Genomic DNA, 102,338 nt, shown 5'->3' on the forward strand with positions numbered 1-102,338 from the left:
GCCTTAACTTTATGTGGTGCTGGGCTGTTCATATGCGTTATCTTGTTAGGACCTCGCAACAACCCCCCGAGAATATTATGATCAATCTCATATCAAAGCTGAAACGGACTCCGAGGGGCTGGCAGACTTACTGCACACACACAGGTACATGATGTTTCTGGGACTTGCTCTAATTCCAAGTTGATCTCTTAAAATTCTTTCAGTTCCGATCTCACCGCCCAACCATTCTAAAGTCTTTCCATGGCCTCTCCCCTCATCTATAATAGTTAGTTCTTCTGTCCATTTCTGTTACCAGGAACTGTCAAATCTGTGGCAGATTTTTAAAAAAACATTTACTTGATTTGTTTGTGTCCATTCCACCCCCACAATGTACCTTCAGAACTACAGCTCGTCATGGGAGCCGAGAACCTGCTGAGTGAACAGTTGTTAACCTGTATGTTAACAACATACAGTATGGCAACCTGTCCATAGTGTGTACCCATAGGTTGGGCTTAGGGGCATTAGACCTATGCCCCCCCCCCCCCCACACACAAACACACACACACACACACACACACACACACACTGCCCCCAGGCTCTCAAGGAACAGTCCGGGAGCCAGACAGCAGGTTTTATTGAGACGCACACCCAGTGCCTGGGGCCAGCTCTCTCCAGCTTCCTGCGGCAAGGAGGTCTCTGGCTTCTCCCAGACCTTCGCTTTCCTGGCAATCAGTGTACTGCTCTTGTTCTCAACAGTGAGGCACGGGTGCTCTACAGCCAGGAGACAGGACCGGAAAGGGCTCCGGGTGGCCCAGGTTTCCGTCACCTGAGTCTCTGTGGGGCCAAGCTTGCAGAGGTGGGCGGCAGTGCCATGACAGAGTACCTCCACCCCAGGCTGGCAGAGCAGGAAGAGTCCAGTTCCCCGCTGCCCCAGAGGGCCTGGCACCTGCTCCTGACAAAGCAGGGAATAATATTAAATAAAAATAATTTATACAAAATGGCTCATACAAAAAAGCTGTGGATGGAGGGAAGAGACGCCTCTGAGATTGAGATGACTGGAAGGGACAGGAATGGGGACAGACTGCCACTTCTCCTAGTGCCTAAGGCAGAGACCTCCAGCTGCCCAAGGACCGGAGGGAGCTCTGGCAGGCGGGGGAGGGGCAGAGCAGGGTTGGGGGCGCTCAGGGGGCCAGGCTGGCGAGCAGGGTGGTGAACTGCAGGGCCTGCCCCGCCAGCTGGGTCACACACTGTGCCATCTCTTGGGCTGCAGAACCAGACGGGTAGCCCAGAGCGGCCCCCTTGACAGCGAGCACAGTCGCCTGCAACGCCTGGCCCAGCGCTGTGCCCGCAGCCCCAACCTGTGCCCGGAGAGGGGCGGAGGCGGCCAGCCGGCCCAGCGTGTCCCCAACGAACACCAGGCGGTGAGCGGCCACCACCACCTGCTTGCCGTGGGGCACGAAGAGGCGCGGGGGCTGGTTGGCCCTGCTGCTGGACATCAGGGCTGCCACGGCTGCCTGCAGTGCTGAGTAGTGGCTCTGGCACTGCCCGGCGTAGAAGTGCAGGAGCTGCCGGTCTCCGGCGGGCAGAGCCAGATGCTCCCCTGGGGACGGGACCTCCTGAGGGCAAGAGGAGTGGTCAGTGTGATGGCTCTCATTAGTGTCCCTTCTGCTCTCCCTTCCTCTCCCCTCCCCTCCCTTGGTTCCCCAGCCCTTCCTTTCTTCCTAGTGCAGTCCCTTCAGCTCTTGCCTCTGCCATCAGGACATTTAGGTGCTCCTAGCGAGAGGCAGGAAAGTGTTCAGAGTTGATACCAGACAAACCTGGATTCCAACAACCTCAAACAAGTCTCTGAATATCTTTATTTCCTTATCTCTAAACTGGGGGATCTAGTTCTCCACTGTCCAAAATAAACATAACGTGAACACACATGTAATTGTAACATCTATAGTAGCCGCATGAAGAAAAGTAAAAAGAAATTTTGTTTTTAAACTCCAAATATACAAAAATGTTACTTTCAACATATCCTTTATATATAAATTGTTGAGATTTTTTTTTTTTCATATGACATCGGCAAAATCTGGTGTGCATTTTATAGCACACATACTTCCATTCAGACTAGCCACATTTCAAGTAATCAATAACCATATGTGACGCGTGGCTACCGTATTGGACAGTGCAGGTCTAGTACCTGCCCCCTGAGGCTGCAGTGAAGATAACTCAAAACAGTACATAGAAAGGGCTCAGGCCGAAACCGGTTTGGCTCAGTGGTAGAGCGTCGGTCTGCGGACTGAAAGGTCCCAGGTTCGATTCCGGTCAAGGGCATGTACATTGGTTGCGGGCACATCCCCGGTAGGGGGTGCACAAGAGGCAGCTGGTCGGTGTTTCTCTGTCATCGATGTTTCTAGCTCTCTATCTCTCTCCCTTCCTCTCTGTAAAAAATCAATAAAAATATATTTAAAAAAAAAAAAAAAAAGGGCTCAAAGCAGAGCACTGCACACTGGACACCATGCATGAGCACTTTCTATGGCTATGGTTAGTGATGACTCACGTGATGTGCTTAGCACAGGGTCTGGCACTTGGTAAATGCTTGATAAATGGTAGCCACTGTGATTAACACTGAGGAGACCACCTCACTTTCCTGAGGCCGGGAGAGATTAACCAGCCACTGCAGAGCTCCTGGCGTCTGTGTGGTGGAGCCGGGATTAGGAGCTGGGTCTCTTAGGAACCCAGGAATTCAGCTGAAGGAGCCTCCGAAATCACCTGGCCCCGCTCTGACCCACAGCCCAGAAACTTGCTGCTCTCAACTGCTTGGTTTTCTGATTCCTCTCTAACATTCTTTCCCCGATTTCTGAATTCCTGAAATCCTTTTCTAAGTTCCAGCTCCTTCCTCTTGAATTTTAACGCATCTTCTCTCCAACTGCTCGGTGTCAATGAGCTTCTATCCCTATCCTATCAGTTCAGTGAAGAATATTCCTCCTCCTCCGTTCCTGCCCCCCCTTCCCCGGCATCGCGCCCACAGGATTACCTGCTGCTCCGGGGGCCCCCTCTCCGGCGCTTCAGGATCCCCTGGCGAGGCTTTCTCCGGGGGCCCCGATCCCTGAGCTTTATCCATCCCCTGCAGGAAGGGTCAGGGTCTCAGTGCAGGGGTGGAGGAACAGGGCAGGGCTGCCTCCTTGGCCCTCTCCACTTCCCCTTCCTTCTGGAGGTCTCTGCTGCCATCAGAGGTTGCAGTCCTGGACTCCAGGTCTGAGACAGCTCTGGTGGCCAGTCAGAGGGCTCAGGGGCCCGGGGATGGGTTTAGGGGGGGGAACATAGCACGGGTACAAGTGGTGTGGTCAGGTACCAGGGTCCCAGGCCAGAGGGTGCAGAGCCAATGGAGGGGAAGGAGGAAAGGGGGAAGGGAGGGTCTGCGTGTGGGCCCCAGGCCTCTTCCCTGTGGCTCTCTGGGGGCACTGTGGGAGGGTCGGCTGGAGGCGAGCTCACCTTCAGGTGGACGTAGTCGTACTCCTCGGCCACCGGGATGCCCTCGTACTCGTTGTGGAGTCCTGCTGCACTGTCCTCCGCCTCCCGGCCCCCTGGTTCCCCCTCGGCCTTAGGGCCCCCATAGCCATGCAGGCGGGGTGGTGGTGGGGGCAGAGGCCTGTCCTGGATGCTGCCCTTTCTGCCCGGAGCAGGAGAAGGAGCCGGGGAAGGGCTGGGGGCCTCGGGGACAGGCAGGGCGGGCAGAGGGCGGCGGGACAGGCTTTCTGCAGAGGGCAGCCGGGGCCTGTGTGAGGGCGGAGGGCTTCTGGCTAGAAGCGGGGCCAGGGTGTCCGGGTCATCGGAGGAGGAGGCTCCCGGGGGCTCCAGGGACGCCTCTGGCCCCAGCAGGGGCACGTCGTAGATGCCCTCCTCGGCGCTGCCTTCCCCGTCGGCTAGCAGCTCCTCAGGCGCTTCGTACAGATTGAGCAGAGCTGAGGCCCGTTTCAGGTTGGAGGGGGCAGCATAGAGGGGGGGCTCTGATTCGCGGCCCTCTTCCCACTCTAGATCTGGGTCCGGCTCTGACGGTGACTTTGGGGTCAGAGGCACATCGTAGGGAGCTTCGTCCTCTCCAGGGGATTGTGGGGCGACCGGGGCCAGAGGGCGGGTAAAGGAGGCAGGGCAGTCATAGGGGTCACTGGAGGGACCTCGGAGGGCAGAGGGGGGCACGTCGTAGACCTGGAGAGGGAGCAGCTAGTTACCATCAGGTTCAGCCCGGGACTCCCTCCAGAGCTGTATATACACAGATCTCTAGTCCTCACCTCCAGCACACCTCCAGGGGCAGCCAGTTGGGTCCCGCTGCCTCTGGGGACCTTGTAGATGGGGTCAGGGGCGGGCAGGCAGAGTCCAGTTGGAGATCCTGAGGTCAGACAGGGCCGAGCTGGCGGTGGCACCACATACACCTGGGGAACCAAGACATGTGGGTCAGGAAGGGGGGGCAGGAGGCCAGGGAATCAGATAACATGTGCCCTGAAGGAGCATCGACCCCTTCCGACCCCTCGCTGTCCCAAGGGCAAGGAGAAGCCAGAAGGGTTGGCAGCCAGGCTTCCTGCAGCAGAGCCCCTTGGGGCTCTCCCCGCCCCCCAGCCTCTCTGCAGGCCCTGGCAGAGGGAAAGGGGTCTCCTGGGTGGGGTTGGGAGGGCTCTCACTCTCACCTCCTGGTCTTCATTGCTGTGCTCTGGGGCTGGATGTGGTGAGCCAGGCTCGGCTGGGGGCACCTGGGCAAGGCTGGGCTTGGGGGCCAGGCCATCAGGAAGGAGCTTCACTCTGTTGGCGGGCACAATGCCCTGCTGGCCATGCAGGGAGCAGAGGCACCAGCCGTCCAGCCCACCGGCACCCTCCCTCTGCAGGACCCGCAGAACGTCCCCGCGGCGGAAGGACAGCTCCTGCGGGGACTCGGCAGTGTTGTCGTAGAGTGCCCGGGCCAGCTGGGCCTGTGGGTGAGGTGGGCGTGGGGAGAGGGGTCTTCACAAACATATCAGGTCACGGCACCTCCGGCTCAAAACACCTTAGCGCTCCTTTCCCTCACGCTAAACCTGACCTCCTGGCTCAGCTCTTCCAGACGGCCCTGCCGTCCCCCACTTCATTCCCTGCACCCGCCCTCTTCCTTTCTATTCCTTAACTGGACAAGCGCTTCCCCGCCTCAGGGCCTTTGCACTTGCTGTTTCATTTACCCAGAAGGCTCTTCCCCTGACTGGCCCCCTTTCACCCTTCAGTTCTGCTTAAATGTCACCTTCTCAAAGAGATCTTTTCCTCACTCTTCTTCCACCCCATTCTGTGTCTGTCTCCATCCACTGTTCCCTTCATAATACTTTATTCTATTTGTCTATTTTTATTACTGATTTCTATCCATACAGTGTAAGCCCTGTGAGGACTATTATATTCCTAGCCTCTGCAAACGGGCCTGACCTGGTATCCGTGGTCAATAAATACACTGAGTGGCCAGATTATTATGATCTCTGAATGCATAATAATCTGGCCACTCAGTGTGTGTGTGTGTGTGTGTGTCTATATGAGGCCCGGTGCATGAATTAGTGCATAAGTGGGGTCTGGCCAGCCTGGCCAGGAGGAGGGAATATGGGCAGTTGGCTGGCCTGCCTGCTGGTTGAACTCCTGGTCGAGGGGACAATTTGCATATTAGCCTTTTATTATATAGGATATACACTGAGTGGCCAGACTGTTATGCCTTCAGAGATCATAATAATCTGCCACTCAGTGTATATGCTAAATGAATTTCTTTCAAAGCCTCATGTAGACAAGGAAGTCCTGCTAAGCTCTCCCATAGACTCTCCTTTACCTTCCGTTTCCCGTCAGCATCCCCCACAAGCCAAAGGTTAGATGAAGCAACTGCAGAGACCCCTTACTCTCAGAGGCCCAGCCCAGATAATACCTAGGCATAATAAGGAAGAAAACAGAAACCCAGGCAACTGTTTTGTTCTCAATCTGAGCAAAAAAGCTCAGAAGTGGATGAGGTTACCATGGAGAAAAGTACGTAGATACATAGGTGTGTGTGTGTGTGTGTGTGTGTGTGTGTGTGAGGAGGGCTGATGGACCAACCAAGAGCAAGTATTTATCAGTCTGTTTTCAGTCCTGTCTGATAGGGACACCTAAGCTTTTCCTTGGAGAGCCACAAGCTCAGGTAGAAGTCATAGATACCAAGTGCAAATTATGTATCCAGACACTGTAAGTCTTTGCACTAATCATCTCTTCTCATTCCATCCTCACATCAACCTCAGGAGGGAGGAGGCATCATTATCCCCATTTGGAAAGAAAACCAGAACAGAGAGATTAGTACTTTACCCAACAACACACAACTGGTGCAGCTGATGGGGCATGGTTTCTATCTCTCTCTTCCTCTCTCTGAGGAAGAGAGAGATAGAAACATCAATGATACCTTAGCCAGTTTGGCTCAATGGAGAGAGCGTTGGCATGCCCCCTATTGGGGACTGGGGATCAAGTCTAAACCCCAGTCACTGGGAATTGAACCGTGACCTGCTAATTCATGGATCGATGTTCAACCACTGAGCCACATCAGCCAAGCCAGAGCCTATACTCTCAATTACTTTTCTGCTGCCTCTGCATAATCACAAACATTAAGGATCTATAATACTTTTGCCCTGGCTGGTGTGGCTCAGTTGGTTAGGCGTTGTCCCCATGCACCAAGAGGTTGCCAGTTCGATTCCTGGTCAGGGCACATGCCTGTATTGGCCTGGTAGGAGGCAGCTGATCAATGCTCCTCTCTCACATTAATGTTCCTCTTTCTCTCTCCCTCTCTCTAAAAATTAATAACGTATATATTTAAAAAGGATCTACTTTTCCTTTCTTATATTAGTTACAGTGGTTAAGTCAAGAAGGTCCATGACTCAAGCATATACACAATTTCCCTTTGCTAGCCACCCCTCATAGGGCTCAGGGTCCACAATGTCCTTTGGTAGACTCAAGCTCAAACCACTCACAGTGTCCTATGTAATAAAGGGTAATATGCAAATTGACCCTAACAGTGGAATGACCCAGGAACGGCTGGTCTCTATGACACGCACAGCTCAATGCAGGAGCTGCCCCCTGGTGGTCAGTGTGCTCCCAGAGGGGGAGCTCTGCTCAGCCACAGGCGGAGCTGCCGGCTGTAAGTGCAGCAGCAGTGGCAGTGGCCTCTCCCGTCTCCTCAGCAGCAATAAGAATGTCCTGCAGCTTAGGCCCGCTCCTCGCTGCTGGGCTGCCAGAGGGATGTCTGACTGCCAGCTTAGGTAGGCCTAAGCCAGCAGGTGGACATCCCCTGAGGGGTCCCAAACTGCGAGAGGGTATAGGCCAGGCTGAGTGACCCCCTCCCCCCCACCCCAGTGCATGAATTTTTGTGCACCAGGCGTCTGGTTGAAACATATTCCACTTCAGTTATGCTTGCTAAGTGACTGCCCCTGCTGGCAGTGGGGGCTTACACAGTGATGGTGGAGGGCAGGTGGTTAGGCATTATTGAGCAAGTGATCCACAAGTGAATTCAGTAAAAAGTATCAAGCTGAAGATGGCTGGCGGGCTGTATTTGGCCACCAGACCCTGGGGAGGAGGATGCCCTGTTCAGCCATGAGTGCGTTTCCCTTGGCTGGTGTTTCCCTTAGATGGAGAGGTTGTCCAGCCCTTCATGGCTGGATGATGTCAATAACAAACTGACTTCTCCTGCCTGAATCTAGCCCTATCAAACCATTTCCTGATGGTATTGGCTTCTACAGGATATTGTCCCGCAGAAAGGAAACCTGCTAACTAGATGACACAGATTTCTGGTTAGCATGGCACTTTTCTTTCTAACTGTACATTATAAATTAGTATTTTGGATTTGGCCTAACTGGGTTTAAGAGCACAGTTTGGACGGAGGCGGACAGTATTGGGTTTGAGACTTGGCTCTCCCGTTTTCTAACTGGGTGACTTTGTGCAGGTTGTTAAACCTCTCTGAGCCTGTTTCTTCTGTAGAATTCCATATCCATATCTGAATATCCATTTGGATAATAAATAACTTGGATAATAATAGTATTAGCTTCACAGGGATGTTGTGAAGATGGGATGAGATAATGTCTCAAGCAATCAGGGCAAAGCTGAGAGCCAGTAAATGCTCAATAAATATTAGCTGTTACTAGGCTCCTGTGAGTTTCATTAGCATAGATACCCTCCCACCCCCCGCTGGTAAAAAGAAAAATCTACCTCCTGGGACTACACAGCGGACCAGCTGGCTTCTGAGCTAGCATCTTCGTGTCAGAGTACACCCACGATCTTCAGGGTCTCTCCCTTTCCCAGCTCTGAAAACTATGATGGGTTTTCCCACCATCATTTAGATGGAGGAACTAAAAGGAGTTTGGTCTGAGAAGGCCTGGAAATTGAACCCTTCCTACAGGACTATGGGAGGTTGTGGGGAGGCAGACTTCTCTGTCCAGCTTCCTTTCCAGAGTGCCCATTCAGAGGGGCCAGAAAGCAGGTGGCAGCCTGCCTCCCACTGGGAACCCTAGAGCCCCGGGAAGGGCGGTAGGAGAACAGAGCTGTTTAGGATTCAGATGGCAAGGAGCGCAAGACGGCAAGGAGAGGTGGGGCTGTGGAGAGCTCCTCCCAGTGTGAGGTTTGAATTCTGTCCAATCCGGCCAAGCCTCTGGGCCTGGCAATTGCAAGCACCCAGGCCAGAGCTGCTGATAGACTGATTGATGATGGGTGTGGTCACCCCTGCTCTGCCCGCCTCCTCAGGGACTGAGCTGACTGAAGAGGGAGGAGCTGCCTTCGTGGGGGTGGCAGTGGGCCACGCTCTCTGGGATGACTCCTCCCACTGCCCCATCATGCCTGCCAGCTGTCTCTTGCTTTGTACCCAGAAAGTGGCCAGAGGCTGGCTGACATCACCTCCCCCTCCATCTATTTTCTCTTTCTCCCTGCCTGATCTCTTTGTCTTTGCTTCATTTCCTCCCTTTCCTTCATTTCTCCTCTAGAGAAGGGCCTTCTTGGGCCCTCCTGCCTCTCCCCCTTTTTTTTCTGAGCCACCTCCATTCTCTCAGCCCCCTCCCAACCTTTCACTGGCCTCCCAATCACAAGCCCCTGCCAGCCACCGCCGGCCATCTGTTCCCGCCAATAAATGAGCACACAGGACTCGGGCTGGACTTGCCCCCTCCCCTCTTTGCAGGACAGCCTCTAGAAAGAAAGAGAGAAGAAGGGGAGGGGGTGGGGGAGAGGGGGGACTCCAGACACAGAAGGATGAGAAGAAAACACAAAACAAAAGTGGAGGGACCCAGCGTCCTGGAGGAGAAAGGGACCAAGAAGAGAGACAAAGAGAAGGCAGAAGTAAAAGTGACAGAGCGCAGGGCAGCCGTGGAGGTGGTCTCTGCCCAGCTGCCTCCTCTCCCGGGTGGACTCACCGACGTGGCTATGGCCATGGCCTCGGCCTCCGGCGTGGCCCGCTCCAGGCCAGGCTCGGTTTCGCTGACTTCAGCAGCGGCTGCCCCGCACCATGGAGGCGGCCCCCAGCTTTGGCGCCTGAGTCGTGGCCTCCGCAGAGGCTGGAGGAGGAGAAAGAGAAAACCCACAAACTCCCCAAATGGGAGGCAGCTGGGCCAGGCGGGAGGAGGAGCAGCGGGGCGGGCTGGGGCGTCGCTGCGGGACCTTATCCAAAGGCGCGCGCCCCGCGCTGTCCCCGCGGCCTCCCGGGGGCCGCCGGGATGGCCAGGCCCCCGGAGCTGCCCGGCCCGGGCCGTGGAGACACCCCAGATCCGCAAAGTCCGGCTTCCTTGGCTCCCTTGCGGGGCAGGGGCAGGCTGGAAGGAGGGGGCTAAGGCGCTCGACGCCTCCCCGGGGCGCCCGGAATGGCCCCGAGGGCTGGGAGCGGCCGCCGGGGCAGTCGGGCTGGACGAGCGAGTTTAGGAACCAGCCCGACCCCACCCGGGACCGGAGAGCCAGGCTCCGGGGCCTCGGCCGGGGCGGCAGGAGCAATGCAGCGGCCTCGCTACTGTGGACGGAGGGAAAGCTAGAACGGAGCCTTACGTCCCTTTTCAAACTTCCCAACTTGGCGGAAGGAGGACCCTGACACCGAGGGGCTGCGGGCGGCGGCCGGGGCGGTGCGCACTCCCGCGCTCTCAGTGCGCCCAGGGCCGGGGGCGCCGCGAAGACCGCGGGGCGAGGATCGAACGGGCGGGACGGCCTCCCCAAAGCCAAAGAGGGGCTCACCGTAGCCCACCGCCCTCCACCCCTCGGCGTAGCGCGCGGGGCCACCGACGCCAGCTCCCACCCTCGCCCCCTGCCCCGACGCCGGCCCCCAGCCCTCTCGCTCGCACCCCTGACAGGGCCCCCCCACACCCTCCCGCTCGGGGCAGGCCCCAGGTGTCTCCGGGGACGGAGGAAAAGGACACAAAGCAAAATGAGCCCAGGAGGCGCGGGCGGGGCAGGCCAGGGCCTGAGGACTCGCCTGGAGGCGAGGGGACACTAAGGACCGTGAAGGCTCCGGGGTGCGCGTGGCCTTAGGCTCACGTCTGCTCGTGGCTCCCCTCTCTCCCCTCCCCGTCCCGGGCTCCAGGCTGCCCTCCCGGAGCAGTTTCTTTCTCCTCCCCCTGGGCCTGCTCCGCTCCCGCGCGGAGCTCCGTCCCGGGGTTGCAGAGAAAGGAGGGAGGGGAGAAGGGAGGGAAGGGGCGGAGGGGAAAGGAGACGCTCCCTCCGAAGCCGGTGTTGAGTTTCAGCTCACGACCCCGGGGCCGGACTGCGCGCCCCTCCCGCCCCTTTCCCTGCGCTTTCTGCTCCCGCAGTCGCCGCCACCCGAGGGGTGGCGGGGCCGCTCGCTCCTGGGGGCGCCCCTCTCCCTGCCACGCCCCCTCTCCCCCGCCAGCCCGCGCCTCTCTGACTCCCTTTCATGAGCCCACATCTGTCTTCCCCGGTGCAGGGGCCGGAGCGCGCTCCTTCCGCCTCCCGGGCTCCTCAGTGGAGCCTCTCTTCTCCCGGGCACTGCCTCCGCGGGGGTGACGGGGTAGCCGCCTTGCCTTCGGGCAGACCGGGCGGACGTGGATTCCGGCCCCGACGGGAGAAAGTGAAGTGAAACCTGACCGTCTGGTCCCAGAGCTGCAGGCGGGGCTGCCCCTACCACCCTGAGCCAGTCTGGGCCTGTCCCTGCCCTCGCCTGGCACACTCTGCCACGGAAAGCAGGAGTGGGGACCGCGGGCACAGGAGGCCAGGACTCTTTCAGAGGAGCTGGGATCCGGCCTCCCAGGAGCTTCAGCGGAGAGGACAGGGCCCGTGGGTCTCCACCTGTCCCGCCATATCACTGCTTCTCGGTGTGTGCGCACTCCAGTCCCCCTTCCTTCTTTTCTGCCACAGCACACATCAAGGCCTACCAGAGGCTGAAGGGAAGCCTTCTTTCTTCCGTTTTTGAAGTTCCTGGTATTTCAAAGGTGAGATGCCAAACAGGATTGAAAAGTTATAGTCTATTTTCAACATTCACATTTATCAAATTAACACTTCACATTGTTGATGTAAGAAACGTCCAAACCTGTAGACATTTTTATAAGCAGCCACTGGAGCCAAACTGAGGACAATGTCAGGAAGCAAGATCTCAAATGGCCCTAGCGGTTTGGCCCGGTGGATAGAGCATGGCCTGCAGGCCCAAGGGTCAAGGGTGCGGACCTAGGATTCAGGCTCCTCCCTGCCCCCGGGTGAGTGCAGGAGGCAACCAATCAATGTGTTTCTCTCACATTCGTGTTTCTCTCTATCTTTTCCTCTCTCTTCCACGCTCCCTAAAAATCAATGGAAAAATATCCCTGGGTGAGTATTAACAACAATAAATAAATTAATTAATATCTCAAATGCTGGCGGGTGGGGGGAGATGATGAAGGAAGGAACTTAAGGAAGATTACATGAAGGCAAGAGAAAGCAAGGTAACCAGATAGGTAACTAAATTATGGGCTTCCTTGAAGGTGGTTAAGGGGGCCCATAATCTAGTCACCTCAGGGGGTCTGGAAAAGAGGATTATTTCTGGCATTTCAAAGGTTTGTTAACATAGATGCACAAGAACAATGGGCAGGACTTGCTTTCAAAACCTTTTACCAAAGCAGTTATACCCATTATAACCTGCCCAGTTAGGAATTTATGATCAGATCACCCTGTGAAGTTATTTTTGGCCACTGAACTTGTTCATATCTACTTTTATATCCACAAAAACGCAAAAAAGAATGGATTCTCTGTATAACCCCACTTGGCAATAACGTTGAAAGTCTAATTTAAGGCCCTTTGGGAACTTTAGGCCTCAGACAGATAGATGCTTCCCCTCCACATCCCACAGGCCCACACACCCAGGCATTTCCAGGGGGAGGAGGAGGTGAGATACCTGCTTTGACTGGTACTCTGAAAATACCACCCCTTCCCTTCCCTACTGCCTGGGTACCTATGAAGATACTGCTGCCGAAACCGGTTTGGCTCAGTGGTGGAGCGTCGGTCTGTGGACTGAAGGATTCTGGGTTCGATTCCGGTCAGGGGCATGTACCTTGGTTGTGGGCATATCCCCGGTGGGGGGTGTGCAGGAGGCAGCTGGTCGATGTTTCTCTCTCATCGACGTTTCTAGCTCTCTATCTCTCTCCCTTCCTCTCTGTAAAAAATCAATAATATATATATATATATATATATATATATATATATATATATATATATATACCTCTGCAGCGGGGAGGGGGGGACCCACACTGTGGATTAGGGAGAGATTCTGAGGTGAACATGGGGATGGACAATATTGGTTCTGGGCTTGGCTCTGAGATGGAGTGCAGACCTGAGCATGGGTCTGGGAATCCTGAACAGACTCCAACTCTTTTAGGCTGGTAGAGGAATTTTTAAATTTCCAGATGGGTCTGAAGGGAGAGCTCCTCCATTCCAACTCCAGTCTGATCCAGCTTCCAACAGACCCCAGCCCTGGGGGCCTGGCAGCTGGAACACAGACCCTCAGGGGGTCACTGTATGCCCAGGGGACTGGCAAGGCAAATTGGGGTGGACAGGAAACATAGTTCCTGATGCTCCCACGGCACAGGAGAAATAGCTGGAGGTCAGAAAGGGCTAAGCAGGAGGGAAACGATAGGACCAGGCAAAATGGTTGTTTGGGAGGTGGGCTCAGCACCTGGGGAAATGTCGGTGGGGGCAGCAGAGTGCAAACCTGCAGGAGAATAAGACTGCTCCTGGAGTGCCTGGCACTGAGCAGCGGCAGTCAGACTTGGAAGAGAATCCTGGCTTATTAGCTGTGTGATCTAGGTCAAACTCTATGACATCTGATCTCCGTTCCTCATCTGAGGATTCAAGCATGGTCATGGTGATGTGAGATCCAGTCAGTACCTCCCCACTGAACTTGGAATAAAATCTAAATCTGATTGACGTGGGTGAAGCGTGAATATGTGTAAAGTGCCCAGCACCGGGCTTCCCCTCCACGGCTGTTCCTCTTCACCTTGGCTCTCCCTACAGCCTGTGCTTTCATGAAAGATGAAAGGGTTTTTGCTGAGGGCAGGAGGAGCCTTTCCTCTTGCCTTCTGCCTCACCCTTGCCCTCTCTTTCGCAGAGGTTTAAGGTGATTCTAACTTGTTCAGAGAGAGAGCTGTGGGCCCCAGGTTAGGCTGGAGAAAGCCCAGCCTGCTGGGCAGCTAAGACCCGGGAGGTCAGCCTGAGGCAGCCAGGCCCTCAGCTTTGAGGTTGTCTTTGCTATGTTCAGAGGAAGACAGGAAGGGACCCTCCATCTGGCTTTCTGCGTCCCAGTCTTCTCTCCCCTTTCTAGCAGGACCAACCAGCTAGTCTTCCTCTCATCCCAACCTAGGATTTCAGTGGCCTGCTCTTGTTCCTCCTGCTCTTCAGAATTTCTCCGGTGCTCACGGATTCCCCCAGTTCTTCCTTTGGGCTCCTCAGTATCCAGATCACATGGGGTCCAATCCTGGTTCCAGCACTAGCTGGCGACCTTGGCAAGCTACACCGCCTCTTGGAGCCTCTGGTTCCCTGTCTGTGATGTGGGATAATAATGGAACCGATAGTGTTGACTCGTTATGAGGATTAAGAGAATCCCGAGAACAGTGCCTGGCCCATGCTGCATAAATGTTGGATAAAAGCAACTATTATTGTTATTGGATGCCAGCCTTGGAGAGGAGGAGGGAGCAGAATATCAAGGACAGAGTGCTACTCTCGGAAACTCACATCACCGAGATCATGCTTGAATCCAGTCAGTACCTCCCCACTGAACTTGGAATAAAATCCAAATGTTCCACCATGGCACCCTATGTGATCTAGTCCCTACCCCCCTCTTCCACTTCATCGCACCCCACTCTCCCCACAGCCTTTGTTTTCCCTTTACACTGTCTTTTCTGGTTCTCAAATACACCAGCTGTTTCTCACTTCCAGGACTCTGCATGCCCCCCTCCCTCTGCCTGGGCCATTCATCCTTCCCTACCTTTCTAAATTAAGGCAACCCCTGGCTCCATAATTTCCTATCTCATAATACTATTTCATTTTCTTCATAGCATTGGTTATTATCCGAAATTATCTTGTTTCCTTATTTATCATCTGTCTCCTCCTAAGGTGGAAGTTTCATGAGGCAGGGACCTTATCTGGCTTGTACTCCTCTGCATTCCTACCATTTAAAATACGTAGTGCCTAGCCCGGCTGGTGTAGCTCAGTGGTTGAGCGTCAAGCCAGGAACCAAGAGGCCATTGGTTCAATTCCTAGACAGGGCACATGCCCAGGTTGTGGGCTCAATCCCCTGTCGGGGGCGCGCAGGAGGCAGCTGATCATTGGTGTTTCTTTTTCATGCTGTTTCTATCCCTCTCTCTAAAAAATCATATATATATATATTTCCGGTGCCTGGCCACTGTGGCTCAGTGGTTGAACTAGAAAGTCACAGTTCAGGTCAGGGCACATGCCTGGGTTTTGGGCTTGACTTCCAGTAGGGGGCATGCAGGAGGCAGCCAATCAATGATTCTCCTCATTGAGGTTTCTACCTCTTTCTCCCTTTCTCTCTTTAAAAAATAAAATAAAATAAAATAAAATAAAATAAAATAAAATAAAATAAAATAAAATAAATAGTGCCTGGTGTAAAGTAGGCGCTCAGTAAGTATCTGGTGAATGGGGAGGCACCAGCACCCAGCTGGAGAGGGTGTTGTGGGGCTTCTTGTCCTGTGCACTCTAATTCTCCGTGTGTCTCCCAGGATGGATGGAGTTCTCTTTGAAGGCAGGCTCTGAGCCTAAGCATCTTTGTAACTAAAGGTGACACTACAAATAATTAGCAACTGGTACCATTATCGCCTACCAAGCAGTACATACAGCAATGTTCTGGAGGCCTTACTGAGCAGGGCCTTTATCTGCAGGACCGCAGGGAGGTTGTGACAGTGGGATGCCCCGGGGCTGAGGAGAGCATCTATTTATCAGCAGGAGCAGAGCTATCTCAGCATCTTAAACACCAGTGCCCCTGCCTCACATCAGGTGAGTGCGGATGAGCTATTTCAGGAGCTGAGGTCCAGCACAGCTAAGCTGGTTGGCACTTTTGTGGCCATCCAGGTTAAAACCTCCCACCCCACCCCCACCACACTTCTACAGATGAGAAAGGACCAGAGGGGGCCCAAGATCAAGAGCTGATCAGAGGCAGGGTCTGGACTTCAAACTAGCAGGTGAGGATTTGAATGTCTTTCTGAGAAAGGGCAGGGCAGTCATATTCTAGCTTTCTGCAAGCCCCAGGAGCCTTCCCGGCCGAAGGAGGAGGTGTATTCCATCACGTCTTCCCTGCCTTTGCTGCCAGGTGCTTATCTCTTTCCAGGAGCACAGGGTTGGGTCTCCAGGTCAGGCTCAGGCAGGTGAAGACACACTGGGAGGCACCCTGGGTACGGGGTGAACTTTTCTTTGCTCCCACCTTCAGCATTCTCCCCACTGCCACACCCATCTCCCCCACCTCCAGGGATTCCCTGGAAGCTGACGTGACTCAGGGATTCCAAAACTAGTCACCCCAGGAGGGAAACCTCTGGAAAATATTTCTCATGCCAGGGAGTCACCCTAAGGAGTCCCACAGACATACTACTGAGATAAGGACGGAGGCTGAGCCAACAGGGGTGGGCGGGGTGTGTGTGGGGGGGTAGGATGGGGTGGCTCAGAGCACATGTTCTTTGTCAGGCCTGAGCATCCCTGGAAGAGACTCTGTGGTGAAGGGACCCTGTCTCTGCCTTTTTTTCAGAGGAAGTCCTGCTATGGAGGCACCCCAAAAATCTCTCCTGAAGGTCAATGACCTGAGCAAACAATGTGGGTTTTTTGCAACATCAGCAAGTAATAAGCAGTTGGAATCACTTCCAGCTCTTTTGAACACCCCCTCCTGGACCGGGGCAGGGCTGGGGTGGGCAAGGTCAGGAGGTCTGGGCCTATGTCAGGCTCTGAGGCTCTGATTGGCTTTGGGGAGACCCCTAAGGAGTCAGGTCTTCAGGAAGAGCACTGCTCTCTCAGAGCCTTTCCTGGGGTTGGAGGCTTCTCAGGAACACCCAGAGGCTGGAGACTAGGAGCAGGAGCCGTGGGTCCCAGCCAGCAGTGCTGAATGCCTGAGTGGGCAGGAATGCCCTGTGACCTTGGGCAGGAGCAGGTGAGACCTGGGTCCAAGGCCAGGTGAGTAGGAAAGCACTTAATGAAGGGACTTCCCTTCCCTTTGCAACCAGTAAGGGCAGCACAGGGTGGCACCTCCATGCCTGGAGCTTAGAGTTAGAGTTGGTCAGGGCTGGAGTGGAAAACCAGTGTCGCCCCTTCCTGAGTGACCTTGAGGAGGTTACTCAGTTTCTTTGGGTCTCAGTTTCATCATCTTAATATGAGATAATAAGGGGAATAGTTTTCATGTCGTGGTTTTATTGGAAGGTAAAATGAGCTGATGCACCTACAGGCCTTGGCACCATCCTGGCACACACAGGACTGAGAGGCCAGCAGAGAGTGAAAATGAGGGTGTCTGGGAGTACAGGGGTGAAGAGGGGCAGTGGGAGCAGGGTGATGCCCTCCTGAGTCAGTGCTCTCCTAAATGCCCCTGCTCTCCCAGCCACCACCTGTTTCCTCTGAGCCTGTGCCACCCTTAGTTCCAGGGCCTTCACCACAGCAGCTTACCACAATCCTCCAGAATGCCCCCTGACCTCATTACTGCTCTGCTTTGGGGCAAAACAGCCCCAAAGAGCGATTTTTCAACTGGTGTGCCTCAAGAATATTAAGGCATGCAATATCTGACTAGTCAAATAGAAAAACGACAACAGGCAACACAACAATAACTGTTGGGTATGAATGAATCAAAATCATACCTATTATTTCTGTCAGATTAGCAAAAGATATATTTTTTGGTGTGCTGCAGAATTTTAGTAATTAGTTTATGTGTGCCATGAGATGAAAAAGGCTGAAAACCGCTGCCCTAAAACATTTGAAGAATTCCTTCTCACTCTATAGTTAACATTATTTCTGGTTCTCTTTGTTTACTTCCGGTGTCCTTGGTTACCAGAAGAGTACTTTCTAAGGGAAAGCACATGCAAATCAGGAAACATCATGCTAGAGAACATATCAATACATGGTGTGTAGGCGTGTGTGTATGGGGGTGCCATGGAGGATGTTTGAGAGGGGTCAATGGGCAAGGATGAAGAGAAAAGGCATGGAGAGAAGTGGGCATGGCCTGCTCAGTGCCCCTCAGGCTGGATGGTCCCTGGCTGACCTGTGTCTTTGGGATCAGGCCCAGCTTGAGCCTTTTTTTTTTTTTTTTTTTTTTTTAGCTTGAGCCATTGTGAAGCACCTGATCCCTCCTCTCCCCGACCCCTGCCCCAGCCGACAGTGGCCCACGCAACTGAGGGCTCTAAGGCTGGGCCATGGCCTAAGAAGAGCAGCTACCCCTGCAATGACCTTGTTCCAATGGCCTTGTGAGTGGGGGTGGGGGAAGGTTGGTCCCTGGGACTGGGACCTCCTGTTGGGTCTCAGTTGAGGGAGTTATCAGGCCCCTCCTCTTCTTGGCTTTACCTTCTCATTTGTGCAATGGGAATAGTCACCCACAGCTTCTTCCATCAGACCCTGGGCATCCAGCCAACAAATTGATGGGATGGGGGCTTTTTGGCAATCCTATGGGAATCAGGGGAAGGGTTGGGTGGGGGCAATGGGGTATGTGCATCCTCCGGAGCAGGTAATGGATGATGGGGAGAAGTCATAGATGATGAGGGTTGTAGAAGTTGGGTTCGTTGAAGATGAGGGAGGGGCCAGAGAACAGAAGGGTTGATGGTCACAGGAGATAGAGTGGAAATTTCACTAAGGTGGCTGATCATGGGGACTTCTAGAAGAAAGGGAATGATGGAGATGAGACCCGAATGGGAGCAGCAGGGACCATGGCAATGAGGCCACTTTAAGAGAGGCCAGATAATGTTCCCTAATTCTGGCTACCAATCCAACAAGGAAAATTCCCATAATGCCAGTTTTGAAAGTCTCAGAATTGCAGCATACTATTGCTTTGACCTCATACAAAGAATAAAATTTACCCAATAGGTTTCCAGGCTTACAGCGCTGTTCATCACAACTTCCATGAGTAGAATATTTCAAGCAGTTCTGGAAACACTGTCTGGTTTTCTTTGGTTTTGTTTTGTTTTTTAATCTCAGGTTACTCCCTCCAAAAGGTAGTGGAAATAAATTTGAATAAACAAAACAGGTTTGCTGAAAATAAAACCAGGACTCTCCACTGCTCCAGCCAGCCTGCTTCCACAGGGCCCCGCCTGTCAGCCTGTAAGCACTGCACCCGGCGAGCAGCATCTGGCAGTCGGCATGAACCAGGTGAGTGTGCGGAGGCTCGATGGGGAGGGTGCCAAGTAGGACAGCCGCGGGATGTGTCTGTGTGTGTGTGGGGAGGCTGGGCTCCAAGATTTGGGTCTGGGGGGAACAAGAAACAGCTGGGAGAGGGGCACCCACACTGGATTGGAGCAGTTTTCTCACTGGCCTTTTCCTACAGGTGGTTGCCTTCTTAGCAATACTCATGGGAACCCACACCCTCAGTTCTCGGCTTCAGAAGGACTGCATTCACTGGCCTAGATGCTTTCCCTACAAAGAACAGGACTCCACTGGAGAGCTGAACACTGTGCTCACACCTCCTCCAGAGATTGATAGCCACCACCCGGCATCCTGCAGGGCCAGCGCAGACGGACCCCTCAACAGCAGGTCCATCTCTCCCTGGCGATACGTGTAAGTCCGCTGTCCCCTCCCGAATGCTCGCATGGGTACCAGGCGGGGTGTGTCTGAGGGGCCAAGGGAGTTCTACTCAGTTCCAACCTACCTGCTACTTTGTATCTCAGAGAGGCCATAACGGTTTGGGGGGTTAGTCTGGGTCCTCACTCTGACTCTTATAGGGTGACCTCGGGCCAATTACGCAAGGTTTCAAACTCAGGTGTTTTTCATCTGTACAATAAGATAATACTGCATAGGTTTACGTGCAGACTGTATGAAATAATGTATGTAAAGCCTATATGGAGTACATAAAACGTTGGTTCTCTCCTTTATTCTGGCTCTTCCTCCATCTCTACAATGGTCATGCTTTTTTGACTAGAATATCAGGGAATCTTAGTATGATACTGATGCGAAGCATCCCAATAGCAATGCTCTGCACTGGGATGTGAGTGGGTCAAAAATATACCAGGACAATGAACCCTCAACTTGGGGCAGTTTGGTGGCTGCTGACGTTGGATCATGAGCAGGCTTAGTCTTTCCCTTAGTGCGCCACACAAATATATATATTAAAAGCATACTATGCTAATTAGACCAGACATCCTTCTGGAAGACCTTCCAGATGAAGCCAGGGCTGCGAGGAAAGCCCGGCTCCTGGGTGCTGGAGGGAAGCTGGTGCGGGCAGCCAGGGGAAGGAAGGCCTACACTTGCATGAATTTCGTGCATCGGGCCTCTAGTATATAGATAATTTTAATCCTCACCTGAGGATATTTTTTTCCATTGCTTTTTTAGAGAGAGTAGAAGGGAGGGAGGACGGAGAGGGAGGGAGAGAGAGATTGAGAGAGAGAGAGAGACAGAGACAGAGATAGAGACAGACAGAGAGAGAGATGTGAGAGAGACACAACGATGGTTACCTCCTACATGATCCTCAGTCCTGACCAGGACTGAGGATCAAACCTGTAACTGAGGTATGTGCCCTTGACCAGGAATTGAACTGGCAACCCTGAAGTCCTTTGGCCAATGCTCTAACCACTGAGAAAAACCGGCAAGGGCAACAAATATCATAATTCTCTATTTGTGTACAATGTGAAAAATATTAGGAAGCACTGAAATCAGGACAATAAAACAAAATACTAAAAACAAGGCCTTAGGGATCTCTTCCAAATTTATCCTTCTGATTTCCTCCTGAGGTGTCTGTGTTCCCACTCCTCATAAGTCTAGGCTGGTGTAACCTTAGCTTTGGGGATGGAAGGAGAAGTTCAGAGGGTGGGAGAAGGTTGGCTCTGATTGAGACTGGATCCCAGGTGGAGACTCCCGGTCACCGTGCTTTGAAGTGGTGGTCTCAGAGGGCTGGCCGGGTCCTGGGAAAGCTGGGGGTCAGTTGGCTAACTCGGTTGGGGTCCAGCCTGTCGTATGGAGTCTGTGAGCCCCTGATAACCACTCAGGTGGCCTTTCCCAAAGTGGGTTCTTTGCAACACTCCTCCCACAAGCTGCTCCTCAGAAAAAAGTGATGATATCAAGTAAGTGTGTGTAAAGAAAGCTGCTTTAGCCCTGACCCCCTTGGAGACTCAATGTACTCAGCACATTAAAGTCTGAGAGAAGTCTACAGAAAAGAATCCATTAAACTCATCTGGCCACAGACCCCTTCTCTCTCAAGGTACTTATCAGGGTACTCATTGGGAAAATGCAGCGCCAGCTGAGCCCCAGCTTCTGCATGGAGAATGGTCTTACAACCTAGCAGCTATTTCTTGCTAGGCTTCTGGAGTCCCAGGCCTGTGGAACACCTACTTTTTACCTTTTGGTCCACAAGATCCTTTCAGGATAAATAAATGAGTCTCACCGTGTCCTCTAACATGTGCTTATAATGCATGCACAGTGTCCAGAGGAAGTGTAGGAAATGGTTGATACTGGCGCCCTCTGAGGGAGTGGGACTGGTTGGAAGATAAGCCTATTAGTCATCTATCTGTCTATTTATCTATCTATCTATCTATCTATCTATATCTTATACAATAAAGATGGAATATGCAAATTGACCATCACACCCTAACATAAACGGCTGTGCCTACAGTGGAGGCAGGGATTCCATAACACAAGATGGGTGCGCCCACAGCAGAGGCCAAGTTCCCGTAAGGAGTCTTACCGAGCAATCAGCAGGGACCTTGATGCTGGGCAGGGGCAGAGGACCTGAGACTGTGCCCCCTGCCTGGTGGGGCTTGACAGGGACCCCAGGCCACCCCCCCCCCCAGCACCTGGCCAAGCGACCTGAAGCTATGCCCCCCACCCTGCAGGGCTTGACGGGGGTGGGGCCAGCCAGATCTGGATCTAGCCCAATGGGGGTGGGGCCAGCTGGGTCTGGGTCTCCGGTGATATCAAGGCACATGTGGGTGGGCAAGGATTTGACTCTGATTCCTGTGGTACATCCCAGACTCTGACAGGAGGAAGATTTTCATATACATTTTACTAATTTTCTTTCATCTCTGACACTTCTATTATAGAGAAAGGGCAAATAGCAATATTAAATTATTTCCTCTAATTAATTCCCTTTTAATGTGCACAAATTTCATGCACTGGATCACTAGTGTGTGTATATATATATATATATATATATATATATATATATATATATTTAAAATTAAGAACAGTTTTTACTTTTATAATTGAAAACACCTTAAAATGTAATAGCAGTTACAAAGAGAAACCTCGTGGCAGAGCCAGTGTGTGCATCAGATGGAAGTGGAGCTGGCCTGGTGGAGGGAGGGAAAGCCACGCTTCCATCCTGACCCTCACGTTGGGGAGGAGGGGGTGACTGGTTCAAAGTCACCAGCAAGTGGGTGCCAGAGCTAGGGCAAGAGGCCAGGGCTCCCAACCACACCATTTCCTTCCTCTGGCATTTCCACCCACACTGGGCCCTCCCAGTTCTGGCCCAGGCCCTGTCTGCCCAGCCAGCTTCCCTCCGAGGCCTGACTGACACATACCATCCCTACAGGTTGGACAGGGACATGAACCGTCTCCCTCAGGACCTGTATCACGCCCGTTGCCTGTGTCCACACTGCGTCAGCCTACGGACAGGCTCCCACATGGACCCCCTGGGCAACTCGGAGCTCCTCTACCACAACCAGACCGTCTTCTACCGCCGGCGGTGCCCTGGGGAGCAGGGTGCCCACGATGGCTACTGCCTGGAGCGCAGGCTCTACCGCGTCTCCTTTGCGTGCGTGTGTGTGCGGCCCCGGGTGATGGCCTAGTCACGCTGCCCGTGCCTGGCCTCCGGTTGGAACACGGGAGCTGGGTGTACAAGCACTTGCCACGGTGAGCCAGGACGCCCCGTGCTCAGCCCCTCCGAAGCATCAACTGGAGCAGTAGGATCGTGGGACGGGATAGGGACCTGAGAGGAAAACACACTTTGCACTTTTTGGAGTGGATGGGAAGTGCAGGTGAAGCGAAGGGGGTGGCAGCTGCTGTGGCTGCTGCAACTGGCATCCTGGTTTCCTCCCACCAAGCTCTGCGCGTTCCAGGAGGCCACCGCCCGTCTCTTCCTTTCCCCCACCCCCAGATGCCCTCGTGAAGCACAGGCACTTTCTTGATATTTTCCCTCCTGCCAACAAAGAACCCCTCATTTCATTCATTTGTTCCTTCGTTCGTTCGTTCGTTCGTTCGTTCATTCATTCATTCATTCATTCAACACTCAGTGAGCATGTTACTAGTGTTCTGACATGGGTGACTCTGAGGAAGAGGCTGTAATCGAGAATGGAGAGACTTACCCAAATAAATAATCTGCATTTCAAAGTGGTTTAATTTGTCTTTGGCATCCTGGTGCCTGAGCATCTGGTGGTCCCCAGCCCCATCCCTTGTCTTCCCCACGGTCAGCCCTCACCTACCGCTCTTTCCAGAGTTTCCGCTGTGGCCACCCATCCCTCTCTTTCTCTGGCTCCCTGGTCCACCCTGAACACCGGGATGGGGTCAGGCCACCCCCCTGGCATGCTGGAGAGACAGAGGCCCATTGAGGCACTGCAGCAAGAACACAGCACCCTCTTGTCCCCCCAACAATCTGCTTTTGTCCTTCCTCTTGGCGGCTGCAGCTGGGTCCTGGGGGCGCTGCCTGGCCGGGCCCCAGCTCCCACCCTCCCTAAGGGGAAAAGGGAGAAAAGAGGGGCTGAGGAAAAGGGTTAAGGTTAGGGGAGGGGACACAAACTTCTTCAGGCTCAGGTCCTCGGGGGTTCCTAGTCCAGCCTGTTTCTTGGCTCCACTCCCAACTCCTCCCGGTCTCCACAGACCTCCTCCTTTTCCCCCTCCTCCCATCTCCAAGTCCGGGAGGGCTGGCCACTCCTCTACAGCCCCTCCCTCTGCTCCCCTCCCCATGTGCCTCCTGGGGGCCGGTGCAGGCACCAGCAGGGCCACTCTGGGCAGCTGGGCGAGGGCCCATGTGGGCAGGCCTCCCCGGCGGCGGCTGCCTTCTCCTAGGACCCCACAGCAGGCCCGCAAGCTTCACTTTCGGGTTTCTCAAGTGCCTTCTTTCTCTTGTCTGCTTCCCCATCTGCCAGGTTTCCACCTTCCTGTTTCCCTTCCTGGGCCGCTGGCAGCAAGGCGCTGTGCCTGGTGGGCCCTCGGAGATGCTCGGTGCTCTGGATCGCCGGGACCGGCCCCCTGAAGAGGGGGCAGCTGCGGGGCTCCAGGGCTTCGCTGTGGACAAGACCTTCCTCTCCTCCCTCAAAGGCATCCTGCTGGAGACTGAGCTGGTAACAGCAGCCACCTCAACCTGGCACCTCCCTGTCTCCTAGCCCTGGTCCTGCCACCCCGCCCACCGCCCCCCTTCCCAGCTTTCTGGGAACTCCTTTACCCTCCAGCTGCCCCTTTCTCATCTTCTCCCTCCTTGCCTGCTGCCTCTCTCCTGGAGGCAGTGACAGCTGGTTTCCGTCGTGCCAGGGAGGGTTGAAGGGAGACAGGACAGCTTTCTGGGACATCGAGGGAGTGCGAGACACAGGGACGGGGTGGGGTAGCACCAGCCTGTCTTTCCCGGGCTCTAAGATGGCCACTTCCTGGCGTGTCCAAGAAGCCCAACTACCTAAAAGCGGAGACTGCCTGCAGCCCCGCTGTACTGCTGTCTGTTTCCCACGAGCATCTGTTCCCAGGACAGGATCTGCCCGCAGTCACTCAGCAGGCCTTCGTGTAAAGGCAGGTCTTCTGTGCAGGTGCCCCCGGCAGTGCCAGAGCCACCGGGCCGTGGAACCCGCTGTGGGCACTTTGTCTTCTAACCCTGTCCGTTGCCACAGAGCCACAGGCTCCGGGCCTTGTTAGAGGAGCTTGAAGCCTCGGGAGAGGGGGCAGGATTATGGGGCAGGAGCTGCTTCCTGGGGCAGAGGACCCCAGGGGCTGTGTTGTGCCGTGTTCTGTGCCCCAGTAGGACACCAACCTGCCCGGGCTACTGGGATGGGCAGGGGCGGGTGGCGGCTGGTCATCCCTAAATTAAAAGATTCTAACCCGCCTGGGCTGGCAGAGCTGGGAGGCTGGAGACTGCCCCTGGGCAAAAGTCCTGGAAGTGGCTCCAGCCACCAGGGAGGACAGTGGTGGGGTGGAGCAGCCTGGGTGCTCTTGAGGAGGAGAAGGCCAGGGCCAGGCCTTGCCTGTGTCCCTTCCTGACAAGTCCGCACATTTGGTCCCGCAGACCCTGACCTTCATCATCTTCATCTGCTTCACGGCCTCCATCTCCGCCTACATGGCCGCCGCGCTGCTCGAGTTCTTCATCACCCTCGCCTTCCTGTTCCTCTACGCCACCCAGTACTACCAGCGCTTCGACCGGCTGAACTGGCCCTGTCTGGTGAGGCCCCTCTCCCCTGCCCTGTTCTCCTCTGAATGCAGAGTTTTCCTTTCCTCTTCAGCCTCTTCCCTTTTCCTGGGTCCCTCAACCAGACAGGACTTTGCCCCAAGCTGCTGGGTCACTGACAATGAGGACACACATTAAAAAAAATTTTTTTTTTAATTGATATTTTAAAGAGAGAGAGAGAGGGGAGAGACAAACATCAATGTGAGAGAGAAACATCGATCGGCTGCCTCCCGTATGTGCTCGACCAGGGATCAATGTCCTCGACCAGGGCTTTATGCTTTAGTATACAGGAAGACACTCCAACCAGCTGAGCCACACTGGCCAGGGCAGGACACACATCCTTTAGTTCTGCTGTCCCACTCATCACAGGTCCAGTCCCAGCCCAGCCCTGCCGTTGGCCTCAGCTGCTGAGCCTGGGTCAGCGGTAGCCCAGGCCTCTGGCTTTCTGTCCTGGTCTCTGCATTCTTTCCCTGGAGAGCATGTGAGCCCCTCCCTCTTTTTCTCTTAAGTACTTTATGTAGTCTAGGGTGTCTTTGTGCAGGAATTCAGTGCTCGAGGGCCAAGTGCTGACTAGCCTGGAAAAGTTTAGGGGGATACCCCTGCTCCCTGACTTCCCTTTGACCTGGAACCTCGACTCTCCAGGACTTCCTCCGCTGTGTCAGCGCCATCATCATCTTCCTGGTGGTCTCCTTTGCAGCTGTGACCTCCCGAGATGGAGCGGCCATTGCTGCTTTTGTGAGTCCATATGCCCCAGAGTTCCCCAGTTCTCCAAGGACCTCTAGCTGGTGCTACTCACTTCCCTTCCTGTGGCCTGACCCACACCTTGCCCCCACCCCTCCACTCTCCCTCCCTAATACTGGATGGACTTTGTGGTGCCATCCACACTCCTGCTCCACAGGTTTTTGGCATCATCCTGGTTTCCGTCTTTGCCTACGATGCCTTCAAGATCTACCGGACTGAGATCGTGCCCAGGGCCACTCAGGGTGAGTGCCTGAGCTCTGGGAGAGGAGGTGCCCTTCATCCCCGGCCCCAGTGGCCCCAGCCTGACGTGCCCTTTCCTGCCTGGCTCCATCTTCACAGGGGACCAGCAGTGACCCTAGGACGACAGCCAGAGCAAGGCGACAGTGGAGCTCAGACACATCTCTCTTGGATTCACTAGCTCCCCAGCCCACTGTCCCCACCCCAGATCTACAGAGATGGAGACTGGCCTGAGGCACCACGGGGACCTGTTTGTGGGCCTGCTGCTCTAAGATCTGACTCCTGGGGAAGCTGGGCTAAAGAGGGATATTATGGAGAGAGGAGTGGGCAGGAGAAAGCTGGTCATTTCCAAATTAAAAGATTCAAATCCTACTGGTCAGTCTTTTTCTTCCCAAGAAGTTAGACATAACAGGAATCCAAGGAATGATCCTGGAAATACTGCCTGGAGCAGGCCTTGGCCCCTTCTCTGGGACCTGTCTCAGTGCTGAGGAAGTGGAACGCTAGACTGAAGATGCTGCAGGCACCCTTCAACACCGACTTCCCTTCCTCAGCTCTGTGTGTGCAAGGGCACTTTGTGGGGTGCCTGGTGGCCGGGCACCTGGAGCTCTGTGAGTAGGAACAGCCTTCCCGATGTGAGCGAGTGTCCACCTGCCACTCCAGTGCACACAGATTTTGTTAGCGGGTTTGAAAGGCGTTTGCCTGGAGTGTGTTAGAGCTCCCCCTCGTGGTGTGGGGAGGACTTGGCCTGCAGGCCTCAGGGGAGAGGTCAGCTTGTGGCTTCAGATGGCGGCCCGCCAAAGTGCCCAAAAGAGAGTCACTGGAAGAGGCATTGAATATCAGCTCTCATTCCACAGAAGAGAAAGCAGGCCTGGTTAGGGGACGTGACATCCTTATTTGTGACTTAGCTGGGACTAGAGGGAGTGCTCCTAACACCTCAGCCGGTGTTCTGGATATTGTATAGAGCCCTCCTTGTATCAGAAAACATGGTCCAACCTCGCTTCCAGCTCCCACCAGTGGGTCCACCTTCCCAACTTGCCAGAGCCCAGTCAATATTTCTTGAGCCTCTTCTGTATGCAAGATTCCTGTGCTGGGCCCCAGAGGTTTAGAGGTGACAGGCAGGCCTGTCCTTTAGTATTCAAACTGGGGAGAAGGCAGGCTAATGAAATGTGGTCATGATTCCCCTCAATGAATGCTCTGGGAGAGCTCTGCTCAGGGGGAGTTTGGAGCAGGCACTGCCACAGCCGGATAGTCCTGTCAGCCAGGCTGTACCCCGCCCCGCCCCGCTCCGCCCCACAGTATCCAGTGTGGCCTAGCTCAGCAGCTCATCCAAGCTGACTTGCTATTGCCACTCTCTAATGCTTGTTTGCTCCTATCCTGAAATGCCTTCCTTCTTCTGCAGTGCTCCTAGATGCAGGCCCTTCAGCCCTGCCTGGGACTTACGTCTACCCTGGACTCTGGTAGAAGTGCTCTGCTCCCCTTGGTGATAACCACAGGTCCCTTGATCTGACTTCTCTGGCCTTCTGCTTCTGGTTCTCTTAGCCTCATGTTCTGGCTCCTCACCAGAGCTGGAAACAACATTTTTGTGTTTCTCTGGTCTCTGCTCGCTGTTCTGAGGGCTTTATGCTTATCCCATTCTGAAGACTGGTGGCTGACCTTGGTGGGGGTGGGGTCAAGGCCTCAGAGGAGAGCTAGAAGGGGCTTAGCCGGGGGCATTCAGGATATGAGGTGTCAGGTGAGGGGACGGGAAGGTACTCAGGAGAGTCTGGTGAGTCTGGCGTCTGGCTGTAAGCACAGCATGGGGCAGGGATCTGCTTGGAGCAGAATGAGGTCAGGACCAGCCCTGTTCCTGAGAAACCACATGACCCAGACCAGACAGTCCCTAGAGGGAGCTCAGAAAGAGAGCAGAGTGCCATTCAAGTGTGCATCTGTGCTCATCTGTGTCTGTCTGAGAAGTAGAGATGAGACAGTGCTCAGGTTTGATCCATAATGGTTTGGACTCTGTCTGCCGGCCCCAGAGCCTCAGGCTGCCCTCGTGACGAAGAAGCTGGGGTTAGTCCTGGGGTCATGGGGAGAGAGACTCCCTGTGGATTACTTCTAAGGGGCTGCTGACCACAATGGGACCTGTCCTAACCTCCTTATCTGCATGTCCATCCGCAGCCAGCTCTGCACCGCTCCTGGCACCAGTGGGAAATTCATTTTGGAGGCAATGGGTGTCCCAGGACATTTTTTAACCCCTGTGGCCTCAGAGGTGCTGTAGGTGGAGGGTGGCTTCAGCTTTGGCACTAAAATTCTGTTTTCCAGTGTCTAGAATTGGCTTGCCCATCTGGTGCCTTTGTTTTCTCCACTTTGGGAATGTCTCCCTCTGGCCCCTTATCTGGTTGACTGAGCAGAACTGGAACTCATGACTCTGCTGCCTCAGGGAGATACCTCACTTCTCAGGGCCTCAGTTTCCTCCTCCATAGATGTGGGAAACCTTGACCACCACAGCTCGGACACAGGATCAGGCTGCTTTCCGAACTCAGGACAGAAAGGACGGGGGCTCAGTCAGAGTCTGGCAATCAGATTTATTACAGGTTAGCATGAGCGAGGTCCTGAAGGCACCGTCACTCCTCATCATGCAGTTTTTGCTGAAAATAAATAAATAAATAAATAAATAAATAAATAAATGATTTGAGGGGGCAATTGGCAAAAGGGAGGAAGGATGTAGGGAGGAATTTCCAGAGCTTACATGGGCCTAAAGGAGATGCCCTTAGAGGGAGAGGTTTAGGCCTCAGCGATCTGGGATTCCATTTAGGGCTCTTTGTGCTTTAGCACCCCCTAAATGGAACTCTGAAGGACTGGGGTTCTATCGAGGCTGCAGTCTGTAGGGGTGTTCTGAGTAGGAGGGGGATTCTCAGGAATGGGTGTTATGGGACTCTTAGGCTATCCAAATATCGGGTAAGAAGAACTCCCTTAGGGGGGCGCTAATGATGGAGGGAAGCTGCTGTGGGGGTGACTAGCCAGGCCTGGCTCACCTTGGAGCCGATGTCACGGCTCTTGGCCCGCAGCTTGTTGACCTGGGACTCAGCGATGTCGGCCCGCTCCTCCGCCTCATCCAGCTCATGCTGCACCTTGCGGAACTTGGACAGGTTGGTGTTGGCCTGCTCCTCCTGCAGGGGTTCAGGGGGTGGTAGGATGAGGTGAGAGGGGTTAGGGAGGTGCGTATTCCAGCTTCCTGGTGTGGGGACTCCCGGTTCCTGACTGGACTTAGTGCTCTCACCCCTCATCCATGTTCCTGCAACAGCCTTGCCAAGGGCATCCTACTCCTGGCTTGGTATCTGATAGACACTCCCTGACCTGGGGTTTACTGCACAGGTGTGCTCAGCAACACTCACAGCCACACCTCTCTGCCCACCCACATGTCTTCTTCTCTGAGCTATGGGGTGGACACTCGTTGCTTCAAACACCTAGGAGGTGTGCTCATTAGAATGGAGAAAACAACAAACTTACCGCCTCCTCCGCCTGGCGCTTGTAGGCCTTGACCTTCAGCTGTAGCTTGTCCACCAGGTCCTGTAGCCGGAGCAGGTTCTTCTTGTCCTCTTCGGTCTGGGGGTGGATGGGTGGGAGTTTTGAGGGAGAAGCAAGTACAATCATCTTTCCCTCCCTCACCATTCCACTCTTCTCCCCATGCCTTAGCTGACCCTCCCTCAAATGGGCCAGATTAAAGAGGTGATGGAAAGAGTCCATCTTTGATGCTATTTGTAGGTCAAAGGGCAAGGCAAAGCCCTTAGTCTGTATTTAAAAAACAATGAGAGCTGCCACTTTAAAACTGGAATGGGGAGCGGGGGGGGGGGGGGGGGAGGGGGTCAGAACCAAATGGAATTCCATGATCTAATAATACAGAAACATTGGGCTGTTGCAGCTCCAACTTATCAATTCCACCATAGATGCTATTGGCAAGTGGTCCTAGAATGACCAGAAAGGAATAATGATGAATGTAGAAAGAAGGGGGCAGGCGGCTCGTTGGCTTCTTGAGTGTGGCTCTTCCATAAAATACCATGGCCTGGGCGAGTCTATTTTTGAGAATTAAAAATTAATAAGTCTATTATTTTGAAGACATGGTGTTAGAAGAAGTTTAAATTTATAAAATTTGGCTCTCAAAAGAAATTTCAATCGTTGTACTGTTGATATTTGGCTCTGTGGACTAATGAGTTTGCCCACCACTGGTAGGCAAACTCATTAGTCCATAGACCATTCCAATCTATTATAACCCAATATTCCAATATATTGTACTGGGCCAAATTTTGGGCACCAGGATCACTGACTCCAGTGTCACTTGATCAGTCCCATCTCTACATCATTGTACAGGTTAGGCTGAAATTTCCTAAGCTGACATTATGTCCAAAATATGTCTGCAGTTCTACATCTGCATCTCTTTTCTGGGCCTTATATCCAGCTGTCAAATGGACCAATACCCCTTTCTCTGTCTTTCATTACCAGACACACTGCGCAAATAAGGAGTCAAAGGTAAAAGCTCTGAGCTATGCAGATGGAGGTCTTAGAACATTTCATGATCTGCCTTTTCTAAGGTCTTCTACTCATTGTCCTAGAAGTTCCATGAAGGATCTGAGTCTTTTCCCACCTCTGACTTTTGTCCCTAAACTGCTACACAATGTCCCTCCCAATTAGGCCAGTAGAAAGATTCCTTGGACTATTCAGAAACCCTCATGCTATTTAAACCTCAGATTATTTTTTAAAAATCTAGGGAAATTCTGGTTAAAAGTGCTTTCAGAAAGTAGAAGTAGGTTTTCCTGCATTCACTGGAAAAACTCATGGACTTAAGTCAAACTGAATTGAGTATGTGAAATAAAGTAAATCCAAAGACCCCTTCTCAAAGAGCAGGTGCCAGGAAGACCAGGTGGCATTTCCTGGATGGTAGTTTGGCTTGGGGTCTGTGGCGGCCAGGAGGTGGGGCTAGGGTAGCCCTTTGACTTCTGACGGCCCAGCCCCAGAGCAGCCGCCAGTCGCACCTGGTAGGTGAGCTCCTTGATCCGCCGCTCACTCTTCCTCATGCCCTTCACTGACTCCACGTTGCGCTTCTGCTCGGCCTCCAGCTCGTTCTCCAGCTCCCGCACCCGGGCCTCCAACTTCTGCAGCTGCTTCTTGCCGCCCTTGAGGGCGATCTGCTCAGCCTCGTCCAGCCGGTGCTGCAGGTCCTTGATGGTCTGTTCCATGTTCTTCTTCATGCGTTCCAGGTGGGCGCTGGTGTCCTGCTCCTTCTTCAGCTCCTCCGCCATCATGGCGGCCTGTGGGCAGGAGAGAGGTGTGAAAGAACCGGGGCCCAGGTCTCTTCTCCCTAAGGGGTCACCTCTTTCCCATCCTGGCGTTTGCTTCCTGAGGCCCTCAAACCCACGAAACTGCAGAGTCACCTTGTCCTTACAGCACAGTGGCCTGGACTGGCCCCAGAGCCCTTGTTCATGTTTTTAGGGGAGGCAGGAAGGTGCGGGGGCACTCACATCCGTGATGGCCTTTTTGGCCTTCTCCTCAGCGTTCCTGCACTCCTGCACCGCCTCCTCCACTTCTGACTGGAGTTGGGTCAGATCTGACTCCATTTTCTTCTTCTGGTTGATGAGGCTGGTGTTCTAGACATGGGCAGAGAAAATTATCGAATGTATACTTTGTTTTCTGATTCTACACCTTTATCCAGAGAGAATTAAAACTAGGCATGTGTTATAAACATGTCTTACTTTTAGTATATTCCTTGTTTCTCACATGCTTTCCCTTTTCTTATGAGAATGGGCATGCTCTAAATTTTATATTTAAAGTTATCAGCTCTGAAGAAAGACTTCAAGCAACAAAGAATCTGCATTTCTACTCCTGATCTCTTTAGTAACATGTCTATGCAAGAGCATGAAAATATTCCAAGGAAAATGGGAATAACTTTTTACCAGGACAATATCCTGGAAATGATTACAGTTACAGAAAGAATGATGGAGGGTAAGGAAGAGAGGACCAGGTCAGCACATGATGTCTTTCCCACACATACTAAATTATGGAACAAACTCCACCAGGCACTGCAATAAGATGGGCACAGAGACTCATTACAGAGTATAGAAGCGTGTGTAGGACTGCAGAAAAATGGTGTTCTGTTGAGAATTTGGTTTGCAAGTAGATGCTGTTGTGCTCCTTTAAGCTCTCAAAGTTCCATCTTTACAGAGCAAGATGGAGGTGTCTTCCAGATCAAGGATACCAAATAGCGGCATGTATAACTCCCAGATTTGTGGCTTTAGCAGGCATCACCAACCAGTTATGACAGCCTTAGCTTTTATATCTAGACCCCCTTCCTGGGTATTGGTTCCACAGCCATGACTAACAGATGAGAGTTGGCTCAAGAGATAATTTGCAATCCTGGTTGGATATGCTTGCTTAGAACCTATGGTTCAAATCATCTATGTCCCAGGCTCTGCCACTCAGCAGGTTTTACCATGGTGGCCCCTGACCTCCTCACCTGGGAGTGCAGCAGCTGCACCCGCTCGCTGGTCTCGATCAGCTCCTGCTCGGCCAGCTTCCGAGACCTCTCCGTCTGCTCCACCACAGCCCGCAGCTCCTCCAGCTCGGCCTGCAGCAGGGTGTTGCGCCGCTCCACGATGGCAATGTTCTCCTTCAGGTCATCGTTGACCCGGACCGAGTCATCCAGCTGGATCTGGGTGTCCTGTGGGGGAAAAGGGTAATGTGAGGAAGCCTCCCATTCAGGGTCTGATGTGCCCTATCCCAGATTCACAATCTCTTTTCAAGTGGAGGGCAAAGGGGAACCTTTCCTCATCTAGTCTCTAGGCCTAGAGGCTGGGCTGGTGCGGGACATGCTTAGGGCCAGGTCAGTCCTCCTCCCTCAAACCTCCAAGTCCAGGAGGTAGGTGACTTCCACCTTCTCATATTTGTTAGCCCAGAACCCTTTTCTCTGTTCTTCACCATCCCTCTGGGCTCACTCCTCTTGTGACAGCCCCAACTTCTGTTACCTTCAGATGGGCTTGGGCAATCTTCAGGTGCTTCTGGGCCTCTGAGGCTATCCTGTTAGCCTGGCTGAGCTGGATCTCCATCTCGTTGAGGTCGCCCTCCATCTTCTTCTTCACACGCAGGGCCTCATTGCGGCTGCGTGTCTCCGCGTCCAGGGAGCTCTGCAGCGAGTCCACCATCCGCTGGTGGTTGCGCTTGGCCTGCTCCATCTCCTCGTCCTTCTCAGCCAGCTTCCGCTCGATATCGGCCTTGATCTGGTTGAACTCCAGCTGTGCCCGGAGGATCTTACCCTCCTCATGCTCTAGGGAGGCCTAGGAGGTGGGCGAGAGGGTCAGAGGCAGAGAAGCAGGACAGGAGGTGGGGTAGAAAACAAGGTTGATAGGATTTGGGTGTCAGCCAGGACTATGGCCTGGAGAGGAGAGGTGGGAAGAGACAAGGAGGTGGGATCTGCCTTTCAGGCCACCTGGTGCTCTGGGGGAGGAGGTGCAGGATGCCCTCGGCTTCCTTTGCCAAGGAAAGGGTTTGAACACCACAATTGCCAATACCCTCTTCCCCCGCCAACCTCAGCACCAACACTGCATGGTCCTGATTCATCTAAAATATTCTAGAAAAAGGAGGGAGTTTTATAACCACAAATTCAAAACTTTACCTTTGTTTTCTAAGCCCCTAATCCTGGTGAAAAAAGAAGCCCCAAAACTCAGGGTTATACTTAGGTTCTTAAAAATGAACCGTAACAATAGTCAATATATATCAAGTGCTTAAATGTGTTTTCTCATTTAATTTTCATAATAATCATGCATAAATCTTATGAGGTATGTATAATTAATTTCATTTTATAGGTGAGAAAACTGAGGAACAGAGATGTTAAGGAACTTGCCCTGTGACAGAGTGGAGATCCTGAAACCAAGTTTCAAACTCAGGTCTAGTTGACTCTAGAGCCCATGCTGCTACCCACTGTTGAGGAGCTATTGTGATGGTTCAACTTTATAAACTTGGTGTGAAACCAAACCTATGGTTTATGATCAGATGTGATGTTTCCTTTGTGCAGACCTTGCCTTTGGAAGTAGTCATGGGTAGTGGGTGGACGACCCTGAACTAAGAATAAGAAAGTAATAGTTTTGTCTTGGGTGAGGAAGAATTATGGAGTCAGAAAGAGTAGGGTAGGGGGAAGCAGGAAGGGGTGCAGGTGGAAGCAAATTCTCACCTCGGCCTCCTCCAGGGCTGACTGCAGCTCCATCTTCTCTACCTCCAGCTGCTTGCGGACCTTCTCCAGCTCATGCACATTCTTTCCTCCTTCTCCTAGCTGCTCAGTCAGGTCAGAGATCTCCTCTGGGGGTTAGAGGACCAGAAAGCTCAAAAAGCCTGTATTCTCTCCGACCCTCAGTGGCCCTTCTTGCCTCCTACCCTCCCTGGCCTCGTGCCCCAGCGCACCCTGAAGGTTCTTGTTTTCCCTCTTGAAGGTCTCCAGGTGCTCCAGGGACTCCTCATAGGCGTTCTTGAGCTTGAAGAGCTCAGTGCTGAGAGAGCGAGCCTCCTTCTGGGAGGACTCCAGCTCCGACTGCGACTCCTCATACTTCTGCTTCCATTCTGCCAGGATCTGCAGGGACAGAGTCAGACTCACTGCACAGCCCCCTGCCCCACCTCCAGGGGCTGCCTGTCTCCAAGGAGTTTGCTCCTGGCCTCATGCTGATGCTGGTAGCCCTGCTCTGCCCCCTGGCTGTGACCCCACCAGGACCCACCTTGTCAAAGTTCCTCTGCTTCTTGTCCAGGGCCGCAGCGGCCGCGTTGGAGCGCTCCACATCCACCATGAGGTCCTCGATCTCGTTCTGCAGCCGGTGCTTGGTTTTCTCCAGGGATGAGCACTTGGCATTGACGGCCTCCACAGCCTCCTCAGCGTCCTGCAGCCGCTGGGCCAGCTTCTTCCTGCCAAGTTGGTTGTGTGTGTGTGTGTGTGTGTGTGTGTGTGTGTGTGTGTGTGTCTGACTCTACCCAGGAATAGTGGGACCTTGGGACAGACATCTGAGGAGGACCCACTTCCTCCTCACATCTCCTTGAGACCATGTGCAGCTTCTTTAGGCCTTGGGACCCCAGCTTTGAGGGAGTAAGGCTACGAGAGCCTAGATCAGTTTCCTCCCTCATGCAGCACCATCTGGGTGGCAGCCCCCACCTGTCCGATGGTAGCTCCTCTGACCAACAAGCTTTTTGCTCGTCTTATACGTGAGAGTCAGGTATAACCCGGGCCAAAAGCTCGCCTGTCATAGGAAGTGAGTCAGGGCCAGTCAGGGTTCACTCAGAGTGCAGGATCTAAGCACCTCTATTTTCCACCACATTTCTCCCACCCTCCTCTCTCTCCTACCCCAAATCTCCTTCCCATTCCCACTTTGACTGTCCCACCCCATGTGCTCTGGTTCTTGCTTCTCTTAGATTCAGTGTCGGGGCTGCCTGGGACTCACTTGGCCTCCTCGAGCTCCTCGGTCCGCTGAATGGCATCCGTCTCATACTTCGTCCTCCACTGGGCCACCTCCGAGTTGGCCTTGGACAGGACACGCTGCAGCTCTGCCTTGGCCTCTGTCTCCTCCTCGTACTGCTCGCGGAGCAGGTCGCAGTCGTGCCGGGCTGACTGCAATGCGTGGGCCAGGGCGTTCTTCGCCTGGGGAGGTGCACACCAGGAGGTGGGCTCAGCTTTCAGGAAGGTGAGAGGGAATGCCTCCTCTCCCCCACCTCCGCCTTCTTCAAATCCTTTACATATCTACAAACTTCAACTAAGCTCCAGCCACATTCAGGGTGTAGAATGTCAACATTCTGGAGTAGCTTCCCAGTTTGCCCACCCTATCCCTTTACAAATAAGAAAAGAGGCATTTGATGATATAAGTGGCTTAGCTGAAGAGTAGAAGAACCTAGACTGGAGGTCTTCCCACACAGGGGCCTCTCCCTTCAGTTTCCACTTCTGGTGTTGGTGCTAACTGCGCCAGAGCTGCCACCTGTCCAATGCCCCCTAGCTGGGCCTCACCTTGCCCTCCTCCTCCAGCTGCCTCTTGAGGTCCTCCATTTGCTGGGTGTAGGATAGCTTCCCTCGGGTCAGCTGGGAGATCAGCGCCTCCTTTTCTTCCAGTTGCCGGGACAGCTCACCTGGAGGTGGGAATATGGGTTTGTGGGCCATGAAAGAGGTGCAACTGATGGCTTATTCTGGGGCAGGCACAGGGCTGGTAAGGAACACCCACCATTCTCAGTCTGTAGCTTGGCTTGCTGGGTGGTGAAATCATTGAGGGAGCGTTGGGCTTCTTCCAGCTTGGTGCGGTACTCGTTGGCCTGGTCCTCCAATGTCCGAGACACCTTCTCCAGGTTTGCCTTCAGGCAGTAAAGGGACAGGGAAGTTGGGATGTGGGAGGGGCTTGAGTTGTCATGGAGTAGGGGCTGGGTGGACCAGAGGAAGGAAGGGAGGGCCAAGGCGGGGAGAGCACAGAGGGCAGGAGGATGAAAAGTGTGGTGCTGGAGGGGCACAATCAGAAGCGGGTACTTGAGTTAAAGAAGAGAAGGATGGCAAGGAGATGAAGATATGGGTGCAGGGCAAAGGAGGTGCAAAGGAGAGAGACCAAAGGGTGACAGAGGGAGTGATGACTAGAGAAATGGCAGATAGAGAAAGTGGAAGGAAGGTGCAAGCTGTGAGGGTGAGGAGGACGAGGAGAGGCTAAGCACAGGCCCACCTTGGCCTTGATGATCTGCTCCATGTTGGAGGTGACATCGTCCAGCTCCAGCTTGAACTCGCTCTTCTCCTTCTCCAGCTTCTGCTTCACACGCTGCAGGTTGTCGATCTGCTCGCCCAGCTCGGCCACGCTGTCAGCATGCTTCTTGCGCAGGGCTGCCGCCGTGGCCTCGTGCTGCAGCGTGGCCTCCTCCAGGTCCCGCCTCATCTTCTGGAACTCAGCCTCACGCTTCTTGTTCATCTCAATCTGCACAGACGTGGCCCCGCCAGCCTCCTCCAGCCGCTCGCTGATCTCCTCCAGCTCCCGGGACAGGTCTGAGCGCAGCTTCTCCACCTTGGCCCTGGCAGTGCGCTCAGCCTCCAGCTCCTCCTCCAGCTCCTCGATGCGTGCCTGGGCCCGGACACAAAAGGCTCACTGCCTGGAACCCTCCATGGGAGCCCCCTCCCCCCGCTCTAGAAGACTCCTGAACCAAGCCCTCAGGTCCTGAAGAGCAGTGGTTTGCTAGGGGTCAGTCAGCAATGTCTGGAGAGATTTTTGACTGTTATGACTAGGGAAGGAGATTGCTACTAGCATCTAGGGGGCAGAAGTCAGGAATGCTGTGAATCATCCTCTATTGCATAGGCCATCAATAGGAACTTGGTTGAAGCAAAACCTCAAGGCACTTCCCAGGGGCCTCTCAGACCCAGTCTAAGAATCCGCATGCCTAAATCCTGAGAATATGTGTTCAGAGGGGATCTTTGAATCTCATGAGATCCCAAATTTCATAGATTTCACAGATGCACTAGGCTCTGCTCTCCTGAACATAAGCAGGAAAGCAGGTGCTTATATTTTAGAAATATTTGCAACAATATGCCTCACAACCATCAAAAGCTTTTGCTATCTTCCAAGTTGACCACAAAGGTCAGTCAACCATATTTCTCACTCTGTAAGGCTTGCTTTTTTATGCCCAGGGCTGGGTTGCAGTTTTATTTTCCCCTTCCAGGCCAGTTGACTGTCCTCTTCTACCTCTACCTCATTTTTCTGGCCTTGACCTTGGCTTTGAGTAAATGGGAATAATGTTTCATCTTCCATTTTGATCTGTTGTCTGACTAGCCAGGAGCACAGGAGAGGATTGGTGAGATGCCTTCATCTGTGGTTATGGACAGTCTTAATGGAATGTGCATGGGTGGGCCCTGGGAGTAGGAGAGAGAAGACCACCATGCCTCTGCTCCCAGGATGGAGGAGGTGGGGCTGTGTGCAAGAGCTTGGGCAGGAGGGAAAGAGCCACAGCCTGTTGCCAAGTCCTGATGAAGATAACAGTAGTATTTTTCTGAGACCATGAGTCAAAGAAGTTGCCCAAACCCACGGCAGGAAAACCTGAGTATATCCCAATTTTCTGGCTAAAACCCAGAAGGGGCACTCAAGAAGACAGGAGGGCAGATTATGACTGATGGTAGGGCAGCCTCTGAGCAGTCCCCAGAAGAGTGGAATTGTTTACATGTGTCACTTGCAGCCTGGGCCATGGGCCCCAAATGCTGAGGGGAGACCAGCTATTTCCACTAGCTGCCATTTGACCAGAAAGTGAGAGCTAAGACCCTGCCCCCAGTAGCTGAGTGCCTGTTGCCCATGAAGCTACTATGTCCAGAGCAAGCCATGCAGCTTCTGCAGTTATAAAACAGGGATGAGAGTACCTGCTTCTTTGTTTCCAGGGCTCTGACAAACACAGGACTAAAGGCACTTTAAAATTCAGGGTGCATTAAAGGTAAGAGAAACTGGCTATTAATTTATCTCCTGCAGAGGGATGAGAAGGCCATGGGGGGAGGGGTTGGGGGGAAGAAGCCAGCCTTGCTAGTTGGCTGGCTGACTTCTAGTTGACAGAGTGGTTTCCATATATGCTTTTTCCTCTGGTCCTCTGTAAGCAAGGGGTTATTAGTCCTATTTGACTGATAAGAGACTGAGGCTCTGAGTAGAAGTGACTTGTTCACAGTTGTAGGAGTTCACCCCATATCATGGGTACTTTATGGAGATTCCGCCTGGGCTAGTGGCTGTGGTCAGTACCCAGGGAGAATATGAACAGAGCAGCCTATGGGAAGGTGGGTGCTCCATGAAAGCACTTCTCATTCCCATGCAGGGGAGAAGTGCAAAAAAAAAAAAGGGGGGGGGGTTAGAGGAGAATCAAGAGCTTTTGCTATCTGAACTAGTTCAGAAAGAGAAGCCCTTTTTGTAGGGCTCTACCTCCACACACATAAAGTCTTGCCACAATAACATTACTGTTCTAATGGAGAAGGCTGGTATTTCCAAGTGCCTGCAAATCAGGACTGGTGGGGCCTTTGAAATGGCCTGGGGTGATAGATATGTCTACAACGCTAAGCATGTCCTAAGGCCATAGCTGCCCCAGGGCTGTCGAGCATCCCTTGCTTGCACTGGGGGAACTTTACCTGGTTTTCCTTCAGTTTCTTCTGCAGCTGAAGGGCCAGTGCCTGCTCATCCTCAATCTTACTGTTCTGCTGACTAATGTCAAACTCCTTCCTGGAGGAGAATCAGGGTGACAGATGGTCATCCTTTCTCTATGCCCATTCTCTTTTCTCTTGCATCTTCATACCAGCACCAGTCTCCTCCCCCGTGGCCAAAGGGAGGAAGGAGAGAGAGCTGTGATTGACATCCATTTCCACTGTCCCAAAGCAACCAAGGCCAGTGGGAGTGCGGCATCCTGCAGCTCTAACCCTCTGGCCAGACACCTCCATTACCCCCTCCCGGCCACTGTAGGCTCCTACTTCTTGAGCTTTTCTTCCAGCTGCAGCTTGTCGTTCTCCAGGTCCATGATGCTCTCTTGGGTCAGCTTCAGGTCACCCTCCAGCTTCCGCTTTGCTCGTTCCAGGTCCATGCGCACTTTCTTCTCCTGCTCCAGGGATCCCTCCAGCTGATGGAGAAAGGAAAAACAAACAGGTGTAGATAACCTGCAATACACAGTGCATACTTATCTGCTCTCCTCTAAACTCAAAGTCCAGTGGATTGGAAGTCAAAACCAGCAGAGCAATTCTCGCAAGCACCAAGGATTCAGAGACCCAGACTAAGGAGGAACTATAGAGAACAAAAAGGCCCCAGGAGTCAATAAATCAGTCCTAGGGATCAGGAACTCTTTGGCCACTGGTGTTGCCTACAAAATCCCAACCTGAGAAAGATCGAGCATAGTTTTTATTACTCACATCATCCACCTGTTGCTCCAGCTTGACCTTAGACTTGGTCAGTGTGTTGACCTTGTCCTCTTCAGCCTGAAGGTCATCCAGGGCCTGCTGGTGGGCCTCTTGCAGAGCTTTCTTCTCTTTGGTCAGTTTGGCGATGATCTCGTCCAGCCCAGCCATCTCCTCTGTCAGGTTCTTCACCTGTCAACCAAGAACCCCGTCCCCTTTAGGATCAAAGGTCACCAACTTGAAGACATTGATGGAGATCTCCAATGCCATGGACCACATTGCTATCAGGATCCCCTGAGTGGCCTGGTGCTGATTAGGTTAGTGTGATCTTTGAATACTGAGGAGAACTAAGCTTGCACCAAGGGAGCTGCCCGCACCTTGTTCTCTGTTGCATGCTTCTCTTTCTCCACTTTGGCCAATGTCAGCTCCAGGTCATCAATGTCCTTCTTGAGCTCAGAGCATTCGTCTTCTAGCTTGCGCTTCTTGGCAGTAAGCTCAGCATTCATCTCCTCCTCATCCTCCATCCTCTCAGTCATCTCCTTAACCTTGGCCTCCAGTTGGATCTTGTTCTTGATTAGCTGGTCACAGCGCTCCTCTGCATCATTGAGGTTGTCTTGTTCCTGAAGGAAGAGGACAGAGAGGAGAGCTGGTGATTAAAGACAGTAGAGATCCAGGGTCTTGGTCCCTGATGATGAGATGGGCTATAATCTGGGGGAGGGAGAAGAGAGGTGAAGAAACAATCGTGTGGCCTCACCGCCTGCACTTGGAGCTGTAGGTCGTTCTTCTCCTGCAGCAGGGACACCATCTTCTCCTCCAGCTCCTTGCGGCGAGCATCAGACTTCTCCAGCGCCTCTTTAATGCGCCCAAACTCCTCCTTCATGTTGGCCATCTCCTTCTCTGTCTCTGCACTCTTCAGCAGAGGCTTGATCTTAAAGTACAGTTTCATCCAGGGCCAGTTCTTGACCCCCATGAAGGCCCGAATGTTCCACTGGATTACCAGAAGGGCATCCCTGGCAAATAGAGGAAAGGAGAGGCACTATGAAAGAGCACTTCCCAAACTGCATTTGGCTCCCAGCCCATCTAAGCAAGTTTGTGGGCACCTTTGATCAGGAACCTTTCTTGTAGCCTTGATAAACACCCCCACCTCAACATTACTACACCGAACATGGAGTTGTTCAATGAACATTTATTAATTGATAAAATAAAGACAAGGGCAGTTTATATTTTTCCTATTGGGGCCTTAGTAGTAATGAAAGCTACTACTTATAGAGTGTTTTACTATGTTCAGTGTTATAAAAAACTCAAATGTGTTAAAAATTATATTTTACACTAGAGGCCCAATGCACGAAATTGTGCAAGGGACTGGGTCCTCGCAGCCCAGCTGTTTTGGCCTTCGTAGCCCCACAACCCTGTGGCCCTACTCACTGATCATTCTGGAAGGTCATTTCACTATCCGGTCTAATTAGCATATTAACTCTTATTATATTGATATAGGGATATCTATAATTTATGCTATGAAGCATGCAACAAAATGACTACCTATGAACCTATCACCCAAACAAGAACTAGAGGATTGCCACAGTGACTCCACCTGTGTGTTCCTTCCTGCCTCTTTCCTGGTTCCTCCACCAGCCACTACCCTGAATCTTGTGGTTTTCTCTTCTTAGCTTTTTAAAAAATACTTTAACTATATATGTATGTATCTACAAACAATATGCCACTATTTTATTATTTCTGAGCTTTATAAAAATTGTATCACACTATATGTATCTTTCTGTGACTGACTTTTGTCTATTCAACAATATACTGTTAAGGTTGGAACATATTGCACCATGGAGTTGTAGTTACCCCCTTTTGTTGCTGTATAATATTCTACCAAATGGCTATACTATTTACTCATTTCTTTGTCAGTAAAATCTTGAGCTGTTTCCAGAGCTTTGCTATTTTTACCAATGCTGCAATGAAAATTCTTTTTTGTCTTGTACACATGCAGTAGTTTCTCTGTGGTCATGCACTTAGGAGTGGAATTGATAAACACCCCCATTCAAAGATGATAAATTGTTCTCCAAAGAGGTTGCACTAATTTATACATCTATAAGCAATGAATCACACATGTATTGATTTTTGTAAATCTAGTGTATTTAAATGGTATCTCATGAGTCTCTTAATTAGCGTTTCCCTAAGAAAAAAACTTTAAAAATCCAAAATGAGCTCTGGCCAGTGTTCTCAGTGGTTAGAGCACTGGCTTGAGCACCCAAGGGTCATGGGTTCAATCTCCAGACCCGCTAACTAGGATGCATGTGGGAGACAAGCATTGATCTTTCTCTCTCACACATTGATCTCTCTCTCTCCCCCTCCCTCCTCCATTCCATTCTCTCTCTCTAAAAAAAAAAGAAAGAAAGAAAGAAAGAAAGAAAAATCAGTGGAAAAATATCCTTGGGTGAGGATTAACACAAAAGATTTCAAAATGAGGTCCTGAGTGGTAAAGTCATTTGCCCAGACCAGATGATAAGTGATAGAGCCAGGATTTGAACTCAGGTCTTCTGACCCAAGCCAGTCAGAACTACTTGTCCGCCTCTTACATCTCTGGGGACATCTCTCCCTTCCCTTTTGCCTCACCTGCGCTCCACGATCTTCTTGAACTCAGTGCGCATGAGCTGGCCCCGAGCCTGGGCCTGAATGCGGGTGATGATGCGGCTCAGCCTCTCGTCTCGCATCTCCTCCAGCAGCCCCAGCAGCCCCGCCTTGAAGAACACCTGCAAACAAGGGGGAGAGCCAAGGGTGTTGAAGCTTCAGAGAAGGGTATACAGGATGGAGGAAGAGGGTGGAAGACCCTGGCTGAGCTTCCAGGGGACCCATCACCTGCTCATTCCAGATCTGGCAGTGAAATGTGGAAGACAAGAGAGAAAGGAAGCCTGCCTTCCAGCCTTTGGGTTGAAACAGGAAGCCAGGAACCAGAGGTCTGCCCTCCAAACTCCCAGCTGCTCTGCTCAACATGGCTGCACGCCCTGCAAGTCCACCCTGTGGAGCTCCAGACTCACCTTGGTGTGGCCAAACTTGTACTGGTTGTGGTCAATGTCCAGAGAACCTAGAAGCTTCTCTGCCCCTTTTCTGCTGTCTATGAACTGCCCTTCAGGAATGGCCGCTGGGTTCAGGATGCGATACCTGGGAGAGAGGTGCCCAGAGTCACCCACCTTCTGCACTGGCCAGCTCTTCCCACAAAATTTGGGGTCACCTGCCGACTCCATTCCCCACGAAGGCCACCTGGGCTCCCCCTGCTCCCCGTACCCACCTCTGCCGGAAGTCTCCATAGAGGATACGGTTGGGGAAGCCTTTCCTACAGATGCGGATGCCCTCCAGCACGCCATTGCAGCGCAGCTGGTGCATGACCAGGGGGTTGTCCATCACCCCTGCAGCAGTGGAGAGGAGAGAGGGGTCAGCCTCAGGGAAAATGAGCCAAGTGCCTTTCCCAGACTAGACTCTTCGGCATGGCTCACCTGGAGCCTTCCGCTCATTGGGGATGATGCACCGCACGAAGTGAGGGTGGGTGGTCTTCAGGTTGGCCATCAGCTTGTTCAGATTCTCCTGGGGATGGGTGAGAGGAGGGAGTCAGGAGCTACAGGAACCAACCCCTTGGTCTCTGAGCCCTGGACCCCAGACAGTCTGCCACCAGAACCCTCAAAAAGGCTAAGGAGTTGACACATAATTTATGATGAGTTAAAGCTTGTGTAGAATTTACATGCCAAAATGATCAATCAGCTTGTGCTTCTTTCTTTCCCAAACTTAGAGCATCAGGTAATGTTGGTGCACCCCCGGCTCTGGACTGGGCCTGCCCACCACAGGTCCCTGGGTCCTCCTTACCCTGTGGACAGCTGACACTGTCTGAAAGGATGAGCCCTTTTTCTTGCTTCCCTTGCTTTTACTGCTCTCCGCCGCTAAAAAGAAGAGAAGGAATGGTGAACAAGAGCTTTAAACAGAGGAGCCTTCGGGCAGGGGCAGGACTGTCTCACTAGCTGTATGACTTCTTATGTCCAAGTCTCAGTTTTTTGGTGAGGAGGGTAGTAAGTACCTCTAAAGGTGTGCAGAAGGTTAGATAAGATCAGCATCTAAGCGTGTCACCAGTGCTTGCCACATCGCAGGTGCTGAAATAGTATCAGCTCTCTTCTTCACCCTCTTCTAACCCTACCCTTCATGCTTACATCTTCCCACTTTCTACTTCTGGTATTTCATCATCCTCATTTCAGTCCATACCCTTCCTCTTCCTTTTCTGACCTGGAGGCTCATTTGTTCAGCGATCCTCTCAGAGTTTACTGAAACATCCTGCAGGCACATTCTAATGCTGGGCTCGGCTAAGTGATGTGTGTGTTACACTCCCTGACATCAGGTGCTCACAGTCTTAAGATGACACATGACATATATACCGATATCCATAACACAGTGGAACATACCTTTTTCACAGAAGGGGTACAGATGGACTACTGTGGCACCTTCTACCCCCTAATCAATGACTCGTACACTCCCCCCCCCTCCACCTCCACCTTTAGAGTCATGAACTTTGAAACAGTGAGACCCTGGCCCCTTGTACCTCCATAAGTGCTCTGGCCCAGTGCAGAGGCCGCCCTTACCAGCTTCAGCGGCTGCATATGAAGAGAAGAGTGTGGCCATGAGTTTGAGAGAGGACTTCTGGTACAAGCCCACCACCGTCTCATTCAGTGGGTCTTTGTTCTTCTCCAGCCAGCCCTGGATGTTATAGTCCACGGTGCCAGCATAGTGGACCAGGGAGAAGTGGGCTTCCTGCTTCCCCTTGATATTGCGAGGCTTCTGGAAGTTGTTGGATTTGCCCAAGTGGTTGTCGTACAGCTTGGCCTTGAAGGTCGTGTCTGTGGCCTTGGGGAACATGCACTCCTCCTCCAGGATGGACATGATGCCCATGGGCTGAGAGCATGGTGGGGAGGTAGAGAAGCATCAATGAGCACATACCAGGCTTTCAGAGTCCCACACCCTGACAGCGCATCAGCCCAGTGTAGCTGACATGCTACAGAGGGCCTGCTGTCATCTTTTGTTCTCATATAGAAAGCAAATGTTCTTGGACTTAACCTAAATCCAATTATATTCAAATCTGGCATATATAACCTTTTTCTGCCTCCAGAATACCCAATGAAGAACCATGTACCCCCAATCATCCTGCCAGGCCCCCAAGATCTCTCAGCATAGCTCTGCCTTCCTGGATGGCTCCCACCCCAGAGGACAGTGAAGGCAGGGACAGATGTGTGTCAGAGCTACCAGACTGCAGGGCTGGCCAGACGCCTATCTATAGGACAGGGAAGAATTCTGCAAATGGGTTACGGGGATCCAGGGTCTGCACAACATCCTGCTCTTCTGAAAGCATGTTGGTTCTTGACTTTTCTTGGGGCAAGAATCCTAATGAAAATTTGATGAAGCAAAGACTGCCTCCCTAGGAAAATGTGTGTGTATATACACACAGACAGACACACCCTCACACACACTCTTTTACATACAGTTTCAGGGGATTTTGAGGCATTTGGAAGCATGGTACCCTAGATCATCACCCAAAGCCTGTGGGAAGCTTTCCTGAAGGACAGTGGCTAGGCTGGATGAGGGTCAGTGTCTCTGGATTCTGGTTTGTACCAGCAAAGCCCAAGGGCATCATGAGGGCAAGTCCTCACTGGGAGCCTTCCACCAGCTTCATGCTTGTCTCCTGAGTCTTTAGGTCAGAGGGGCTGAAGATGGGCTTTTCTCAGTGAAGGGGGAGAATGGGAAGCCTGCATCTCTAGTTTCAGCCTATGATCATTCTATGAGTGACACTTTCCATGGAGTGTCAGAGGGCCAGGGGTCCTCATTCACTACATCCCCCTCTTAAGACACAGATGTGACCACTGTGAAGACAAGGCCCTGGGAACAGAAGGAAGGGGCTTGTCCTCTGTATGCCTGTGAACCCCATAGTGGGTGGAAGCTGGAGGCTTGGGATTCTGGGGACTCTAGTTTCTTGGTTGTAGAAGGGATGAAGCCATCACTATGTTTGGGATGGTGGGGGAAGGAAACACAGTCAGTGGGCTGAGGCGGCACCTTCTCAATGAGGTCGATGCAGGCCTGCAGGTCCATGCCGAAGTCAATGAACTCCCACTCAATGCCCTCCTTCTTATACTCCTCCTGCTCCAGCACAAACATGTGGTGGTTGAAGAACTGCTGCAGCTTCTCGTTGGTGAAGTTGATGCAGAGCTGCTCGAAGCTGTTGAACTGCAGGGGGGATGAGGGCAGAGGGGGTCAGGTAGGCAAGTGTCCGTGTGGCTAGTAGGCTCAGCCCCAGGGTCGTGTCCAGCCCAGTGAGGACTGTGGCTGGTCTCTTCCCCTGTCAGGGCACGGAGGGAGTACCCTCTGAAGATAGGATGCTGACTGCCTCTGTCACTGCTGAACCCCACTTGCCTTTCAGCTGTCTGGCTTATGACCCACGTGTCAATGAGTGCATTATTGTCCCCCCTACTCCCAGGGTTCTCCTCACTCACATCAAAGATCTCAAAGCCGGCAATGTCCAAGACTCCAATGAAGTACTGTCGCGGCTGCTTGGTCTCCAGGGTGGCGTTGATCCGTACCACCATCCAGTTGAACATCTTCTCGTACACTGACTTGGCCAGTGCCCCAATGGAGTAGTACACCTGCTGCACGCTCTGCCCTTTGGTGACATACTCATTGCCCACTTTCACTCGAGGGTGACACAGCCCCTTGAGCAGGTCGGCTGAGTTCAGCCCCATGAGGTAGGCGGACTTGTCGGCATCTGGTGGAAAAGAAAAGGAGTAAGCAAGCACTTTCAACAGATCCTCTTTCCCTGCCCCAGGGCCAGAGTCTTTCTGAAGCATTAGGTCCAACTCCAGTATGTGTCTGGGTCAGACTGAAGCCCAGGCCCTTCCATTCACCCAGAGCCTACCACAATGCCCCCATCTTTATGTCTGCTGGGTGTCTCTGGCCCAGGCCCTTCACTAGCACTGTGTTAGCATGTCCCCAAGCTCACTGCACCTCCTCATCTCTCCAGGGCAGGGATGGGAGGAGATGTGCTCTGCTCCCTTCCTCTTTCGTTCCCGTCCCAGGATTGACCCAGCATTGGGTATTGCTGTACTTAATCCAATGTTGACCAACTTGACTGACTGGCAAATTAAGTTCCTAACAGCATGTTGGACAAACCCCTCAATCCCCACCCCAACTCTTAGCTCTCTAAATGTGCCATCCAACACATCACCTTTATTTAGAGGGAATCTGTTTGGTTTAATTCCAACCATTTTGTGATAATTGGTGACATGGCTATCATGGCACCCAGGCTTGACATTTGGATGTGGACAGACACAGAGAAGGGGTCCTCAAAGGTAGGGCAAGAGGAATATTCTCAGGTGTTTGTCTATCACTATTCACACCACATCTTCTCAAAGAATTCTTGCAACAGCCCCGGAGGGAGCTGGAAAGGACTGCCCTCCATTTCACTGAGGAAGAAACTGGGGCCCAGAGGGGTGGGCCCTGGGCTGTGTTCGAACCCCTGTCCTGTGCCTCCTAACCAGCACAGCACAGAGCCTGTGAAGGGCTCACCCAAAGGCTGGACACCCCCACATGCACACTGCATCAATGATGGGGATCTGTAGAGCTCAGGGGCTGTATTTTTCTGGGCTCTGGTGAGATTTAAGCATAGGAGGAAAATTTCCCAACTCATTTTTGGTTGGTATTGCTGGAGTTAAGAGGATTGGGGGAGGGGGTGTCTCCCTGTCTTCCCATCTTTCTCATGCCCCTCTTCCTCCTCAGCCCTCACCACACCCATCTACACCACATGCCTTAGGTCCTCTTTAGGGATAGTGAGTGGCCAGAGGCTTGGCTAAGCTCCTCCAGAGGACAAAGCCTGGAGGCAAGGCTGAATAGGGAGAGAGTGGGGGCAGAGCCTGCCCCTTGGAAAAAGACTCTCCCTCTGGCCACCAGTTTGTCAGACTTCTGGTTTCCTCCTACTTCCTCTATTGTTGTACCTAGCTCCTTAAGAATTGTTAAAAGGTACCACTTTTGGACGAAGTGTGGGAAACCCTGCTCCCAGGAGATTGTCTCCTCTTGACAGGTGACACCCAGCTCCTCAGGCCTTCCCAGTGCCTGCCCTCCTGCCCTCGAACCTTCGGTGCCATCAGGCTCTGCCTGCTCCTCCCGCTGCTTCTGCTTGAACTTCATGTTTCCGTAGTGCATGATGGCTCCAGTCAGCTTGTAGACACCGGATTTCTCCTCAGCAGTGAAGCCCAGCACGTCAAAGGCACTCTGAACAGACCAAGAGAGGCAAAAAGGTGGTTGGAGTGGGTGATTCAGGAGCCCTCTGGAGCCCTCACACCACCTCCTCACTCACATCTGTGGCCAGGAGCTCCTCGGAGTCATCGATGGAGGCCACAGACACCTCTCCCTGAGACACGAAGACGTAATCATAGGGGTTGTTGGTGACCAGCAGCATGTCTGTCCAGGCAAGGGGCAGGGTAGGAAGATGTGGGAGAATGGAAGAGAGGCCCGAGAACAGTTAGCAAGAACCATAGAACAACTTCAAAAGAATTGAAAACTACGTGAGGAAGAAGGGGACACAGGAAGGGAGGACAGTGAAGAAATGACACTTATAAGAAGGAGAAGCAAATGAAGAGGAGAATGAGAAAGCCAACAACGAGTAGGAAAAAATATGACAACAAAAGGGTGGAAAGGGAGGCAAGAAGTAATGCAGGCAGACCCAAATAGGGGCAGAAAGAGAAAGCAACTGAGCAGATGGAAGGAGGAGGGAGGTGAGTGGGGTGGCAGGCAGGGTGAGGAGATGGAGGGCACCTGCCCTGCTTGGGGAGGACAGTGGGGCAGCAGGGGCATGGGGTCGGGCTCACCCAGCAACTCTGGCTTCTTGTTGGACAGGATCTGGTAGAAGATGTGGTAGTTCCTCTCAGACTTGAGCTGGCAGATCACTCGGGACTTCTCTAGGAGATCTGAAGTGAGGAGAGGAGAGGAAGGTGGGTAAGGAAGGGGAGAGTCAATCAGCCAAAGGATGATCAGGCTCCTACAGTAAGATGAAGTGGGTCAGGGGAAAGCCACAGTTTGAGGAACAAAGGTCTAAACTAAAGCCAAGAGGAAGATGTAGACAAAGACAGAAGATGGAGGGGAAATGATAAAACAGGGCCACCCTCAGGGGAGAAAGCAGAGGAGGAGGACAAGGAAAGGTGGGCAGGGCTGCCTGCATACTCACAAGTCTCTATGTCTGCAGAAGCCAACTTTCCAGTGGCTCCAAAGTGGATCCTGATGAATTTCCCCTGGGGGAAGATGGGACAAGGAGTGAGGGACTGGCCAGAATGGAGATCTTGGATCTCAACAACACAACTCAGAATGCCCTGGAAATGTAAACGGCCTGTTTGGGGGTCCCAGTTTAGTATCAGCAACACAGGGATCTCAGAATAGAAACGTTGGCATGGGAATATGCACAGAGAGAATGCCTCCTGGTTGTACTTCTGATATGACCTCATGTAATCTTTTCAGTGGCTATTACAACCTGCTTCAATGACTAAGGGACTAGGGTTCAGACAGGTGTGGAACTTGCTGGCTGAGTATAAAGCTGGAGAATTGGCTCCAATGTCTATGTCCTTTTCCACTCGAATGTGGAAAAGTTTTGGAAACAGAAATAAGGAAAATCTAGAATGTGACCAAATCTCCTCCATTTCTTGCTATGGAACAGCTGTGGTTACTCCAGGTCTCTTTTCTTGAGTTCCCAGAACCCAGGGAACCAGGCTAAATCAGAAGGAGAGAGAGAGAGAGAGAGAGAGAGAGAGAGAGAGAGAGAGAGAGAGAGAGAGAGAGAGATCGAACCTGAAAGTTAGGTATGTAACATGACTTGGAATCGAACCTGCAACCTTTCTGATGTATGGGATGACACTCCAACTAACCGAGCCACCCAGCCAGGGCTAGCAGCCCCTTTTTTGTCAAGGCCAGATGAGGCAGCAGCCAAAGGCACTCACAAATCGGGAAGAGTTGTCATTCCGGACGGTCTTGGCGTTGCCGAAGGCCTCCAGGGCAGGGTTGGCCTGGATGATCTGGTCCTCCAGGGTGCCCTGCAGGGGAAGCAGAACTTGGGAGCTCACCTTCTGTCCACCTGTAGGTGCTGGTGTAGAGGGCAGGGGGCTGCTCTGGGCCTGGCGAATGGGGCTGGGGCTGGGTGCACTGCTGGGGAGTCTGCAGCGTCAAAGGGCCATATCTGTACCCAGAGTATGTGTCTTTTGCCAGGAAAATCTTGAGCAATGTCAACAGGGCAAGGCGCAGGGTCACCAGGGTCAGCCTGCCCAGACCCCTTCTCCCAAGCCTGTGGTCCATCCGTACCTTGTTTGCATTGGCACTGTCCTTCTTGCCACGGTCACCGATGGCTGCAATGCTGGCAAAATACTGGATGACACGTTTCGTGTTCACAGTCTTCCCAGCCCCGGATTCTCCGCTGGAGGCAACAGGGACCCATCAGAGCCTGGGAGTCTCACTGATCTCCATTTGGAGCTTACTAGTAGCACTGCCCCTCCTCCCTCAGAGTCCTGGCCATCTGACCTCCACCACCTGGAGAATTTGCCCATCATCATTGGTCACTCTAGCACTCCTCTGAGAGCCCAGCACCCCGCACTCCTTTCAATCACAACCTTAAACCATTCCTTAGGAACCAGCCTCGGTCCCCCAAGCGCCCCTGTGGGTGTGTGGCGCTCACTCACGTGATGAGAATGGACTGGTTCTCCCGATCTGGAAGATAAAAGAGGACAGGCAGTGGGGTCAGGGCTGAGGGCCTAGGTCCATGGCTGAGGGGGCACAGGCAGGGCCACAGGGCTCACCTGTCAGCATGTACTGATAGGCGTTGTCGGAGATGGAGAAGATGTGGGGTGGGGCCTCGCTCCTCTTCTTGCCCCGGTAGGCAGCCACCACCTCCGAGTTGTACACCGGCAGCCACTTGTAGGGGTTGACGGTGACGCAGAAGAGGCCTGAGTAGGTCTGGAGCGGGAGACAGGCATGAGAGGCTGGGAGAACCCAGGACGGGCAGTGGTGGCTGGCAGGAGAGTCCCTGTCCCTGGTCACCAGCTGGTGCCGGTCTTCCTGCAGCTGACCAAGGGCAGGAAGGGGATGAAGGAGGGGGTGTGCTGGGCCCCTTGGGAGAGTGTGGACCTTCCCCCCTTGGCAATGTTGCCCTGCCATATTTGCTCTTAGTCCAGGATGGGCTTCCTGCCATGTGCAGAATGCACTCACACAGCCGAAACCGGTTTGGCTCAGTGGATAGAGCGTTGGCCTGCGGACTGAAAGGTCCCAGGTTCGATTCCAGTCAAGGGCATGTACCTTGGTTACAGGTACATCCCCAGTAGGGGGTGTGCAGGAGGCAACTGGCCAATGTTTCTCTCTCATCGATGTTTCTAATTCTCCATCCCTCTCCCTTCCTTTCTGTAAAAAAAAATCCATAAAATATATTTAAAAAGAAAAAAAAGAATGCACTCACATAGATCATCCAGGCCGCGTAGCGCTCTTTGAGGTTGAAGAGCACGGCGGGCTCGTGCAGGAAGGTCAGCATGGCCATGTCCTCGATCTTGTCGAACTTGGGCGGGTTCTGTTGCATCACCTGGTCCTCCTTCAGGGTCACCGTCTAGGGAGGGAGCATGGGCAGTAGGACAGAATGAGTAAATTCCCAGTCTGTAGTCACCAGCCTCACCCACTGGCCTCCCAGAACACAGGCCACAACCTGGCCTCTCCCACCACTCTCCTCCGGCCAGTGCCCGGGCCCTGTCCCAGAGCTTCCCAGAAAGTTTGCCCACTCACTGTCTCTCCCACCCTGGAGACTATCCTAGAGTTCCTGTGTCTTGTCAGTACCCCAGACCCTGTGCCTATTACTATTACTGTTCAGTCCTCATTTGGGACAAACCTGGAGAGGCTGCCACCTCTGCCGTCTGTGCACACCCCTCACTGTGACTCCAGGGCAGTGCTTGAGGCAAACCTTCACCTCTACTGGAAAGACAGCTCACCCAACCACCCTACCTCCACACTGGCCACTGTCACTGTGGTTTGATTGGCATTGGTGAGTTTGCCATGCTCTATTGTCATTAGATCCTGCAGGTAGGTATTCCAGCATTTGTTACAGTGGAGGAAGCTGTGGCCTGAATAATTAAATGATGTGCTGGTAGGGTGCCTGGTAGTGGCAGAGCTGGGTAAGAGTCAAAGCCCCCAGTGGGTTGTGGTCTGTTATTCCACACCTCGATGAACACAACGTTTAATCAGTGTGCCCGCAAGGCACATGGCTCTGAGCTGCACTGGTGACCAATAGCAATTCTTAGGGCTGGTGTGAGGGACCAGGGACCCAGGGCTTCTGAGTGCCGGTCCCTAGCCCCAGGACTGAGTATTCAGTTAAAGAGTTCTTGTTCTTTGTGTTCACCTGGGTCTGTTGGTTTGCTCTTGATATGGGTGAGGGGAATTTGGGAGAGTTCGTTTATGGAGGGAACTGCGGCACGGAGAAGAGGGATACAAGCTCGTAAAGGGAACTGTTTGATGTGACTATGCCCTCTATCAAGGAGACTCCTCCGAGGAGGAAATCAGCTGAGGTTTCCAGCATCCTCTCGGGCAAGGGGTGTGCAATGCTGGGGTGGTGCCTGGCTACCTGCTTAGGTCCACCTGAGAAAGGTCAGCGCTCTCACTCAGACCCTGGCTCTTCAAGGGGGCATGTCCTGCACCCCCACTGGCTTTGGCTCTTCTCCAGGACCCATCAGCTCCCACTGCAAGTGGCTTCATCCTGGCACCTCCCCCCAAACCTTTCTTCCCTTCCCCCTGGCCCTGTGCTTCACACACCTTGCCGTTCTCGGTCTCAGCAGTGACCTTGCCCCCTTCCCTGGATACGATCTTGGCCTTGACAAACTCCTCCTTATCGTCAGGCACAAAGCACTGAGTGCGGATGTCGAAGGGCCGTGTCTGGGCCTCCAGACGCTCCTTCTCTGACTTGCGGAGGTACTGGGCCGCTGGCCCATAATCAGCCATCTGGGCATCCGTCATCTTGCTGCTTCTCTGTGACTGAGACAGGAGGGCCCAGGCCTCAGTGAGTGGCATTGCCCTCTGTACCCCCACTCCCTGCCCCACCTTCTCACCAACTGGGCCCTAACATTCTCCCCTCACCCCTCCTTTGAGAAGCACCTGGCTTGGGTCCAGCCCTCCCCACTCAAGTTCTGTTTCCCTTGCCCTCTGAAGTGACACCAAAGAGGAATCTCCGGGAGGGTCTGCAGGGGTGCAACTGGCTGGAGCTTACTAAGGGGATGTGCTAAGCAGCTTAAAGGAGTGACAGTGAGCCCCTGGTCTAGCAACCTGCCTCCCAGGAAAAATTAGGTGGTTCTCACCTGGTGTTCACCTCACAAAGAATCCTGAAGAGCCTGGACCTCGGTGGAGCCAGAGAGGTACAGTCGGGCAGAGAGAACAGACCAGGAGGATGAAGACCCGTGGAGGAAGGCCAACCAGGAGAAGAGTGCGTGGAATCAGCTTTGAAAACAGAGAGAGGCAAGGAAATTAGAACGCACAGCAAGAAGGAAGAGCAAAGGGGAGAGACAAAGAAGTATGACAAGGACTAAGCGGCAAAATAAAACCAGGCAAAGAGAGGGAAATCATCAGAAGAGGGAGCAAGATGGAGACAGGGTGGGGAGGACATAGACAGCAGATGACGGATGCAGGAAAGAAATGCAGATGGGAGAAGAAAAGAGGTTTCTGTGTTTGTTTGTTTTTTCCGGTGGGACCTCCTCTCTGTCAGTGGGAACTTCCTAGGGCTGGAGAAAGGCAGTCAGTGTGAGCAGCACCTTAGGCCTCCCACCGACTCGCACCCCATTCCCTTCCCCGGTGAAGGCAGAGTCTCGCAGGTGAGAGCTCTGGAGTGAGCCACAGAGCCCCACCCAAACCCCCTCTTACCTGGTTCAAAGGAGTGTCTGTCCTCAGCAGCTCGCTCTTTTTATATCCCGCTGCCCCCACCCGCTTCCTAAATTTGGAGTCCTTCCGGAGGGACCCTCCCTCCCACCTCTCTCCTCTGCTAGCTCCTCCTCCCTTGATCCTTTGGCTCTGGAGGTGAGAGAAGGACAACCGGGCCTCCAGATTTGCCCATGAAAGGTCTGTTACCCCAGCTCCTCTGGCCCCAGTGCCTTTTTTTAGTCCTTGGGCACATTCCTCCCCTCCAAAGGACTGATGGGCAGATATTGGGAGGACAGGACCTTCTCACACCACCTCCCCCGCCCCACCAGGCCCTTACCTTGGTTATTTTTAACCTGAAGGGTGAGTTGAGCACACTGGGTGAGGGTCACCTTCTCTTGTAGCCCAGATGGCTTGTCCCCTGCCTCCCAGCCACGGGCTCCCTCCATCTTTTTACCCTTTCACATGGCCACAGACTGGGGCATCTCTCCCTCTGCCCTGGAGTTTTACAGAGCTAGGGACTGGGAGCTGGAGCCAGGATGCCCAGGAGGGAGTCTACTGCTTAGCTCCATGACCTCGGTGCTGCCCTCTCAGCACAAAGACTGTGTCCTGTTTCCTTCAGTTCCCCAACTTTTTACAAAGGTGTCCTCCCAGGCACTTAAGGCTGTGCTGCCCTGGGGACACATCTGGAGCCCCCCAGCCCCTCCTCTGATGTTCCTGATACAGTACCCACTGTCCAGCCTCTCAAACAGGAAGGTGGATCCCTCATGCAGCTCAGCAGATCTGTACGTAGACTCACAGTCCAATGACCTTACATATGGACTTGACTACCACACCCATTCTTAGCCACACACATGCAGAATTTTCATACTTATAAACTGAAGCTTGAAAATTTTCTTACTTGCTGTGATGCACACTGATATGCACACTTGTACATCCACGTTTGCACACATAAGCTCTTACTCTTCCTCTGCCACCCTTTGCTCCTGGTGGGGGGCAGCGAGGGCATGGGGAGAGTCCAGAGGCATTAATCCCTGGGGCCTGAGGGAAGAGGGCTTGGGGTGGGGGACTTCTCCCTTCCGCCTCTCTGGACTGCCAGAGAGTACAGGTGCTGCCCCGGCTGGCTGGGGCCTGGCAGGCCTGGGGATTTGCACCAGTTGGACCCTAGCCTATGTGTTGCTTGGGGTGGGGGTGGGGTGGAGCTCTGCAGTCTGCCACCCCCTCCCAGGTAGAACTCTGGTGCCCCTTCCAACCCTCCTGAGGCTCATACTTACATGCCTTTCTTCATGATGTCCCCAAGTGCCAGAGCATCAAGGCCCCCCCTCCCCAACCTCCACAGATGCCACCTCTCAGAGGCAGTAGGTGTCAGGTCTTCTGCAGCCATGCCTGTCATGACTAAGTGGACATTGTGTTCAGAAAACAAAGCCAGCCTCCCCTGCTCTGGCTTCCCCACACTCTCACACCCAAGAATATTCTCCCAGCCCCACCCCGGCCCATCTACTGTCACCTCTCAATATAGCTCAAGTGCGGAGGTGGGTAGGACACACAGGGGTCACATTCTCCGGGTAGGGGAGCTTTCCATTAAATATGTGGCTTCTCTCCCAGGGTCCCCAACTCCCTGGGACCCTCCACTGCCCCATTATCGGACTCAGGAATACACAGCTGTCTCCAGAGGACTTATATGCTATATCCAGTGTCCTGTAAGTCAACGCCACATCCCCATCTCCTGCAGGTGCATATGTCAAATTGTTACTCCCAAGGGAGACAGGCCACCTGTCCCTAGCTCTAGGTCACTTGAGGCTCCATTGTGCAAGCTGGGGGGTTAGCTCTTGGCTCAGTGTGTCACTGCTTGTTCCCATGATGCTGGGGACATGATAAGGGGCTGAGAACAGCAGGTCAGACTGGGTCAGGTCCAGGTGACAAAGACAAGTCTTTGTCCTCAGGAAACCCTGTGTTCCCAGACTTCATGTAGGTGGCGAAGGGGGTGAGGGATGGCAGGAAGTTCTCATTGTCTCCTATGGAAGGAGGGGGAGGGAAGGGGCTAACTTGGTTCCAGGGCTCTGCCCCCTCTGTGTTCTGGTTTGCCCTCTTCCTTTCTTAGGCCCCTTCCACTGCCCTGGCTCTCACATCCAAACCCGCTCTTCATCCTCCCTCAGCTGCTTTCCAAAGCAGCTCCTCATTCTGCTGGAAGTCCTGAAGTGCAGGGGCATGGAATGGAGACTCCTGCCACAGGTAGGGGATGGGTAGGTAGGGCACCAGGTAGTGTCTCTGCCTGGCTCCTTGGGTCTGTCTGCCTCTGTGTTTGACTGTCCTTTCCCTCTGCCTGGTTCCCTTGCTCAAAGTCAGAGCTGGCGTCTGCCATGTTTCTGCCTGTCTTGGGGTCTGACATGTGTACATTTCATGAGTCTCTGCCTTCTCTAAGCCTGACCTCTGCTTGCCCTCTGTCATCTCTGCCTCTACGTCTTCCTCCAGCGTCTTCATTGACTTCTCTCCAATCTCACTGTTTTCCTCATCTTTCCTGATTTTCCTTGCATCTGAAGGTGACCCAGTATTCTTTCCTTTGTCCGGGATCACCCCCTCAGCTCTTCCGGCTCCTCTATCCAAGGCTCACCCTCCCTTCTCTTCTCCCATGCCCTTTTAGCACCCTCCCCTCCTGTGGCTCAGCTGCCAGTTCCCTCTCACACCCACTGTTGCTGCCGTTCTCTCAGTGACCAGCTCTTGCTCTGTCTTCTGCTGTGGGAGCTTAGATTCTCTGGGTGTCCCTCTTTTTTATCTACCAATATCCTCATTGCTCTCCAAGTCCTTCCTAGGAAGAGGAGTGTCCTAGGGTGGGAGAATGGGAAAGGTGCCAGGAGAAAGGTGGGAGGGCCTGTGGATCCTTTCTCCTCACTTGCAGCATCTTTTCTTTTTGTTGGTTTTCCTGGTCCTCCTGACCCCCAGTTCCCTCTCTCTCCACTGTCACCTCCTCAGGTCTTTCCTTTTCCCTTTCTCCCCTCTCCCTTCCCCTCCTATAATCAGACACTGGCATCCCTCCTTCCTGGGATAGGCCCTTGCACTCCCTCTGACTGTTGTCTTCAAAGCTCAGAGGTTGGGAAGGAACAAGAGGTTGGTTGGGAGTGGCTGTGTGTGGTGGGGTTGGGGAGGTTCAGTCTAGGGTAGAAGCAAAGCTTCAGGAGCCTCAGTAGGAGACTGACAGTCCCATTGCTCCCTGAGTCCCTGCCCTCTATGGCCTGTCCTAGGCCTGTGCTAAGCAGCCCAGGTGTGTCAGTGACTCCAGGGGGGCTGGAGTTTAGTTGTAGTGGGGCTTGCTTCCTCCTCCCAGTCCTCCATCTACTCAGCCCTCCTCTTCCCCAGAGTCCTGCTAAAACATGACTCTCCCCAGTCCCTCCTCTACCTGCCTCCCCTGCAGATGCCCTGCAATAAATGAGCCAAAGATCCCACATTTCTAGCAAGTCTGGATAAGGAGGGTCTTTTGAACAGAAGTGATAGTGGGAAGAAATGAGAGAGGAAAGGATGGAGGGTGCCAGGCCCTGGGAGAGAAGGAGGAGATGAAGGTGGGCTGAGCGTACAGTTGTCCTGGTTAGCTGGGGAGAGGGGCACTAGCCTCCGGGGTTGGTTGGAGACAGTAGAGGCTGTGTCTAGAAGAGTAGTGGGCTACAGTTGCAAGTTCTTGTGCCCTCTGAGACCTGACTTGTCTGTGGTTTTGAGGTCATTGGGGTCATCTTCACTGCCCAAGGGACACACCTCAGAGGGTACACACTGACCCTCCTCCCCATGGCCCAGTCCCAGTACTGTCGGTGGTGGTGGTGAGGTAGCGTTGATCAGAGCTGGAACGTATGTCCATAGCAGATGGGTTCACATGCTCTAGATGAGTCTTAAGGTTTCCCTAAATCTCCTTAATTGCGATGGTCTCTGAGCCAGGGAGAGGGCTGGGAGGAGAGGTGAAGGGGAGCTCCTTGGGGATGCTCAGAGCCTCACAGGCTCCTGGGGAGGCCTCCTTGGTCTGACCTGTGAAGCTGCCCCTCTCCCCTCTCCCCTGTGTCCCACCCCTGTGTCCCAGTCCCTATGGCTGGTGGGCAGTGAAGAAGAGACCAGAGGCAGGATCTCAATTCGAGGAAAATTGCTTTATTCAACTTCCTCTAAAAGGGCTGCTTTGTAGGCTCCAGGACTGGGATTCTGTTGGCATCCTCAGGACGGAGCAGATCAAGAAGCAGTGACGAGGCTACTCCTCATTCAAGCCCTTTTGAAAGGAAGCAAAGTCCAACTTAGCTCTAGAAAGGTGGGCGCTGGGTAGGGATGGGCACAGAGAACCAAGGGGAGCCGGGCACTTGGTGGGGTGAGGGACTGCTGTGTGTCCTGGCAGGGGCCCCGTGGTGTTGGGAGGTGTGTCCTAGGGGTCGGTGAGGAGGGGAAGAGATGGAAGGTAGGCTCTGGGGTCCGAGAGGGAGCTGTGTGGGTGAGGACAAAGGGTGTTCAGGATCCCACTTTAAGATTGCATGACAAGGTTGTAGGCTAAAACTAGTTGAAAGTGGAGACTAGCAGTTGGGGGAAACGGGCTGGAGTCCTCACAGGAGGAGGGCTTCTGCGTATATATGCAGTGGGGGTCTTCTGGAGTTGCTGACAAACCCTAGGGCTGGGGTTTGCAAAGTCATTGAAAGCGAGAGCTGGAAGAATCTTAGAAATCACAGAGGACTGAATCACCTTGTCCTCTAGGGCCTTGTGGTTCTGTTGTGGGGAATGAATAAGGAGGAGGCATCCCTTGTGTGGGGGCTGAGTCTGGGCACTGATGTGGGAGGGTGTGCTACCATGGGGGTCACTAATAAGGCCTGGGGGTAGGAGTGAGGAACCCACCTTGGGGCCGATGTCACGGCTCTTGGCCCGCAGCTTGTTGACCTGGGACTCAGCGATGTCGGCGCGCTCCTCTGCCTCATCCAGCTCATGCTGCACCTTGCGGAACTTGGACAGGTTGGTGTTGGCCTGCTCCTCCTGCAAGGGTTTGGGGGGGTGGGGGGTGGGGGGAAGAATGAAGTGAGAGAGGGCTCACAGTCAGCCTTCGAGCCAGGGGCACTGGCTCCCGTGTCCCTCCTCCAGGCTCAGTCCCCAGCAAGGCCACTCACCGCCTCCTCCGCCTGGCGCTTGTAGGCTTTGACCTTCAGCTGCAGCTTGTCCACCAAGTCCTGCAGCCGCAGCAGGTTCTTCCTGTCCTCCTCCGTCTGGGGCCAGGAGGGAGGATGGCACAGTCACAGGAGGCATGCCTCCTCCCTCCACTTGTCTTTTTTACCCTGAGTGTAATATTCTGACCCAGTTCTACTTTCTGATCCTCACCAAACATTTAAGTTTTCCTTATAATCCCCCCCCCCCCCAACACACACAAGTATAAATATTTTTAATGATTTGTACCAGGAAAGGGTTTAGGGAGCTGATAGGATTTTCCAAATTGTGCACAAAATTGTATGTGCATGCTGCTTCAGGGAGCAGGCCCTCGGAGGTCCTAGGGCCCCACAGAGGACAAACCCCTCAGTTCTAGAACCCAGCAGGTGCTTGCAGGGACTGGGACTGCAGGCATGTGGGCTGCAGGGATGTCATAGACTTGATAGAGATTAAGGACAAGTGTGCTCAGAGGGATGGTGACTTTCTGGATTGGATAGAAACAAAATCTAAGTGAGAGTCTGATTCTGGAAAACACCATGGAAAGCTGAAGTCTATACCTCATGTATGAGTGAAAGTTCTGCAGTTTGTTTGAATGGCTTTGGCATGTTTTCGGTGTATGTTAGTGGTAATGGTGCCAGGCCACACACTTGCTTTCTGGTGACCTGTCTAGGGAGGCCTCTGTCTGGAGCTCTGTGTGTCCCAGGGGCTGGCGGGGGGTGAATGCTGAGGTGGAGCTCTCAGCCAGGAGTCGCAGAGACTAACCTCTGAGCCAGGGGACACTCGGGGCAGGACAGGGATTGGGATGTGGAAATGGGCATCCCACCCCTTTCCCTGAAGAGGCTCACAGAGAACACTTCATTCCTCTTGATTGGTTGTCACCCTGGCCTCAGGCCATGGTGCAGAGAGCCCAGCCTGGCCGCACCTGGTAGGTGAGCTCCTTGATCCGCCGCTCACTCTTCCTCATGCCCTTCACTGACTCCACGTTGCGCTTCTGCTCGGCCTCCAGCTCGTTCTCCAGCTCCCGCACCCGGGCCTCCAACTTCTGCAGCTGCTTCTTGCCGCCCTTGAGGGCGATCTGCTCAGCCTCGTCCAGCCGGTGCTGCAGGTCCTTGATGGTCTGTTCCATGTTCTTCTTCATGCGTTCCAGGTGGGCGCTGGTGTCCTGCTCTTTCTTCAGCTCCTCTGCCATCATGGCGGCCTGCGGGCAGGAGAGAGGTGTGAAAGAACCGGGGCCCAGGTCTCTTCTCCCTAAAGCACATATGTCAAACACAAGGCCTGCGGGCCAAATCCAGCCCGCCAGGCCTTGCAATGTGGCCCGCACCGCGCTGTCATCACTGCACTCCGCTGTCAGTTTATGACATTGTCAGTTTATGACTGTTCAGTAAACCATTCGGCCCGTGATTTAGGCTGGATTTTAGATTTTGGCCCCTTCTCTGATTGAGTTCGACACCCCTACCCTAAAGGGTCACCTCTTTCCCATCCTGGCGTTTGCTTCCTGAGGCCCTCAAACCCACGAAACTGCAGAGTCACCTTGTCCTTACAGCACAGTGGCCTGGCCTGGCCCCAGAGCCCTTGTTCATGTCTTTAGGGGAGGCAGGAAGGTGCGGGGCACTTACATCCGTGATGGCCTTTTTGGCCTTCTCCTCAGCGTTCCTGCACTCCTGCACCGCCTCCTCCACTTCTGATTGAAGCTGAGACAGGTCTGCATCCATCTTCTTCTTCTGGTTGATGAGGCTGGTGTTCTGAGGGCCGGGGTGGGCAGAGCATGACAATCACTGAGCATCATGACCGGCTCCCAAACCTCACCTGCTGGGTGCTGCAGCCTGTGCTTCCCTCCAGGAACGCCCAGGGGAGCTGCTCACCTGGGAGTGCAGCAGCTGCACCCGCTCGCTGGTCTCGATCAGCTCCTGCTCGGCCAGCTTCCGAGACCTCTCCGTCTGCTCCACCACAGCCCGCAGCTCCTCCAGCTCGGCCTGCAGCAGGGTGTTGCGCCGCTCCACGATGGCAATGTTCTCCTTCAGGTCATCGTTGACTCGGACTGCGTCGTCCAAGTGGATCTGGGTGTCCTGAGGATCAAGAGGATGAGCATGAGGGAGGGAGCTGACCGCTGGGCCCATCAGAACTGTTACACCAAACTGGATGCTGGTGGAGAGCCCATCTGTGATGGCTCAGGAGGAGCCTGTGGGTTGCCTCGCAGTGGCCCTGGGGCAGGAGGGATTGGGAGTTGTAATGGGACATAGGCGCCCAACTTGGCCACATGGAGGCCTTCCCCACTCTGGGCAGCAGACTTCCTGCTTCCAAGAGTGTTCATGTACCTTCAGCAAGCTCTGGAGGCTCTTGACTTGCTTCTGGGCCTCGGTGGCAATGCGGTTGGCATGGCTGAGCTGGATCTCCATCTCATTGAGGTCGCCCTCCATCTTCTTCTTCACACGCAGGGCCTCATTGCGGCTGCGTGTCTCCGCGTCCAGGGAGCTCTGCAGTGAGTCCACCACCCTCAGGTGGTTGCGCTTGGCTTGCTCCATCTCCTCGTCCTTCTCAGCCAGCTTCCGCTCCATCTCTGCCTTGATCTGGTTGAACTCCAGCTGTGCCCGGAGGATCTTGCCCTCCTCGTGCTCTAGGGAGGCCTAGTAGGGGGGTGGGGAGAGAGGATCTGAGGCAGAGAGTCAGGGCGTAGGCTAGGGTAGGGGTCTGTCCAGGAATCATGGATACAGAGTGAATTCAAGAGTGGTGTAAGTAGTTCAGTCAAAAGGAGAAAGAAGAAAAGAGAATTCGAAAGGGAAAAAATAGGCATAATAGAAGGTGATTTAAGCCTCACAGAGCTGAGCTAGCAATGAAGACAAAGAGGAAAATGAAGAGGAAAGGTGTTGCCAAGGAAACAGGCAATCAGGCACAGAATGTAAAATTCCCCAAGAGGGAGGCAGAGGTGGAAAAGGGAGGAAAGTGAAAACAGGAAATCTTTTCAAAGATGTAATAGGTACAGTGTTTGTGTGAAGGAAACTGAGCGGCCTGTTTGCTCATTCCACAATATTTGTTGAGTGCCTACTATGTGCCAGGCACTGTTCTAGCCTCTGAGGACGGAACAGTGAACAAATCAGACATCAGTGAGATGAGAACTGTGACCACAGCTCAGAGCTCCCCCCTCCTCCACACACACCTCGGCCTCCTCCAGGGCTGACTGCAGCTCCATCTTCTCAGCGTCCAGCTGCTTGCGGACCTTCTCCAGCTCATGGATAGTTTTTCCACTGGAACCTAACTGCTCAGTCAGGTCAGAGATCTCCTCTGTGGGAGGGGCCAAACAACTCAGTTGGGGGCTGCCCTGGTCCATGGGGAAAGGACATGCCCCTTGAAGGCCCTGTGTGGTGCCAGGAGTGGCCATTCTTCCCTCCCCTCCCTGGGCTCGTGTCCCAGCGCACCCTGAAGGTTCTTGTTTTCCCTCTTGAAGGTCTCCAGGTGCTCCAGGGACTCCTCATAGGCGTTCTTGAGCTTGAAGAGCTCAGTGCTGAGAGAGCGAGCCTCCTTCTGGGAGGACTCCAGCTCCGACTGCGACTCCTCATACTTCTGCTTCCATTCTGCCAGGATCTGCAGGGACAGAGTCTGACTCACTGCACAGCCCCCTGCCCCACCTCCAGGGGCTGCCTGTCTCCAAAGAGTTTGCTCCTGGCCTCATGCTGATGCTGGTAGCCCTGCTCTGCCCCCTGGCTGTGACCCCCACCAGGACCCACCTTGTCGAAGTTCCTCTGCTTCTTGTCCAGGGCCGCAGCGGCCGCGTTGGAGCGCTCCACATCCACCATGAGGTCCTCGATCTCGTTCTGCAGCCGGTGCTTGGTTTTCTCCAGGGATGAGCACTTGGCATTGACGGCCTCCACAGCCTCCTCAGCCTCCTGTAGCCGCTGGGCCAGCTTCTTTCTGCCCAGAGGGGTGGGAGGATGGTAGAAGAGGGGGGAAGGATGGAGGAGGGGGTATTTGGACAATACAAGAGGAAATGACATGAGTCTTCTGGAAAACGGATCCTTAGAAATTCAGAAGCTGTGGGAGAAGCCTGAGGATGGGCCCCAGAGGGCAGAGGACTGAGTGGCAGAGTCTTGGTGGCAGGGTGTGAAGACCCACAGCACCCAGGAGGGCCTTCTGGGTGGCATCCCTCTAACCCTGGGCCAGCCTTTAGGCTGCAGACAGGGAGGGCACCGGAGCTTCTGCAGGCCACCCCGCCTTGCCTTGCCACAGCACCTGCCCCAGGTGGGAGCACTCTGCCCTCAGACAAACCTTTTGTTCGTCTTATATTCGGATGAGAAACATAATGCGAGCAAAAAGCTTCCCTGAGAGGAGAAGGATATGGGGCCAGGGCAGGGTCCTCCTGTGTTGTCAACACCTAGCTAAGCATCCATCCCATGTGCTCAATGGACTGAGGATGGAGCTGCACTGCTTGCTGCCTGCAAAGGGGCCCCGGGCAGAGGCGGGCTGCCTGGGACTCACTTGGCCTCCTCGAGATCCTCGGTCCGCTGGATGGCGTCCGTCTCATACTTCGTCCTCCACTGGGCCACCTCCGAGTTGGCCTTGGACAGGACGCGCTGCAGCTCTGCCTTGGCCTCTGTCTCCTCCTCGTACTGCTCGCGGAGCAGGTCACAGTCGTGCCGGGATGACTGCAGTGCGTGGGCCAGGGCGTTCTTCGCCTGGGGAGGTGCATACCAGGAGGTGGGCTCAGCTTTCCCCATAAAGCATCAACAGCCCTTGCCCATCCCCTCACACTATTTCAACAGCTCCCCATGGCTCACCTAGCTCTACACTCCAGCGGACCTGGAATGGTTTGCTGAGTACTAATAAGGAAGTATGCCCACGTAGCACTGCACAATTTACAACAAGCTTCATGCCCATCACCCCTGTCCCCTCACTGCAGCAGGCATTATCATCCTCACTCCCATTTTGGGGGGAGGAGACAGAGGCATAGAGAGGTTAGGTGGCCAGTTTGATTAACAGTCACAGCACATGCCCCAGCGGCAAGATCACCAACCTCTAAGAGCCAGGTTAGAATTTGAGCCCTGACCTTTTTTAAAAGTCCTATTCTTTCCCCCTTTTCAGGAGCTCAGCAAAATGCTAGAAATAGGCTCCAGTGAGCTCCTCTCTCCAGGTTCAGATTGCCCTGCTAACCCAGGACCCACAGGCATCCTTAGCCCATGTCCTCCCTCACATCTCTCCAGGAAAGGCACCAGAAAGTCTCAGGTTGGGGATTAGTCTTAAGAGGCATGTGGTGAGGTCTAGGCTATTATCCTTTTTAGAATTCTGGGAGAAAGGAAAAGGGATGCAAGGCCAATGCTATGTTCCTGGCAGAGGGCCCTGTGGCCTGCGTCTAGGCCTCACCTTGACCTCCTCTTCCAGCTGCCGCTTGAGGTCCTCCAGCTGCTGGGTGTAGGTGAGCTTGCCTCGGGTCAGCTGGGAGACCAGCGCCTCCTTCTCATCCAGCTGTCGGGACAGCTCACCTGGAAAGTCACCAAGACACACTCAACTCTTGAAGGCCAGGCACTCCTCTCTCCCCTGATCCTTCTCCTAACCCTCAGGCTCCATTCTCTGGAGAGGTATGTGTATGTGTCTTCCCAAGGCTGGGGTAACGCTCACCATTCTCAGTTTGCAGCTTGGCCCGCTGGCTGGTGAGGTCATTGACAGAACGCTGGGTCTCCTCAGCTCTGCTCCGGTGCTCATTCATCTGGTCTTCCAAGGTCCGGCACATTTTCTCCAGATTAGCCTGACAGAGGAAGGAGAGTCAAATGATGGTTTCAGGGGGCAATGAAAGGAGTTTGATGGAAGCAATTAAAGGAGAAGGAAGAGGCAGCCTGGTCAGTGTGGCTCAATTGGTTGGGTGTTGTCCCATGCACCAAAAGGTTGTCAATTTGATTCCCGGTCAGGACACAAGCCATAGTTGCAAGCTCCATCCCTGGTAGGAAGTGTGCAGAGGCAGCTAATCAATGTGTTGTTGTAGTCGTTATTGTTTTCTCTCTATCCCTCTCCCTACCTCTTTTTCTAAAAATTAATAAAAGTATTTTTTTAAAAGAAAAAGAGAAGGAAGAGAAAAGGCACGAAGGGAGAAGAAAATCAGAGAACCAGATAGAAGAAGGAAAGTGGGAAACTGAGCCCTTAAATAAAAGAGGAGACATGTGGAGATGGTGGAGAGAACTGGAGGAGGGGAGAAGCTAAGCACAGGCCCACCTTGGCCTTGATGATCTGCTCCATGTTGGAGGTGACATCGTCCAGCTCCAGCTTGAACTCGCTCTTCTCCTTCTCCAGCTTCTGCTTCACACGCTGCAGGTTGTCGATCTGCTCGCCCAGCTCGGCCACGCTGTCAGCATGCTTCTTGCGCAGGGCTGCCGCCGTGGCCTCGTGCTGCAGCGTGGCCTCCTCCAGGTCCCGCCTCATCTTCTGGAACTCAGCCTCACGCTTCTTGTTCATCTCAATCTGCACAGACGTGGCCCCGCCAGCCTCCTCCAGCCGCTCGCTGATCTCCTCCAGCTCCCGGGACAGGTCTGAGCGCAGCTTCTCCACCTTGGCCCTGGCAGTGCGCTCAGCCTCCAGCTCCTCCTCCAGCTCCTCGATGCGTGCCTGGGCCCGGACACAAAAGGCTCACTGCCTGGAACCCTCCATGGGAGCCCCCTCCCCCGGCTCTAGAAGACTCCTGGCCTGTCTGGAACAGCAAGTCAGTTTAGTTCTACCAGTGGAGATATGGAAAGAAAAGGATTTGAGGGAGAAGGTTTAGGCAGCCAAATTAGCCTTTCTTTAGGCCAGAACATTATGCATTCTCTTTACTGAAAGTGGTTGAAGCTTGCTCTTGAAGAGGGACAAAAAGACCTGGGTTCTAGGGATAGTTAAAGCAGTTTAGTGGGGAAAATAATGAAAGTTAGAGTAAGAGAACACGTTTGTTTGACTGGACAACTAAAGACCCAACAGTGTTTGCTCTAGAAGTAATAAAGGACATCATAGGCCATCAGGGCTGCGGGGACCTTAAAAGTTACCAAGTACGCGGGAGGACAGAGATCTGGAGTGGGTTTCCCTATGATCATCTGCTAATCCATATCTGAAATAGGAAGCCAAGATTTCTGCTTCCCTGACCAGTGAGTTTTTCAAGGTCTCTTCCTACATCATCCTTGGGTCACCCAGGCCCTCATGGAGGTGTTCCATGGGGAAACTAGGATAGCCCGGTGCCTCCCTTGATGGACCCATAAGCAAATGCCTATGATGCTGGGGAGAAGACAGCCTGCAGGAGGGGGTTGGGAAGCTGAGTCTAGTGCCCGCTCTGGGCATCCCAGACTTTACCTGGAGCTCTTTGAGCTTCTTCTGCAGCTGGATGCCCAGGGCCTGCTCATCCTCAATCCTTGCATTGAGGGCGTTCAGCTCAAAGTCCTTCCTGTGGGGAAGGAAGGACGCTGAAGCAAGGGAGGTTGTTTGGGCTCTAGAAGGGCCCACCTGTGGTTGGAAATGGTAATAAAACAAATGAACAGCAGGATTTCAGCAGAAAAGCAACTTCCAGGGCTGATGGAGTGTCCATCAGCTGAAGGATTGTATTCCAATAGGAAATGTGATGGGAAGAACATCGCAGGTGGAGTGATAGAACCTGGGCTCTGAGGGACTCTCCCTCTTTAGTCTTTGAAATGAGAGGGTTGGACTAGATGTTTCAAAGGCCCCCTTTTAACTCCAAAGGTCTTTAATTTTGTCACTCTAACTTTGAATTTGGTTAACATTTCTGAACCTTTGTTTCTTCTTTAGTAAACTGGGGTTTAAAATGTCATCCTTTAAAGGTGGTTTGAGGATCAATGGGATCATGTATTTACTCACTCATTCAACAAATACTGTGCCTGGGGGCGTGTGGAGACTCCTAGGCTGATGTAGCCCAATGACAATGTGGAGACTTTCAAAGCCCTGACTCTAAAGCACCACAGGATCCTTGATTACCCAAGCATGTTCTGCAGGCTCACTGTTTACCAAGTTGGAAAGTAGAACTATACATTTTGGAAGGACTTGCAATTAGATTTAGAACCACAAGTTCATGAAGGAAAAAAAAAATGGCTCAGATCCTGCATAGCTCAAGTGTGATGGCTGACCATTTCTCTGTGGTTCTCTGGGCTCTCTGTGAGGGCCTAAAAGAACTTTCTTGAGAGGCTTTTGTGTGGAGCATTCCTCCATGTTAACAGCTGGTCTCCAAAAAGACTTGTGTATAAAGGGGGTGAGCTGTTATTTTCCATCCCTTTTAAGTGCCGAGTAGAAAAAAGGGCTTGAGAGAGTCAAGTTAGACTTTACCAGGAAGAACTTCGGGGCCCTGATGTACATGTCTGGGGGAGGAAAGAGCTCTGCTTGGAAGCTTTGACCTCAGTTTTGCACCCACCTATTGAATCTAAAGGAGGCGGTTACCTCTGAGGATGGATGGCTTGGGTCAGCTTACACTGTCATCCACAGAACAGGGTGCTGGGCTGGGAAGGAAAAAAGGTAACAGGAAGGAAGATACGCTACTTTTTCAGCCGCTCATCCAGCTGTTGCTTGGCATTCTCTAGGTCCATGATGCCCTCCTGGGTCAGTTTCAGGTCACCCTCCAGCTTCCGCTTTGCTCTCTCCAGGTCCATGCGCACCTTCTTCTCCTGCTCTAGGGATCCCTCCAGCTGGTGGAGAAAAGGTCTTGTGTGACACATGAAGAGAAGTACCCTGACTTGGTGATTTGAAAGCTCAGTCACTCCCGTGGTTGGGGGGGTCCCCAGAGCTGCTCAGGACTTGGGAAAACTTCCCCTGAGTGGGCCAAATGTTACTAGGGGCCTGGGAGTTTGCCTAGCATATAGGGATGCTCAGTAATTGATAAAATGATAGAATGAATGACTGTGGGATGAAACCCCAAATCTGCATACCTTCATTCTGCATAGTATAAACACCTACTAAATTTCAGGAGCTATACTAAGCACTGCAGAAATGAAACTAAAGGCAGCTCACATTTTTATGGCTGAGACAAATACCTCAATAATGATAAAACAGAGTGAAAATGACTCAGTAGAGATGTGCACAAAGAACTATCTGTGAAAACAATGATCACTGAGGACAAGACCCGGCCTAAAATATTAGAAGCCCAAAGAGCCTCTTTGAGGGTTCTCACAAAATTCCCGGAGAAATGTACCATGTTTTTATGAGATAACCTTCTAAATCCAGTGGTTGAAGGTAGAGATATATATGCTTGAATCTACTGTTGGTAATGTCAGTGACATGATCTACTTAACTCACATTTGGTCATCCCTCTCCTTTTCTTTTCTTTTTTTTTTTTTTTTTTTTTTTAATATTTCAAGACAAACAATTTTAAATATAATGTTACATGCAATAAACGTTAATATCTCAAGAAAAATGATTTTAAATATAATAATATTACATGAAATAAACATTAACATTTCAAGTATCCTTCCCCTCTTTATTCCCCAGCTCCCTTCTAGAAAGATATCAGGAAAAAGAGCACACTCCAATACCTCTGCACAAACACACACAAGCATAGATAGGCATGGTATATCTAGGCCCAGTGACAATCTACTCACATCATCCACCTGCTGCTCCAGTTTGACCTTGGCCTTGGTCAATGTGTTGACCTTGTCCTCTTCAGCCTGAAGGTCATCCAAGGCCTGCTGGTGGGCCTCTTGCAGAGCTTTCTTTTCTTTGGTCAGTTTGGCGATGATCTCGTCCAGCCCAGCCATCTCCTCTGTCAGATTCTTCACCTGTCAACCAAGAACCCCATCCCTTTTAGGGTCAAAGGTCACAAGTCTGAGAATATTTATGGAGATCTTCAATGCCAAGGACCACCCTGCTATCAGGATCCCTTGAGTGGCCCGGTGTTGCTTAAGATTGATGTGATCTTTGAATCCTGAGGAGACTGGGCTGGCACTAAGGGAGCTGCCCTCACCTTGTTCTCTGTTGCGTGCTTCTCTTTCTCCACCTTGGCCAATGTCAGCTCCAGGTCATCAATGTCCCTTTTGAGCTCAGAGCACTCATCTTCCAGCTTGCGCTTCTTGGCAGTGAGCTCAGCATTTGTTTCCTCCTCGTCCTCCAGCCTCTCATTTATCTCCTTCACCTTGGCCTCCAGCTGGATCTTGTTCTTGATCAGCTGGTCACAGCGCTCCTCTGCATCAGCCAAGTTGTCTTGTTCCTGAGGGTGAGACACGGAGGGGAGGCTGATCAGTGGGTGGGGTCTTTGCCGAGATAGGTGGAAGTGGGAGAGGTTCAGTTCTCTCTATAGGAGGGGAGCTTCAGGTCATCCCCAAGCCCCATTGAGAAGAACTGCAGAAGGATGGGGGAGGGAGTGGATTTTTTAAAATATATATTTTATTGATTTTTTTACAGAGAAGAAGAGTTAGAAACATCAATGCAAGAGAAACATCAATCAGCTGCCTCCTGCATAGCCCTGACTGAGGATGTGCGCACAACTAAGGTACATGCCTTTGACCAAAATTATACCTGGGACCCTTGAGTCAACAGGCCAATGCTCTAACCACTTAGCCAAACCAGTTAGGCAAGGGGGGTGGATATTAGGGCAATGTGGTGAGAGCTTTGGGGAATGGGAACAGAGGGTAGGGAACCAGAAGGCTCTTTGTTTGGCCCTCTTCATCTGGTCTCCTCTGAAGAAAGGGAACTCTCTCTCTCTCTCTCTCTCTCTCTCTCTCTCTCTCTCTCTCTCTCTATATATATATATATATATATATATATATATATATATATATATATATTATGTTTGCAATGTGGTGAGATGGGTATATTTAGGGATGAGGACAAAGAGATCCAAAGGTAATGCATGGTCTGCCCTGGAACTGTGGATCCATGATGAACCGAGGTAGAAAGCCTGTATTTTAAAAGTTATTTCTTTCTCCCATTTCTTTTCCTTCTCTCAATGGACCTCTTTGGAGGCCTTTGAAAGTGTTGATTTTAGAATCCTCTGCCTGTGAGGGGACAAAATGGTGAGCCCCTGAGTGAGTGGTGCAGCGCAGTCAGGGCTGGGTGAGAGGTGCAGCGCTGTCAGGGCTGGTGGAAGAGCCGAAAGGGGCGCAGAGCCTCACCGCCTGCACTTGGAGCTGTAGGTCGTTCTTCTCCTGCAGCAGGGACACCATCTTCTCCTCCAGCTCTTTGCGGCGAGCCTCGGACTTCTCCAGCGCCTCTTTGAGGCGCCCAAACTCCTCCTTCATGGTGGCCATCTCCTTCTCTGTCTCTGCACTCTTCAGCAGAGGCTTGATCTTAAAGTACAGTTTCATCCAGGGCCAGTTCTTGACCCCCATGAAGGCCCGAATGTTCCACTGGATAATCAGCAGGGAGTCTCTGCAGGGGCCCAGTGAGAGGAATGGTGAGAGATCCCTCATCCCTCCTTCCTGCTCTGAGGCCTTGACTCCTAAGCCCTTTTCTTCATCCATCCTGTTCTCTGACCATGAGCCCCGCTTTCTGTTTCTATGAGATAGTCCTGCCAGTCTCATTGTTTGAAGCTCTTTCTCCTGATATTGCCCCTGAACCAACCTGGGCCTCTGGTTGGCACCCTCCTTTTAGGATTTCTCACCTGCGTTCCAACAACTTCCTGAACTCCATTCTGGAGAGCACACCACGGGACTGGGCCTGAATGCGAGTGATGATGCGGCTCAGCTTCTCATCTCGCATCTCCTCCAGCAGCCCCAGCAGCCCAGCCTTGAAGAACACCTGCGGACAAGCGGGAGACTGAAGGGGGTCGCAGCTTCAGAGAAGGGTATCCAGAATAAAGAAAGAGGACGGAAGACCCTGGCTGAGCTTCCAGGGGACCCATCACCTGCTCATTCCAGACCTGGCAGTGAAATGTGGAAGACAAGAGAGAAAGGAAGCCTGCCTTCCAGCCTTTGGGTTGAAACAGGAAGCCAGGAATCAGGGGTCTGCCCTCCAAACTCCCAGCTTCTCTGCTCAACATGGCTGCACGCCCTGCAAGTCCACCTTGTGGAGCTCCAGACTCACCTTGGTGTGGCCAAACTTGTACTGGTTGTGGTCAATGTCCAGGGAACCTAGCAGCTTCTCTGCCCCTTTTCTGCTGTCAATGAACTGCCCTTCAGGAATGGCCGCTGGGTTCAGGATGCGATACCTGGGAGGGAGGTGCCCAGAGTCACCCACCTTCTGCACTGGCCAGCTCTTCCCACAAAATTTGGGGTCACCTGCCAACTCCATTCCCCACGAAGGCCACCTGGGCTCCCCCTGCTCCCCGTACCCACCTCTGCCGGAAGTCTCCATAGAGGATACGGTTGGGGAAGCCTTTCCTACAGATGCGGATGCCCTCCAGCACGCCATTGCAGCGCAGCTGGTGCATGACCAGTGGGTTGTCTATCACCCCTGTGGCAGGAGGGAGGGAAGAGGAGTATGGGGGAGAGCACTAGACTAAGATCTAAGTCCTGAGTTCTGATCCTGACTCTGCCACTTATAAGCCGGTAACTTTAGCAGGTTAGTTAATAATGATCTTTAATTATTTTTCTTTTCTTTTCTTTTTTTAGCTTTTAAGAGTAATTGTAGGTTTCACATTTTTTATATAGTTTATGCCTAAAAGGTAGACAGGAAAGATATATCCCATTTTCTAGAAAATAAACTAAGACAAGAGGGGTTAAGTTCAGAGGGGTTAAGGGACTTTACCAAAGTCACTAAGTTGATCAGAACAGAGTCAAGCCTTAGACTCAGGACCCTGAACCTCCATCTCCTTATCAGTAAAAAAGGAATAAACAATTCTATATGTCTCATTGGGGGTTTTAAGGCATTCATGAGGTAATGTTAATCAAAGAGCCTTATACACTATCCTGAGTTACACATTCCAAAGGTAAGGTAGTATTAGGGCAAGGAACCTCATGGGGGATAGGAGAAGGATGTAATTTGGAAAGCACGGTGGTGGGAGATTAGTAGATGCCTGTTTTGGGGGCAGTGAGTCTCCACAGTGGGCTGGTCCTGAGTGCTGGGGCTCACCTGGAGCCTTGGTCTCATTGGGGATGATGCAACGCACAAAGTGGGGATGTGTACAGCGCAAGTTGGTCATCAGCTTGTTCAGATTTTCCTGTGATCAAAAAAAAAATTATATATATATATAATTTTTTATATATGAAAGTATATACTTTTCATAAAGTATATACACTTACTTTACTTTTCATCTCTCTCTCTCTCTCTCTCTCTCTCTCTCTCTCTCTCTCTCTCTCTCTCTCTCTCTCGGGTCTAGTAATAATTAATGTCGTTTTTAAACATTCGTTTAAAATCTTGCTTGGCGTTGACTTGTATTGACATAACCTTCAAACACGTGGTATCTACAGAACGTGTGAAATGCAATTAACAAGCTTTGCTTGAAAAAGTTTGTGATTGGTTTGGTTTTTGTTGCAAAACTAGGGCTAAGAAGATGGCGGATGAAGAGCATATTCGGCACTGCATGCTTTACGAGTTCCAATTAGGAAGAAAAGCAAGTGAGGCTGCAAAAAACATCTGTAGTGCTCTTGGTCAAGATGCAGTTAGCGCCAGAAAATGCCAGCGTTGGTTTGAGAAATTTCGCGAGGGAAATTTTTCGTTAGATGACAAGAGTGGTCGAGGCCGTGTGTCCAATTTTGATCAAGAAGCTCTTCAAGCTCTTTTGGTGCAAAATCCTCAAATTACCCAACAAGAGCTTGCGACAACTTTAAATTGTTCACAAAAAACAATTTCCAATCAATTGCGTGCACTTGGCAAAGTCCAAAAGTTTGGAAAATGGGTTCCTCATGAGTTGACCGACAACAACCGTAATCAAAGAGTCACAATTTGCAGTTCGCTCCTCTCTCGTCAAAACCGTTTGCCGTTTTTAGAGCAAATTGTTACCGGAGATGAACAATGGGTGCTGTATGTTAATTTGAAAAGGCGGCCTCAATGGTTGGACAAAAATGAGGCTCCGCAGCCCACGCCAAAACCTGACTTGCATGCGAAAAAAGTGATGTTGTGTGTTTGGTGGAATTTTAAAGGAATTCTTCATTATGAACTTTTACCATCTAACCAAACCATTACAAGTGTAGTATATAGTGCCCAATTGGAAAGGTTAGCCCAAGCTTTAAGAGAAAAAGAACCCGCGCTGATTAATCGGAAGGGCGTAATTCTTCACCACGATAACGCACAACCGCATACTGCAAGAATCACTGCTGAAAAACTGCGCCAGTTGGAATGGGAAGTTCTCCCTCAACCTGCATATTCTCCTGATATTGCCCCTTCCGATTACCATTTGTTTCGTTCTTTGCAAAACTTTCTTCTTGGAAAAAAATTTAATAATGAAGAATGCCTCAAAAATGCATTGACCGAATTTTTTGCATCAAAATCACAAGAATTTTACAACAGAGGGATTAAAATGCTTCCTGAGCATTGAGCACAAGTAGTAGAAAACAACAGCAACTATATTGTTGATTAAATTTTGTTGTATTGTTTAAATAAATTCGATTTAAAAAGTATTAGAAAACGACATTAATTATTACTAGACCTAATATATAAAGTAAAGAGAAGTAAGAATGGGAGAGGAGAGGAAGAACAGGAAAGAGTGACTGAGAGAATGCAAAGAACTAAAAAGAATGGAGGAATGTTAGGAGAAGACATGGGAGAGGAGAGAGAGGATGGAAGGCAGGAGAGAAAGAAAAGAGAAGTGAGATGGGAACTGAGTAAGGGAAGAGACCAGCAAATGAAGGGGAAGAGAATGGAAATGAGATGAGCAGACAAAGAGTAGAAAGGATCACAAATGGAATGAGGAGATCGAGTGGGAAGAGTCAGGATGAACAAAGCAAGAAAGGAGCCATGCTGGGCTGGGGCTGGGTCATACACTCACCCTGTGCACAGCTGACACGGTCTGAAAGGATGAGCCTTTCTTGGCCTTGCCTTTGCCTTTATCAGGAGCTGTGGGTAGGAGAGTCAAGAGAAGGGACACAAATAGGTATGTGAGGAGGCCAGGGCAGGGGTGAAAAGTCACATCCTCTAGTTCAGCGGTCGCCAACAGGTGGTCCGCAGACCCCTAGTGGTCCGTGAGGTCTGAAAGGTTGGCGACCGCTGCTCTAGTTCATATCCTTGCTAGCATCTGGACTTCAAGGGAGGGTCCTCATTGTGGGTGCCTCAGTTTCTCCACCCAATTCCCTCTCAATGAGTCTGTAAACCTTGGGTTCAGCCTGATATGAAAGTGGTGGAGTGTAGCAATTTTCCTGCTTCAGATCCAGGGCAGAAACCCTGTTTCTTAGTCCCCTGGTTCCCAGTCTCTACTCACGTGCATCAGATGCAGCATAATTGGCAAACAGGTTGCTGAGCAGCTTGAGGGAGGACTTCTGGTATAAGCCCACCACCGTCTCATTCAGTGGGTCTTTGTTCTTCTGCAGCCAGCCCTGGATGTTATAGTCCACGGTGCCGGCATAGTGGACCAGGGAGAAGTGGGCTTCCTGCTTCCCCTTGATATTGCGAGGCTTCTGGAAGTTGTTGGATTTGCCCAGGTGGTTGTCATACAGCTTGGCCTTGAAGGTCATGTCCGTGGCCTTGGGGAACATGCACTCCTCCTCCAGGATGGACATGATGCCCATGGGCTGAGGGTGGAAGGGAGAGCATTACTGAACATGCCTCATATAGATGGAGATAGAGCCTACTCTAGGATCATTATTTGCTTATGGAGATGCCCCTTTGGACATTAAAGTGTCAGGGTCAGCTCTGAGCAGTTATCTACTGACTGGCACCCGTTCAAGCCTTCCCAAGGTGGAAGACTATGCTTGATTTCAGAGGAACCTTGGTGAAAGTCTGGGAATGTTGATGCTATACATATCAATCATCACTTAGATCCCCGATATGGAGGAGTTGAAAATAGGGGCACTCCAATTCCCTACCCTACCCTTAAATTTTCTGCTCCTTGGGTGGGTAAGCCAGTGTGGTTAAACACACTGGTGTGGGAGGTCATTCTAGAGGTGGGAGATTCTCTTTGTGCCTACTCTCAGGCCCTGGAAACTCAGCTCTCCTAGGTCCCACCTTGTCCTGGGTGGCTAGGACAACAGAAGGCTCTGGAAATTGGGGCTTCAGATTTTTTTGTTATCCAGATCCTGTTCCTTAGAAGGCATGGGGCTGCCAATTTGACTGGGGTGTTCATGTGGGTATGAGTGGAGAGTTCAACTGGGGCTGAGGCAGCACCTTCTCAATGAGGTCGATGCAGGCCTGCAGGTCCATGCCGAAGTCAATGAACTCCCACTCGATGCCCTCCTTCTTGTACTCCTCCTGCTCCAGCACGAACATGTGGTGGTTGAAGAACTGCTGCAGCTTCTCGTTGGTGAAGTTGATGCAGAGCTGCTCGAAGCTGTTGAACTTCAGGGGGAATGAGGGCAGAGGTGGGTCAGGTAAGCAGATATCTAAATGGTCATCCCAGTGAGGGGCATGGCTAGTACCCTCCCCTGTCAGGGCAGAGAGGGAGTACCCCCCTGAAGACAGGACACTGACTGCCTCTGTCACTGCTGAACCCCACTTGCCTTTCAGCTGTCTGGCTTATGACCCATGTGCCAATGAGTGTGTTATTTTCCCTTCTACTCCCAGGGCTCCTCCTACTCACATCGAAGATCTCAAAGCCAGCAATGTCCAGAACTCCAATGAAGTACTGGCGCTGCTGTTTGGTCTCCAGGGTGGCGTTGATCCGTGTCACCATCCAGTTGAACATCTTCTCATACACTGACTTGGCCAGTGCTCCAATGGCATATGACACCTGGAAGATAGGGGAGAGACCCAGGTGAGCAGACTCATTGGGAAGAGTGAATTCCAAAGCTTCCACTCTGCCATCATTTATCTTCTAAAGATGACCCACCTGCTGGACATTCTGCCCTTTGGTGACATATTCATTGCCCACTTTCACTCGAGGGTGGCACAACCCCTTAAGCAAGTCGGCTGAGTTCAACCCCATGAGGTAGGCAGACTTATCAGCCTCTGGAAAGAAAGGATAGGCAGCATAGTTGATAAAGAGATGTCTCCTGACATGTTTCAGAGGAAAGAGGAGCCTGGAAGAGATTAACCAAAGAATTTATATGCATATATGTATAACCTATGGACATAGACAATAGTTTGGTGAAGGCCTGGGGGAAGGGCATCTGTAGTACTTTCTACAATACAGATAAATTTAAAAAGAGAGATGACTTTTCTGCATATGTAGCCTTTAGCAACTCCACAGCTGCCCCCAGCATCCCAGACTCCCACCTTCCGTGCCATCTGGCTCAGCCTGCTCCTCTCGCTGCTTCTGTTTGAACTTCATATTTCCAAAGTGCATGATGGCACCTGTCAGCTTGTAAATGGAGTTCTTCTCCTCTGGAGTGAAGCCCAGCACGTCAAAGGCATTCTGTAAGAAGGCCCCATATTGGTGGACCACAGGAGAGGAAGTATGGCAGGTAAATGAGGTCTCTCTTCAGTTGAAGAGAAAGCCCTGTGAGTTCTGAAATTCCCACACCCAGTGATGACTCCAAAACAAGGTGGGAGGTACCAGTGCAGGGGGGGGGACAGACTGCTTCAGGCCCGGCGTCAGTGATCACAACTGTTCTCTGGAGGTGCTCTGGGTTACCCGTGCATGTTTCCTACTGTTGCCCCTTTTCTAGGCCCCACACTTGCCTCCCTTCCTGGACTTTCCATATCTGTCCATCTATGCTGTTTACCTAACAGTGAGCCCAGTTCATGAAATCTACATGATCCTGCCCTCCCTTCTTCTCTTAGTGATGCCTTATTTTTTCACTTGTCTGCTTCTCTGTCCCATGGCTTTCAGCCCTCTCTGGTTTGATTGAACACCAAATACTGGCCAGCCTTATTTCATCATACCCATATCCCAGCACACACCCTGGCCAGAGGGACATACTGGCCCTCAGGGAGCGACATACCACTATGAACAACAGACAGACAATGTCAGCTCTACTCCTGGGCTAGTGGCATGCCCATTTGCCCCTCACCACCAATACCCTCACCTCTGGACTGGGTCCTTACACACTTACATCAGTGGCCATGAGCTCCTCAGAGTCATCAATGGAAGCCACAGTGGTCTCTCCTTGGGAGATGAATGCATAATCATAGGGGTTGTTGGTGATCAGCAGCATGTCTGGGGGAAGAAGATGTGATTAGGATAAAGCACAAACCCCTGGCTCTCACTGCCACAGCACAAGGCCTGTAGAAAAGCACATGACAGGACTTAATGTGGCTCCACATCCCATAGAACTCAATTCAGCAGTGCCATAAACCCGGTGCATGACAACAAGCAGCCCAAGCAGAAGGAACCAGGTTGCCATGGAGACCATTGGTCTCAGTAGGTAGTCTGACTCACCCAGCAGTTCAGGCTTTTTATTAGACAGGATTTGGTAGAAAATGTGATAATCTCTTTCTGATTTCAGCTGGAAAATAACTCTGGATTTTTCCAGAAGGTCTGTGAACAGTAGGGGAGAAGAAAGAGAGAAAAAGGACAAGAAAACAGAAATGAATGGTTACATAGCAAGCAAAAGATAGAGGCAGAGGGAGAGGGGTAGAGGGAAGAAAGAGAGAGAGACTCATACACAGACACACAGATGTAGAGATAGAGACAGAGAACCTGGAGGAAAGAAATAGTCTCAGAGAAAGATACACAGATCTATAGAGTCAGAGATGGAGAAAGACCAGATGAAGTCTCAGAGAGAAAACTAAAGACACAGACACACAAAGATAGAAAGGGAGAGAGACTGAGGGCCAGAGGCCCAAAGAAAGACTGACAGAGAGGTTGGGATCAAGATGGTTAAAATGAATGTGGGTTCAGGCTGAGCCCTAGCAAATTGATGGCACTCACAGGTCTCTATATCTGCTGATGCCAACTTGCCAGTTGCCCCAAAATGAATTCGAATGAATTTCCCCTGGTGAGATGGAGAAGAGTAGTGATGAGTTAAGGGAAAGTTCATATTTGATGCTATCCCTCAACCAGCCCAAATCCCAAGTCCAACGTCAGGAACCACTCACAAAGCGGGAGGAGTTGTCATTCCGGAGGGTCTTGGCGTTGCCGAAGGCCTCCAGGGCAGGGTTGGCCTGGATGATCTGGTCCTCCAGGGTGCCCTGCAGAGGTCAGGAGGATGGGAGGTGAGAGGACTCCCCTCCCTTTTTGCAGTGTGGGCCTTTGAGGGACAAAAGGCCTACCTTGCCTGTGTTCTGGTCCTTCTTGCTGCGATCCCCAATGGCAGCGATAACAGCAAAATACTGAATGACCCTCTTGGTGTTAACTGTCTTCCCGGCCCCGGATTCTCCGCTGTCAGGACATTCAGGGGCTCATTAGTCAGTGCACAAACACTGCTTGGGGCCAACAAGCCTCAAGTCAGGAGAGAGTGTCTGGTCCTACTTAACAGTGGGAGCCCTGACACAGGCAGCTGACAGATACTAAGCATCCCAAATACATAGCTGTACTTTGACATACCCAGGGCCAGGCGTAGCAAGCAGGAAGATGACACAAGAAGGTGCTGGGTTTGGGCAGGTAGAATCTGGTCTTAGCTGAGTAAAGTCCATCAGAGGAGATGGGCCTAGGCCATTTAGAATAAGAATGGATGGGACTGGAAGAATGGGGAAGGGAAAGATGGGAGAAAATGAAGAGTCGAAGAAGATATGGTGATACTGGGCTTAGGAATAAAGGATGAGTTGGAGAATAGTGGGTGAAGGAGATTGGAAAGGGAACATAAGAGAGGGAAGGAAGAGAACAAAGAGAATGTAAGGGGAAAGAAAGGCCAGAGAAGAAAGAGGAGCTGGCATGAAGGGAGAGGGAAAAGAGTGGGCTGTGCATTGGGGCTGCGTATCCTGATGGGGCTGGGCTCAGGGAGATTTCGGGAGGGACAGGGTAGGAGCCACACTCACGTAATCAGGATGGACTGGTTTTCTCTGTCTGTGGGGAGAAAACGAGGAGGGAATCAGGAGCCACTCAGGATGCTCTTTTGGTGTCCCCCGTAACTCCCCACTCCCTGCCTTTCTCCAGGCCTGTCCATCTTCCAAACCCCTCAGGAGGAGGACGAGAGCCAGCGTGTGCGTTTCCTCATGTGGGGTTCTCAGGAAAACCTTTCACTTGGGGCCTGTCACCTGTCAGCATGTTTTGATAGGCGTTGTCGGAGATGGAGAAGATGTGGGGTGGGGCCTCGCTCCTCTTCTTGCCCCGGTAGGCAGCCACCACCTCCGCGTTGTACACCGGCAGCCACTTGTAGGGGTTGATGGTGACACAGAAGAGGCCTGAGTAGGTCTAGGTGTAGAAAAAGGGAAGTGAGTTGCCAATGGGAGGGAAGGCATTAGAGTTAGAGAAAGATCGCAGAGAGGAAGAAGAGAAAGGGAAATATATGAATACATTAAATCTGAGTAGTGCCAGCCCCCAGGGCAGTAGAACTGAACCAAGGATGTAGGGATTATGACAGAGTGCAATACTGTCTGGGCACAAAGAATAGAAACTCTCATCTCCAGGAGGTAGATGTGTGTGGACCAGGAAGCCACCAGATTCAAAGGGATCAGTCCTAGATGGAGCACTTACATAGATCATCCAGGCCGCGTAGCGCTCCTTGAGGTTGTAGAGCACGGCGGGCTCGTGCAGGAAGGTCAGCATGGCCATGTCCTCGATCTTGTCGAACTTGGGCGGGTTCTGCTGCATCAGCTGGTCCTCCTTCACTGTCACTGTCTGCAATACCCCCCATACAGAGCCTATTGTCAGTCCTCTCTCAGCAGGTGAGTTACAGGACCATGGTATTCAAGAGAGAAGAAGCCAGGATCATAGAGAAGATACACTGGATGGTGGGAATGAGAATGGCTATTTGGAGGATGTGGATCCCTACCTAAAGGAAGGGACAAACGGACTGTCCTCAGGCTTGTGAGGGGGGTACCCAGGGAGGCCTCTTATGACAGCCCTGCCACTCACCTTGCCATTCTCGGTCTCGGCAGTGACTTTGCCACCCTCTCGAGACACAATCTTGGCCTTGACGAACTCTTCTTTGTCATCAGGTACAAAGACATCCTTCTTGAGGTCAAATGGCCTGGTCTGGGCTTCCAGCCGTTCCTTGTCTGACTTGCGCAGGAAGGGGGCAGCAGCCCCAAATATTGCCATCTCTGCATCCCCCATGGCTGTGCCTGCAGTGGGCAAGAGAAGGAGCTGACTGCCCTACCATCCACCTGTCCTCCCCTCTACTCTTCTCCCTGAGATCTCCTCTATAGTGGGAGCCCCAGAGCCTAGCACCATGCTCAGGAGTTAGGAGGGGTCACTGGTAAGTCCTTTGTTTCTTGAGCTTATCCCTCAACCTGAGAATGCCTAGCAAATCTGTCCGACAGGAGAGACTAACATTTTTTTTTTTTAATTCTCACTTTAGGATATGCTTTTATTGATTTTAGAGAGAAGGTAAGAGGGGAGGAGAAAGAGAGAGAAAAACCTTGATGTGGGAGAGAAACATTGATGTTTGCCTCCTGATGCAGCCAGAGATTGAACTCTCAATTTAGGTATGTGCCCTGACTGGCAATCGAACCCACAACCTTTTGGTATATGGGATGATGCGCAACCAACTTTTGTCAAGGGTGGAGCATCCTGGGCTTCTTGTGGGAACAGGAAGTTAACTATATCCATCTCTGACCCTTGTCTTCCCTGGCCCCCTCATTAATCACAGGTGAGGACTCCTGGTCATCAAGACATTCTCCCCAAGGCCAGGCAGAAACTAGAGTTCAATACCTTCCCAGATCCCCCACACCCCATCTTCAGCTCTCCTTACCTTGGCTTCTCAAATATGTCTGTAAGAGGAAAGCGTCTCAAGTCTGTAGAGAACCTGGAGAGCGGGAAGGCTGTGTCTGTGCCACCTCCTACTTCCTGGCTGTACCCTTCAGCACCCGCCCTCCCCTAGTACTGAAAATAGGTGGGCCATGGTAGTCAGCTTCTCTGGTCCTGTCTTCTCTCTTGCTTTCCAAGCACTATTCCTTTTATCCCCTGAGCAGTAATTCTAGTTTTCTGGTGTCAACTCAATTCTTAGCCCTAGTCCCCCTCGCTCTGGGAGATGGCCCACCTTTGCCTATACCCATCTAGTGAAACTCCCTTTCCTTGAGGCACCTGAAGAACAACAAATGCTCACATTTGTTCAGAGCTTTATAGCCTCCAAACCATTTTATTCACATATTCTTACTCAAACCTCACCCCATTCAACAAATGAGGAAATCAAGGTCATAGTGCTTGCTTGTCCGAGAACACAAAGTGATGGAGTCAGAACTTGAACCCTAACTCCATGACTCTAAAGCCAGTTCTCTTCCATGCCGTCCCCATTTGATTGTCAGACCTTGTGGGCATCCTCTCATAGACACACCCCTCACACCCCAAAGGTGTTCCACATGTCCTCTGATGAACATGTATGCCCGCCACTCATGTCTCACACAGACACATTCCCTTCCTCATATACCTCGGCACACACCCCCTCCCAGAGTGCCATTATGCGCGCACACACATGCACACCCCTCTGATGCATTCTGGTCTCATATGCTTTGATACAGACATCCCCAAGTAATACAAGAGCCCCCACCTAAATATGTGTACAGCAAACACAGGCTGTCTCTGAGTATGTAGAGACCTGGACCAGCCACACCAGGTGCCTGCAAACTCCTTTGCAGGATGTACACAAACTGTAGCAGTCTCAAATGCTGGATGTGCACACAAGCACCTCCACGTGCATGGACATGGGTAGTTACACATTGAAGACCTCTCAGAACTGGCTTTTAAACATACACACTTTCTAAATAATCATTCTCTGCCATCCTCTCCCCCTGTGCCTCGCCCCAAATGGACCTGCTTGTCCTCAGGCATGATCATAAACACACTTGATATCTGTGTATCTGTGTTCAGACCATGCATGCTTGTACACACCTCGCACACACACATGCACACACACCCCTCTGATGCATTCTGTATGCTTTGATACAGACATCCCCCAGTAACAAATGAGCCCCCACTCCTCTTTGGCACATACACACATGTTTAGACCTGAACATGTGTGCTGTTACCAGATCCAGTACTCTGCATGAAGTCCTGAATGCAGCTTGCTATTCCAAGAGAAGCCCCTTCCTAAACCCGGGGCCCCCTTATCCCAGAATCAAACCCTACCTGAGTGCAGAAAGGACAGTTCAGGAGAGAGCTGCAGAGCCTGACCTGGTCAGGGGCTGTATATATGGGGCAGCAGGGCGCCCCCACCCCCACCTGCACCCAGTCCCCAGCCCGATTTAGAAAGACTGTTGTCACTAGAAGCATTTCCCCCAGACTCCCTCCCCCCCTTTCCTAAACACTACTCCCCTCCCCTTTTCCAGCCAGGAAACAATTGGAAGTGGTCGTCATTGTTATGGCATGGAGAATGCAGGGTCTGAGTTCCAGGGGGCGGGGATGGCTCAAAGTGCAGCCAAAATATCTCCCAGGCCAGGCCTCAAATTCCACAGCTGGCAGGAGATGGAACTGACCACAACTGACCACCCGTGACCTCAGGCAGGCAGCGCCTGGCCCTCCTCAGGGCTCTCCTGGCCCCTGGCACTGCAGCCCCTAGGCCCCCTGCCCCAAGCACTGGCCTGGCCCCATTTGCACAGTGTCCTCCCTGCTCTCTGGCTTGGGTCCTGCATCCATCTGAGATGGGAGGGGGCTGAGTGTCAGGGCAGAGTTGGGGGCCTGACCCCAAGATGGGGGCCAGACGAGGTGCCTGAAAGAAGGTTTCCCAGCCAAGTGGCAAGAACAACGACCAGGAAGCTTAGAGGTGGGGACTCTGGCTTGGGCACTAATTTCTTTGGACTAGCCAGGTGATGTGTTGAGGTCACTGAGCCTCAGAGCCAGACAAGCCTTAGTGATGAGTCCAAGGCCTTCATTTTATAGAGAGAGAAAGTGCCTTCTTTGAGGTCGAGCAGCCAGTCAGGGCAGCAAGATTTAAGAGCAGAGAGAAAACTCAGCAAGTGGGGGAGGAAGCCCAAGTGGGTGGAGGGAGACTAGAAAGGAGGGCAGGGAGTCTAAGACCCAATGTGGAGGGGAGCCTTTGCCTGACTCCTTTTCCTAGCTCTGCCCACAGGTGCTAAGTGCCTAGCCCAGAGCCAGACAATCCTGAGCCACAGAGAGCACAGCTCCTGCAGAAGGAGACCTCTAACCAAAACAGCCGTTGCCTGGCCCACCTGACCGCTTGTGTTCTGTGGGGTGGTCTCTATCCAAACCTGGTGAGACTGGTGTTCCTGCAAGTGGGGCAAAGACCTGCCCCTTTCTTGCAGGCCTTAGGGACAGCCACAGAGTTAGTAAGGAAAAGGAGCTGGGGCTCAGCCTGTGAGCACAGGACATAGCCAGTGCCACTCTCCTCCAGCAATAGTGTGCAAGCTTCACTGGCTCCGTGTCCAGGCAACCACTGCGTGGTTTGATTTAGAATCCCTCCTCCTTCCCAACTGCAGATCTTTAGCGCACACAGGTCTTTAGCTGTCAGCCTGGAAAGAGAGCGGCAGGCCTGGGGGATGGGATAATGCAGATACTTTGAAGGTAGGAAGGGCATTGCAGGGAAGGACAAATCTAGGCTGGGGGCCTCAGTGGGGGCTGCTTGGTAACCAAGGCATAGCCTGAGGATATTGAGCAGCTGTAGGGAAGGGTGCAGGCAAGTGGGGGTAGAGCATGAACACAGGGGTCTTGTCCAGTGCAGCCACAGCACTGCAGTGCTGAGCTATACAGCTGCTGGGGTGGCTCTCATGGCCCAACTGCTGACATGTCTAGAAGAACAAACTCTGGGGGTCCTGACCAGGCCCTGCCAGGTGCTGAGGAAGAAAGCCCACCGGTAGGGACCCCAGGGATTGACAATGAAGGGTAAAATCTGTGTGTGTGTGTGTGTGTGTGTCCTTTTTATTTTAAAAAAAATTTATTCATTTTTAGAGAGGAAAGGAGAAGGAGATAGAAACATCAATGATGAGAGAAAGCAATCGATTGGCTGCCTCTTGCATGTCCCCTGCTGGGGATTGAGCCCACAACCCAGACATGTGCCCTGACCAGAAATTGAACTGTGACCTCCTGGTTCATACATCAACACTCAACAACTGAGCCACACTGGCCAGCCTGTCTCCCTTTTTTTAGAGGTTTCTTACTTTTATATTGTTTAATTACATTATAAAGTCTATGTCTACAGTTTCATCAGGAAGAAATGCTTCAGAAAAATGACATTTCATCCACTCCCTCCAACTTTCCAAGCTCAAAGCTTCCACCCCTCTCTGGTGTTCCAGGACTCAGGCACAGAGGCAGGCAACTGAGATGCACCAAGAATACTTGGGACATGGCTGAGCCATTTCAAAGCCAGCGTCTTCACAGCTGGCCTCCCTGCTGTGGAGCTGGGAAACCCTTTGCACATTTAGTAAATCAATTGTACTTTGTTTCCTCCTGGTGGGCTCGGGAGCACTGGCCTACTGGTGTGACAGAACTCGGCCTCCTTGCCTCTGGACTTCCTGCCTTGGATCTCCATTCTGAAGACAGGGTCTGATGTCCTTAAAGAACCCCACTCACTCCCCAAGCCTCTGGAACCTGCTCTTGGTTCCAAGGTTTTCTTCCCTCTGCTCTCTACTATATGAACTGAGCAGCTCTGCTGATATACTTTCATTCAACAAGTATTTACTGAGTGCCTACTAAGTGCTGGTCATTGTTCTGGTCAGTAAGGATCTAATGGTGACCCAAATAAAGACCCTTCCTCCGGGCAGCTCTATTTAATTGTCTGCAGAATCTAAATCCAAGGCTGAGCTTACAGCCGGTGCCTTTGCTCACATGTACATTCCTGGTGGGGGAAGTGAGGGGCCAGGGGCCCTGCTGGTTGAGGTGGGTGGGGATCTCACAGAGTGTACTGTAGAGTGATAGCAGACAAGACAAAGGAGAGCAGAGCAGAATGCTATAAATAACGAGCGACTGGAAGAAGGCTCCTTCACCAAGGTAGACCAAATAAGGCCTGGAGTGGAAGGAAGGTGATCTGCCTCGCCTGCCCCTCCCGCCCCCCCTCTCCCCGGCATTGTGTCTGCTTTGTCTGGGCTCTGTCACCACCCTGATCAAGTGTCAGGCCTAAACAGGGGCTGTTTTCTGTGAACGTGCCAGCAGGAAAAAAGTTGCTAAAATTACTATCAGGAATGGGGGGAGGAGAGGCACGCTCAGGCAAGTTAGAGGAGACCCCAGTGTGGAAAGAAGCCCTCAAATCCAAGGAATGGAACAGGATAGGGAAGAAAGAGGCACCAGATGTTTGTGCACATGGGAGAAGGCACCCACCCTGGATCAGAGCTGAGCACTCCTATTTGCCTGCCCCCAGATTCCCTGACCTTGGGGGGACCCGGACCCTGGCTCCACATGAGCCTGGGATTAGGACTTGAGCTTTGTGCCTGTCTCAGGTTTCTCTTTACAAACAGCTGCTACTTCTTGTCATTTCTTTTGTCTTCCTCCTGGCTCCCAAATCTTTGTACCTTTCTGCACCCGCCCTCACTCCCTAGTCCAGAGTCTCTGCTTTCCCATAGATAGTGGATAGCTGGAAATGTGGGCCCAGGGGCTGAGGCTGGCCCAGTTTTGTTTGGGGTGTTTGGGAAGGTGGATCTTGCCATCAGGGAGTGTTTGGATGAGCATAACTTACCCCAAAGGAGGCTTTGTGGACTTGGTCAGTCTGGATCCAGGACTGGAAGCCTCAGAGGACATGCCTGGTGAGCTTTGGGGTCAGTCACAAAGATTCACTCCATTTTCCCGCTGTGTGGTTGAGGTCAATCACAGAACTTCTCTGAGTCAGTTTCGTCATCTGTAATATGGGGATAGTCATATTTCTCTTCCAGGGCTATAAAGACCACTAGAGTTTGTGCAGATAACAGGTCCAACACAGCCCCAGGCACATAGTGGGCCCTCACTAAATAGCAGCTTTATTGTTAGGGACACAGAACTCATTGCAGGTGGGTTGGACAGTTACACTGCCCTAAGTTCTCTGTCCCACATTTCTCTCAGCCCCACTAAATCAACATGGTACAAGGGATGGTCTGGGCCAGGGTGGAGAGAGACTCAGCAATCCTGTGGTCTCTTTGCCCAGACTGTGGCTGCCTCTGGGAACTTCATGACCAGGAGGTCAAGGCTGTCCCATGCTCAGTTTAGGCCCACAGCCCCTGAGTGCAGGCCATGGACTAGGCTTCATACAGCCCAATGAGCTGAGCTGAGGTCCACCCAGAGTTACCCAGGCTAAGTGATGACATTAGCCAAGGACATCTGACAAGGTAGAGGCTGCTGGGCCAGTAGACCCCACCAGCAGTAAGATATGTTTGTGTGTGTCTTTGCTAAAGACCTTAGGGATCCTAAGTGGAGTTGCCTAGGGGAGCTGGACTGGCCTTAGGAAATGGGAGTTGGGTAGTGGAGGAAGATTAAGCTGAAGCCCTCAGACATGGGAACCATCCCTGGGCTGGAGCCAGACACAGGATACAGAGGGGCTAGCAAGCTCTGGGAGGAGACTGGCCAGGGTATTGTGATGTGAAATAATTGGACAGACTGAGAAATAGCATCCTGGAGTCACCTGCTGGACACTTTGGTATCTCAATCTGGAGCCCTTCACACTGCTCTCTCTATTTTGGGCCCCAGCTGGGGACCCAGCACAGGCCCCTGAGGACCTGCTCACAGGCCTCCCGAATCAGCCCAGGATGTGGAAAGACCATGGGATTTATTAGGGGTGAGTGGATAATTGCTCAGTGAGGAGCCATGAGGCTGAGTAATCTGGAATACCCTTCCCAAGGGGAGAAGATCTGTACTTCATTTCTTTCTTCAGAGGCCCCACTTCCTTATTCAGGCCTCCCTGGGACCACCGCCTGCATCCCTGCCTCTACCCCCATCATAAATGCAGGCATGCAGATATGCATACGTCTCTGCATAAAGACCTATAACATACAGTCTCAGCCACCTTGTGTAGCCAGTCTTAAGACAGAGCATTGGTGTTTGGTGAACTTGCCAGGAGTGCCTCCCTCCCAGCTTCCAGCCTCTCTCATTCTTCTTCCTACTGCCCAGCTGTGTTCCAGTCAGTTCTTAATCAGATCCTTTGCTGACCCTGTGCTGTGTGCCCAGCTCTGTGGGGGCCACAAGAGGATCTCACGGTTTCTAACTCACAGGCATTCCCATCAGCTCAGCCACAAGTAACATAGTGGAAAGCAAGGGAGGATGGTTCAGGCTACACAGTGTGGTCCAAACAACTCAAAGGCAGAGAAGCTCTTGTTCAGTGTGGGCTGGGCAGGCAAACGTGTCTAGGTGAGTGCCTCAAATGGGGCTTGAAGGGAGGAGGGCAGGGCTTTGAAAAACACTGGGAATGGAGTGTGGTCTAGGTGTTCAGAATCACAGCATGACCAAAGGCATGGCATGCTGAGGTTAGTAAGGACCCAGAGGACATGTTCCTGGGTGGACCATGGGTCTGGAGATTTCAGGTGGGGCCACATTGTAGAAGAGGAGAAAGGGCTGTTCATAGGTGGAGAGCCTACCTGTGCCAGGTACCATGCATATTATCTCCCTTAATGCTCACATTGGCCTGTCAATTAAATTGCACTTTATGGTTGAATAAAGAGGCCCAGAGGCTAAGATGTTTGTTCAAGATCAAGCAGCAAGTGTAGTGCTGGGATTCAAACCCAAGTCTGTCTTGCACCAGGGCGCTTTCTACTGACACTATTGTCATTTCCCAGACTAGCAAAATGGACAATATCCTGGAGGCAATGAAGAAGGACTGAAGCTCTGGACCAGGAGTAAGCCTTGTGAGGCTGTGACAGTAGAGTTTTAGGGGCCTCACGGGAGTACTGTTGGGTGCTTTGAAAGAGAAGAGTCTGGCAGCAGGGGGACCCGAGTGAAGGACAGAATAGCAATCCAGGTCAGAAGAATGTGGCTAGCAGATGTGAAGATGAAAGGGCAAATTCAGAAGGATTTTTAAGGAAGAGAAAAATGCCTTCCTACAGCCTAGACATGGGAAATGAAGAAAGAAGACTCATGACTTCATGATGTTTGGCAAGGACAGGGATGGTGGCAAAAGAGAACCAGCTCTTAGGCAGGCTGGAGGGAGGACTAAGTGTTCGGTTGGGAGAGTTGGAGGTAACAATCGGGCGTGTGCTGGAAGATGCTTTGCAACCTTGTAGGAAGTTGGAATTATGGCTCTGGCAGGAGGCTGCTGAATGAGACTGACTGCCTCAGGGACAGTGGAAGAAGCCATGAGATTGGAAAGAAGAAAAATGGCTCGAGGAGATACACATGGTACCAAGCTAGAAGGAAGAGAAGTGCATAGAGAACGAAGAAGGTGATTCAGAAGAGCTAGGGGATCTGAGAAAAGGGCAGTTTCCTAGAAGCCAGAAGTGTTTCAAGAGGAACAGGTGGCTGTAGTGTCAGATACCAAAGGAAGACTTGGTGTCAGGGAGACGGAGAAGAGAAAATCGAATGATCTGGGAGCCAGCACCCTCTATAGCACATGTGTCAAACACAAGGCCCACGGGCCAAATCCAGCCCGCCAGGCCTTGCAATGTGGCCCGCACCGCGCTGTCATCACTGCACTCCGCTGTCAGTTTATGACATTGTCAGTTTATGACTGTTCAGTAAACCATTCGGCCCGCGATTTAGGCTGGATTTTAGATTTTGGCCCCTTCTCTGATTGAGTTCGACACCCCTACTCTATAGAGTCACAGGGCAGAGCCAGGCCGCAGTGATGTATTAAGAAAAGGTTGAGTGAACAGGAAGTGGAGGCAGGGGGTGTAAACCATGCATGTGAGGAGCTTGGCAGTGAAATGAAAGAGATTAGACAGCAACTAGAAGGGGAGGAGGGCCAAGTGACACTGTTTTGTTTTTAAGGCCAGGCAATCCCAAACACATGAAGAGGGAGTGATAAAAGATGCAGTTTTATTGTTCCCCATTCTCTTTCACAATTTCTGGTTCTATTTTAAAAATACCCTTTTTTTATTTAATGGGGGGGGGGGGGGGAGAGAGAGAGAGACTGATTTGTTGTCTCACTTGTTTATGCATTCATTGGTTGGTTCTTTTGTATGTGCCCTGACCAGGGATTGAACCCACAACCTTGGCTATCAGGACAAGGCTTTAACCAACTGAGCTACCTGGCCAGGGCTTGGTTCTATTTTCTTATTGCCACCTTTATTTCTGGAAGCCTGAGAGGTGGTCTGAAAATACCTAAAGAGTTGAGAAGCTCACCACCATACAGTGGGCTTGCAATTGGGAGGGTCAGCCAGCTCTCTCCTCATCCCTAGATACACATGTAGGCAGCCCCGGCCCTCACACTTTGGCCCTCACCAACTGGCCGTAGAAAGGTCTTGGCTTCCTGTGTTCCAGGTATGAGGACTAATGGAGGGCTGGAGGGCAGGGGGTAGCCCTAGAGAGTCATCCGAAACACAATTAACACCCATGCCTCTGCTCCTTCTCCTTGCTTATACCTCAGTATTTTAACTTTAGCTAGAAAGGTGATGTTCCTGGTTTGGTGGTACAAGTGCCTCTACCAGACACAACTCAGCCGAGGGATAACTACTGCTCTCTGGGAGCAGGGCCCTTGCTGGTGTCCCAAGAGGACAGGAGGTGGAAGGAAGGCCAGCCCTTCTCTGAGGTTCCTGTGCTGCAGAGCCCGGGAGCATTCCTGCTGCTGGATATGAATTTCATCCCTTTGCTACACATGCTCCAAAATTCTACACAAATATTAGAGACTGACCAAGAACACACAGAGGTGCCACATGATGCAGGTCCTTCCCGCCATGGGGGAGGGAGGTAAGTGACTTCCCTGGGCCTGATGTGGATCAGAAGAGCCAACCGGCTACTGTTTTCTCCCAAAGGAGCTTTCAGGAGCAGCAGGCAGCCTGACTGCAAGATCTCCTTGGAAACCACGGACCAGACTAGGAACTAAGAGCTGGTCAGGCTCCTTGGGGTGTGAGGGACCAGAGCTGGGTCTTAGCTTCCTGACCTGCAGTAGGGAAAGAAAGGCCTTTATCAAAGGGCTTTGGATTTACTAGATAAAAAGAACCTGACGCATTCTGAGCAGGAAGAGTGGAAAGGAAGCAAGATGGTGAGGCAATTGCTTTGTTGGGAGTAGGTAGAGCCAGGGAAGGGTCCACGGGGAGCTGGAGAGAGGGGCAAGCCAGGAGGTACAGCTGAGTAGTAGGGATGGGGCTGGCAGAATGGAGGCTCAGCTGTGCAGTGAGTAGGCCAAGACTGCAGAAACAGGCAGAGCTGTGCAATTGTGTGTCTGCACGTGTCACGTGTCATGGCGGGAGGGAGTGGTGTTAATGACCTTGTCCCAAGGGCAAAGTCTCATGGCTTTGAGAAGCCAGGGCAGGGGCATAGGCTCCAGCCTGGCCTACTCATGCCTGGGCCCCCTGTCTCTGAGATTACAGCCTTGGCTGCCAAAAGCAGCTCCCTGGGGGCGGTGTAAAACAAAGCCAAAGTCCCTTTTGTGGTCCTGGGTTGCTAAGAATAGCTCTGGCTGGGCTTGGGGAGGTGTCTCCCATGGCCTGCATGTTCTGGGTCTTGTTCTCAGAGGTGTCCCTGTGCCGGGTGTCTGGTGATGATTGCTAGTTGTTAGGGGAGTGGAGGCTGTCAGCTCCCCCGGCCTCTGTTACTTGTGCTTGTCCAGTTCAGCTTTGAGGGAGGCTCAGCAATGGGGCAGAGGGAGGAGTGGACAAGAAACTGTTAGGAAAGAGAGATAAAGGCCGCCAGCCTGGAAAACAAGTGTGGCTGCTGAAGCTGAAGGTGGTGAGGATCCTGGGAGGGGAGGGAGTGGGGCAAAGAGGCCACGAGGAAGATGGCAGTGGGAAGAAGAATAAGTAGGAAGGACTTGGAGGAAGTGGTAGCAGGAAGCAGAGCTAGACAGAGGGAGAATAAGTGCAGGATATAGGACATGGGAAGAAAAAGGATGAGGAATTGGGATGGCAGGAGAGGAAGGTGGAGAGGAGACAGGTGGGGGGAGAGCGGAGGGGCATTAACAGAGAAGAGCAGAGAAAGAAGTGATGAAAGACCATGAGCACTGCTACACAGACCCGGGGCAGAGGAGGGAGTGGTGCAGCTCTTGGAAGAGCTTGGAAAAAGGCTCTCAAACACCATTCCAGTGAGATAACAATGCAGTCAAATCCCTCCCTAATCTCCCCTCCTATTATTAGCCCGGCAGTCCTCTCAGAGAAGAGGCCCCGGTCCCTGGGCTCTGTCCTTTCTCCCATGCCCTTGGCTAGAATTAGACAGACATGCCTGCCTGGTCATCTGTTAACCATGGTCCTTGTGGCTCCTGACAGTGTCACTGGAGAAGAATGTGGAGAGGTGGCTGGAGAGGAACGGAAGGCCACTGCATACCCTCTCTGGAACAGGCAACACTTAGACACAGGAAGGGGCAGAGAGGCAGGTCAGAGGTCTCTTTGTCCTCTAAGAGTTTTCAGATCAATAAACACATGGCCAACACGATCACAGGTCCAGAGTGACAACAGTTAACATGTGCAAAATAACTGAAAATCTGAGTGTCGAAATGCAAGCATGCAGAAGTGCTGTCGCTGAAATCAGAGCAGCGAGGACCGAGGGCAATTAGGGAGGTTTCCGGGGGTCAGTACGCTGGAGGTGGTCCCTGAAAGGGCTGAGAGTTGAGCAACGCTATTCATGTCCACTGGTCAATGCTGTCTGCTTTCTGGAGGAAATAGGGAGGTGAAGGAGGCTAGTCTACCTTTCGGGCCCAGCCTCTAGGAAGCAAGGTTGCCATAGCTCAAACAAGGAGCAGCAGGCTCCAGGGTTTTATGCAGACTGGTATTTGTTGCCATTGACTCGATACTGTGGTTTCTTTCTTGTCCGATATTTTCTTTTTATGCTGTCCCTTTGCCCTCCCTTTTGCCTCTAATTTTCTTAAATATTATTCATTGTTTTTATATTTTGAATAGTCAGAAGTTATTATGTATATTTTTATCTTGAGCTCTTTCAACTCTGATAAATCTAAATAAAATACATGATGAATAATGTACCAATGAGGGTGAACAGCTGCTGTTCTTTGTTCCTATGAGGGTTCCAATTGCTCCTGCGGGAGAAAGGACACAGATAATCCCCTGGATCTTATTCAGGGAGAGGGTGGAGGTAGCTCTCTGTTCTCTCTCTCTCTCTCTCTCTCTCTCTCTCTCTCTCTCTCTCTCTCTCTCTCTCTCTCTCCTTCTCTCTGTCTCTTCTTCTCTGTCTCAAATCTCTTTCTCCTTCCTTCCTTTTTTTGTTCTTCTTTCTTTTCTTGCTCCCAAATTGTAAAACTAATGGTCATGGAGAAGTAATATACAACATAGGGAATAGAATAAAAAATATTATAACTATATACTCTGACAGGTGTTTACTAGACATTGTGGTGACCATTTTGTAAGGTATATAAGTGTTGAATCGCTGTGTTGCACAACTGAAACTAATATAAAATTGGATGTCAACTATAATTAAAAAGGGATTTTCAAAAAAGTAATGCTCATTACTTTAAAAATTCAAAAATGAATCTTTTATAAAGCAAAAGAAGTGGAGTCCCTTCCACTATTCACAGTCAATAGTTGGAGTGTATCTATCCAGGCCCTTTTATGTGTATGTATAAAATATATGGTGGGATTTTTTATTTTTTTTTACTGGGATACACAAAAATGAAACGTTTGTAAATTTTGGAGGCTTCAAGTCATGGATGATTCCAGAGTTCCCTCAAGTAACTTGCATTTGGATGCTTACCAGAGTCCCCAGAGGCTACACAGTAATCTGCTCTCAAAAATGAACCAAAATAAATTTTAAAATGTATCAGAAAGGCTAGGGAAGGATCTGTAAGAGGATGCACGCAAACACTCCCTTTCTGCCTCCTCTTTGCCCTGGGATAGCCTCCTCTTAGAGAAGGGGTCACTTGGACAGAGAGACTCTGCGTGGGGGCAGAAGTGATAGTAGGTACACGATGGGCTCTCAGATTGCGGGAAATCACTCTAGGATAGCAGAGGCAATTATCTGTCTCTGCTGAGAAAAGAGTGTTGTTGTTTGTCCACAGCAGTGACACGATGATGCCTGATAATTCCTTTTGCAAAGCCAGTTCTGATTTACCCCATTTTTTCACGCTTGGAAATGTATCTAGTCATTTCTGTTTTGGGCTCTGTCACTTATTCTTTAGGTCACATTTGTACCTGTCCTTTGTTGTGGAAGTTCTGAAGTGGCCTTTAGCCAGAAGTCAATCAAAAGTTCTGACCAAGATCCTAATATAGTTGGTGACTCTGATTCAGCCCTCGCGCTGACAGCTGGTGTAGTGTGGATGGCTGGGTTCCTGATGCAAAATCACAAGCCCAGGAGCACCTGAAATTCCCTGTTCCCTAGTGTCCTCCTGCTCCGTCTGCTTCCATGGGCCCGTCCCTCCCCATTGCAGACCCCAGACTGAGTCAACACCAGCACCTCTGATTCCTGCCACTTTCCAGAGAACTATGCCCTGGCCAATCAAGGAACAACCAGGATGAAAAAAAGGAAAGAAAAATGCAAAGCCATTGTTATAGATCCTGACAGAGCAGCGTCAGTAGGATAAGGGCCTGAAATATGGAACTTGCAAACAGGGAGTGTAGATGTGGAGGACTAAAGTGGGAGAAAGGCTTGAAATCAAGAGAATAGGGTACAGGGAATGGGGTCTACAGCTCCAGAGGATACTTGTGAGTCCTAGGAAAGTCAAGCCAAGGATCTTAGGGAGGAGAATAGGAAGGATGGCTTGGCTCCCACTCCTCATCCTTTTTCTTCTCTCCTGTGCCTCATCACACCTGTGGAATCATTCTTGCTCCTACCACTGGCCCCATTCTAGGCCCCAGACAGGAAGGATAGAGTGAGTCTTATTCACACTTGGAGTCCAGAATCAAGTCATTCTTGCGCTATGCCCTAGTTCTAAAAACTCAGCTTCTATCTTGTTCCTAAGACTTGGGCCCCATCCTGTGCCCCATTCTGGTAACTGAGCGCTGTTCCTTCTGCTAGAGGCCCTGTCTTGGTACCCTCTACCTGTCTACTTATTAGAGACTAGAGGCCCAGTGCATGAATTTGTGCACCAGTGAGGTCCGGCCAGCCTGGCCCCAATCAGCATATCAGGCCAGGCTTGTTGGGAGGAGGAGACGGTGGGAGGTTGGCCGCCAGCCCACCCCAATCAATCAGGGCAGACCAGCTGGGGGGAGAGACTCTGCCCCAAATGGGGTGGGGAGGGCCCATCAGGGGTCGGAGATCGGGGGAGGGGCCACAAGCAGTTGGCGGGCAAGTCCCACCCCTATTGGGGGGGGGCAATCAGGGGTGGGGGGGAAAGGTAGGGAGGGTTGGCCAGCCAGCCCCACCCTATATTAGGCTGGTTCACTGGCCACAGTGGGCATCATAGAGACCAGTTGCTTCAGTCATTACAGCATTCCAGTCACTGGCTTTCTATATATATAGATAGATTAGATTTTCCCTTTAAGCCCCAGACTGGAAGCTGAGGGCCCTGTTTTCTGCCAATAGAGGGAGACTGGTTATCTTAATGATTTAAAGAGTAAGCTTAAATATCAAATAGACCTGTGTTCAAAAATCCTGGCTTCTCCTATTATTTAAATTAAAAAAGGGGGGTGACAGTGGAAGAATATCATGTAAGAAAAAATATCCTGTGAGTAAATTATATCTAAAAAATTTGTACTTTAGAAAATTAACCTTCATTCAAAATGCTAACAGCAAGATACCCATGAAAATACACAGATTGTGTTAAAACAAGCCAGAGGAAAATTATTTGGACAAAAAAAGAAAGAAAGAAAGAAAGAAAGAAAGAAAGAAAGAAAGAAAGAAAGAAAGAAAAAGGATCCCAAGTCAAATTTATAGAAAATATCTCTTTATTAACTTTGGTCGAGAATATGTTTGTATATTTTCAGAAAACAACTTCGAGACCATCTGGATTCCTGCAACAGAGAGGAATAGACAGAAGTGCTCCAGCCATGAAGACAGAAGAGAAACAATTCAGAGATGGAAGACGCTGACGACACCTCGCCATACTAGCAGACAGCAGCTGTGTGTCACTGAAGGTTGCCATTATGAAAAACAGTATGAAAGTTTCTCAAAAAATTAAAAATGGGATCTAGCAATCCCATTTCTGAATATATATTCAAAGGAAATGAAATCACTGTCTTGAAGCGATATCTGCACCCCATGTTCATTGCAGCATTATTTACAATAGTCAAGACATGAAAATAAACTAAATGTTTATCAAAAGATAAAGGGTTAAAGAAAATGTTATATATATATACATATATATATATATATATATATATATATATATATATATATATAATCTCCATCCACTTGTGACAATATAAATGAACCTGAAGGACATTTTGCTAAGTGAAATATGCCAGACACAGAAAGACAAATACTGCCTGATTTCACTTATACGTGGAATCTAAAAAAGTTGAACTTAAACTCTTAGAAGCACAGAGTAAAATTATGGTTCTCAGTGACTGGGAGGTGAGGAAAATGTCATTCAAAGGGTACATAGAATCAGGTATGATGGATAAATAAGTCCTGGTGAGCTAATGTACAATATGGTGGTGACTGTATTGGGTACTCCAAATTCGCTAAGAGGGTAGATCTTAATTGTTATTTCCAAAAGAAACAAAGAGAAACAATGAGGTGATAAATATGTTAGCTTGATTGTAATAATAATTTCATAATGTATGCATATATGCATATATCAAAACATGCTATACATCTTAAATACATATACTCTTATTTATCAAACTAGAGGCCCAGTGCTCAAAATTCATACAAGGGGAGTGTCCCTCAGACCAGGCTGCCCTCTATAATCTGGGACCCTCCTCACGATCCAGGACTGCTGGCTCCCAACTGCTCACCTCACCTTCCTGATTGCCCCTAACCACTTCTGCCTGCCAGCCTGATCACCCCTAACTACTCCCCTGCCAGCCTGATTGATGCCTAACTGCTCTCCTGCCAGTCTGATTGCCCCTATCTGCCCTCCCCTACAGGCCTGGTCCCCCCCACCCAACTGCTCTCCCCTGCAGGCCTGGGTCCCCCACAACTGCCCTTCCCTGAAGGCCTGGTTGCCCCCAACTTCCCTCCTTTACCAGCCTGGTCACGCCTAACTGTCCTCCCCTGCAGGCTTGATACCCCTAACTGCCCTCCCTTGCAGGCCTGGTCCCTCCCAACTGCCCTCCCCTGCTGGCCATCTTGTGTCCACATGGGGGCAGCCATCTTGTGTGTTGGAGTGATGGTCAATTTGCATATTACTCTTTTATTAGATAAGATATACCTCAATAACGATGGGGGGGGGGGGGAAGAAGTTATATATACTCCCAACAAACAGTGAATGCTCAATAAATGGTCTCTATTACTACCACTTGCCTGCTTAGCTTCCCAAACCTGTTCCAGTGCTCTCTTATTAGAATACTAGAGGCCCAATGCATAAAATTCGTGCAAGGGGCTCAGCCTTTGTAGCCTCAGCAGCTGCCTGGGCCCTCACAGCCCCAGTTTCATCCGGAAGGTCATCCATAAGGACTTCCAGAAGGTTGTTTGGCTATACTAATTAGCATATAGTATTAAGCTTTCATTATTATAAATCTTCCTGATTCTGAGGCTTTAATAGACTAACTCCTTTTATCTGATGCCAAGTTGGTCTGGACTTCCTTCCAGCATCCACAATGCTCTCTAGGCTCTGCCCCATGTCAGTGGACCCTATCTTATAATTCCAGAAACCAGCTCCTTCCAGTTTGACTGTTCATCAAATATTAAGGGATATGACAATGTTAATGGGAACATGCCTCACCACAGACCATAAATGAACATTCATTCCACCAGTACTAATCAAGCACCAACTTTGTGTCAGGTACTGTCTTGACTTCAGGAACTCACAGATTACTACCAGGGGCAGACTAGCAGACATACAGTGAGACAGTATAGTGTGACAGGTACCATAATGGAAAAAGTAGCAGATGCTATGATGGAAGAGGTCATGGAGCACAAAGCAAGGCTACCCAATCTAGACTGGAGGTCAGGGAAGGTTCCCTGGAAGAAATTACTTTTAGGTGAGACTTGAAGGGTGAGCTGGAGTGGGTCAAGGAAAGAGGAGCTGCGTATAGAGACCAGCATGTCCAAAGGTCTGAGAAGAAATGAAATTAATTCAATGTGACTAAAGAATGTGAGTAATCAAGGGAAGTATGGCAAAAGAAGAGCCTGGAAAGTAGCTGACTGCAGGTCAGGAAGGACCTTATGAATCAAGTTAAAAGGGTTTGGACTTTTCTGACATGCACTGGGCAGCAGTTAATGTGTTTTAATAGGGGAAAGTGATGTATCTGATTTTATGGAATAGGTGGTATAATCAGTCATTCTTGGAAAAAGTGACATTAAGTTTTCTGATTCATTTGTACAGGGGATTCTAGATTTTTGGTCACATGTAAGAAGTGAAAAGAACTGCCTATAGAAGCTGGAAATTAGAGATGAAAAATGGGAAGATGTTTAGGAGAAAGGGACCCAATATTATTTCCATTATTCTGTAGATTTCACCTTTAACATCCTGCCTCCCCTTCTTTTCCATTCTCTTTTTAAAATCAGTCGACAAGCCCCCAATCACAAATGTCCTCATAAAACAGATGCAGCCCTAGCCGGTTTGGCTCAGTGGATACAGTGTTGGCCTGCAGATGAAGGGTCCCGGGTTTGATTCCTGTCAAGGGCATGTACTTTTGTTGCAGGCTCCTCCCTGGCCCAGGCCCTGGTCAGGGAGAGTGCAGGAGGCAACCAATTGATGTGTTTCTCTCACATTGATATTTCTAAAAATCAATGGGAAAATATCTTCGGATGAGGATTTAAATAAAACCCAAACAAACAAAAATAATAAAAGTTATAAAACAGATGCAGAGAAAGAAGATTTGACACACAGAGAAGAGAAAGCAAAGTGACAGAGAAGGTAGAAACTGGAGCTGCCAGCTTGGAAGAGGAAGAAAATGGATTATCTATTCTCTTGGGCCTCCAGAGGGAGCATGGCCCTGCCAACACCTTGATTTCAGACCAGTGAAAGTAACTTCAGACTTCTGGTCTTCTGAACAGTGAGAAAATAAATGTCTGTTGTTTTAAGGTATCAAGTGTGGTAATTTGTAAAATCAGTAATTGGAAATCAATACAACATAAAACACACACACACACACACACACCTCAAGAATGAATTTAACAAAAGAAGTGCAAAATTTACTCTCTGAAAACTATAAAATACTAGAGGCCCAGTGCGTGAATTCATGCACTGGTGGGTTCCGACTGGCCTGGCCCCCATCAGGGCAGATCCTGGCAGGGCCTGTCAGGAGGAGGAGACAGTTGGCTGGGGGGAGGGGCCGTGGGTGATTTACTGGTGCGTCCTGCCCCCAATTGGGGTGGGGCTGGGGCCGATTGGGAGCCAGCAGCCTTGGGGAGGGGCCATAGGTATTTAGCTGGCCAGCCCTGTCCCTGATTGGGGGAGGGGGGGCGATCTGGGGTGGGGCCAGCTGGTCCCACCCCCTGATTGGGCCAGTTTACTGGCTGCAATGGGTATCATAGAGCCCGGTTGTTCTGGTAGTTATGGCGTTCCAGTTGCTGGCATTTTATATATAGACTAGAGGCCTAGTGCACAAATACGTGCACGGGTGGGGTCCCTCAGCCCGGCTGGCAATCAGGGCCAACTGGGGCTGTCTCCTGCCAAGATCAGGGCCCAGAGCCAATTGAGGTGAGCAGGCCTGGGGGTTGGCCAGCTGGCCCACCCTGATAAGGGCCATCGGGGCAGGCTAGGTTCGCAGGGAAAAGGGGGGTCAAGGGAGGTTGGCTGTGGGAGAGCACTGGCCACCAGGGGACAGCTCCTGTGTTGAGCATCTGAACCCTGGTGATTAGTGTGCATCATAGCAACTGGTCATTCAGCTGTTCAGTCCCTTAGGCTTTTATATATATAGATTATTAAAAGAACTTTTTAAAGACCTAAACAAATAGAAAGACATTTCATGCTCATGGCTTAATATTGTTAACATGGTAACAGTCTCCAAATTGATCTACAGGTTCAACACAATCCCTATCCAAAGTCCAGTTAGCTTTTTTTGCAAAAATTTACATACTGATCCTAAAGTTCATATAAAAATGCAAGGGACATAGAATAGTCAAATAATCTTAAAGGACTCACACTTCCCAATTTCAAAACTTATTACAAAGGTAACATAGTATGGTACTGATATAAGGATTGACATAAAAATAGACCAATGACATAGAATTAAGAGTCCAGAACTAGCCGGGACCGGTTTGGCTCAATGGATAGAGCATCGGCTTGGGGACTGAAGGGTCCTGGGTTCAATTCTGGTCAAGGGCATGTACCTTGGTTGCGGGCATATCCCCAGTAGGGGGTGTGCAAGAGGCAGCTGATCGATGACTCTCTCTCATCGATGTTTCTAACTCTGTATCTCTCTCCCTTTCTCTCTGTACAAAATCAATAAAATATATTTAAAAAAAAAAAAAAAAAAAAGAGTCCAGAACTAAACCTGTACATTATGGTCAATTAATTTTCAAAAAGAATACAAGATAATTCAATGGGGAAGAAATAGTTTTTTCAGCAAATGGTGAGGAACAACTGGATATTAAAATGAAAAACAATGAAGGTGGAGCCCTATATCACACCATACATAAAAATTAACTCAATATGGATCAAAGACCTAAATGTAAAAATTGAATAGTATAAAACATAAGCATAAATCTTCATAACCTTGTATAAAGCAATAGCTTCTTAGATATGATACCTAAAGCACAGCAACCAAAGAAAAATTAGATACATTGGACTTCATCAAAATTAAAAACTTTGTGCTACAAATGTTATACATCAAGCAAGTTAAAAGACAACCCACAGAAATGGGAGAAAATATTTGGAAATCATATATTTGATAAAGGACCTGTATCCAGAATATAAAAAGAATTCTTACAACCAATAATAAAAAGACAAATAACCCAATTAGAAATGGAAAATTATCAGAATAGACATTTCTTCAAAGAAGATATACCCATAAGCACATCAAAAGATGCTTAACATCACTAGCCATTAGGGAAATGCAAACCAATATCACAATGAGATACTAACTCATCCCCACTAGGGGGTCTACAAGAAGAAGACAGATTAAAGCAAGCGTTGGTAAGGCTTTGGAGAAATTGGAAGCCTCATTTATTGCTGGTGGGTATGTAGACTGGTTTATCCTCTTTGGAAAACAGTCTACAAATTCCTCAAATGGTTAAACAGAGTTACTATATGACCCAGCAACTCCATTCCTAGGTACTCAAGAGAAATGAAAACATACTTCTCCACAAAAGCTTGTATACAAATGTTCATAGAACTATTCACAACAACCAATAAGTGGAAACAACTCAAATGTCCATCAACTGATGAATGTATAAATAAAATGTGGCATATCCATACAATGAAATATTCAGCAACAAAAAGGCATGAAGTAATGATGCATGCTACCGCATAGATGAACTTCGAAAACATTATGCTAAGTGAAAGTGCCAGTCACAAAAGACCATATATTGTATGATTCCATTTTTATGCAATGCCCAGAATAGGCAAAGATTAGTGGTTGCCTAGGACTGGAGGTGAGAAAAAAAGAGGGACTGGTATTGGGCACATTCCTTTTGAGTGTGATAAAACTGTTCTAAAATTATGATATTTGCACAGCTCAGTGAATATACTAAAATGTATTAAATTATATGCTTTAAATGGGTGACATATGTATTACATCTCAATAAAGCTGTTAAAAATTTACTCAGTATGTATGTGCAAATGTTGTGATTGCCAGTTTATGATCTTGTCTTCTTTGCCAACACTAGTTGAGTCCTAGAAGAGTTTTATAAAGATTTACTGTACTGCTAACTCCGAGATTTTCTTGTAACGAAATGGCTGATAAATATTTAATAATCAAAAACAAAACAAGGCAGTGTAATTTGTCATTGATATAATGCATAAGAACAAATTAAATTTCAAGTTCCAAGGAAAGGAAAGGTTTATTTGTGACCTAACTTGTGAATTTGTTGAAATGGAAACTTTTCCTAATACAAATCCTGACAAACGATACAAAAACACTTCGGTAGGCTGTTAAAGCACCCTGAGCTTGCATTGCTGGGCTTGAAGCAGCAATGTTAGAAATAAAGGCATGGAGCCTGGATTCCCCTTGCCTTCTTCTTGATTTCAGCAGATGATTTAGAAACCAGGACTTCCTCACCCTGGTTGCTGAGATAGAGAGGTTAGTTCTTCCACAATTCCAGAAGGCAACTCCAAGTCAGACTCGATTTCTAGTCCTAAATCCGCTCTGCAAGTTGGGGGGCAAATTCAAGACCTTCATTTGCTCTTGGCTGTGCTTATTTCCTAAGGCAGACAAAGAGAGCGGCTCCTACGCATCCAACTTCCTTTACCTGTGAGAAGCAGGAGTGAACTGGCACAGTGGAGTGTTGAGAAAACCTGAAGTAGGACATAATGAAATATGCATAGGCTGGGTTTGAACCAAGTTCTGCTGTGGACCTGTGTGACCAGGGGCAAATCACCTACATCTGAACCGGCTTCGTTATTTATAAAACGGACTCCCTTTCATATCTCCAAACTGGTAGTTAGGAGGAGTGTTGGGGTTGCATTTGGGGGGAGGTGTCTTTCTATAGCGCCCTCAGATGAGCACGAAGCGGGCAAGTGTCCTGGTTGTCCGTGTCTAAACCCTGGCTCCGGCTTCTCTCGCCCAATTGTCTTATTTACAGATAAACAAAGTTCCATGGTTACACAGAAGGACGGTCACAAAACCCATCCAAGGGCCTTGGGGTTTGGTTTGTGAGCAATTTGTCACGGCCTGCGTTGGAGCAACCGCAGGCGACAGCAGCTGCGCAACGTGGCCACCGCCTCAGAGACAAGCGGAAGCCCGCCGCCTAGAGGCTGGCTCCGGCCCCGCAAGGGAAGCATCCAGAAAAGACTCGGTACTGCGGCATTCTGGAGCCAATACGCTCTCAGTTAGCTCTGCTAGCTCCTTTTTTCCATTGGGCCTCTGTAACTGCCAATCAATCATTTGCCCAGCTTTTATTGGTTTAGCTTCGATCATTCTACTCAAGTTACGTACTAATCACATGTTTCTATCCGAAAACATCTTTGCGTCATTAGCTCCCGCCCCAAGTCTGACGGATTTAACCAGTTCTTCTATCCCATTGGCTGGCCCCAGTCCCTCGTCTAGTACATCCCGTTCGAGGCGGAAGTGAGAGAATCCCTCTTCCTATTGGCTTAGATTGGCAAGCGGTGGTTGTCCATCAGTCTATCAACCCGGAAGTACGACTCCGGGAGGGGCGGGCTTTGTGACAATGGTGGCGCCCGTGCCTACGGTGTGTTCTCATTGTCTTTCTCCGGTTGGTTGCTAACGTGGATGCTTCCTTTACCCTAAGTGACACAGGCAAATTATTGGCGCGAGGGAAGGGTGGTGATGAAAGTAGCTTCAGGGAGGCAACCTCCCTAGCATAGCGTGGGG

At 51.3% G+C, this 102,338-nt stretch overlaps 6 protein-coding genes and 1 long non-coding RNA gene across 12 annotated transcripts in view; 4 read left to right on the forward strand and 3 right to left on the reverse strand.

The window, feature by feature from the left end:
• Window positions 1–597: 597 nt before the first annotated feature.
• On the reverse strand, window positions 598–9,530 carry EFS (embryonal Fyn-associated substrate). Its single transcript, XM_084862963.1, has 6 exons — window positions 9,372–9,530; window positions 4,650–4,928; window positions 4,257–4,397; window positions 3,460–4,173; window positions 3,002–3,091; window positions 598–1,595 (listed from the first exon to the last, which is right to left on the reverse strand). The coding sequence occupies exons 1-6, from the start codon at window positions 9,387–9,389 to the stop codon at window positions 1,161–1,163; spliced, it is 1,677 nt and encodes a 558-aa protein (XP_084719089.1). The 5' UTR covers window positions 9,390–9,530; the 3' UTR covers window positions 598–1,160.
• A 1,292-nt stretch (window positions 9,531–10,822) lies between these two features.
• Window positions 10,823–23,761, forward strand: IL25 (interleukin 25). Of its 2 annotated transcripts, none has more exons than XM_084863800.1 (5): window positions 10,823–11,387; window positions 18,592–18,762; window positions 18,938–19,167; window positions 22,133–22,452; window positions 23,685–23,761. In XM_084863800.1, the coding sequence occupies exons 2-4, from the start codon at window positions 18,754–18,756 to the stop codon at window positions 22,386–22,388; spliced, it is 495 nt and encodes a 164-aa protein (XP_084719926.1). In that variant the 5' UTR covers window positions 10,823–11,387; window positions 18,592–18,753; the 3' UTR covers window positions 22,389–22,452; window positions 23,685–23,761. The 2 variants fall into 2 exon arrangements, with proteins under 2 accessions (XP_084719926.1, XP_084719927.1); XM_084863801.1 differs by having other exon boundaries at window positions 18,680–18,762.
• On the forward strand, window positions 23,463–26,278 carry CMTM5 (CKLF like MARVEL transmembrane domain containing 5; the record flags this gene model as incomplete). 2 transcript variants are annotated; one of them, XM_084863744.1, is made up of 5 exons in its annotated part: window positions 23,754–23,879; window positions 24,806–24,958; window positions 25,607–25,699; window positions 25,863–25,947; window positions 26,045–26,278. In XM_084863744.1, 5 exons carry the CDS (start codon window positions 23,754–23,756, stop codon window positions 26,056–26,058), a joined length of 471 nt encoding a protein of 156 aa, XP_084719870.1. In that variant the 3' UTR covers window positions 26,059–26,278. The 2 variants fall into 2 exon arrangements, with proteins under 2 accessions (XP_084719869.1, XP_084719870.1); XM_084863743.1 differs by lacking the exon at window positions 25,607–25,699 and having other exon boundaries at window positions 23,463–23,879.
• A 1,635-nt stretch (window positions 26,279–27,913) lies between these two features.
• Window positions 27,914–55,192, reverse strand: LOC311611048 (myosin-6). 2 transcript variants are annotated; one of them, XM_084862779.1, is made up of 39 exons: window positions 55,025–55,192; window positions 53,198–53,336; window positions 52,659–52,877; window positions 51,322–51,465; window positions 50,669–50,825; window positions 50,552–50,579; window positions 50,178–50,289; window positions 49,820–49,912; window positions 49,057–49,120; window positions 48,701–48,799; window positions 48,190–48,293; window positions 47,966–48,104; window positions 46,334–46,602; window positions 45,897–46,067; window positions 44,435–44,744; window positions 43,671–43,744; window positions 43,307–43,394; window positions 43,102–43,219; window positions 42,851–42,974; window positions 42,429–42,565; window positions 40,564–40,819; window positions 40,187–40,429; window positions 39,825–40,001; window positions 39,393–39,538; window positions 39,057–39,147; window positions 36,640–37,029; window positions 36,157–36,283; window positions 35,946–36,064; window positions 35,389–35,585; window positions 34,675–34,858; window positions 34,367–34,532; window positions 34,140–34,264; window positions 32,938–33,246; window positions 32,430–32,633; window positions 31,438–31,563; window positions 30,952–31,227; window positions 29,432–29,527; window positions 28,957–29,091; window positions 27,914–28,569 (listed from the first exon to the last, which is right to left on the reverse strand). In XM_084862779.1, exons 3-39 carry the CDS (start codon window positions 52,857–52,859, stop codon window positions 28,546–28,548), a joined length of 5,823 nt encoding a protein of 1,940 aa, XP_084718905.1. In that variant the 5' UTR covers window positions 52,860–52,877; window positions 53,198–53,336; window positions 55,025–55,192; the 3' UTR covers window positions 27,914–28,545. The 2 variants fall into 2 exon arrangements, with proteins under 2 accessions (XP_084718905.1, XP_084718904.1); XM_084862778.1 differs by lacking the exon at window positions 55,025–55,192 and adding an exon at window positions 53,757–53,963.
• A 548-nt stretch (window positions 55,193–55,740) lies between these two features.
• On the forward strand, window positions 55,741–76,578 carry LOC311611560. The gene is made up of 3 exons (XR_014793122.1): window positions 55,741–55,982; window positions 69,243–69,330; window positions 75,432–76,578. It is a non-coding gene; the product is annotated as an uncharacterized lncRNA (long non-coding RNA).
• Window positions 57,855–79,965, reverse strand: MYH7 (myosin heavy chain 7; the record flags this gene model as incomplete). Its single annotated transcript, XM_084862797.1, has 38 exons — window positions 57,855–57,990; window positions 58,602–58,736; window positions 58,868–58,963; window positions 59,824–60,099; window positions 60,518–60,643; window positions 60,764–60,967; window positions 61,217–61,525; window positions 62,056–62,180; window positions 62,315–62,480; window positions 62,624–62,807; window positions 63,372–63,568; window positions 64,254–64,372; window positions 64,509–64,635; window positions 65,097–65,486; window positions 66,198–66,288; window positions 67,389–67,534; window positions 68,444–68,620; window positions 68,806–69,048; window positions 69,953–70,208; window positions 70,441–70,577; window positions 70,863–70,986; window positions 71,114–71,231; window positions 71,850–71,937; window positions 73,705–73,772; window positions 74,134–74,443; window positions 75,036–75,206; window positions 75,448–75,597; window positions 75,697–75,815; window positions 76,083–76,221; window positions 76,862–76,965; window positions 77,188–77,286; window positions 77,680–77,743; window positions 77,847–77,939; window positions 78,021–78,129; window positions 78,726–78,753; window positions 78,945–79,101; window positions 79,384–79,527; window positions 79,765–79,965. The coding sequence occupies 38 exons, from the start codon at window positions 79,963–79,965 to the stop codon at window positions 57,973–57,975; spliced, it is 5,808 nt and encodes a 1,935-aa protein (XP_084718923.1). The 3' UTR covers window positions 57,855–57,972.
• A 22,015-nt stretch (window positions 79,966–101,980) lies between these two features.
• Window positions 101,981–102,338, forward strand: part of NGDN (neuroguidin) — a 10,510-nt gene continuing 10,152 nt past the window's right edge. The window contains exon 1 of one of the 3 annotated variants that reach the window (XM_084863170.1): window positions 101,981–102,195. In XM_084863170.1, coding sequence (XP_084719296.1) covers window positions 102,175–102,195 — 21 coding nt within the window. In that variant the 5' untranslated portion in view covers window positions 101,981–102,174. Of the gene's footprint in view, window positions 102,264–102,338 lie in introns of all 3 variants that reach the window. The other 2 variants (XM_084863171.1, XM_084863169.1) reach the window with 2 other exon arrangements.

This window comes from Pipistrellus hanaki (genome assembly GCF_964339955.1).
Source record: "Pipistrellus hanaki genome assembly, chromosome: 1".
NCBI lineage: Eukaryota > Metazoa > Chordata > Mammalia > Chiroptera > Vespertilionidae > Pipistrellus > Pipistrellus hanaki.

What these genes read in the sequence shown, in the direction of transcription:
- IL25 (XM_084863800.1), top strand. An exon ending in ATCTCTCCCTGGCGATACGT is followed by an intron (nt 19,168 to 22,132) that starts GTAAGTCCGCTG and finishes CCATCCCTACAG; the next exon opens with GTTGGACAGGGACATGAACC.
- LOC311611048 (XM_084862779.1), bottom strand. Translation starts at nt 52,859, where the DNA reads ATGACGGATGCCCAGATGGCTGATTATGGGCCAGCGGCCCAGTACCTC. An exon ending in GCATCGACCTCATTGAGAAG is followed by an intron (nt 44,745 to 45,896) that starts GTGCCGCCTCAG and finishes CCATGCTCTCAG; the next exon opens with CCCATGGGCATCATGTCCAT. An exon ending in TTGCCCAAGCCCATCTGAAG is followed by an intron (nt 32,634 to 32,937) that starts GTAACAGAAGTT and finishes TTTCCCCCACAG; the next exon opens with GACACCCAGATCCAGCTGGA.
- EFS (XM_084862963.1), bottom strand. An exon ending in ACAGCAATGAAGACCAGGAG is followed by an intron (nt 4,398 to 4,649) that starts GTGAGAGTGAGA and finishes TTGGTTCCCCAG; the next exon opens with GTGTATGTGGTGCCACCGCC. An exon ending in GGGGGCCCCCGGAGCAGCAG is followed by an intron (nt 1,596 to 3,001) that starts GTAATCCTGTGG and finishes TCTTGCCCTCAG; the next exon opens with GAGGTCCCGTCCCCAGGGGA.